This window comes from Cnephaeus nilssonii (genome assembly GCF_951640355.1).
Source record: "Cnephaeus nilssonii genome assembly, chromosome: 22".
Lineage (NCBI taxonomy): Eukaryota > Metazoa > Chordata > Mammalia > Chiroptera > Vespertilionidae > Cnephaeus > Cnephaeus nilssonii.
The window spans coordinates 11,014,823-11,139,993 of record NC_137093.1 but is presented as its reverse complement, the minus strand read 5'-3'; the positions used below and the strand labels follow the sequence as shown (position 1 = coordinate 11,139,993).

Genomic DNA, 125,171 nt, shown 5'->3' with positions numbered 1-125,171 from the left:
TCAATGCTGTCCTTTCAGTATTTTTAACTGTGGTGAAAACCACAATCTAAAATGTACCATCTTAACCATCGTTAAGTGCATAGTTCAGTAGTGTTAATATATTCACATTGTTGTGCAATGTATTTCCAGAACGTTTTCATCTTGCAAAACTGAAACTCTTTACCCATTAAACAACTTTCCATTCCCCCTCCCTCAGCCCCTGGCAACCAGGCTGCTTTCTGTCTCTATGAATTTAACTACTCCAGGTTCCTCATGTAAGTGGAATCATACGATATTTATTTATCTTTTTGTGATCAGTGTGTTTCACTTAGCCTAACGTCCTCAAGGTTCATCCACGCTATAGCATGTGACAGGATTGCCTTCATTTTTTAAGGCTGAACAGTCTTTTTTAATGTCATTTTTATGGTACAATCTATTCTAATCTTAAACATCCTTGCCGGTATTGCCTATTAAAATGTCCCAGGAGCATGTTCAAATGCAGAATGATGAGAAGCAAGCTGAAATGCACATTTGACCTTCTCTTGTCAAGAAATCAAAAGAGGTGATAAAGTCATTGAATAATGTAGGACTTCCTCAGCATGAGAAAAACTAGTCAATGCTAAATTAGCAATCAGGCCTGAAAGACTTTGCAAGCCTCTAGTATGGAAGGTTTTGACTTGTTTGTCTAGAAATGTATTTGACCCATTTCAACTTTTTTTGAAGAACTTTCTAATATACCTCTGCTGCCTGGGTACTTTTTTCCTTCAGGCCTGCAGACAGTCTTTCTAACTTCTTCAGATGGAGTCAGCTGTGTCCCTGTTTTCGAATAACATTCCTCCCCTATTCTGTCTTAGCAACAGGCCCATGTCCCACTGTTCATTAAGAGAGTGCAATTGTCAACTATAGATACTGTTAGGTCACACAACCTAACAATACTCATATTTTATTTTATTTTTTAATTTATTTTTATTGATTTCAGAGAGTAAGGGACAGGGAGAGAGGGGTAGAAGCATCAATGATGAGAGAGAATCATTGATCGACTGCCTCTTGCACGCCCCCCACTGGGGATGGAGCCTACAACCCAGACATGTGCCCAACCAGAAATCGAACCATGACCTCCTGGTTCATAGGTCAATGCTCAACCGCTGAGCCATGCTGGCTGGGCAATAGTCACGTTTTAAAAGAAGCAGAGTTCATTTTTATTCTTCCTGCTTTAACTTTTTAACAGCTGTATATGGAGATATAATTCACGTACCATTCAGTTCACCCATTTAAAAATGCAATGGTTTTTAGTGTATTCCCAGAATTGTGCAACTATCACCACATTGACTTTGTGGATATTTCACCATCCTCAAAAGATGCCCTTCACCCATTAGCAGTCACTCCTCATTTACACCAGGTTCCCCAGCCTTAGACAACCACTAATCTATTCCTACCTCCATAGATGTGCCTTCTGTAAATAAAACTATGCACTGTGTTGTCTTTTGTGTCTGACTTCCTTCCATGGTATAATGTTTCCAAGGTCATCCATGTCATAATATTATTACTTCATTCCTTTTTTAATTTTGGAAAATATACATAACAAATTTACCATTTTTAAGTGTACATTTCAGTATTTTACATTCCCATTGTTGTGCAACCAATCTCCAGAACTCTCTTCATCTTGTAGAACTCAACTCTATTCCCATTAAACAACAAATTTCCCATCCTCCTTTCTCAGCCTCTGGCATCCATCATCCTACTTTGTCTCCATGAATTGGACTCCTGTAGGTATATCTTGTCAGTGGACTCATACAGCATCTATCCCTTTGTCACTGGTTTGTTTCACGTAGCATCATATCCTCAAGAACCTTGTCATTCATGTTGTGGCCCATGTCAGCATTTCCTTCCTTCATTCTCTCTTATGACTGACTAATATTCCATTGTATGGATATACCACATTTTATCCACTCATCAGTTGGACATTTGGGTTATTGATGGACATTTGGGTTATTGATGGACATTTGGGTTATTTCTACTTTTTTATTATTTTGAATCATGCTACTATGAACATTAATCTTCAGGTTTCTATGTAGATATGTTTTCGGCTCTCTTAGGCATAAACCTTGGAGTAAAATCACTGAGTCATATGGCAACTCTGTTTAATTTTCTGTGGAATTTGCAATATTTTTCAATGCAACTGCACCATTTTACATATTCATGGTGGGGAGCCCCCAGCTGTCATGTATAAAAAGACCTCAAGGAGGGCTTAGGTTAGCCAGTAAGTGGAAGTTCACAGTCGCCTCAGGTATTCCTCTTCCATGATGTGTCTGCCTTGAAGTGGCAGTCATTATTTTTGGATCCTTAGTAGTTTTCGTCTCAGAAATCATCCTTATAAAGAGGTTCCGGAGACACTCTGCCACCTGTTCCTTTGCCCTGGGGTCCCAGTCTTTTCCCACTTCTCACCAGGAAAACCCACTTGTCCCATCATGCCTTGCCAATAAAGGAAGGGGTTAGTTTTAGTTTAGAACTAGTACAAGATTGAGGGATACTCAACCAAACCCAAACCTGAGTCCACCGGTAGTTCAGATGTTAAAAAGCACTGACCAGTCTTGCCAAGTTCCCTGTCACCTAACTTTCATCTTGTCTTATCTTCAGACCCCCGTGATGATGTTTTATCACCTTCCTCCTCTCAGATGTTGAGGGTCATTGACTTTGCCTTTGTCAGCAGCTGTTTTCTGCCCTCTGCCCTACATTGCTGTGGCTCTGCCCACTCTGGGCCCTTAGGGAAGGCACCTAGCAACATCAGCCTAATTTCCACATTCACTTTACATGCTACCCCATTAGGAACCTGTTACACTATTACAATACTTAGACCAACACTCTCCATCCCCTTGAAGTGAGTTTTGAGAAGTCTATTAGTCTATTAGGGAGGGAGAGGACGAGGGATGAAGGAGAGAAGCTAGAAAAAGATTTGTATTGATGCTAGAAAAAGAACTAAAGTTGACATGTGCAAGATTGAGAGCAAATATCTTGACTTGGCTGTGGTTTTGCACCCATAACTACCTTCCAGATTCACACACACACACAGCAGAGACACAGAGCAATTCAAAACCCTGGTCTGGAAAATCCTTCCATTGGGGCGTCGGGAGCTTGTCTCGAGATGACAGGCATAATGGTTCCATAGCTCCGCATTCCAGGGAGACCACCTACCCAGAGCCGCACCCTGCTGACCCTGTTAGCCAGGGCCTGGGGCCAAGCATGAGAGCGAGAAGGCGGTGCCAGTCTAGGAGTCAGGAGAGCATGTTCTGGGTTGGGCGACTGGGTTCGACTTGCAGTGTAACTGCGTCCACATGGCTCGCCCTCTCCATGGCTCAGATTATAAAATGGGACTGATGGTTCTGGAAATACGGTGAGAACCGAGTTAGCTGCGTCTTCAAATGCTTGTGCTTCCAGGGGCCAGGAAAGAGGGAAGTCCTGTGTGTTCCTCCTTTTTTGTTGAGATGGGGTTTCCAAGGCTCTCCTATGCAAGCCCTTAGAAGACATTTAATCAGAAAATAGTCTGGGAGAGTAAAAAAAGCAAACCTGCTCTCTCTCTCTCTCTCTCTCTCTCTCTCTCTCTCTCTCTCTCTCTCTCACACACACACACACACACACACACACACACAGCCTTATAGTCTCTTAAATGTTTCCAAGAGATTCTGCAGTAGTTTCTGGCTGGCAACCTGGAGGAGGGTAGAGGTGATTGATTCTTACTTCTTCCAGTTTCCCTCTCTGGTCTGGTCTCTCTCTGAGTGACACTGGTTGGGGTGGGGCCGCAGGTCAAGAGAGAAAACATGGGCCCCGCCGCTGGAATCTGCCTATCCTATAACACTTTGTTCCACCTGCCTCATCAGTGGGTAGGAAAAAGAACAGCCTTTTTATTTATTTTGTATTTACTAATTTGAGAAAGAGAGAGGAAGGGGGGCAGAGAGAGAAACATCCATTTGTTGTTCGAATTATTTATGCATTCATTGGTTACTTCTTGTATGTGCCGTGACCAGGGATCGAACCCACAACCTTGGTGTATCAGGATGATGCTAACCAACTGAGCTGCCTGGTGAGGGCAGGAGCAGCCTTTTTATTGATTTGTGTTTATGTGATTGTTTGCTTAAAGGGAGCCATGATGTATAATAATGAATCGGCCCAGCTAATTTTTGTTGTTGTCATTGTTCATCCTCACCAGAGGATATTTTTTTCCATGGATTTTTTCTAGAGAGAGTGGAGGGAAGGGAGGGAGGGAGAGATGAAGAGAGAGAGAGGGAGAAACATGGATGTGAGAGAGAGACATCGATTGGTTGCCTCCCGTATGTGCTGTGACAGGTGCTGAGGATTGAACCTGTAAGCCAGGTACATGCCCTTGACTGGGAATCGAACTGGAGACCCTTTGGTGCACATTGACTCTAACTGCTGAGCAACACTGGCTAGGGGCATTCAGCTGATTCAGCACCTTCTGGTGTCTGGTCATCTGTGGTACAAGGAAGGAAACACCTTGGTTTCCCACGTATCTGTCAGCAGTGCTAGAGCATGGAGCGCCCAAGAACTAAGCAAAAGCTGCTGCTGCTGCTTCTTCTTCTTCTAACATTTTATTTATTCATTTATTTTAATATATTTTCATTGATTTCAGAGAGGAAGGAAGAGGGAGAGAGAGAGAAACAGCCATGATGAGAGAGAATCATGGTGGATTGGCTGCCTCCTTCAAGTCCCCCACTGGGGATCGAGCTCACAACCCGGGCATGTGCCCTTGACTGGAATCAAAACTGGGACCTTTTAGTTCTCAGGCTGATGCTCTATCCACTGAGCCAAACCGGCTAGGGAAACCGTAGGCTTCTTGTCCTTATAAAAGATCCTGGGGTTTCCAATTGCTGTGTTAGTCTCCTGTTGTTGCTGTGACAAATCACCATAAACTTAAAACAACACATATGTCTTTTCTTACATTTCTGGAGGTCAGAGTCTAGGAGTCTAAAATCAAGGTGTGGGCAGGGCTGGTTCCTGCTGGAGGCTCAAGGGCAGAAGCTGACTCCTCATCCTGTCCAGCTTCTGGGGGCCACCACATCCCCTCGGCTTGTGGTCCCTTCATCTGTCTCTCCACCTGTTTCCATTGTCACATTTCTAACTTGGACCCTCCTGCTTTCCTGGTACAAGACCCTTGTGACTAAGTTGGGCCCTAGCCCTCTCCTTTATTGGGTTTCTGAGGACTTCTCAGGAATAGGAGTTCCAACGCTGTCAGGGTTGGGGCCAGTGGGAAATTCATTGATTAAAGTCTGGAACTTTCCAACAGAAGAGGCCATTTGAGCTCATCCCCTTCCCATCCCAAAGGTGTTGATTATAAGAAACTTGCTTGCCCAACTGAGTGGTTGAGCATCGACCTATGAACCAGGAGGTCATGGTTTGATTCCTGGTCAGGGCACATGCCTGGGTTGTGGGCTCAATCCCCAGTTGGGGCATGCAGGAGGCAGCTGATCAATGATTCTCTCTCATCATTGATGTTTCTGTCTCTCCCTCTCCCTTCCTCTCTGAAGTCAATATAAATATGTTTAAAAATTGTTAAAAAGAAACTTGTTTAACAAAGGTAAAAGCAGCCTAGTGGACAACATTCTCCTTCACCCTGATCTTGGAATCACTCCACCAAAGCACTCCCCTCCCCCCTTCCACCCTCTAATGCCTTTATTTTTAGTTTAGACTATTTTCTATTGTTTGAAGGTTGCCTTGCAACCCATTCGCCTGGAGCATTTAAACAATATAGAGTTTCTTAGCTGAGCGGCAACAGTAGCCAAGAGAGACTGAACATAAACTTTTAGTCTATTTTCTCAGAGTTTGGACATCAGCGATGGCTTTAAACAGAATAGCTCGCACCCCCTGGCTTGCCTCTCCCCCGGGGAGAGGAGAAGGATGGCGGCGGAGAACATTTTGTGTTCTCTTATCTTCCATGCCGGTGGAAGGGGATAAGCACCAGAATAGGAAAACAAAATATCTGGCTATTAATATACCCTAAGTCCTCCAGCACATGGACGGGCTTGTTTATTTGTGAAAGACAAAGATGCATCTCTGTGGCCACGGGCTCCGCTGCCAGCTGGAAGGGAAGCGGCAGCCATGGTGCCCTCGGTTAGCTGAAGAGGACCGGGCCCAGGGCCCAGCTTCCTGTTAAAGGAGAAGACCCTCAGACTTTTCTCAAGCAGTTGCTTTTCTGGCTCCACCTGCCTCAAGCTTCACTCAGTAAAATGAAGGGGGAGAAAAGACAGAAAGGAAAAAGAGGATTTACCATGAAAGAGCCAGAGTGCGCCCCCAAACTCCCCACCAGACACGAGTGTCCATCACAGTCCAGTGTCCCACCTGGGGAATCAGAGGGTCGGAGAACCTCGCCGGCAGAGAGAACACCCGGGGCCCTCAGGACTGGCCCTCAGGACTGGCACTGAGCAAGGCAGAAGCGGGAGCCTTTGCCTCCCCAAAGGACATGCACTGCAAAGAGGACAGGACCCTGCTGAGCTCAGATCGGGCACACTGTCCCTTCATGCATGCCCTTGGACCCTCATGGTTTGAATGCAGTGCCCCGAGTACATAAGTTTCCTAGAAAGGCAGGTGACTCGTTAATGATAAGCCATCCTGCCGGGACAAAACCGGAAGGGAAGAGATTTCTTTGGGGGCAGAAGTGCACACATGCCTTTGAGCCCCACACCTGCTGTGCCCTGAATGAGGTTCTGTGCACCCTTTGACTGCCTGAAGGGGTCTCTTTTTGCCACCCACCAGGGCCAGGCCTTCTCAGTCCCCAAAAACACATTGGTTAGCCAGGAGTCCCGGAGGGATGCCGAGAAAGGAGAGTAGCATTGGCAGTGCCCGCCCTCACCAAGAGCAAACAGGGACAAAGGTCGGTGTGCTCAAGGCTGCCTCTCCCAGCCTGCCTGCCAGGCCAGATGCCCAGGTTGTCCTGGCATTGCTACATGATCCATGAACCTGTCATCTGTGTGCCTGCCGGGTCACCCATTACCCCAGATCCAGTTCTCGGGCCGGGAAGGTGAGGACACCTGGGCAGAGCAAAGGCATTGGCATTGAATAGCTGTAAAATCGCAGGGCCGGCGTGTCTTCACCTGTCGGTTACGGGAGAAGTATGATGCTATTGTGGAAGTATGTCTGAAAGAAAAGAATGTGTAAGCTAGCTCCCCTGCCTGTCTGAAAAGGGGGGCTGTGTGTGTAAACCACCGCTCTTAGAACTGGAGCACACGTCCTTAACGATGATTTCTTATCCTGCACTTCCCGGCTGCCCTGGCCTGGTGAATTGGTCTCTGCTCCCACAGGTCTCAGTATCTGTTGGGATTCACTGTAAGAATTTAAACAAGTTGGAGGCCACTGGGGTTGTCAAGTATAACCAGGTCTGGCACAGTCTGGCGTGAGAGCCAGCAAGAGGAAGTAGCTCTGGGCATGATGAAATTACCCAGGCTCTGGCCCACAGCCCTCCTTGTCCAGGATGAGAATTAGAAGTGGTATTTTGGGTTTTTGTTTCTTTTCCTTCTTTGTACCTGGGGATGGCCTTCACCTAACATTCATCGAGGTGCTGCACTAAGCATGCTTCTTAAATTATCGCATTTAACCTCCACCTGAAACCCACGAGGGAGACATGACAGGATCCCAATCTGTAGGTGAGGATCCTGGCTCAGAGAAGTTGGGTAACATCCTTCAGGTGATAGGCCAGGTTCGTCTGCGATTAGGACTCTATTCAGTACGTGGAGGAAGGAAGAACACGAGGACATGTATTTCTTTTCTTTTCTTTTCTTTTTTTTTTTTTTTTTTTTTTTACAGAGAGGAAGGGAGAGGGAGAGAGAGAGTTAGGAACATCGATGAGAGAGAAACACCGATTCAGCTGCCTCCTGCACACTCCCCACTGGGGATGTGCCCACAACCAAAGTACGTGCCCTTGACCGGAATCGAACCCGGGACCCCTCAGTCTGCAGGCCGACGCTCTATCCACTGAGCCAGACCGGTGAGGGCAGACATGTATTTCTGAGCCGCAGTTGTGTACAGGTCTTTTAGAGGCTGAGCCCTCCTGGTTTATACTCCGTGGGGCCATCTGAGGAAGTTGTTTAGCTTCTGAGGTGATAGATGAGGGCTGGGTCACTTCTGTTTGAAGGGGAAGTCAGGACACCATTTCTTCTCTGGTCCACAGCAGGGACTCCGCAGGCCAACCTCTGTGGCTGTGTTTATGTCATTATTTTGAAGGCATCAGCACCAGCCCAGCAGCCCTAAGCTCTCTCTTCCTTTAGCCAATGTCCACATGGAAAGAAGCCAAACGGGAGAACTTCCCCAGCCGTTTCCCCTTCATGCAGCTGGTACCAACTTGAAACCTAAGACACATAACACTGCAGCCCAGCCAAAGCCTGGCTAAGCCGTATTTCTTTAGGTGCAGCAGGAAGCCATTCCGTGGTCTAGTATCAAGAACCATATAAGGGCCCTGGCTGGTGTGCAAAGTGGTTAGAGCACTTGCCCACTAACCGTAGGGTCTCAGGTTCGATTCCCGGTCAAGGGCACGTACCTGGGTTGCAGGTTCAATCCCTAGCCCTGGTTGGGGTTTGTGCCGGAGGCAACCAATCGATGTGTCTCTCTCACATTGATGTTTCTCTCTTTGTCTCTCTCTCTCCTCCCCTCCTCCCTTCCACATTCTCTAAAAAAATATCCTTGGGCATTGATGTTTCTCTCTCTCCCTCTCCTTTCCTCTCTAAAATCAATAAAAATATATTTTTTAAAATATCCTTGGGTGAGCATTCAAAACAAAACAAAAGAACCATCTAGGGCCCAGGAGGGGCTCTGCTTCCTTGGTTTGACCCCAAGGGGTCAGCTGGCCCACAAAGCCCATCGGTGGTGATTCTGTAGACTGGTCTGTCCACAGCAGCTCAAGGAAAAGAGGGAAGAGGATGCCCAGGTTTGCTATTTAATTTGGGGCCTCTTCTAGAAGAGTAGTCTGGAAAAGGAGATGGTCCAGGAGTTCCTCCAGCAATGAAAGCTCCCTCCACGTGGTGCTTTGCGAGGGGAGTGTCAGCGTAATGGCTTGTCCCACCCCAAGTAGGACCCCTCCAGCCGCCTTCAGAGCCATTCCTGTCCTTTGTCCCGGCTGGTGGAACTCTTCTGTGGGACCAGCAGTGTTGGTAGTGAGCCCCGGCTCTCCAGTCACCCCCAAAGGTCACAGGACCCTCCAGGGTGATGCTCCAGCATGGCGACCGGAGTCTGGTTCCATCCTGCCAGGCTAGCTCTGCCGCACACATCAGCTCCGTCCCACTCCACGGTCTGAATGACACTCACCAGCTCTCTCCTCCCAGTGCCCTGATATCCCCTGGTTAATAAGCAGCTCACATAAAGACACCAAGAGCTGTGGCAAGAGGGGGAGAAAGGCCGAGGCTGTCTGAACGCGGGCCAGCACTCCTGGACTTGGCCCAGGAACACAGTGGCTGTTTCTGCTCTCTGCCCTTTGGTAGCCTTCGTCCTAGGCTATAGAAGGAAGAGAAGCATGCGAGCTTCCGGTCAAGTGCAGCAGAGCCCATGGCAGTGAAGTATTTATTAATCCACGAGACTCCGGCTGACGCCTGCCGTCCCCTTCCCAAGGATATTGGTTCTCTCCAAAAGAGACCAAAGTTCTGCCCTTTATTCTTGCAATCCTATTTTAGGAAGAGTCTGAGGCCCCAGTTAATGAAGCAATGATCTCTTACTCCTTTCTCTCTCTCTCTCTCTCTCTCTCTCTCTCTCTCTCTCTCTCTCTCTCTGTCTCTGTCTCTCCTGTCTTTCTGAGCTGCCCAATTGGCATTTTTCCCACCCTGACCCCCACCCCCATCTCCCGTGTTGCTTTATCCCCCGGGGTCTGGAGGTGCCCTTGAGATGTCCCTGTGGAAGGAACCAGTGGGGAGTGTGTGCCAGACCCCGCCCCCCCTTCCCTCGTCACTTTGGTCTGAATCCAACCGCACAAGGGAGCTGGAGCCCTCTCCCTGGGTCTGCCCATTGTCAAGGTCCTGGTCACCTTTAACGCCTCCTGCAGGGAGCCCAGTTGTCAGCGGAGTCTTGGGAGCCTTTTCCGAAGCCCTGCCCCGTGACATTTCAGAGTTGGAAATCCCTAGACAAATGTGTCTCACTTAATCCTCACCGCCAGGGCCCCCAGCAGAGACTCTCTAGGCCAAACTTATCAAGTACCACTGGTTCTTCCAGCAAACATTCCCTTCATCCAGGCCGTGCTCGGGGCTGGGGATACAGGATAAACAAGGCCAGTTCTCTGTCCTTGAGGGTCAGCCAGGCACACACAAGGCCGGGGCCCCCCTCATTTGGAATGCCTCACACCCAAGGTTCCTTTTCTTTCCCAGGCTCTCCAAGGCCCCTCCCTCTCTTACTTCAGCTTGATTGCTTATTCTAAGCCTCAGGTTGCTCATCCGTAAAATGGGGTTATTCATGGTATTTGTTCGACCCCTTGATTCAACAAAACCACTTAACATAAGACACACAGGCTAAATAAAAGCTGGCTGTTACTGTTTTCCTCCTGAGGATAAGTTTGTCAGGGAGAGCGGAGGAAACAGGTGGAGCTGGATCTGAACCTCAGTTTCCCCACCCGCTAACAACTGCTTACCCGCAGAGTATTCTCTGAGCATCAGCTTCCTGGGTGATAACAATTTCCTTAATTGGAATGAATTAGTCAGTGTATGTGCAAGTCCCTAACACATAGCAGGAGTTCGACACGTTAACCTCCTGGAACTTCTTAAAGATCAGAAGACCCCGATGCTCCAGGAAGCCAGAGCGACTGGGAGAGATGCCAGCGCGTCCTTGGGAAATGTCTCCATTCCCCTAGTTAATCCTCAAAGCTTGACCCTCCCTGACTGGCTTCTCCTTCTCCCTGAGAGGCGTGCTCCGTGATCAACCGTGTTCCCTCCCTCTGTCCTCTGAGCTTCTGTACTAAGTACCTGGAGGCCCTCATCCTGTCCACACTCAGGCATCACTCGGCCCGAGATAGCCACCAGCTCCTCTAATCTTTCCGCATAACCCAATCTCCCCCTCTCCTCACCCCCCACTTCATCCCTTGTTCCACTAGCTCCTTAATCAAATTAAGGGAAAGAAGAGGATTTAGATAGGGTTACTAAATATATTTCTGTTCAGGGCAGGGAGACAAAGAGAAGCGTTTGGAGGAGGAGGCAGAGTGTGAAATTCCTTACTGGAATGCACTCTGAGAGCCTCCTTTCTCTAGAATCAGCCCCAGAATCACCTATCTGGACAGAGTTTTCTCTTTGGCAAAGTGCTTTCACAGACATTATCTCATTACGATACAGGCCCCGCTGGGTGGCCGAGTGCCCACTCCCTGGGAAGGTCTGCAGAGGCCACTGTGCCTCATGAGCCGGTCTGACCCTGGTCTATATATTTCACAGGACACCCTGGCCTGCGGGGTGACTCTCGGCTTTCTGTAGAGCCTGACACCAACCGAGGGGCCGCTCACAGCTGGAGGTCACAGTTTTCCCTTCTGTGTCCTTCCCACAGCAGATTCGCAATCTTCCGAAAATGTTTGCTTTTTAAAAACTGTAAAGTGCTTATTGTACAAACCTTTGAAAATGTACCAATGTATAAAGGGGAAAACACAAATCACTCGTAATCCACAATTTAACTACTGGTAATATTTTGATGTTGCTCCTTTAAGTGTTTTTGTTTATTGTTTTTTGTTAATCCTCACCTGAGTGATATTTTTCCATTGACTTTTATTTTTTTTAATATATTTTATTGATTTTTTATTGATTTTTTAAAAAATATATTTTATTGATTTTTTACAGAGAGGAAGAGAGAGGGATAGAGAGCTAGAAACATCGATGAGAGAGAAACATCGATCAGCTGCCTCCTGCACACCCCCTACCGGGGATGTGCCCGCAACCAATGTACATGCCCTTGACCAGAATCGAACCTGGGACCTTTCAGTCCGCAGACCGACGCTCTATCCACTGAGCCAAACCGGTTTTGGCAAGATTTTTTATTGATTTTTTACAGAGAGGAAGGGAGAGGGATAGAGAGCTAGAAACATCGATGCGAGATAAACATTGACCAGCTGCCTCCTGCACACCCCCTATCGGGGATGTGCCCACAACCAATGTACATGCCCTTGACCGGAATCGAACCTGGGACCTTTCAGTCCGCAGGCCGACGCTCTATCCATGGAGCCAAACCGGTTTCGGCTCCATTGACTTTTAGAAAGAACAGAAGGTAGAGAGACAGAGAGAGAGGACCATCGATATGAGAGAGACACATGGATTGGTTGTCTCCTGCACACGCTCCAAATGGTGTCGGGATCCTGCAACCGAGGTACGTGCCCTAGACTGGAATCGAACCTCAGACTGAAGAGTCTGATGCTCTGTCCACTGAGCCAAACTGGCTAGGGTTTCTTTAAATGTCTTTGAAATGGACGCATGTATTTGTGTATATGTGTGTGGGTTTGCAAAAGTAGGGTTAGAAGCACATGTGTTGTTTGTATTCTGCTTTTATATTTAATACCTATGTTATTTTTGTGTTCCATTTCATCAAAGATTCTTCTGAAATATTTTTAAATACCATGAATGAGGGTTATTTTTCTTATTAAAAAATTATACATGCCTATTATGAGATAATCATTGCTGACATTGATTAGGACTTACAATACTAGTAAGCCCGGAACCCTGTTCAGGGTTAAATTATCACACTTAATCACCCCAGGTGGAAACTGATAAACTCATTTTACAGATAAGGAGAATGAGGCCTTACAGAGGTGAAGGAACTTGTCCCAACTAATAACGGCTTAAAATGCCCACGGGATTTCACACATTCTTAAATCACATACAGGAATGGCCATATTCAATGACTATATAATATCCTCCAGTATAGATCTATCATGATTGCCCATTCTCTCTTTTTTTAAAAAAATACATTTTTATTGATTTCAGAGAGGAAGCAAGAGAGAGAGAGAGATAGAAACATCAATGATGAGAATCATTGATCGGCCTTCTCCTGCAAGCCCCCCAACTGGAGATCGAGCCCACAACTGCAACCAGGGCATGTGCCCTTGACCGGAAGTGAACTTGGGACCTTTCAGTCCGCAGGCCCACACTCTATCCACTGAGCCAAACCGGCTAGGGCTGCCCATTTTCTCCTGAACATTTAAATTGTACCCCCGGCCCTTTTTTTGCTACTATAATGAAGCAGTGATCATCTTTGCATAAAACCATCTGTGTTCACATATCTTGTTATTCCTTTAGAATCTTTTCCTAGAAGTGAAACGACTGAGTCATCGTTTTAAAAGTCTTGTCACTTATTACCAAGCGGCTTTCCAGAAAGCCAGCATGCATTGCCACCAGCTTGTTCTTTAAGAACCATCCAGTTTAAGTCAGTAAAAATGGTGTCTCTTTGATTTCCAAGTCCTTGATTACTGGCGAGGTTGACCTTTTCTTTCACGCATTTATTAGTTGCAGATCTGTAACTGTCACATATTTCAGTTTGCCATTCCTGCTGGCATGTCTCTCTCGCTCTCACCCTCTGTTGATTTCTGGACCCAGATAAAGTAGGGATACATCCTTGAGGGAAAATTCTTTCATATTTAACATATCCGGTAGAACTTTGGTCTTAGTGAGAAGCTTGTGTCCCCATTTTGCACCCCCTCTCCGCCCTCATCCCCAGCCACACTGTGCAGTTCCCTCAGCATTGCCCCGCCTCAGAGGGGAGGCCAGAGTTCAAGGTTTTCCTTCAGACAGCCGGAAGCTCAATCTGCAATCTCAGATCGTTCTGGGGACAGTATAGTTTTATTTGGGAGGAAGCTGAGCTATAGCCAGAAGGCCCATGACCTCTGCTTTCTCCTCCCAAGAAACCTCAATTCCTTTTGTTCTCAACAGGTGAAAAAGGAGTGGGAACCAGAAGAAATCCCCTTTCTCATGAGCCCCCTGGCGGAGGCTGCATGAGTCTTCCTCCCTCCTCCCACCTAAGGAGCTTTCTGACAGGGACCTCCCTCTCTCTGAAGAGTCCTGCTACCCTTGGAGCTAGGCAGGAGGGCACCGTCACCTCCGACAGGTTATGTAGCCCCCTTCTTCTGCCTGGAGCCCTAGGCGATGAGAAGGCTAGATGGGTAGTCCCTGACCCCCCTCAGCGTCTGGAGGAATTTGCACAGACCTCCTGGCTTTAGGCTCAGCCTGAATTGCCAATTAGGACAGAGTGTGTTCACTTTGGGTGGGTCTCCTCTTACTGTCACTGGAGAACTTGGGGGTCTCCCTTCTGTGGGCTCTTTCCCCCAGTTACTCCCCCTCCTCACCTCCACCTAGGATCTTTGGCTCAGGTTATTGGCCATTCAGTTCTTTCAGGTTGTGCCTGCATGGGGGCAGAGGGGACTTACTTCCTGCCTCGGCAGGTCTGGGAAGTGGAGAAAGTAAAGTGTGGCCCAAGGACTGGACAGTAAGACGTTTCCTTGGCCTCTTCACATAATTCTGATGTGTTTTGACATCCGAGTCGCGCCTTTGGGTCTACTCCCAATTTTGGGCCATGTTTCAAAAGGCCCCTTCTGCTATGCTAGCACACCCAAACCCCAGAAGATGGGGTGCTCCACACCATCTCGTTGTGCTCCACATGCAATGCTGGCCCTTGTGAAGGATTCTTGAGGCCTGATCCTGGTGGATTGGGAGAGCTAGACTTCTTCACTGACTTCTCAAGTTTTTATTCCTGCGAATGATGGGCATCTCTTGCTCTATTTCCCATGTTTTTCTGTGCATACTGTGTTTTTTCTTCTTGTTGTTTTAAGTCTAGTTTATTATTTTTAATATGTCTTTATTGATTTTAGAAAGAGAAAGGGAGAGCGGTAGAGAGAAAGAAACATCAATGAAAGAAGAACATGGATTGCTGCCTCCTGCATGCCCCTACAGGGGATCGAGCCAGCAACCCGGGCATGTGCCCTGACTGGGAATCGAACCAGTGACCTCTTGGTTCAGGGGTTGACACTCAACCACTGAGCCACACCAGCTGGGCTGTGTGCATACTGTTTTAATTGGGCCATCTTAGAATGCCTTTCTCCTATTATCATTGGTGGGGAAGTGAGCAATCAAACTGTCAATTTAAAACGGGTAAGATAAGGTCAGCAAGATGTGTGGGGTTTGAGATGCCACCCCGCAAGGGAAAATGACTCTCGGTGGCTCATATTGTTTTGGGGCTGGTTTACGTTGCCGTGCAGTTGTAATGGAAAACAAATAAAAATAAAAATCCTGAGGCCCATTTTGGCCAGCGCTTGGGAAGTTAATCCCGTTGTCCTGGCCAAATTCCAGCTCAGGTCACCGCATTCTGCTGGCGGAAGCCTCCTGGTGCAGTTTTCAGTGGATGGAACTTTCTGTTTTGCCTCTTTCTCAGCTCAGTGTGCAGTGAATTAAACAGCTGTCCTTTCCCCACCCTGGGGAGGCGACAGTTCTGCTGTGGGACTAGGAGGACCCTGTCCCCTTATCGCAGTGCGAGGAGTGACTGATCTGGGACCAGGAAATTAACCTGGTCCAAGGACAAGGCCTGGGCGGTGCTTGCTATAGTCCAGATGGATGTGCATGTCATTGAATCCCAGATTCCTAGCATTAGAGGTTTTTCAGGAATCATCTAGTTTGTTTCCAAAACTCCATTTGTTTTGTAACATTTGTTATGCAAATTAAAAATGTTTCTTGATCTGAAACATTTTTTTTCTCTGAAGTACTCAGAAATGTATCTCCTTTCTCAACATGTATGCTTTTGTTGCTTCTTTTGTTTTACTGATCCCCCCCCCCCCCACTAATGTTTAACTCTTTCCCACATGAAATTTATTGCATTTCATAGTGTGAAGAATGGATCCAATCTCATTCTTCTCCTTATAAATAATCTGTTCTCCACACTTTGTTGAGCAGTGATTTCTAATTGTGTGACTTCAGCAGATGACTTAACTTCTGTGAGAATCAGCTTTCAGTACCTGGGAAAATAGGCATGATAATGACACCTACCAGACAGGCTTGTCCTGAGGATGAAGTGAGACAACACGTGAAAAGTTCCTAGCACATTGCATGCCTGGTGAATACATGTTTAATAAATGATGCCTTCCTTTTCTTCCTTTTTATCTGCATCAGCCTTCCTCCCCACCTCCCACCCCCCAGAACCCTCTCATGTACCACTGAAATGAAGCCTTGTGAATGATCCACAGGTTGTCTAGCCCAGGTTTTCTATTAGGAAGTCACTGAGGAGGAAAGTTGGGAGAATGAGTAGGTGACAAAAGCACTTTTCCTAAAAAGACCCATCCTAACAACACATGCACATTCTTTGCTGTTTCTGCAGTCCTCTCTCTTTCCAGAGAATGTTCTGAGAAGCTGTTCTGAGGCCTCCAAATGTTCCCCTCCCCAAGTAGCCATGTCAGATCTTTGGGGGAAATGTGATTTTTGAGGACAAAGCTCTGTGTGGGTTGTTTTATTTTTGGGGGTGGGGTGGGGATGGGAGCTGGCCATGGGTTTGCTGCATTCCAGGAAGAGGGAGGACTGGCTCTCCTCTGATGAGTCATGGAAGAGAAACGTCTAATGTTTGCAAACATCTCCAAGCCAAGCCTCTGCTTTCTTGTACTCCACCCATCCCCCACCTATGCAGAATGGACCCACCAGAGATGATTCGAATGTTAAACTTGGAGGCTAATGTGGAAGGCTTGGGTTTGAGATGGGAAGCGGCTGAGAGAAGGGGGGGCTGTTGTCTTGTACCTCTGAACTCCGGCATGCGAGACATAGGACAGGAGCTTACCAAGGGTGGATCTGTCTCCCAATGAGGACTGATCTGGGTGGTGTGGGAGGACTGGGTGAATAGTCAACCCCATGTCTACAGAGGGATGGAGAAAGGAGCCAAGGGGACTGCAGAAAAGAAGACAAGGGCTAGGAAGAGAGGGGAGTCTTGCAACTGAGAGAAGCAGGAGCTGCTTCTCTCAGGGGAAGATGAAGGCTGAGCAGGCTGGCGAGGGGCAGGAGCGGGTGGGTAAGCTGGGGCCAGATGGGCTCATGAGGCCACCTCCCAGATGGAAGGGATCAGGCTTGTCAGACATGCTTCCCTCAGGATACAGTGTCCCCCTTCCTCCCCTCTCCAAAATCAGGAGAGAATCACACGGTGACTTGGGAGGGCAGCCAACCTCCTGGGACCTTTTGTGAACTATCAGGTAACTACTGCGGGATCACAGTAGGAGACTTAAACAAGCCTCCACACCCCTCCTGCCCCCCCCCCTATTTTTTCTATTGTGGGACATCAAGGGAGCAAGCTGGTCAGCTTGGGAACAAAGATCCTATTCTAGGAATTTGCTCACTGCAACCCTATCCTCTGCATTCACAGCCCTTGAATGTCTGCCCGAAGGAAACTCTACCTGCTCACTGTGCTGCCACCAGAGCTGGAGCGGCACCCTGGCACCCAGTGGGGAAGGGAGAGTCAGTAACTCACCATTTAAAATTAAAATCACATTTAATCACTATTACGTTGCCTGTCAGGCTCAGGAGGCCCTGCCCCCCTTCCCCACCCCCCTACATTTTAAGCATTTTGCTGTTTAAGGTCCGAGAGCACCTTGGTTTGGAGGAGGAATGGGGAGAAGGAGGGCAGTGGGAGAGAACTTTTGAAATCTTTCCACGAAAACCAAAGAACAAACCGACTGGAGAGAAAAATAGCTGCTATATTTAAACTACATTATCCCACCGGGGAGCTATGGTTTTGAAAACCAGTCCACAGGACTTGGTTTGGCACTGCTGCATGGGTTTCTTTAGTTTTTGGTGGTGTGTTTTTTAATGGCAACGTTTATTTTTCCAGAGCAGTAGTTACAAAGGAAGTGAAAGACCTCATTCATTAATTTGGTGGGTATGTCCTGAGCACCTGCTACATGCCCCACACTGCGCTAGGCCCCAGAATGCAATGTAAATAAGGGAAACTCAGTCCTGAGAGCAAATAATGACCAGCTATTCATTCATTCTTGTGCACCTTCTAAGTGGGGATGATTCCTCTTCTCCTGGAGTTTAAAATCTGGTGGAAGAAGTCAGACAATAAACAAGTGACCTAGGTGACATGTGTGGGAAAGGAAGAGAACTATTCATATGTTTGCCCCTTTGTTTTCCTTCTGCCCCCAATGCTGTTCTCAGCTCTGAATGTGCAAACGGCTGCAATTATTCATGGCTCACTTCTCAGAGGAAGGTAACCATCGTACCACCCCGCCCTCTGCCTGTCATTTTCATATGTGAGTCCATGTCCCAGTCATGTGGCAACGTCAGGTGGACAGCGGGTATAGGAGTCTGGACTTGTGAACATGTATTGATATTTCGGTGGTGTTTAAAGCAATGGGCTAAGGGAAGATCAATCGTAGATGGGGAATAATAGCAAGTCCTAAGTGCTGGGCCACTGCACATTTCAAAGTGGAGTGGAGGATAGGAGGGATATGAAAAGCAGCTGGAGAGGATCAGCCAGAGAAGGCAAACCTGAGTTACCATTTTATAGCTGAGCGATATACAAAACAGCGGTGTGGGACACAGGCCTAGCGACTGACTTCTGGGTGGTAAGGATGGAAGTGATGGAACAGGCTTTACCAGGGAAGGCTTCGCAGATGGGGTGGAATTTGAGCCTTCGCCTGGTAGGATGATTAGGGGCTCTTCTCGCCAGGCAGATCTGAGCGGCAGGAACAGCCTGAGCAAAGGTATAGATCTTTGGCTTTCCCTCAGCGTGGTGGACATCCTTTGTTTAGCCAACCCAACATTTATTCCCCTCCTTTGGGGCCTTGTTTTCCTGGATATGGGTCCTGAACTAGCAGATTAACATCACTTGGGACTGTGTTAGAAATGCAAATGCTTAGGCGCCATCCCAGACCTACTGAATGAGATTCTGGAGGCGTGGCCCAGGCCCACCGGGTGATGCTGCTCTAGGGAACCACTTCTTCCCCACTCGTCCATGTGAATCAGGTGGGGCTGACCACAGCGCATGCTTCAGAGGAAAGCACATGACCCTGAGAATATATTAGGCCTTTCCCTCTATGGAAATTGCTAGCCTTGGCGAATTGTAAGTTGGAGATGCCGGGCGCCATGTCTGCCATCACCTGGAGAGAGCACGCCTGAGAGCAACAAGCTAAGGTAAGCAGCGGAGCCCAGATGGAGATTCTCAGGGACTCTGAGCCCCTGGACGGAGCTATTCTCAATTTGGAGTCTCGTTCCAGTAAGTCTTTTTTTTGTCAGTATAAGTCAGTTGGCTTTTTGACATTGAGCCATCCAAAGACTTATTAATGGAAGCGGGGAGGCAAATTCTGGAAAAGATAGTCTATTAAGTTTGGCAACTTTTCAGATGTGAGACTTTCAGTTTGTGGACATGCAGAAAAGGCGGTGGTCCCTCGGCACTGGCATGTCCTCAGTAACTCGAGCCGTGCCAAACTGCACACCTTTCTGTGAGACGACGACTGGGACGTGGACTTGGAGACTGTTGTAGAGAATGTACCTGGATCTTAGCAACACGTCTGAGAGTCCTATCATTCAGCTCTTACAGACCAGCAGAGAAACGTGGGCTAGCTAACAGTGTAGTGGACTAACATCCCATCATCACCTTAAGATATTTTATTTATTTATTTAAAATATACTTTTATTGATTTCAGACAGGGAGAGAGAGGTAGAAACATCAATGATGAGAGAGAATCCCCCACTGGGGATCGAGCCTGCAACCTGGGCATGTGCCCTTGACCAGAATCGAACCCGGGACCCTTCAGTCTGCAGGCTGATGCTCTATCCACTGAGTCAAACCAGCTATGGCACCTTAAGAGACTTTAATTTATATAACAAGGAATGTATTTTCATATAACATGATCCTTAAGTCAAGCTGACTACATCAGGTGTTCAACCAAAAGAAGGGTCTGTTTTAACGCTGTGTGATAAGTTTATGGGAGATAAGTAGGAAAATTCCTTACCCGATTTTCACTTTCCTGACTTTGGGACCTATAGTCAAGTTGACTTAGAGCAGTTGAACAACTAAATCCAATTGAATGGTTATTTTCTGATCTGGAATGAATGTCTAGAAGTTATATTGGATAAGGACAAAAAAGTCTTAAGTCCTGCTTGTCACATTTGTAATGAAAGCTGGGAAATCCAGCTACAAATCGCTTGAAGAGGAGGACTCTAAAAAGAAAACAGACAGCAAAGATGGGCCAAAATGAACATGAGAACATCCCACTATAGTCAGAGTTCAGTGCCTGGGTTAAAAAAAAAAATCAACAGTTCAAGGGCACAATGGGAAGAGTTAACATGACTGCAGCTTATATATACAGAACTCAGTTTTTAGTTGATTGTTGACACAAATCAAGTATGTGAGGGGAAAGCATCCAGAACAAAGGTGGACAGTGCGAGACCATGCCCAGACTTTTGTGTTCAATATCCGGTGTCTCCAGGACTGGACAAGGATGCTGAGGGGTTGCAGACTCCTGCTATAGGAGAAACAGCTCAGAACCCACGCTGTTCTTTTTAGCCGAGAAAAGACTTTTATAACGCACAATAGATATCTTGAAATACTCAAAGGGATGTCACACAGAGGAGGAATTAAACTTATTCAGAGTTGTTCCAGTGCTAAATAAGAACCAATGTATAGGAGAAGCTAGCGGGAGGTGGATTCAGCCCAGAATGAGACGGCTTTAATGATGAGAGCTGTCCAAATATGGAACAGACTGCCTTTTGCAATCTCCATCGCTTTACAGGAGGGCTATAAAGGGTTCGGAAGTTGGCTCTGGTCTCTTTTGCAAAGTCACTCTTCATACTAGGCCTTTTCTGTGTGTGTGTGTGTGTGTGTGTGTGTGTGTGTGTGTTTTCTGTGTGCCTAGCTTTTCAACTAGCCTGCCTTTTGCCAACTAATGTCCTCCTTTACCAACACCTTTGAGGTTCTTGGATCAAGTCATGCATCTTTCTGAATCAGTTTCTTTTTCCTCTCCCTGTCCTCAATTAATAGAATGTAATTGCAGCCCTGGCTGGTTTGGCTCAGTAGATAGAGTGTCGGCCTGCGGACTGAAGGGTCCCAGGTTTGATTCCGCCCAAGGGCACATGCCTGGGTTGTGGGCTCGATCCCCAGTGGGGGGCATGCAGGAGGTAGCTGATCAGTGATTCTCTCTCATCATTGATGTTTCTATCTCTCTATCCCTCTCTCTTCCTCTCTAAAATCAATAAAAATATATATTTTTAAAAAAGAATGTAATTGCAATCCTTGATAAAAAATGGAGTATTTCTAAAAACCCATTCTTACTTTGGCTAACCTTGTTAATAAGAAACATGTCATTCATAAAATAAATTGAGCATCTATTTCTACGTAAGAGTAACTAGATATTTCTGCTTTTCAGAGGCTGGGTTTATGCTCAATTTTGGCATAACCTATGAAGGTTAGTCAGATTTTGAACAAACAAAGACATCTAGGGAGCATTATAGGTTTGTCAGAAAAAATTAATGTGTATGTTCACATTGGTAACTGTTAGCACATCATCATCATCCTCCTAGACTATTCTTTGCAATATCTATTTATTGGAGGTTGGAATACTCCCTGAAACCGAAACAGTGGGATTTTAGCCTGAGGTTGCCCCTTTCTATATCACATACCAATTATATCAATAAATGATCAGCATATACCAGGGACTGTACTGCGTCCTGAGGTTGGACAAGATGGACAAGCCCCTGCTCTCACAAAACTTATATCCTTGTAGGGGGAGACAGGCCGCTAAACAAAAATATATAAAAGGGGAAGAAAATAAAACAATAATGTGATAGCGAGGGTGACCAGAGAGGGTAGCCACTTTCGTCAGCGAAGACACCTCTGAGGTGGCATGCAAGCTGAGATCTGAATGAGATGGGACCAGGCACTTGAAGATCTGGGGAAGAGCATTCCGTACAAAAGCGAGGTCGGAAACCCCTTGAAGCTCATACTCACACCAGAGACGCTTAGCCAAAGGCCCAATTTCCAGGCTGAGAAAGGTTTACAACCTTCCTACCTGCAGTTCTTCCATTGATGCTGAAATGGATGAGAAGAGGCAGGAGAATTGGTAAGAAAAGGTGTAGGTAGACCTGATCTTGAAGGGAAAAGAATCACCAGCCCTCCATTACCACACCCCCACCATGCAGTCACTGTCCCTCCTGGAGGGAGGCTACAATCCTGTGACCTAACCAGTTTCCACCTCGCTTCTCTTAGTGCATTGCCCTACGCTAGACTTTTGTTTGTTTCATGTAGGGTTCTGTTGGTCCTTGTCCAAGTATCAATCAAAACTGCATGCCAGCCTCCTCCACTCCTTGGAAATAATTAAATGAAATGACGTGCCTGATTTTTTCAGCTGGGTAATGCACTATGATTTGCATCTGTTGAAGGCATTTATCTTAAGCCCTGAGGCCGAGCCATCTGAGACAACTGAGGTGATTTTTGCTCCTGTGGATAAAACACTATTGCCAGACACCAAAGTGGACTAAACGCCTCATTCTGCGACGCACTCCCTTAAGAAAGCTGTTCTTTGTGATGCCAACAAGTTGATCCTTTGTTCTTGAATTCAACTGCAAAGGTCCCTGTAGTCTAACTTCTTTCTGTTGCAAAATTCCCTTTATCTTGCAGTTACCTAGGTTTTGTAGAGGTTTCAGGGGCTTACGAATAGGCTTTGAAGTAGTCCCCTTTTCGCCTATTGGAGAAAGTGGGAGTCTAGAAAACTGCCTTGTTTTAAATGCCCAAGTGAAGCACCTACAGTACAAGTCTCGCTGTTATTTAGCAGCTAACAGTAGCATAACCTGTGTCTTCTATGCAGACGTGCATCAAAGGCCATGTGGGCTATTAAAAAATAAAATAAAACCTCCACCCTCCCCCGCCCCCGTGGGATTCCCTCAGTCAGGGCACAGAACCCGCCGGGGAAGGGCTCTTTGCGAGCGGTGGAGCCCTCGGCTGGGGACCTGGGATGCGGTGTTCCCAAGGCGACAGATGAGAGATTTGGGCCGCGAGGGAAGTGCACTGCGGAATTCCTCCCCTCGGCTCCGGAGGCAGGGCTCCGCGGGAGACATCGGGGTGCATCGTGCAGCCCTGGAGGTGAAGGGCGAGGGGACGAGCCAAGGACACCAACCCGAGCGCGCTTCGGACGCGGACCGAGTTCCCGGGTTCCCCGGCCACCACCCGGCACGAGGCCCACACTGGAGGGCAAGCAGCTCCCTCGGGGAAGCGAGTGTAGGGAGCCCACCGTGAGCCCCCCCCCCCCCCCCCACTCCCATCGTCCTGGGTTCTAGCTCTTTGGGTGGATGGAGATCGAGCGACAGCCGGAGGAGACCGGAGCCCGCCCGCTGGCCGCAGGGCTCACGGTGCGGGCGCGGCGCGCGGCGGCCTGGATCCGGGTTCCTGGGGGCGGTGCGCGGAGGGGGCGGGGCTTGCGTGGCGGCGTGGGCGCGAGTCGCGCTGGAGGGAGGGAGCCGGGGGAGGGGCGGGGCCGTGCCGCCCGCGCCGCGCTGGGCCCTCTCGGCCAATGAGCGGCGTCCACATGCCGCGGCGGCGGCGAGAGGGGAGGCAGCGGCGGATAAATGCTATTAGAGCAGCCGCCGCGGAGCCGTCCCCGACGCCACCTCCTTCTCCTCCGCCGCAGTTTCCTCCGCCGCTGTCGGGGGTGCGGAGCTGAAGAAACAGGGCGAGCGCGCTGCGCACCACCGCATCGGCTCGCTGCCCTCAGTCCGTTCCGCTCTCAGGGGTCGGCCAGGCGCCCCCTCCTCCGGTCCGGGCGGGGCCTCGAATCACCTCAAGAGAGCGGGGAGGGGGCTCGGGGGCCGCGGCCTGCGCTCCGGACGGGCGGTTGAGGGCGAGGGAGGCCCTCTCTTCTGAGGAGGAGAGGGAGGGCCGCAAGGCCCCCGCCGCCCAGCTGAGCCCGACGCGGGCGCCGGCAGGCCGGGCAGCTGAAGGGGCGGTCGCCTGCGGGAGGGGTGCGGGGTGATTCAGCGCCCCGCGAGGCGGAAGCGGCCGGAGGAGGAGGAGAAGGAGGGAGAGACGCCAGTCCGCGCCTGGGCGCCCGGGGTGGCACGAGGCCGCGGTCCGAGTGCGAGGCGGAGGCGAGGAGGCCGCGGGGACAGGAGGCAAGGCCGGCCGGGCCCCCGCAGCAATGGAGAACGCGCACACAAAGACCGTGGAGGAGGTGCTGGCTCACTTCGGTGTCAACGAGAGCACGGGGCTGAGCCTGGAGCAGGTCAAGAAGCTCAAGGAGAGATGGGGCTCCAACGGTAGGTGGCCGGGGCTGCACGGGCCCCGCGCGGCCGGGCGCGGGCCCGAGCGCCAGGGAAAATGGCTGACCGGGCCCCACCTCGTGGGTCTCGGCTCCGCGCCCGCCGAGGGTGCAGGCGGCGGCTCGAGGCCGCGCGCCGGCACGCGGGAGAAGGGCTGCAGGTGGGGGGCGCGGGGGTCGAGTCTGCGCCTCCTTCGACCTCCTCGCGGCTCGAGCCCTTGACCTTCCCGCACGCCGCCCGATCCGCAGCTTGTCACCGGCAGCAGCAGCCGGCCCGGCGGAGGGAAGGACGAGCCTCCCGCCGCCGGGCTGAGCCCTGCGAGACATGTTATCGCTCCCAGCCGGTTTCTGAGGCGTCGCTGTAGTTGAGAATGCCCCTGACCGTGCTTGTACTACCCAGAGTCACACATCTGGCAGAAGTGATGACATAGCTGAAATGACTCCTTGTTTCAGGATTCCTGTTTAGGTGGGGATGAGATTTTACGCTTTGGGCTAGACCTAAAGCCATTGGTTACAGCAAGTATTGCATATTTTACTATGGTTTCTATGGAAAATGGTTGAATGGACATATATCTAGGTACATCTTTCAAAAAGTGATCATTTTGAGCAATTTCTTTTAAAAAGACAAGGCTAAAATGTTGTTTTCTTTTGCTGTTTCCTTTTCCGCCCCTCTTGAAACGTTGCCTGGCGAATTTCTACATTGTACAGAGTTACCGGCTGAAGAAGGTAAGTAACCTTAAAATGTTCTCCCCCCCTCCTTTGTGTGCTGATGTTAAGATGACATTTACAACAAATGTGTTGTTTGTTTCTAACAGGAAAAACCTTGCTGGAACTTGTGATTGAGCAGTTTGAAGACTTACTAGTTAGAATTTTGTTGCTGGCAGCATGTATATCTTTTGTAAGTATAAAGCTATTTGTTTTCTCCAAAATGTTGAGAATATTCCATAAATTAAAAAACGGGAAATAAATGATGTCTTTTGGGTGAGAACATTATATTTGGAGGTTTAAGCAGTATCTTCATGAATTTTTTTTAACCCTCGGTATTTTTAAATTACAAGCAAAACATACGAAGCCATTTGTAAACAGAAAATAGATGCCTGACATTTACAGTGCAGTTAGAAATTATTCTCAAATGTGGCAGGGTCTCATATGTTCTTGTGACATAAGCTTTTACTATAAAAAAGTTCTTTATTGGAAGGCCTTTTGTGTTTGGGGCTCTTCCATTGTGTAAGGTCATACTGAGATGATGTTGGGCTCTTTATAGTCTGTAAATAGAACTTATAAAAGGAATATACCAGTTGCTGTCCCGTCCTGGTAATGGCAAGGTGACAGTTGTTACTGACAGTGACAAGAATGATGACGGCAGTGATGGCACCACTGTTGACCAAATTTGGTCACTGACCTTTAGGGTGGCATATTTATCTAAATTGGACCCTTGTCTTGAGTGACTCCTAGGTTAAGAGAACAGTGTTCAGTACAGTTGGTTCTAGATTTTAAAAGAAAGAAAAAAAAAGAACCGTAGTGTTTTTTCTTGTTCTGCATGTGCTTGAGTCCTGTATGGTTGCTAAGAAACTGGTGAAATGCAAAGGACTACAGCAGAAGAAAGGTGATGGGGGTTGGTGAGGATATTTCTAGTTTATTAATATTTTTTTCTGTTCAGTATTAATTTTTTTATTGCTTTTTTTATTGAACAGTGGACTTCTTGATAGTTTTCCTAAAAATGGTCATGAATAGGACACAGATGTTCCTAATCCTAACAGCATGAGATGCTTTTTGTCCTTAACTTATTTTGTTCTTACAAAAACTATGTTGGGAAGTGAAATTCACCCAGTCTTTGAAAAATTGACACAGCTTCAGGATTTCATTTTTGTATGTTTGTATCTATGCGAGCCCCAGAGGTCTACCTTAGTCTTTATGACAACCATACCATAGCGGGCTATTTTGAGAACTAAATAAAGAAAATAGTGGGCATTAATTTAGATGAAGGGGGAAAATTGGGAAGAGGTGAACTTTTTTTAAAAAAAATATATTTTTATTGATTTCAGAGAGGAAGGGACAGGAAGAAACAAAAACATCAATGAGAGAGAATCATTGATTGGCTGCCTTCTGCATGTCCCCCACTGGGGATCAAGCCCACATCCGTGACCTGGTTCAGAGGTCCACGCTCAACCACCGAGCCATGCCAGCTGGGCTGATTTTTTTTTTCTTTTCTTTTGGAGTAATTCTGTGCACAAATTCTGCCATTGAGACTTTAATAATAATATATCATGCCACATTAACCAAGTGATGTGTATCCATTAATCAGACCTCTTCTCAGTGGTTTTCACTAAATGAAATTAAGAGTGATATATCAACCATTCAACATCCTGAGTTAATCATCCATATCTATTACATGGCCATTCTTCATTTAACCCCTGGAACCCCCTCCAAATGGCTGCTGCTTTAACCAGTGAAGATAAAAGAATAGATTTGTTTAACTAGTTTTAATATATTGTCATGGGGCAAAAATTTATATATTTGGGCCAGTGTAATATTTATGTTTAAGTTGGCTGGCTACATAATTCTGAGATAGTCTCGGCTTTGTTAGATAAAATACTAGGGTTCAGTAAGGTCATCAGGGACCTCTTAGAAGTTAACTGGTGTATACAAGCCAGAGATAAAAAAAAAAATTTGTTGAGTTATTCTGTGTATATAACTTAAAGCACTGTTATAACATCAGTTGCATTATTTCCAATAAGCAAGCTATTGACTATTTGGGTTGTATAGGATCTCTAGATTGGCCAATTTGAGTGGCTATTAACATTTTTAATTAATGTGTGTGATGTTTGCTTTGAAGTAAGTAGTTTATAGTTCTAGGCATTTTCAAATGGGTTTTTAAATAAATGCTTTAACTTCGTTGTAATGTAGGATGTTGGGTTTTTGTAGCTTGTAGAGTTGTGCTTTGAAATTGAGATTTGAGATACTTTTGGGTAACTACTTGGGAATTATTGCTCAGGAAATGGACTATGTTACACTTTTTGTTTTATGGGTTGCTACACAGAAAAGTAATGTGTTTAGAAAGGACTGTTATTTGCTTTGATTAAGAAATTGCAGATATAAAACTGTTTGTTGATTTTCTTCAGGTGCAGTTGGCACTACTGCTACATCAAACTTGACCTTTTCATTTCACATTTATCACTCAAAAGCTTTGTGGTTGTCAGTTTATTTCTATTTAATGGGAAAAACTGGAAGAATATTTGTGTTCTTTTGGAGAAAGGAATAGGTAGTTCTATATATATGATAATCAGGTTCTACTCAAGTTAAAAAGAAATATTAGGCTTTAGTGATTTATTTCAAATATCAAACTAGGTAGTAAACTGTTAACCATAGTTAATATTTTGCTGTGGCAGAAAGTAGGAAATTGTATTAATGTTTTACACTTATAACCTGAAGAGATAGTTTAATCAGCTTCTAATTCATCAAAATAGTTTATTTTAAAGGTCACTTAGAGTGGAAGTACATCCTCCGTTGCATATGAAATAACATCAGAAATTCTATAATTAAAAATTATTATTTTTTATTGGAGAGAGGAACATTGGTTTGCTGTTCCACTGATTTATGTATTCATGAAACTGTTGGCTGGTGATAGTGCTGTGAAGAAAAATTAAGTGGTGGGGGCAGTAGAAGAAGGAAATGTAGGAAGGGGTGTATAATTTTCAAGTAGGGTGGTCAGGAGAGGCCTCTAAGAAGGTGATGTTTGAGAAATACCTGAAGGAGGTGAGCATGAGGGCCATATATTTCTCATCTGTCTGAATCATAAAATCCTCTATGGTAACACAATTTGCATAAGTTGTACTACCTTCCACCTCCATTTTCCCACCTCAGCTACTTAGATCAACCCTAAAATGCTAATAGAACTTTCTTAGGCCAAGGTACTTCTCAACTTTTCACTTACATTTCAATAATTGTCTTTTCATCCTACTGGACCCTTTAAAGGGATTCTTTTTTCTTTTCTTTTTTTTTTCAGGGGGAGAGAGGTAGAAACATCAATGATGAGAATCATTGATTGGCTACCTCCTGCACACCCCACATTGGGGATCTAGCCTGCAACTGGGCATGTCCCCTAACTGGGAATTGAACTGTAACCTCCTGGTTCATAGGTCGGCACTCAAACACTGTGCCATGCCAGCTGGGCTAAAGGGATTCTTAATTCCCTTTAGAGCCTAGATTATTGCATTTGCTATAACTAATATGTATTTGGATGAGTTAGTGTTGGTAGCATTTTCAAAATATGTGAGATCCTTATACTTTGGTTTTTTCCGAACTATATTTAAGAAGTGTTTGAGCCTAGCCGGCATGGCTCTGTGGTTGAGCATTGACCTATGAATCCGGAGATCACAGTTTAATTCCCAGTTAGGGCACATGCCTGGGTTTCGGGCTCAATACCCAGTGTGGGGTGTTGGTTTCTTTTAATTTCTTATTTTTAAAAAGGTAAAATGAGCAATTTACTGACTGGTTTAACTAACATTTAAAACCTTCTTTCAAATATGGTTTGAAAGGTGAATATTTATGTGTAGTTTTTTGCTGTTTTGAAGATTATAGTCTCAAATCTGAAAATATTTGAGTGCTTTCACAAGGTTTGTCGGCATTGAAAGAGAATGTAATCTAATTTATACTTTTTTTTAATCTTAAAATTGATTTTTATTAAACATAGGACTTTCTGTAATTTAGGTAGATTTGGTAACTATTCACACAGCATATATGTTCTGAAGTACATTAAAGGGATTTTCCTTAGGAATTAAAAAAAATCTCTAGCTTTTAAGTCTTCAAGAAGATTTTAACAGTGTTTTACTTTTTTTATTGATTTCAGAGAGGAAGGGAAGAGAGAAAGAAACATCAATGATGAGAGAGAATCATTTGGCTCTTCTCTTAGAGGTTATTGTGTTATACAAACATTAGTCTTACAGATAGCAATTAGAAGATACCATCTTACCCTATTTAAGCAGTTTACATTGTAGCTGAATGTTCATTAGCAAGTGGTTACTTTGAATAGGATTAGCAAGTTTGAAATTGAACTTGCTGGATAATGTAAGCCCCAGAAGACATGTAATGTTTCTGCATTTAAACAGTGCAAAGCAAAGGGAACAAGAAACTCTTTATGCCTAAAATTATACTGCAGTAGCCTTTTCTTCCACTTTTCTTTGATGCTGTTGAAGTTGGTTATCTTTTTGCTCTTAATGTTTAAGTTCATACACTGCCACTTGAGAGTCTTAGCAGTATACTTTAGAGATTGTATGAAGTTTTGTTTCATTCATTTGTGCATCTATTTAATAAATACATAGTGAGCATCAACTGTGTATAAGAGATATTTTAGGCCCCTGGGGATACAACAGGGAACAAAAGGCAATAGAAACAGATAATTTTTTATGTTCCACCTATTCTCTCTCTTATTTGTAAATATTTTTTTTATTGATTTCAGAGAGAAAGGGAGAGGTGAGAGATAGAAATATCAGTGTTGAGAGATAATCATTGATCTGCTGCCTTTTGAACGCCTCCTACTGAGGTTCAAGCCCGCAACCCTGGCATGTGCCCTTGACCAGAATCGAACCCAGGACCCTTCAGTCCACAGGCTGACTCTCTTTCCACTGAGCCAAGCCAGATAGGGCTCTTAAAAAATTTATTGATTTCAGAGAGGAAGGGAGAAGGAGAGAAAGATAGACACTTCAGTGAGAGAGCATCATTGATCGGCTGCCTCCTGCGCGCCCCCTACTGAGGATTGAGCCCGCAACCCAGGCATGTGCCCTGACTGGGAGTAGAATTGTGACCTCCTGGTTCTTAGGTCAAGGCTTACCCACTGAGCCACATCAGCCACGCCAATCTATTCTCAATAATTTCCTTAAACATTTTCCCCTCCCTCCTGTATAAATACCTTTTTTATAACTTCTGGAAAATCATAATGAACTGGCTGTACTATTATGCTAATGAGGCATTTTGCATTTCAGTAATGTGTCACTCATCCAATTTCTCCTTTCCTCTACCTTCTTCCTCATCTTATGGAGTCTTTTATTTGTCAGCACCACTTACACAAGAGGTTTTCTTTTCAATAGAACAAAACCATGAAGGATTGCACAATGTGATTTGAACATGATATTTGAACATAACTGGTATTGATTCTTAGCAGTTAATGAAATACAGTTCAGCCTGAACTGGTTTGGCTCAGTGGATAGAGCATCGGCCTGCAGACTGAAGGGTCCCAGGTTCGATTCTGGTCAAGGGCATGTACCTTGGTTGCAGGTACATCCCCAGTAGGGAGTGTGCAGGAGGCAGCTGATCGATGTTTCTCTCTCATCGATGTTTCTAACTCTCCCTCTCCCCGCCTCTCTAAAAAATCAATACAATATATATTAAAAAAAAGAAAAAAAAAGAAATACAGTTCATTTTAGACTGTAGCATTTAATTCTTTGGGTTATTTGTGGTTTTAAAATAGGCATTTTTCAAAGTACTCAGGAAATTATTGGTTGCCAATTTTTAATATCAGCACCATCCTTCTACCCTAAGAGATTTATTTGCCCACTAGTTTCTTATCAAGCAATAATTAGTATATCTGCAGAACTTTTAAATAACTGTAAATGCCTGTGTTTCTTACACATAAACATTTAAAGTGATATGGTGGAAGGAAAGACTACTTCACTGTTCAGGTTAGGATTATTATATTATTGATGAATACCACTTGTGCAAAGAAATTATACATTTCTTGAAAAGTGGAGGTTTGCTCTGATCTATCACTGCTAGCCTTAGTCTTTTCCTTTCTCCAGCTGTTATGGGATTTTGCGCTAAGTTTGTTCCTCTAGGCCTAGCTGCCAAGAGGGAAATTCATATCCGCTTTAACAAGGTGTGAAGCTTATCTTACACTTGCTAATGCTTCGCTGACCTTTTGGAAAGGTCCTAGTTACTCTTCAAGTTGAACAGTTTTTCTCCCCCAGGAGCTAATTAAGTTACTTATTTCTTATATACTGTCCTTGGCAAATGTTTGGAAGGCTAGTTTTAAAGCAGCTGTGATCTTGCATCTATCAAAATTTACAACTTCCTAGAGAAGATTTCACTTTGGCAGTAGGCCTGGCTTTAACACCAGGAATGTCCTGTTGAAAGCTTACAGCAACATTTATAATTATTCTGGTTTTCTTCCTGCCCTGGTTCACTAGCTGTAAGTTGTGATTGACATCTACCTGGTCCTGGTGTCTACTGTTTTTTTTTCCTGCCCAAATTGATATTTCTTGTTCGTCATTACCCTCTTTTACTTGGCAAAATTCATGTTGGCTCTTGCCTTAGTCATCTTTCTGATTGTTAGCTATCTGTATAAAAGCTTACTTTATAGTATTCCACTAAGTACATAGTCCAATGGCTTTATTATTGCCCTAAATGATATCTGACAATATTACAAGTATCAAAAATGGTGCTTTTATTATTTACTAAATCTTTTAAAGAAAAGATTTTGTGAAATATGGGAACATTTTAAGCAGTTTTAAAAAACATAGGTAAACCTTAGCTAACAGATTGGATCATTAGATATGTTTTTTTTTTGTTGTTTTTTTATATATATATATTATTGATTTTTTACAGAGAGATAGTTAGAAACATCAATCAGCTGCCTCCTGCACACCCCCTACCGGGGATGTGCCCGCAACCAAGGTACATGCCCTTGACCGGAATCGAACCCGGGACCCTTCAGTCCGCAGGCTGACGCTCTATCCACTGAGCCAAACCAGTTTCGGCCATTAGATATGTTTAACATCTTTCCTGGATTGGTAATTTTTTACAGAAATATCTTGTTAAAATTTTAATATCATTTTTATTTTTAAAAATACATTTTTATTAATTTCAGAGAGGAAGGGAGATGGGGGAGAGAGATAGAAATATCAATGGTGAGAGAGAATCACTGATCAGCTGCCTCCTGCATGCTCCCTAATAGGGATCTAGCCCACATATGCCCTGACTGGGAATCGAACTGTGACCACCTGGTTCATAGGTTGATGATCAACACTGAGCCATACCAACTGGCCAAAAATTTTAATAGTATTCATTGTGGTGGATTCTCTCTTAATCACCTAGTGTTACTCAACTATGAAGTATACCATGTCTCTCTTGTAGCTTTTAGATCTTAATAAAATTATGGTTGTGTTAGCAAGAAATTAATTCTCTTCTAATTTTTCTTGGGGCAGTGTTCTGTGTCCATTTGTAATATTTTTAGACTTATGTCATCCCTGAAATGCTGTGCTGCTTACCAGATGTCATATGGAGGATAACCTTCAAAATATATTCCTGAGTAGAGGCTCGGTGCATGAAATTCATGCACAGGAGTGGGGGGTGTCCCTTAGCCCAGCCTGCACCCTCTCCAATATGGGACCCTCTCACAACCCAGGACTGCTGGCTCCCAACCACTCTCCTGCCTGCCTGCCTGATTGCCCCTAACCACTTCTCCCTGCCAGCCTGATCACCCCCTAACCACTCCCCTGCCAGCCTGATTGACACCTAACTGCTCCCCTGCCAGCCGGATCGCCCCCAACTGCCCTCCCCTGCAGGCCTGGTCCCCCCCCAACTGCCCTCCCCTGCAGGCCTGGTCCCCTCTCTCCCCAACTGCCCTCCTCTGCAGGTCTGGTTCCTCCCAACTGTCCTCCCCTGCAGGCTTGGTTGCCCCTAACTGCCCTCCCCTGCTGGCCATCTTGTGTCCACATGGGGGTGGCTATCTTTGATCACATGGGGCAGCCATCTTGTGAGTTGGAGTGACAGTCAATTTGCATATTCCTCTTTTATTAGATAGGATTATGGGACAGCCTTGCAATAATTCTGTGACAACCTTCAGTAATACCAATGGGAAAAAATTTGAGTCAGTGATAAAGTTATTTTTATTATGAATTTATGCCAAGGGTATTATTTGATACTAGTGGCCTGGTGCATGGATTTGTGCACATTGAAAGGAAATTAATTAGAAGAAAGATTGGTGCAGTAATTACATTACTGCAAAAAATTACATGTCAAACTAGTATATATAATATAGTATTATAAAATTAAAATACAAAATATTTTAATATCGCTATTCACCCTTTTTCTATAATAGACATGTGCGAGTCAACATTTATTTAAATTGCCAGTGCATGTCATATGTACTAGTCGGACGGATGGTCGGTCGGTCACTTAGCCTTTTATATATATAGATGAATATTACCCAAATTAACAAAGTTGTCATTTGCCTTTAACAAAATTAAGAGTGTAAGTTTTCCTTCTGAATATCCTATATAATAAAAGCATAGTATGCAATTTGTCCCCTTGACTGGGAGTTCGTCTGGGAGTTCGATCAGGGTCGGGGCCGGCCAGGTGAAGGGAGGGAGGCCCTGGCCAGCGGCCAGCAGCCGCTAGGGACCCTACCAGTGCACTGGGCCTCTAGTCTATATAATAAAAGCCTAAGTGACCATTATAGTGGAAAGACCAGAACGCCCAGTCGCTATGATGCGCACTGACCACCAGAGGGCACACGTTCAATGCAGGAGCTGCCCTCTGGTGGTCAGTGTGCTCCCACAGGAGGAGCGCTGCTCAGCCAGAAGCCGGGCTCATGGCTGGCGAGTGCAGCGGCAGTGGCGGGAGCCTCTCCCACCTCCACAGCAGCACTAAGGAGCAGCGAGCAGGCAGGCGGTAAGGAGCGAGGGGTCCCAGACTGTGAGAGGGCGTAGGCCAGGCTGAGGAGGTCCCCCCCATCAGTTTACAAATTTCATGCACCAGGCCTCTAGTATACATATAAAATAAATGGGTTTATTTCCCTAAGTGTTTTATTTGGATTTTAAAACAATTATTACATGAAAAAATAAATTGGCTCTTAAGGGTACTGTTAAGTTGTATGCTTTCAATTCTCAAAAATTATTTTGATCAAGACATAAGCAGTCTTTTATGTCATTACATTTCACCACTATTGGTTTCTAGGGATGAAAAGAAAAGAGATTTTGTGTGTTGTAATTCCTTTAGTGCCAGCCACTTTTGTTATAAAGTGGCACTAAGCCTAAAAACACATTACAATTCTAACACATCACATGTGATTTCTTTTTCAGGTTTTGGCTTGGTTTGAAGAAGGTGAAGAAACAATTACAGCATTTGTAGAACCCTTTGTAATTTTACTTATATTAGTAGCCAATGCCATTGTGGGTGTCTGGCAGGTAAGCACAAAATCCTACACTACTAAGTTTTAGAAATTTCTGTGACTTAAACTCTGTTAATCTTTCTGTTATCCGTTTTTTCCTGATGTGTTGACTAAAAATACTCTGCAATGTCTACATGTGTTTTCGTTTGTTCATTAGTTTATTTAATGGCAAAATTTTAGATCTCTCACGAATATATACTTCGCTCATACTTACATGAATTGTTCGTCCTTCATGATAGCATGGAGTTACGAACAATGGATGAGAGAAGCTACTTACAGAGAGGAAGGGAGAGGAATAGAGAGAAACATTGATGAGAGAGAAGCATCGATCTGCTGCCTCCTGCACACCCCCTACTGGGGATGTGCCCACAACCAAGGTACATGCCCTTGACCAGAATCGAACCTGGGACCCTTCAGTGCACAGGCCGATGCTCTATCCACTGAGCGAAACCGGTTAGGGCAAAAACCAGAAAATTTAAGAACCAGTATTTGTCTTTGTATTTCCCAGCTGCTTTCTGTAAAAAAACTTGGGATCGAGCTTGCAACTGAGGTACATGCCCTTGGCTGGAATTGAACCCTAGCTAGACTGGCTAGGGCAAAATTGTTTAAATCTTAAATTGTTTTTCTTGCAGAGCATATTCCTGGCTGTTTTCAGCCTGTCACCTTGAGCCTTTCTTATTCACAGAATGGAAGCTAATTTTATTTCAGAAACAAAATGAGATTTCATTCCCCCACCCTCCCAACTCGCATAATTGTTCTTCTGCACATATATAGTTTGAGGACTTTAACTTTTCTAGGACTGTTTGTTGATCTGTTTTGATTGTTAATATATATATTGTTTAAGACTCTGAAGCTAATACTTCAAATTTATTTTAAGTATTGCTCTTTTAGGTTTTTGATGAGTATAGTCATCCCTTTGAGGACTAAATAAAATAGTGCATCTGTTATTAAAGTGTAAACTTCTGCCCTAGGTGGTTTGGCTCAGTGGATAGAGCATAGGCCCGCAGACTGAAGGGTCCCAGGTTCGATTCTGGCCAAGGGCATGTACCTCGGTTGCAGGCTTGATCCCCAGCCCTGGGCGTGTGCCAGAGGCAACCAAATTGATGTGTCTCTCTCCCTGATGTTTCAGTCTGTCTCCTCTCCCTTCCACTCTAAAAATCACGGCAACAAAAAAAGGGTAAACTTCTGATTTGTGTTAATAAACACAATGATCTTTATGTGTTGGGCTCATATAGAAAGATGGCCTACTTAGAAAATTTTAATTGTACTATATTCCTTACTTTGATCCCCCCCAAAACATTTTTTATATTTAAGCACAAATGATCCTCTTGTGAATAATTTAGGCAAAAGAAACAATACGCAGCATTAGATTGTCTTTCTCAAGCTAGTAGTATGTATTTTTTAATTAATTTATTCCAGTTATGTGATAGATACTTTATGTACATTCCCATTTCATCCTTACAGTGATCTTGTAAGGCAGATGATACTCCCATTTGACAAATGTACCATTGAAGCTCATAGTGATTAAGTGACTTATTAAAGGCCATATAGGTAGTACATAGAGTATCTGAAATTTGAATCTGGGCCCACGCTGATACGAACTCCAAAGTAAAATTTTACAGCGGTTTAAAAAATAACATTCTTATATCTTAATCCCATTTGCATAGTATATAGAATGGTATAGGCCAGTGATGGGCAACCTTTTGAGCTTGGTGTGTCAAACTTTGCCAAAAAACTGAGCATAACTCGGGTAGTGTGTCACTTTGAGGAAAAAACTAACTCCAAGACTCTAGTCGCAAATGTTTCATCCTCAGGAGCAGCAAATGTTTCATCCTCGGCATGCGGCCGCGTGTCATCAGAAATGGCTACGCGTGTCAGTGCTGACACGCATGTTATAGGTTCGCCATCACTGGTATAGGCAATACTTGAGGGATCTTACCTTCTGGAAGTAAGGAAAGTTATAATTACAGATATAATCCTATATAATAAAGAGATAATATGCAAGTTGACTATCACACCCTCACACAAGATGGCCGTCCTCATGTGGTCACAAGATGGTCGCTACAAGATGGCCAGCAGGGGAGAGCAGTTGTGGGCAATCAGGCCTGCAGGGAAGGGCAGTTGTGGGCGACCAGGCCAGCAGGGGAGGGCAGTTGTGGGCGACCAGGCCTGCAGGGGAGGGCAGTTGGAGGTGACCAGGCCTGCAGGGGAGGGCAGTTAGGAGTGACCAGGCCGGTAGGGGAGGGCAGTCGGACATCCCCCGAGGGGTCCCAGATTGGAGAGGCTGCAGGCTGGGCTGAGGGACCACCCCCCCCTCCAGTGCACGAATTTTGTGCACTGGGCCTCTAGTCCTATATAATAAAGAGCTAATATGCTAATTAGACCAGAAGGCAGAACGACCTTCCGGAATGAGTGATCTTACAGAATGAGCTTTCCGAATGACCAGTGGGTGGGGGGCGGGGCCTAAAGGCCATGAGGCAGCTGGGGCTGCAAGGGCCGAGCCCCTTGCACGCATTTCGTGCATCAGGCCTCCAGTTATATATAGAGATGCATACATCAAAAAGTAAGACACACATTAGCTTTCAGTGTTGTGTCATCTAAATTCTTATGTTTAAGGATTTTCACAATAGAACATAATTCTTACAGCAAGTTAAAAAAATAAGATCGCATAGGATTGAGCCTAAATTCTATCCAAGTAAAGGTTAAATTGAAGAACTTGAAGTTGGGAGGACCAAAATGTGAGAGAAAAGAAAAGAATCCTCTCCTTTGTCCATGGAACAACCTCAACTGGGCATGCACTTTATCAGCTTGCTCCTTAACTTTGAGTTACTTATTCTCCAAAAGGAGAGAAGACAAATTTGGCACTTGTACAAGGTTTTCTCTTTTTTGTTGTTGCCCCTTAAAGGAACTTTCCTGTAGCTTCCCCACACACATACACACACGACTCATTTTGATTCTACATCTTTCATCTTGAAATTAGGAAAGAAAGCCCTAACCAGTTTGGCTCAGTGGATAGTGTCGGTCTGTGGACTGAAAGGTCACAGGTTCGATTCCAATCAAGGTCATGTACCTTGGTTTCGGGCACATCCCCAGTAGGGGGTATGCAGGAGGCAGTTGATTGATGTTTCTCTCTCATCAATGTTTCTAACTATCCTCCCTTCCTCTCTCTAAAAAAATCAATAAAATATATTTTTTAAAAGAAATTAGGAAAGAAAAACTGTGACTAAGTCTTGATATGTTCATAAATAATAATATGGTAAATATGGTATGCAACTGGCAGTGCTATAATGAAATCCCAACCATTTATTGGCTTTTACTACTGGAGAAAGATTTAGAATTTGTGAGACATAACAATTTTATTAATTTATCACCTGTGGAATTTACTATGTGCCAAATCAGTCTAAGCATTCTACATATAGCTTGTAAATCCACACAACCCTTAAAGTAGGCACTGTATGTGTCCTGGCTTTGAAGGCAGTAAAACTGTGTTGTGTAAATTACCCACATCGTTTAGCTCAAGCAGTCAAACTCACGGCCGGCGGGCCGCATGCCTTGTTGAAATAAAAGTCCATACAGGCATGGCCGCGAGTTTGACATGCTTGTAGCTGTTAAGAGGAAAAGTCTGGATTGAACCTAGGCCAGTGGTCAGCAAATGCGGCTCGCGAGCCACATGCGGCTCTTTGGCCCCTTGAGTGTGGCTCTTCCACAAAATACCACATGTGGGCGTGCACGTACAATGCGATTGAAACTTCGTGGCCCATGCGCAGAAGTCGGTTTTTGGCCTGAGCAAGTCTATTTTGAAGAAGTGGTGTTAGAACACTCAAGGGGCCAAAGAGCCACATGTGGCTCACAAGCCGCGGTTTGCTGACCACTGACCTAGGCAGTCAAACCCCAGATCATCACCTTTCATGTGAGACAGGATTGACTTAAATGGTATAGGTGTGTGTGGCTGGACGTGAGGTCTGTGTCTCAGCTGTGCTTAGGGACAGCAGAATCATTTTCTACGTTACGATTTTATTCCCTTTACCTTTAGGGGCTTATTTTTTCATCTTTTTAAAAAATATATTTTTATTGATTTCAGAGAGGAAAGGACAGGGAGTGAGAGATAAAACATCATTGATGAGAAAATCATTGATTGGCTACCTCCTGCCCGCCCCACTCTGGGATTCGAGCCTGCAACCCCACTGATGGGGAATCAAACCGTGACTTCCTGGTTCATAGGGTGACTCTCAATCGCTGAGACATGTCCACTAGGCTCATCTTTAATACAAACTCATAAGGGCCTAGCATTTGTCACCTTAAATGTGAATTGTTTACAGTTGTCATTAATGTACTTCTCTTGTGTATTTTAAGTTTAGAACTATAAAATTTGCTTCTCTGAGTTAGAAATACTTGCAGTGGTAGGCATGTGTTCACTACTTTTATCTTGTTTTCTCTTTTACAGGAAAGAAATGCAGAAAATGCAATTGAAGCCCTTAAAGAGTATGAGCCTGAAATGGGTAAAGTGTATAGACAGGACAGAAAGAGTGTACAACGGATTAAAGCTAAAGACATCGTTCCTGGTGATATTGTAGAAATTGCTGGTGAGTTTGTTATTTTTGTTTTTATTCTAGATTGTATATCTGAATGCATTCTTTTTCTCAAGGCTCCTAGTTAAGTGTTTTAAAAATTATGATCATATGTATCGGTTTTAGCGCCATCCAAACAAAAAGGTTTTCTATAAAATTTTGAAGTGTTTTGGCACCGCCCTTCATGTTATTGATATTTTTGAACAAGGTGTTTGAATTATTTGTGCTTATTACTTTTGATACATTGTAGCTCACTGGTGCTAGTGAGATAATGCACTTAATTTTGACTTGACAATTAGTGGTGCAGTTTGTTAGCATTCTAGTTAATGGCTACGTAGTTTTTTGTTTCTTGGCATAAATGTTGTCATACCTGCAAGTTGATAGTTAAGGGTAATTTCATGACTCTAAAAGTTCTGATTAAAAATACTTTTCCATTTCACTGAGCCAGGGTTCTTAGCCTGGGCTGTGAATCCATTGCAAAGCAGAGCTCTCCACAGATCTCAAAGGAGTCTGTTTCCTCATTGTTCTAGATCAGCGGTCGCCAACCTTTTGGATCTCATGGACCACCAGTGGTCTGCGGACCACCAGTTGGCGACTGCTGCTCCAAAGGTTTCCTTAAATCAGAGATTACCAACCTTTCAGACCTCATGGACCACCAGTGGTCCACGGACCACCGGTTGGCGACTGCTGCTCTAGATCAGTGCCATGTTATCAGACAACCAGAATGTCCCTGGAACCAGTCAGAATAGTCTTTTGGTTGCAGAGTCATTACATTGGATTATTCAAATCATCATGGTTTTTCACAACCTTCTGAGTTCAGAATACCTGTTACTTGGTTTCTTTTTATGAATGGTCTCATAACACTTTTACACTGATTGTGGGGAAGGTGTGCTTTGTCCTTATTGTCTTACTCATTTCAATGAATAATTCAACAAGCTGCATCTCAGTTGGCCCTGTGCTGTACAGTTTTGGCCTCTAAAAAGGAAGTTACCTTGTCATAGATATTCTCTTACCTATAATTTTTGTCATACTTATTCCAGAAAAAGAATAGTGTTGCCTGTATTCCAACATGTTGATTACTTGTAGTGTGTATAAATGAATAAGTTGCAGGCTCAATGCCCCTTTACTCCTAAATACTTGAGTGTTTATTATTATTTTTTAATTTTTTAAAATTAATTTTGAGAGAGGGAGGGAGTGGGGTAGAGAAACACTGATGTGCAATGTGCAAGAGAAACATTGATCAGTTGCCTCCCACACTTATCCGCACCAGACCTATGCATGTGACCTCTTGGTGCTGGGGACGACCCTCAACCAACTGAGCCACCCTGGCCAGGGCTTGAGTAGTGTGTATTTTATAAAATCAAGGGCATTCTCTAATATGAGTCTAGTAAAAGTGTCAAAGTCAGGAAATTGATAAAATACTATTATCTGCAGACCTTACTCAGATTTTACCATGTGTCACTGGATATATATATATATATATATATATATATATATATATATATATATTATTATATATATATATATATATATATAACCTAATAATAGACAAATATGCAAATTGACCGCACCTTCGCTACGGCCAAGCCACGCCCACCAGCCAAAGCCACGCCCACCAGCCAATCAGGGCGGGTATGCAAATTACCCAACCAAGATGGCGGTTAATTTGCATACGCGGAGGGAGAGAGGAGTGAAGACTGAAGACAACTTAGAAGGATGAGGGAGGAAAAGCGAAAGCAAGGTGGCTGCCAGAGGGAAAGCCCGGGTGGGGTGGGGTGGGGTGGGGTGGAGCGGAGCGGGGCCGGGCCGGGCAGGGCCGGGCAGTGGCGGGCAGCAGCGGCGCATGCGTGCAGGCGCTGTGGCCGCAACGGCCACTTGCAGGATTCTTCCTGCAAATGGGCTACTAGTATATATATATTTAATTTTATTGATTTCAGAGAGGAAGGGAGAGGGAGAGAGTGTTGTAGAAACATCAATGATAAGAGAGAATCATTGATCTACTGCCTCCTGCAGCCCGGCATGTGCCCTGATCAGGAATCAAACCATGATCTCCTAGTTCATAGATCGACACTCTATCACTGAGCCACGCTGGCTGGAGTCACAATGGATTTTATAGCAAAAATATAAATAGAGGAATTCTGGAAGTAATATAGAAAGGTGGTCGGGTAGCTCAGTTGGTTGGAGCGTCATCCTAATGGGCCAGGGTTATGGGTTCAATCCTTGGTGAGGGCACATACAAGGAGCAACCACACCAGTGAGTGCATGGATGGGGAGAGCTGCAGAACGATGTTTCTCTCCCTTCCTCTCTTTCTGATTCTCTCTCTCTCTCTCTTAAGTCAATTAAAAAGAAAGATAGAAAGCTCTGGCAGGTGTTGCTCTGTAGTTGTCAACCTATGAAGCAGGAAATCACAGTTCAATTCCCAGTCAGGGCACATCATTGATGTTTCTATCTCTCTCACACTCTCCCTTCCTTTCTGAAATCAATAGAAAATATTTTTTTAAAAAAGAATAATGGGAAGATTTTGAGCATATGCATAGTAGTACTTATGCAGGAGGGCACATCGGAATCCTCTGAGGCACTCTTTAAAAAATTTTACCAGCCTCAACCCAAATTATTAACACCCGATCTATCATGGAATTATGATTAAGTATAGTTTGAAAAGTGGGCCTCAGATTTAGACACAAAGCAATAGTTTTTGATAACTGAATGGATATGGGGGTAGGCTGTAGAATCAAAGATACTGGCCAAATTTCTAGTTTAGGTGACTGGAGGGTGATGGTGCTAGTAACTGAGGAAGGAAACACTGGAAGAAGATAGTCTTTTAAAAATATATATGTTTTATGTGCAGTTGCAGATACCATTGCCTAAATACTTGTACAAGATTCTGTTTGACTTTGTATGTTTTCCATTTCTCCAGCTTAATCTGGTAATACACTCTTCAGCCTCTCAAGTTAAGAATATTTAAGAATTTTTATGGCAGTTAGAGGGTTTTAGTGTAGTAAGTCTATTTGAAAACTTAGAGAAATTACCCCCAAAGCATCTATCTTTACTTTGCATCAGTAGATGGTGGTGGTAAACAGCGTCAGGGGAAAGTGTAACCTTGATCCTCAAGCCATCTTCCCTTTTGAAGAAATAAGCAAGGCCAGCTTCTATTAAACAGTGATGATTCAGATATTTCTTTCCCATCTCAATAAGTCATTCTAACCACCTAGCTAGCTGAGAGAAACTTAGGAGTCATCTTGATTCTTTTCTCTTATTCTGTCTCTAAGAAGAGTTGATTTTGTCTCCAAAACACACCCAAATTTGTGAACTTCTGTTTCCTCGTCTCACACTGACACTGCCATTGTGTTCAAACTTGGCTCGGGCTTCCTTTGTTGTTTTTCAGTCAGTTCTCCACACAGAAGCCAGAGTGGTTTTCTAAAGGTCATGTTATTTATTAACCTGCTAAACCTTCCAGTGGCTTCCTATTGCACCTCAAATACAAAATTCTTTTATCTAAAAGACCATGCATTGTGTAACTCCTGCTTGCTTCCATGATTTCATCTTAATGCCACTCCCTGTGCATTAACCGCTATATAGGCTTCTTATTCGGTTTTCAGTACCACCAAACTTTTCTGGCCTTTTGGGGGTGGGTAGGCAAATTTTGTATAATGTATTAATTAATGTGCCCAATATACAGATCTCATAGTGGTAAAGCTTGATGATTACCCTGGTCTACCTGATTTTTGTTGCCCACTGTGAAATTCCATTCCCTATGCATAGTGTTCGTATCTGTGACCTAAGATATGCATCTTATGAAGTATGCCTTATTTTATTTGTTTATACTGTGGTAAAATATACATAGTAAAAATTATCATTTTAACCATCTTTAAGTATACCAGTTAAATGGCATTAAATAAATTAATGTGCAGCCATCACCACCATTCATCTCCAGAATTTTCTCAACTTCCCAAACTGCAACTCTGTCCCTGTTAAACAGTAATTTCCCTTCACCCATTTCCTTCAGCTTCTGGCAACCACTCCCTTTCTTTTAATATACAAAAAAACCAGTGAGCTTAATATTGAAAGAATATTGAAAGATGAGTTTATATCCCTTATATGAAGTGAATATATTTACTACAAAGTACAAATTGGCAATTACAAAATAGTCACAATGTAAAGTATAGCATAAGGAATACACTGTTGTTTTCAAGTGTACAAGTCTCGTATTTCTTTTTGTTACGTTTTTTCCTAAGTACTTTGTTGTTTTGGTGGGGGGGGGAAGCTTTGTGTAATTGGATTTGTTTTTTATTTTCATTTTCAAATTGTTCTTTGCTAGTACACAGAAGTACAATTAATTTTTTTATATTAATCTTATACCTTGCAATCTTGCCTTGACTCTTACTAGTTTTAATAGCTTTTCAGGGGTTCCTTAAGATTTTCTATATAGTAGTTCATGTCATGTGCAAACATTTTTTATATCTTTCCAATCAGGATGCCTTTTCTTTCTTTTTCTTGTCTAAGTGCCCTCACTAAAATCTCCAGTAGAATCCTATATAATAAAAGCCTAATATGCTAAGTGTCCGAGTTTGTTCAACCAGTTGCTATGATGCACACTGGGGGGCAGCCATCCGACCAGTAGGTTAACTTGTTGCTGGGGTCTGGCTAATCGGGACTGGGCGAGACAGGCTGGATACTCCCTGGAGGCCTCCTGCAGTCTCTCCCCAGCTGGCCAACCTCTCACGGTCCCTCCTCGGCTGATTGGCCCTGATCAGGACTGGGCGAGACAGCCCCCATCACCCCGATCAGGACTGGGCGAGACAGCCCCCATCACCCCGATCGGGACTGGGTGAGATGGCCCCAGCACGCCCTGGACCAGGCGTCCTCGAACTACGGCCCGCGGGCCACATGCGGGTGTTTTTGCCGTCTTGTTTTTTTACTTCAAAATAAGATATGTGAAGTGTGCATAGGAATTTGTTCATAGTTTTTTTTAAACTATAGTCCGGCCCTCCAACGGTCTGAGGGACAGTGAACTGGCCCCCTGTTTAAAAAGTTTGAGGCCCTGACTGGTTTGGCTCAGTGGATAGAGCGTCGGCCTGCGGACTCAAGGGTCCCAGGTTCGATTCCAGTCAAGGGCATGTACCTTGGTTGCGGGCACATCCCCCAGTAGGGGGTGTGCAGGAGGCAGCTGATCGATGTTTCTCTCATCGATGTTTCTAGCTCTCTCTCCCCCTCTCTTCCTCTCTGTAAAAAATCAATAAAATATATTAAAAAAAAAAAAAAAGTTTGAGGACCCCTGCCCTGGACAAATCCGTGCTCCAGGCCTCTAATGTTGAATGAAAGTGGCAAGAGTAGACATCCTTGTCTTGTTCCTGATCGTAGGGGAAAGCATTCAGTCTTCTACCACGAAGTGTGATGTTGGCTGTGGGTTTCATTTATCATGTTGAAGAAACCTGGTCATAATTTTAATTTTTAGGTTGTCAGTGTACTCTTATTTGGTCTGTTTTGGTGATGTTTTGTGGTGACTGTATATTTATATCCAAATTAGAAATGACAGTTTTGCTGAATTAGTAGACCTGGTGGATCATTGAATTGGGTAAGATTCCCAACCCTAAGGCACTTACAGTGAATTATATAGAATATTTTGGAAAAACATATTGTGAGGTGTTTATATTTATGAAGACTTTAAGACTATACATGTTGGGGTTTTTTAACTTCCACTTTTCTTAGGATTAGTAATCTAACTGACCCTGCAATTTGGCATTTAGCTCAATAATTCAGTTCTGTGAAACTAGAAATGAACTTCAATTCTAAATGTAGATCTAAATTATTTCTTGTCAGTCTTACTCTACATAGCCTGGATAAGTAGTAGCTTGAATTGTGCTTTTAGACATGGTAACTTTTATACTTTTATTTAAATTATGAAATTAAGTGTGGCATGTTCTCTGTGATGGATTGAAACACTGGAGAATATTGTGAACTGTTTTGAAGATGAAAGCAAGTTTGGAGCTGCTATTTTAATACTTTCAGAAAGAGATCTTTTTATGGTAATTTTTGGATGTAAGGATCATCTCCTAACTTTAGGTAATAAAGTTCTTTTTGCAAGCTTTAGGAAGACATGATAAGATGGTTCTGGGTTCTGCTGAACTTTCTGAAGGGTAGACTGGACTAAGTGGTGTTTTGAGGGGGAGATGTAGGGAGTTAAGGAAATGAAATTTTAGATTGCTATACCAGCTAATAACCTTTCTAAGGAGACATTGTGTAAGCATGCATAGCAGATGCTTAGGTAAACCTTAGAAGTATCTAGAATATAGGAGCCAAATAAAATTGATTTGGCAAATAAAAATATGGAGAAAGTTACCCACATTTTTGTCTTCTGAAGCCACAGTAATTTTGTATTATAATACCAGAGAAATGTTTGTCTGTATGGATGGAAACCATAGTAGTAAAATCAGGTGTAATTTTTTTGAGAAACGAACATCAGTGTTTTTAAACTTTCTGTATTATCGGCTAATGTTATCAAAGTAAATCAAGTTTATGATATCATAAAGTGTTAAATTTAGAATTTTGGAGGTTTCAGTATATGCCCCAGGGGTAGGAGATTATTTATTGACTTCTCAAAGCCACTGTTTTAAGGATTGTTTGAAACAAACTTCATGTATCTTGGTAACCCAGAGTTGATGAATAGTACAAGTACATAAATATCCTCAGATGACTTCTGTCCTGTTGTATACTCTGGAGGGAATCCTAGTTTAAGATTATGTAAGTGATAGGAATGGCACAGTCTACCTTTCTTTTTTAAATTTATTATTTTTTTTGTTAATCCTCACCCAAGGATATTTTTCCATTTCTTTTAGAGAGAATGGAAGAGAGAGGGAAAGACAAAGAGAAATATTGATGTGAGAGAGTCACTTTGATTGGTTGCCTCCCGCACGAGGCCCGAGTCAGGGAGGAGCCTGCAACTGAGGTATGGGCCTTTGAACGGAATCAACCAAGGAGCCTTCAGTCCACAGGCCAACTTTTTTTTTTTTTTTTTTAATATACTTTATTGATTTTTTACAGAGAGGGAGGGAGAGGAATAGAGAGCTAGAAACATCGATGAGAGAGAAACATCGATCAGCTGCCTCCTGCACACTCCCTACTGGGGATGTGCCTGCAACCAAGGTACATGGCCTTGACCGGAATCGAACCTGGGACCCTTGAGTCCGCAGGCCGACGCTCTATCCACTGAGCCAAACTGGTTAGGGCTCACAGGCCAACTTTTATCCACTGAGCCAAACCGGCTAGTGCTAGGAATGGCACAATCTTTTTTTTAAAAAAAATTTAAGAGAGGAAGGGAGAGGGATAGATAGAAACATCAATGATGAGAGAGAATAATTGACCGTCTGCCTCCTGCATGCCCCATATCCTATGGGGATCTAGCCTGCAACCCAGGCGTGTGCCCTTACCGGGAATCAAACCCCGGACCTCTCAGTCCATGGGACGACGCTCAATCCACTGAACCACACCAGCTGGGCTCAAGGGCTGTTTTTACAACAAACTAACAAAAACAGGCCTTCAATTTTGGCCAGCTACCTAAAGCACTGTTCTCTAACTTTATGTGCACGGGGATTTGTTAAAGTGTAGATTTTGATTCTGTAAGTCTAGAGTGGGTTCTGAATATCTGGATTTGTACCGAGCTCCCAGGTGGATCGTATTTTGAGAAGGCAAAGGTCTAGAGAAGTAGCTCTTAATTATTTGTCTTTCTGTCTGATCACAGTTCCTTTGAGAATTAATGAAATATATAAACTCCAAGACACATTCAAAATCTTATATGCAATTTTACAAGTTTCATTGCCTTTCTCCCCAGAATTCTGTTTGATTTTTAAAAATGAAGTATACCGCCCTAGCCAGTTTGGCTCAGTGGATAGAGCGTTGGCCTGCAGACTAAGGGGTCCCAGGTTCGATTCCAGCCAAGGGCACATGCCCGGGTAGTGGGCTCCATCCCCAGTGGGGGGCGTGCAGGAGGCGGCCGATCGATGATTCTCTCTCATTGATGTTTCTATCTCTCTATCCCTCTCCCTTCCTCTCTGAAATCAATAAAGAAATACTTTTTTTTTTTAAATGAAGTATACCATATGATCCAGCAATTCCAGTTGTTTCTTTTTTTTAATCCTCACCCAAGATAGAGAGTGGAAGAGAGAGGGAAAGACAGAAATATTGATATGAGAGAAACACATTAATTGGTTGCCTCTTGCATGCCCGGTTGCAAGCTCAAGCCCCAGTAGAGGGGATGTGCAGGAGGCAGCCAATCAGTAATTCTCATCATTGATGCTTCTTTCCTTCTTTCCCTCTCTCATTTCTCTCTTTGAAATCAACAAAAAAAATTTTAAATCATCAAATTTCTAAATAAAGGCCCAAAACACTTCTAGTATGAAACGTTGAAATATGAGCTGTGGTAGATAATACATTTAAGAAAGATTCATATAAACAAGTTATCATTATTTTCCAACCCACTTATTTCATTTTAGGTTCTCAGGGTTCAAGGAGAGAACCGATTTTTGACAGGAGGCCCTTCCATCACAGGGTGCACTAACACACATCTTTCAGCCTGGGACAATTTATCTTTTATTGATTTATATTTTATTGATTTTAGAGAAGAAGAGGGAGAGAGAGATAGAAACATCAATGATGAGAGAGAATCATTGATTGGCTGCTTCCTGCACGACCCCTACTGGGGACCGAGCCCGCAACCCCAGGCATGTGCCCTTGGCCAGAATCGAACCTGGGACCCTTCAGTCCGCAGGCTGATGCTCCATTGAGCCAAACCAGCTAAGGCCAGACTGGGACAATTTAGATAGGCCAATTCACCTACTGTGCACATCTTTGGGATGTGGGAGGAAATCGGAGTACCTGGAGGAAATAGCTGCAGACAAGGGGAGAACGTGTAAACTCCACATAGACAGTGGCCCCGGCCAGGGATTGATTCCCCCCACCCCCCAATCAACATTCCAACAAAGCAATGTTGAAAAAAACAATGTTACTTTTGAGGACCAGCTATATAATCATTTTGCAAAATATACATATATCAAGTCGTGTTGTATACCATAAACTATTGCGTGTTAATTTATATCTCAATAAAACTGGGAAATGAAGTACAGGTTAAACAGTGTAATTAAGTAAACTATAGTCTGGGTAAGTGATTTACATCGTGTTGCTGAAAACACTAAACAGTTTTACCAGTTCCTGAAATGATACGCATTGATGAGAAGTAGAAGCAAAGGTGTATGGCCAAAGAAGGAGGTGAGCAGGTTTGTTCTCTTTTGCTTTTTCCCCATATGGAGTTGTTTCACAATGAGAAGGATGGAAGAACAGGGCTCGTTAGAGATGTAGATCTGCGACATCTCTATCTAAATGATAGACAAATCATTGTTGAGTCATTCCTGTAAGTTATATCTGTTTTATAAGGAGTTGTAAGTTCTTAAGAACTTGTCTATGAGCTGAAGAGCCAATGGTCTAAAACAGAAATCAGTGTGGATATGTCAGAAGCAGAGAGTTCTGAGGTCTTCATTCAGCACTATCAGCGTAGCTAAGGCATTAAGAACCATGAGGAACTCGGGAACGTCTCCCCGACCATGAGATCATGATGGACCAATTGGTCTTGAAACCTAACCTGAGTTTCATGCAGCTGGCATTTCCTAATTTCCTGTAATCCCCTCCTACCCACTCCCCCTGACTCAGTGGTAGTTACAGCACCAGTTAAGTGCCAACCTTTTCATCCTTGCCACTATGATTAAAATTAGAAGAAATGATGTGATATATATGGAATAGGTTTCCTAAGTGTTACACAAAAGCACCAAGACACCAGATTTTACTGTAAACATGTAAAACCTTTATTTTGAAGATAAGAGAATTTTGAAAAATAAAAGTGCTTGGTATTAGCAGTGCTCAGAAAAATACAGGATTGAAAATGTGGGTAAGTGACAGGTATAGAAATTTGGTGGAAGTATATACTTGTAGGAAAATTCTGCTCCTATGAATCTATTCTCCAGACGTAATCTAAGTGCCCAGAGATGTTCACCATATAACATCCTATATAATAAACGGCTTATATGCAAATTTGCCGAACAGGGTGGAACAACCAGTCACAAATTTGCGTGCCATCCTTGCTCAGGGCCCATGCCAATTTTAGTAGCACTTCATTTCAAGTATAGTAAGAAAAAGCTATTGAATGATTTTAAACAAGATGATATCACATTGTGTGTTTTTTTTAAAAAAATGAATCTCATCATAGATAGTATCCCTCCAACCCCCACAAAAATCCCAGATTGGGAGCAAACTTAATATACTATGGCAATTTGTAATGTTCCTTCCCTGCTCATGCTGAGGCCTGGAAATAGTTTTAAGTAGGCAAGTAGGGCTTCTCAAGTAAAGGATTTCATTCACTCTGCCTATCTGCAAAATTTATGGCTCACATTGGAAACATAGTGAAAATGTTTTGAGTCATAGTTAAATGTTTAAGTAATTTAGGTTAATTCTATTATGACTTGCCTTTCTTGGGACCCAATTAAAACTAAAAAACAATAGGTAATTTCTAATCTTACATATAGTTTTCTTTTAGAAAAGATTTGAATAACTTTGGAATTTGCTACCAAATAAATTAGATATTTTTCTCACATAAAGCCAATTTATAAAAAGGCCTTTTCTACTGATTTTAACAAACACCAGTATTTATTTTTGACATAGTTATAAACAAAGTTTAAGTATCATGGCTTATAAACACTCCTTTCGAGATTTTAAAATAAAGCTTATGTTCAATTCTAAAATGTGACAGTAATAATTTCCTTTAACTTTTATTTGCATTCTTGGTAAACTAGCATAAAGTATACATTGAAGATTTTGTCCAGAGTGGATCTCTCTCTATTGTGATAGCAGGTTAAACATCTAAGGACTTAAGAAGCCAAGGGCTGAATTTGAAAAGTGTCATTTGTTAAACAAATGGAAGGTTTGTAACAGAATTTATTATTTTATTACACTGCTGAACCCAAGAGACAGAGAAGAAAGGTTCTGGAGGAAAAAATTGCAGAACATCTCCTTGGCAAGAGTAAGAATTTTCCACTACCACTTGCCCTAAGGACATTGACTTGCCCCATCAGGGAAATAGCACTGGATATAATCATCAGAACAGCACTGCCTACTCACGCACAAAACCCTCTGTCTGAAATTCACAGAAGCCTGCAGACAAAGGAAAATTATGTCTTAGTTTGAAAAGTATTCGTTGAATCTTTACTTTCGTGGATCTTTTACTTCCTTAGAGAACTTACTTCCTGATAGATTCAAACCTAAATAGACGCTTACAAAATCATGAAGCAGAGTTACACAGCAAGTTAAAGTCTTTCATTAATAGAGGCTCCTTAGGCAAGACTCCTTTTACTTCTTAACTTTAATTTCCTGTCTGAAATGAAGACATGGGCTGGTCAAGATGATATGGGGTTTTTTCTAGCTAAGAGAATACTAGAACATTACAGGTTTCTATGACAGTTTAGATTTATGCTTCTTTAGTACCTATCCACAAAGAGATCTGTTTCCAATAGAATGAGAAATGTAAGTAAAACTGTAAGGTTTACATTGTCCGAGTGTTGGGGGGCTTTGGGTTTTCTTGTCCTGGAGCTGGAATAGTTGGCACATGAAAAACAGCACATAGTAAAGGTTGTTCTAAACAAGCCTTTCATAGGTTCTATGACCCCAGTTATACTTGATTTTGTTTTCTTATATTAATTTTATAGTGTGTTTGGAAAACTTTTAAAAATGTGGATTCTTGGACCTCGCACAAAATGCATTGAACTAGACTAGTGGTTGGCAAACTCATTAGTCAACAGAGCCAAATATCAACAGTACAATGATTGAAATTTCTTTTGAGAGCCAAATTTTTTAAACTTCTTCTAACGCCACTTCTTCAAAATAGACTCTCCCAGGCCGTGGTATTTTGTGGAAGAGCCACACTCAAGGGGCCAAAGAGCCGCATGTGTCTCGCGAGCCGCAGTTTGCCGACCACGGAACTAAACTCTTGAGCAGGTCCTGAGATTCTGTAGTTTATAAAAGGCCCCTAGATCAGTGGTCAGCAAACTGCGGCTCACGAGCCGCGGTTTGCTGCTCTTTTGACTAATGAGTTTGCCGACCACTGATTCCAATAATTACAGGCTGTTATTGTTCCTTATGATTAAGCCCCTATCCCAGTGGTCGGCAAACTCATTAGTCAACTCGCGAGCCGCAGTTTGCTGACCACTGCTCTAGATATTTTTCTTTTAATTCTTAAATATTTAATTGCCTCCCAATTAGAATGGCTGTTGTACATTGGAAGAAGCATAGAGGTTAGTTTTTTAAGGGCTTCCTAGGTCATTTGTTTCACTAGCATTTGACATTTGAGGCATTCCTAAATATTTGGCCAACAATTAAATGTATATCAATGTAATTTCTGTGCAACAAAGAGACAGCCTTCATGTTATTAAAATGTACCTATAGAGGCCTGGCCAGCGTGGCTCAGAGGTTGAGCTTCGACCTATGAACCAGGAGGTTGCGGTTGGATCCCCAGTCAGGACATATGCCCGGGTTGCGTGCTGGAGGCAGCCTATCGATTCAATGATACTCTCTCATCATTGATGTTTCTCTCTCTCTCTCCCTCTCCCTTCCTCTCTGAAATCAGTAAAAATATATATTTTTTAAAATGGACCTATAGAGGAAGATGAGTTGGTTTCTTTATAATACCAGTATAATTTTTTTAAAATATATTTTATTGATTTTTTACAGAGAGGAAGGGAGAGGAATAGAGAGCTAGAAACATCAATGAGAGAGAAACATCAGTCGGCTGCCTCTTGCACACCTCCTACTGGAGATGTGCCTGCAACCAAGGCACATGCCCTTGACCGGAATCGAACCTGGGACCTTTCAGTCCGCAGGCCGACACTCTTATCCACTGAGCCAAACCAGCAAGGGCACCAGTATAATTTTTAATGCTGCATCTACTAGGTGTACCGGTTAATAATGACAGATTTTGTAATCAAAGAAAACATGATAATTTCAAGAGAAACATCAAAAGTGCTTTATTCAAAGTGATGTCCATCGCTAGCTACACATTTCCGCCATCTTTAAGGTAATTTGTGGGTACCATCCCAATAGAACTTTTCTTGTTTTGAGGCAAACCATTCAGAGACCCAATTTTCCACTTCTTCGTACATTTTGAAGTGCTGCTCAGAAAGTGCATGTGCCATCGATAGGAACAAGTGGTAATCTGAAGGAGCAAGGTCTGGTGAATACAGCGGGTGGGTTAATACTTCCCAGGCAAGATCTTTTAACGTGTCTTTAACTGGTTTTGAAGTGTGTGATGGTGCGTCATCATGAAGCAAAATTACTTCGCTTTGTTTTCTGGCCTATTCTGGTCGTTTCACGATCAAAACATGGTTCAAATTATTTGTTGTCGGTAGCGATCAGTATTAATGGTTTCACCTGGTTTTAGAAGCCCATAATACAGCACACCTTCCTGATCCCACCAGATGCAGAACATTGTCTTCTTTCCAAAGCGATTTGGCCTTGCAGTCGATGTTGATGGTTGACATGGATCAACCCATGATTTTCTGTATTTGGGATTCTCAAATTAAATCCACTTTTCATCGCCAGTCACAATTTGATGCAAAAAAGACTTTCTTTCTTGCCGTTGAAGCAACATTTCACTGATGACTTTTCGGTTTTCCATTTGTCTTTCGTTCAGTTGATGTGGCACCCATTTTCCTTCCTTTAAAATCTTGCCCATTGCTTGTAAACAATCAGACATTGTTTGCTGAGCAACGTTTAATCTTACTGCAAGTTGTTTTTGAGTTTGACACGCATCTTCATCCAAATGCTTGTAATTGTTGGTCTTCAAACTTTTTCGGTTGACCTGGACATTCTTTGTCTTTCGCATAGGAATCATCACTTTTAAAGCGTTTAAACCAGTGTTCACAAGTATCTTGAGATGGAGCATATTCACCATAAGCTTCCCGAAGTATATGATAACTTTTTCTTCAAAATAAAGTAATGAATTAAAAATTCCCGCAAATGCTCTTTTTTTTGGCACGAAATTCAACATTTTTAAGCATAAAAATATCTATGATGTTAACACCTTCAGCAAATTTGACATGAAGTTTTGAAGCTTGCTGTCAATACAACAAAATAGCAGACATACCAAATCACATATATATATCAACATATGTGTAACTCTATCTATTGAAAAAAATCCGCATTATTAACCGGTATACCTAGTATATAGTATTGATTCCACCTTAAACTAATAGCTTAATATGTTGACTGAGTTACCCAAAATAGAAATTTAACCTTGGCATTTATTGCCTTAAAACTACATTTTCCATCCATTTCAAATTCTTTGAGCTTCCACTGAAACACAGCAAAATAAATGCCCAAGATAGTTCTTTTGGGTCCTGTTGTTATTTATCCTCAATTTGAATATTAGATTTGCTGACCTTAAATGTGCCAGATTTATGAGAATAAGAGCTAGGGCTCTCATACGAAATTGTTTACATAGGATTGTGATGTAAATTGCCACAGATTTCAAAGAATATTTTCAAGTAAATTTTCCATTTAGGATCATGTGCTCATCATTGAACTTGTATTCTTTTCATGTTCAGGGTCATACAGGATAAAATTAATTATGATAACCAGAAATAACACAGAAAAAAAATTTTTATGTGGTTTAAAATTTTCATCTTGATGGGGCATTTTAGCTGTTAAAGGTCACTGAAGTTTAAGATATGGGTACTTTTTTATAGCATGAACATTAGTATATTAAAATGGAAGGTTCTGGCTTATTCAGTTTGAATATTGCTATTTGTTGCATAAGCATTTCCAGCAGCAATTTTACCTGAACTTAATGTGTCCCTGTAGTCAAATGCAAGGATGATCTTTGCCTCTTGAGATTATATGTTGGCAGTCTTTGTGCTGCCTTGTGACCCTACCTAGGCCCTAGGGTTGTTTTATGAACTGGAGTTTGAAAAGCAAATTATACTCTCCCTGAATTTAAAAGCTCTGAAATGCGGGTGGATGGGAGGGGTAAACGGGACGACAAAGTTGAAGGCTTAATAAATGAAATAAATCTTCTTGGACAGAATGGCTATTTTGGCAGATTGCATATAACCAGTGACAGTTACAATTCAGTGTGTGGGATAAATCTGGAAAATGAATATTGGACTTCAAAATACCATATGCAAGTCTAGGGGCTACTGTACTTACTCATTCTAATTTTTTTACTGTCCTTGTGTAAGACTTCCAAAACTACCTTAGTTACCTTTCAGAAAGGGAAAGCTATTGTGCATTTATTTTTATTGTTCAGTTGCTTTGGTACTGATGTGCAGTCCAGTATTTTGAACATAGTTCTGGGCACTGTTTATTCTTTTCCTTCTTGTGTAATTCAAATGTTATATTTATCAGCAAAAGTTTTTTTTACCCTAGGATAAGTTAACTATCTTGCTTATTTTAACAGATTTTTATATATTTGTGCTGTATACAGGCTATTTCCTTTAAAAATTGTGTTTAGAGACATTTATTTCTATGTAACATGATTGCAAAAGTTGCTTATTTTAGCTGCCTTTTTTCTCCCCAATTAGTTGGTGACAAAGTTCCTGCTGATATAAGGTTAACTTCCATCAAATCTACTACTCTAAGAGTTGATCAGTCAATTCTCACAGGTAAGTGTCATGTATTGGAAGGCCATTGAATTTCTGATGCCTCTCTCAGATACCATGCTCATAGCATCAACTCTTGCCCCACTCTATCCTATCTTAATTCTCATTAAGCTATTTATTTCTTAAAGCTTTATCTGTTAGACTTGTTGCCAATATATGGGGCTTAAAGGTATGATTTTTTAAAAAACTAACTTGGCTTTCATCTTATAAGGCCTCTATCTTTTAATTTTATAAAAAATCAGTTTTCACCAAAAATCACCATAATATTTTTATTGTTTTTAAAAGGTTACAAATTCTCTTATTAGAGGTTAATCTTGCAGTAGAAGTATTGTCTGTTTTGTGGAAAGTGGCTCAATTTCTTTTATTGTGTTGTTGTTAATCCTCACCTGAGGATATTTTTCCATTGATTTTTAGGGAGAGTGGAAGAGAGAGGGAAAGACAGAGAGAAACACCGATGTGAGAGAAACACATCGATTGGTTGCCTCCTGCATGAGCCTCAACTCAGGCCAGGGAGGAGCCTGCAATCAAGGTACATGCCCTTGACCAGAATTGAACCCGAGATCCTTTGGTCCGCAGGCCCATGCTTTATCCATTGAGCAAAATTAGCTAGGGCTCAATTATTTATTTAGTCTTCTTTTTCCAGGCTGGTAAAAAGGGCTCTAGAATTGTAATTTTTTTTCATTCTATGAATGCTAATCTAGCATCTAACATACTTTACAATAATCAAATGTACAATTAACAGAAGTTAGCACCCCCAAAATAGTGAATGTTTTACAGCCTAGTTTGCACACTTAGATTTGGGATTGTTTGGAACATTTTCCCATTTTTTGTTTGCTAAAGGCACAGAATAGGGTGGAGGGCATATTAACCGGAAGTGAGGTGGTTAGAAGATTAACTTAAACACAATGCTAACCTGAATTAAATAGAGAATAAATATAAAATCCAAAGATTATCAAGATTTATCTGATGATCAGTTTTGAAAAGCAACTGATTAAGTAACCTGGGTTCTGTATTTTTTGTTTCTTTATGAATAGCTTAACTATAAAACTTCCATTAGCAGCAACAAGCTGGAAGCTGATTAAGACATAAAATGTTGGGAAATTAGGTTGTATGTATGAAATTCTCATAGTGTACCTACAGAAATAATTACCATTTTAAAACATAATACTTTCTTGAATGTAATTTTTTGTTGAATACTTACACTATAGTTTTAGGCTAGGTTGAGGAATCAGATTTTTTTGTCAAATATTGTAGTGAGGTTTAATACCTGACATTTGAATGAACAATTGGAGATATATTTCACTCAGATAGAACCTGATTATATAGTTTATAAGTATTATTAAGTAAAGCTGAAACCAAATTCAGCTAGACATTTGTGATTCCTTTTTTTTTAAAAATCCTCACCCAAGGATATTTTTCCCATTGATTTTTAGAGAGAGTGGATAGGAGGGCAGGATGGGGAGAGAGAAACATCCATGTGAGAGAGACACATCTACTAGTTGCCTCCTGCACATGCCCTAACCCCATCGGGAATTGAATCTGCAACCCTTTGGTGTGTGGGCTGACACTCTAACCACTGAGTACTGGCGAGGACTACCATGTGCTTTTTTTATTGCAACTGCTGATTGCTATTTTTCAGCTTTGTTTTATTGAAATAGAACACTCTGGTTTAGTACATGCAAATATTTCTAAAAAAGTGTTTTCACTTCTCGTCTCTGACATTACTGAACAACAACAGGTTTTCCAGTGGGTGATCTTCATTATTTATAATGTATCTACAGCTTGTTCAATCCACTAAAAGTAAATACACTTGCACCTTAAAAACAAAACAAAACGTATTGGAGTGTGTATATAGTGGGTCATTGGCTGGGATTTTACTTCAAAATTGAGTTCCTTTATTTTGAAATGATATGTATTTTAATCCTGACATTGCTCTGAAATTAATTTCTATTACTAAATTTTACTAGTTTACCTCCTTTGAATGAATTGGCCCTTTTATCCCTTTTCTTGAGAGAGGCAGTGGCAAGAGTGGATGAGTGTTCCCAGGTTCCAGGCGTGGATTGTACAGATCTAACCATCCCTCTGTCTCTCAACATGCTTAGGTGAATCTGTCTCTGTCATCAAGCACACTGACCCCGTCCCTGACCCACGAGCTGTCAACCAAGATAAGAAAAACATGCTCTTTTCTGTAAGTACTTTATCATTCGTTTCTTTGGGTCTTTTTTGTTTATTTTTAAGACATTCTCAGAGTTTTAAGTCTGCTGATGCTGTTTTTTTCCCCACTGACTACCTTCAGTGGTCATATTTTAGAAAGTGTTGGCTATTATTCCAAAGCATAATCACAGTCTTTGTGGTCAATCTCAGCTGTCAGAAAAAATCAAGAACATGTAATGGTGGGATATGTGACCTAGCTGTCTTGTTTTAATTGGCAAGGCTTTTTTCAATTCTCACCCGAGGAGATATATATATTTTATTGATTTTTTACACAGAGGAAGGGAGAGGGATAGAGAGTTAGAAACATCGATGAGAGAAACATCGATCAGCTGCCTCCTGCACATTCCCTATTGGGGATGTGCCCGCAACCAAGGTACGTGCCCTTGACCGGATCGAACCTGGGACCCTTGAGTCCGCAGGCTGACGCTCTATCCACTGAGCCAAACCGGTTTCGGCGAGGATATATTTTTTATTTATTCTAGAGAGAGAGTAAGGGAGGGAGAGAGACAGAGAGACATCTATTGGTTACTTCCCATATGCGCCCTGAACAGGGTTTGAACCCACAACCTGGTTATGTGCCCAGACCAGGAATCGAACCTGCCACCCTTTGGTTCACGGGATGACACTCACCAACCGAGCCACACCAGCCAGTACTAAACTGGCAAGTTTTTGAGAATTAAAATTAAAAGATCAGGTCAGATATCTTTAAACTCTTTATCTTTAAACCTAGTAGAAAAGGAGATTTCTTTGGAAAAGACATAATAAAAAGGATGTTTTTAAAGATGATGTGGATGGTATCTGTACGAATTCACAATAAAAAGGTGTGTGTTTAGAGAGAAACAAATATGGCAAACCATTAATAATGAGTGAGTCTGGGTGAAAAGTCAAATGGCTGTTCATTGTACTATTACAGTTTTTCTGTGAAATATTTTCAAAATAGCCCTAGTCAGGTTGGCTTAGTGCAGTGGTCAGCAAACTCGTTAGTCAACAGAGCCAAATATCAACAGTACAACGATTGAAATTTCTTTTGAGAGCCAAATTTTTTAAACTTAAACTTCTCCTAACGCCACTTCTTCAAAATAGACTCGCCCAGGCCGTGGTATTTTGTGGAAGAGCCACACTCAAGGGGCCAAAGAGCCGCATGTGTCTCGCGAACCGCAGTTTGCCGACCACGGGCTTAGTGGATAGAGCATTGGCCCTCGGACTGAAGGGTCCTGGGTTCAATTCCAGTTAGGGGCAATGTACCTTGGTTGTAGGCTCTATCCCCAGCCCTGGTCGGGATGTGAGGGAAGCAACCAATTGCTGTGTCTCTCCCCTGCCGCCCTTCCACTCTCTCTTAAAAAGAAAAATACATATATATATTTTTTCCAAAATAAAAAGTTGGGAAATTTATAGTTTGTTTGGATTGAAATACTATTTCAAGTGTTGGGCTTTTGTGTGTTCATATGGGAGCTTAAACACCCAAAGTAAGTAAAGTACTCTCGAGTTACAATGAAAACAATGGAGCTGTATCATTCCAACACTAGGAATTTAGTGGGGTGTGGAGACAGCTCTCATACTTGAGTTCACTGATTTTGGGATGCCAGTGCTTGAGTGGAAGTTGTCAAGGTAGCCATGGTAACGGTTGCCCTTATAATTGGTGATGAAAGTAGGGGTGGTTGAGTTGGAGCCAGAGGTGGAGAGAATGCTTAGGGTTTAGAACTATATAGAGTTTGAAATAATTGAGAACTCAGAGGGGTTAGAGCCCTGCTCCATCCCAAAGCTAGTCTGCAAGCCAGGCTCAGTGTTGTGAATAGAGATCGAGGTGGGTGAGCTGCTCTGGGGAGAGTAGGTACCACATGAAATGAGCAGCAGGGAGAAATGTATCACACTGCCTGCGTGAGTTATTGCTCATTATCAAAGTTGGATGGCTGGTTCTCTACTCAAGATTCACACCAATCTGAGTTTACTAGTCAGCATTTAAGTTGGGAATGTTGTTAATATTGTAACCCAGTTCTCCTGTGTTTCTGTCCTAGGGTACAAACATTGCTGCTGGCAAAGCCATGGGAGTGGTGGTGGCAACTGGAGTTTTCACTGAAATTGGCAAGATCCGGGATGAAATGGTGGCAACGGAACAGGAGAGAACACCCCTCCAGCAAAAACTAGATGAGTTTGGGGAACAGCTTTCCAAAGTCATCTCCCTTATTTGCATCGCAGTTTGGATGATAAACATTGGGCACTTCAATGACCCAGTTCACGGAGGCTCCTGGATCAGAGGTGCTATTTACTACTTTAAAATTGCAGTGGCCCTGGCTGTAGCAGCCATTCCTGAAGGTTTGCCTGCTGTCATCACCACCTGCCTGGCCCTCGGAACTCGCAGAATGGCAAAGAAAAACGCCATTGTTCGAAGCCTCCCTTCCGTGGAAACCCTTGGCTGTACTTCTGTGATCTGCTCAGACAAGACTGGTACACTTACAACAAACCAGATGTCAGTCTGCAGGGTAAGTGGGAGTAATTTAAGAACCTTTCCTGTTAATTGTTTATTCATCCTAAGAAAATGCCCCCTGTGCCATCAAATCTTTACTTATAATTTGATCCCTTTTTATGTGCCTTAAACAGATTGGGTTATGTGAGCCCAAAGTAATTTCTAATACTTTAGAGGAAATTAATCATTTAATTTCTAAAACTATTTCATGAAGTAAAGGATATCTGTATGGCTGATGTACTTGTATCGAAGAAATAACTATAGGCAATCTAAATGTGAATTTATTTCCCTGCTCCTCTGTTCTTAAGTATATGTATGTTAACAGATAAGCTTCAAAGGAAGAGCATTCTATAAAGTGGCTAGTTACCTACCTACTTAAAATTCTAATTATTTCCATTACACACTGAATGAGACATGCTTTCTTCTTGAAAAGTAAATAATTGCCTTTCACTTACTTTGTTCTCTTTTATCCTTCCTTTCTTAGGTTGTCTCACCATTACTTGGGTAAAAAAAATTGTTCAAACCTGCTCTTAGAAAAATAAGAACTAAAGAAATATAATAATGATATGGCTGAATTAAATTCTTTAATTCAGTTCTCATAAATTTTATGTAAACAATATTGTAGAAGTGAAAGTATAATTTTCCAAAAGGTGCACAACTCAAATATTTAGTGGACACGTCAAAGATTCTATCTGGCTCGTTAATTAATGAAGGAATCATTAAGATGGTCAAATGGTTTACCAAGAGCATTTGAGGAAGTGCTCAAGATTAGTATTGCTATATGTTAGATTACAAAAACTGGTTAATATTCTTTGGGGCAATAAAACTACTAGGTTATGTTTTCTACAGGCCACAAATCCACAACTTTACATAACATGAGGCCTTATTAATAAATAGCTTAGTGAAACACTTAATTTTTCTAGAACATGGAATCTTTGAGTGGGCCCGTTAGGTAATGCCTCTGAGTGACACTGAAAGGAAGGACATGTGGTCATCCTCTTGGTCTTATGTCCAGGATTTGAAAAATATTTCTTTAGCATTGGAAATTGTTTTTGTTTTAATACAGTTAAACCCTCTGAATCTTTATCTTGTCAAATTTAAGTTGATGATGATTTTTAGATACAGATACCCCCGACTCTTTCTGTAGTCCAAACCCAGGTTTAGAATGAATGGGCAGGTGTTTAAAACAGATTGAGGTGTTCTGTCGCTCAAGTAGTAAGCTTCCTAGTTTGACTGGGGTTCCTCTTGTAGATACCGAGTTTGAGCTACCCAAGTTCTCGTTCCTTGGAACCAGAATTGTTTGGACAAATAGGCTAAAAGCTGATGATTTGGGGGAGAGAAAAGAAATTTCATGTTACCTGTTTAGTATTCCCCCAGCAAACTTTAAACTTAGCCTGAAAGCTTTAGATTCCTCAGAATAGACCTTTCTATCCATAAAAGTAAGCAGTGTGCAATTGTAACCTTTAAAAATTATTTTGGTTTTAAAGTTTTGGCAGCAAATCAGACTTCAAACTAAGTATAAAATAGAGTCCATAATAAATTTTTTTGGTGCTTTTATTTTCCCTTAAGTGATTTGATTTAAAGTGTTTTTTTTCTTCTATTAAAAAAACAGCCTGCCTCTTTGTTCTGTTCTACCTCAGCACAAAAAACTGGCACTAATCAGTATTCTATAAGGTTTCTTGCAGTGGATTGCATAACTACCCTTGACTTAGGAATACTTTCATCATGCAGTTCCTAAATGGTTTACTTTCTTAAAATCTAAAATACCAAAGGGCATTTAGATTTAGTTACCGTGCAAAATTCTGAATGTCTTAGAATATTTTGGACTGGTATAGACCCAGAGTTTCACTTTTTATAAACCGTATCATTAAAGAAATGTCAGTGTTTAATAACAAAACTGCCAACTTGCTTTGCTGTTGCTTAGTGCAGTTACTGTATTTTTCACTTGAGACTTGATTTGAATCATGGGAATCCCACTCAAGAGGTTTGCAAACTGACAATCAATTCTGGTCAAGGGCACATGCCCAGGTTGTGGGCTCGATCCCCAGTAGGGAGTGTGCAGGAGGCAGCCAATCAATGATTCTCATCATTGATGTTTCTATCTCCCTCTCCCTTCCTCTCTGGAATCAATAAAAGTATCTTTTTTTAAAAAAAGGTTAGAAAACTAAGGCTCCAAGAAGCTGTGACATGTCTGAGGGTCACACAACTTTTAATACTGAGGGGGTGAGTTGGATTTTCTTATAGGAATGACTGGTAGCTAAACCTGATCCTCTCTCTTCCATTCAATAATTGTGTAACCTTGAGCACATCCTTTAACCGGCTGGTCCTTTGTTCCTTATTCTATAAAATGTCAAACATCTTCGGAAAGAGCCTTTTTAAGGTGTTTATCTGTTTAAAAAGAAGAATTGACCTTGCTGCATGTAACCTTGGAAATGAATCTTTTCCTCATTTGAATGCTGATACATGTTTTTGAACTACAGCCTTTTATCAGGAGTCCTCACAGGTTTAACTCCAATTATATACTTTTGATTTGTATGTTTTACTCATGGTTTTAGTTCAGTTCCAAGGTTGATTTAATTCTTAATATACTTTTGAAATGAAGTTTTTGAAAGTTAAAAGTATGTGCTATATAACAAGCAAATCTTGTGAGGCAAAAAAACAACAACAAACATTTTAAAATCAAGATGAGTTTATTTTCTTACTGAATATGAGTTGGGAGGCTCTGAAAAGATGTGTACAAGTGTGACATGGCCCTAGCTTGTGTTGCTCAATGGTTAGAGTGGCCCACACACCTAAGGGTCATGGGTTCAATTTCCCCTCCCTCCCTCCTCTCCACTCTAAAAATCAATGGGGGAAAATATCTCCAGGTGAGGATTAACATACATACATAAAAAGCATGACGTGATTCTCTTTTCAGTGAGTTTACAGTTCCTTATTGGAACTGGTTTGATCATGTTATTGTTCATATTTCAGAGATATTTTGGCATGATATAGTTGAAGTATCATTGTGTGTTTTTGTCCCCCCTCACCCCTCCTTTTTTTTTTTTTTTTTTAGAGGTTTTACCTTTTCCATCTGCAATGAAAACACATATCTGAATCTTAGTCTTCCAAACTGCACTTCTGAATTATAATTAAAAAGCAAATTTTTAAAACCTCATCTTTAAGAAACTAGCTTTTGGTCCTGGCTGGTATGGCTCAGTTGGTTGGGCATTGTCCATGAACCTAAAGGTTGCTGGTTCGATTCCCTGTTGGCACATGCCCAGGTTTCAGGCTCTATCCCTGGTGAGGGGCCATGCAGGTGGCAGCCAATTGATGTTCGATGTTTCTCTCCCCTTCTCCCTTCCCCTGTCTCTAAAAATCAGTAAAACATTTTTAGGAAAAAGAAACTAGCCTTTGTCACCTTACTAATCTGTACAATTAAGAATTCTTTCCTAAGCATGCTTCTGTCTGTATTGCCTTGGTAACATAAGTTCATTCAGCTCTGCAGGCTCCTTACTGTACACATATAGTTATGCAGCTTCATGGAAAGTGAACTATTACCACAACAAAAATAAGTGGAAAGGAGCAGAGAAACAATTTATCTTACTTTACTCAGGGAATGTTGATGCAACTCTGAAATGTGTTTTCTTCGCAAGCTTTTATTCTTAGCTCTAAGGCAGGATTACCTAATACACACCTTCTCAGCCAGCTGTTTAAAATTTGGAATTCTGAGTATTCTAGAGCCCAGCTGACCCATGGTCCCTGTAACTCAGGTTTCATGTGGGGTGTTTTTGGTGTCACTGCTGCTTACTATTTTTTTATTCAGCACCTCAGTGATGCTGTTTCTCAGATTGTTGGATGGATGAGGGAGGCAATCTTAAACCGTCTCTAGTTGGAATAAGGGGCAATACTTCCGATGTTCAGTTAATGTTTCATTAAAATTGCTTTTTTGTCTTAGCAAAGAGTATGTGTGTGTTTTTTCTAGCATTTTTTGTACCTTTTAAATACTTAAGTGTTTTTTTTCTTTCTGTAGATGTTCATTCTGGACAAAGTTGAAGGTGATACTTGTTCCCTGAATGAATTTACCATAAGTGGATCAACATATGCACCTGTTGGAGAAGTGTGAGTAAACCTTCCTATCATTTAAGGATCCTTTATGCCAGTTTGGTACTTGTATAGACTTGCAGTGTCTAGAAAAGTTAAGACAGCTCTCTGAACATGGCTCATGGCATCAGTTATTAGAGTAGAAATTTTTTTGTACACTTTAAAAAAATCTTTGCCCAATTTTTGTTACTTTTATTTCAGAGAGAGAGAAAAAAACATTGATTTTACACATTCATTGGTTGCTGCTTGTATTTGCCCTGACTGGGGATTGAACCCACAACCTTGGCATATCGGGATGATGCTCTAACCAACTGAGCTACCCAGCCAGGGCAATTTTTGTACATTTTGAAAGAGAAAACACAAGTTATAAGCTAATGACCTACTTATTTCATCTTATTGAGCTCCCATTTGAAGCCTAAATTTCTAAGTGGGGTTTGTTTGTTTGTTATTGGTACCAGTGGTAGAGGAATTTCATGAACTAAGAAAATAAAGGTCAACAGGGATAACTACACTGTGCTCTAGGAGTGTTTTTTCTTTTGACAGGTATAAAGATGATAAACCAGTGAAATGTCATCAATATGATGGTCTTGTAGAACTGGCAACAATTTGTGCCCTTTGTAATGACTCTGCTTTGGATTACAATGAGGTAAGGCTCCTCAGAAATGAGAAACTAGACCTGACTGTTCCTAGTCAAGGGTGGGGTGGGTGGATGAAAATCCAGCCTTCCTTCCTCCCTTTTGAAAGTACGGGTTCCTGATTTTATTTCCCCTTCCATTCAAGATTCTATCTCTATCAGAGTCAGCATGACTGAGCCAAAGAAAGCTGAGAGCCTTTCATATGTCCTGCAACTGAGCATTGCAGTTACTTAACCAAGAGTTTTAGTGTACATGATGTTCTCATCTGTTAATAGTTTGGTGCTATAAATGAATAAAACCCAGGCTAGAAAATGTTTTCCTGAACATATAGGGTGTTGACCTCGCTTTTTAAGATGGTAGTGTTCTATCCTGAGGACAAGCTGAGGTTTAGAGGGTTGTTTTGATAACTAACAGAAAACCTTTTTTCCTTTCTTTTGAATTATAGTGAGCTAAATCCTTTGGTTTCTAAAAAGCAAACCATCAGAAACAGAATATAAACTCTGTAGATAAGTAATGACACGGAATTACAAATACTATTTGAAAACTTTATATGAGTTAATACTGTAACTAGTGGCTTCTTATAGTTAAGGGAAATGGAAAACCTAATTAATAGAATAAGATAAGATGCACACCTTTGCTTTGAATTATATTTTTAATTATCTGGATCATGTGCTCCAGAGTAGGATGAAAGTGGCCCACAGAATAATGATGTAGTGGAGGACAGGTTGTCCTCATATGGAAAAACCTCTATTAAAGACAAATTACTTGTTTACTACTTTCCCTTTTTCTACTTTCTATGTCTTTTACCAATACAGGCAAAGAGTGCGTATGAAAAAGTTGGAGAAGCTACAGAGACTGCTCTCACTTGCCTGGTAGAGAAGATGAATGTATTTGATACTGAATTGAAGGGTCTTTCTAAAGTAGAACGAGCGAATGCCTGCAACTCGGTCAGTGTTAGAACTTGGTATATAATATTGTTCATGCTGCCCATCGCTTATACCACACATTTACTCTCTTATTGTAGGCAAGTAATTATCTCCCTTACCTCCTCAAACTTGCAATGTCTTCTTTCCCATATTCACTTTTGGGTAAAATGGTCTGACTATCTGAAGAAAATAAAAGTAATCAACAGATAATTTCCACATGCAACCATCTGTGCCCATAAGGTCTGCCTTTTCCCACAGTGCTGTGAATGAACACAACTGTCTAAAACTGACACAAGAAAAATGGAATAATCCTGAATCTGTTAAATTAATATAATTCAAAATAACACACACCGCCCCCAATTCTCCAGGCCGAATTCTTTCAGACACTTAAGAAATACTGACTTTGAGAAAAAAGTAAAAGGAAACACTTCTCATTTGATGAGGCTAGGGATACCAAAACCTGACCTGAACATGACAAGAAAAAGGAAGATGCAAACTAATTAATAGGGGGAGAGAGAAAAACATCAATTTTTTTTGTTGTTGTTCCATTTATTTATGCATCCATTGGTTGATTCTTGTATGTGCCCTGACCGGGGATCGAACCCACAACCTTTGGTGTTTCAGGACGATGCTCTAACCAACTGAGCTAGGTGGCCAGGGCCAAACTAATATATTTAATAATAGAGATATAGAGAGTCTCAACACTGCATCTTCAAATCAAGTCTAGTAATATATGAAAACGGTAATATGTTGTGTGCAAGCAGAATTACTCATAACTGCAAGGCTAGCTTAACATTCCAAGGAGAATCAGTGTGGTGACAGTGGTGGAGGGTGCAAAGCCATGTTGTCTGACAGATCTGTGGTTGGTTGGTGTGACTGAATCCCCTCAGCTTCACAGAGACTGAGGTTTAGAATAGTTTGATTCCAGACTTATAACTACTCAATGAAGGGAAGCAAGTAGCATTATGGAGCTTAAAAGTGGTGTGTTCGCTGTAATGACCACCACAAATAAGAGCAGGACTGCATGTTTTGTTATTGTGCCTTGCTCTATCTGTCCCCAGAACCTGTCACATAATGGGTGCCTAATGAACATATGTTGAACAAGTGAAAATTTTACAGAAATCATCATCCAATAGTATTTTATGTATGTTCTCCTCATAGGTCATTAAACAGTTGATGAAAAAAGAATTTACTCTAGAGTTTTCACGCGATAGAAAATCAATGTCGGTTTATTGTACACCAAACAAGCCAAGCCGGACGTCGATGAGCAAAATGTTTGTGAAGGCAAGTACAGCAGATTGCAATTGAGATGTTCTTGCTAGGATTAGGATCCTGGATGAGCCAGTAAATAAAATTGTTGACCTAAATCTGTAACGTTTTTCCAGGGTGCTCCTGAAGGTGTCATTGACAGGTGCACCCACATTCGAGTTGGAAGTACAAAAGTACCTATGACCCCTGGAGTTAAGCAGAAGATCATGTCCGTCATTCGGGATTGGGGTAGTGGCAGCGACACACTGCGATGCCTGGCTCTGGCCACTCATGACAACCCACTGAGAAGAGAAGAAATGAAGCTTGAGGACTCTGCCAACTTTATTAAATATGAGGTTAGCTAATGAAAAGTTTCTTCACCCACACCCTGCACATTCATTGTGTTTAAATAGCACTCCTTTGGTAAAAGGTCAAATGAGTCTTGCCAAGAAAGAGGTGTGGTTATTTTTCTGCCGGCCAAATACATCACTATTATAATTTAGGTTGCTGCTTCAAACGTATATAGTTAACAATTTAATACAAGTCTTTTACTTACAAAGTAGAATTATCAAGACTTGATAACAAATTTGTAAAACCTATTTTGCAACTCACATGTAAATTAAGATATTTTAAAAATTGGGAATTTTTTTTACTTGTTGGGAAGGAGAGGGGGAAGGGAATGACAAGGGCATGCTCCTTGGAGGGAGCATGCCTTTTTAATAAAAACATTCGTTAGTTAGCAAAAGGTCAAAATACCCAGGTTGAGAGTCTCCTACTTTCTGCTCTTAGCAGAATTCTCTTGTATCAGTAATGTGACTTCCTGGTGCATTGAATGAAAGGAACAAGCTTTGGTACTATGGGGCACTAAAATGGCCACAATCGCAATGCTTATTCCTCAGAATGTTTTTCCCCCCCATTTCAGAATATTGTCATCATGAAAGTTAAGGAATGATTTGATAAGAATGTAGCAATGTATTTGTTTCCTATTAATTGGAATTAATACTATTCTTCATTGGATTTATATCTGTGAAGTGTGAATATTAATCTTAGATAAGAATCGAAGGTACAGGCTTTAGCAAAAGAAAAATGCAGAAGAAACCTTTGCTCATAATGTATAAGTAGTCCTGTTTCTCACTAGGGGAAAAAACAGATCTTCCTGTTTCAAGATAAGGTGATTCTTTTGTGCAGACCAATTTGACTTTTGTTGGCTGTGTGGGCATGCTGGACCCTCCGAGACTTGAAGTGGCCTCTTCTGTGAAGCTGTGCCGGCAGGCAGGCATCCGGGTCATCATGATCACGGGGGACAACAAGGGCACTGCTGTGGCCATCTGTCGTCGCATTGGCATCTTTACGCAGGACGAGGATGTGACGTTAAAGGCTTTTACAGGTCGGGAGTTTGACGAGCTCAGTCTGTCAGAACAGAGAGATGCCTGCTTGAATGCCCGCTGTTTCGCTCGAGTTGAGCCTTCCCACAAGTCTAAAATCGTAGAATTCCTTCAATCTCTTGATGAGATTACAGCTATGGTGAGTATCTTTGGACATGTACAAATTTTGACTATTAAATTTTTAGTAATAATTCCCAGATTTGGAATTTCTTGGTTTTTGTCATGATCTGGGCTGTTTCTCTAGGATTCTGTTGACTAGTAGTTGGCGTGCTATGTGTTGCATGCAGGGAAGATTCTAGAATAGTTTACGACCTAACAGTACCTTCTGAATCAGTGTCTTCAGTCACGAGGGAAGTACTTAGTGACGTCGGATTCCCTTTCAGACTGGAGATGGTGTGAATGATGCTCCTGCTCTGAAGAAAGCAGAGATCGGCATTGCCATGGGTTCTGGCACCGCAGTGGCTAAAACTGCCTCCGAGATGATCCTGGCCGATGACAACTTCTCCACCATCGTGGCAGCTGTGGAGGAGGGGCGGGCAATTTACAACAACATGAAGCAGTTCATCCGCTACCTCATCTCATCAAACGTGGGGGAAGTTGTCTGGTAGGTCCATAGACAAGTCACTTGTGTTCCTTTATCTAAAACTATAGGCCCGTTGCAGGAAGATTCCTGCAAGAATAGGGCTTCCTGTGGCCTGAGCAAAGCAGAGAAGGGAGTGAAGCCCGCTAACCCACCGCCTCCCTGCGCTTTCCCTCCCTCTTGTACACTGTCTTTAGTCTTCGCTCCTTGTCTGCGTATGCAAATTAACCACCATCTTTGTTGGGTTAATTTGCATACTCTGGCTGGTGGGCATAGCAGGGTGGTGGTTAATTTGCATGTTTCTCTTTTATTAGTGTAGATTGTAGCCAATTTTCCAGATTTGTTCTTCCTATGGCAACAGCTTTGGTCTCTGAGCATGTGGTGGGAGGGAGGTCCTGTCAAGATGAAGGAAGTTATTTCAAGTATCCATTGTTTGCTGTCCATTAATTGTTATGGAGGAGTAGGGCATGGTGATGCTATTTGAGTAGTGACCAAAAGTAATTTGGGATCTTTCTCTTTTTTTCCTTGGGTGGAAACAGTATTTTCCTGACAGCAGCCCTTGGATTTCCTGAGGCTTTGATTCCTGTCCAGCTCCTCTGGGTCAATCTGGTGACAGATGGCCTGCCTGCCACTGCATTGGGGTTCAACCCTCCTGATCTGGACATCATGAATAAACCACCCCGGAACCCAAAGGAACCACTGATCAGTGGGTGGCTCTTTTTCCGTTACCTGGCTATTGGCTGTGAGTAGTTTTATATTGTTAATTTATAAACAAAATGTTTGTGAAACAAAATTTTGTAAATTCATCCCTTAAAAGCACATTTTGCTACTCAATTTACAGTAAATTTAGTCCCTGTTTTAGCATCTTTATCCTGCCTTAGATCTTTGTGAGTGAGGTTTTCAGATTTAACCTATGGACAAAGGGATACAGGGACGACTCAGGCCTTACATCACTACGATAATAAGAATGAAGACCCTTTTCCCTCATCGAGAAAAGGGACCAACCTGTGTGCTCATCAGCAGTGGTTGGTAAATTCATGGAGCTCGGCCACAGGTCAGACTCTTCTCCAGATGTCACCTATGAAGACTTCATCCTCCTGAGCCAGGTGCTGGTTCTCTTCCCCATTTCATAGGTTAGGAAAGGGAGTCCCAACGAGGTTAAATAACTTCCCTAGGGTTCCATAGAAAGGTGACTTAAAATTCAAAAAGCACACCCTGGCATAAAGTGGGCAATCTCTTGGCCAGTCATTTCCCCTCCAATGGTAACAGCTTCTCAGGTGCCCTTCCAGAGGAGCTCTAGCAAACAGATTTTGTCTTTATTTTCTTAAGTGATGGCACGCTGCCCAGCCCTTGTGTGCTGAGCTTTGTCCTTTTGTATTTCTTCCTATGCTGGGTAATCCCCGCATCAGTACACGTATAGCTAGCTGCCTTATCTCTGGGCACCAGCTGCCTGCTGCACTGGTGTCATAGGTGGGTAAGAAGGTGGGTGCACTTGTATCCTTTGGTGGATGCTCCACAGTGGAACATTCTCTTATTCTCAAGGCCCTGTGTTCTCCACTACCCCTTGTTGCTTCTGTGTAACAAACTTGCTGAATTAAAAAGTAATGGGGGAGTGGTTCCCATAATCGCCTTCAGGTATTGCCCTGTTGCTCAGTATTCTGCACTAACTAAGTGCTCTAACAGCCTTTCCACATAACGGTCCTGCCAGGGTTTTGATGGAGCAAATTCATACACATTAGTGTACAACGATAGTATCAGTTTGCCTAAAAGTCGTGGATGGTGTGATCTGGTCCTACCACACTGCAGCCTTACTGTGTATTGGCTGTGGACTAGAGAAGGGCCTGGCTATGGTAAAGGTCCTACTACCAAACCAGGAGAACCAATTCCTCACAGACTCTGGCTGCCTGGTTCTTCTGTACCACAGACCCCTCTCCCTGCAGAAGTCTCGGTCCAGCTGCTTTTGCACAGGCGTTTCAGCTATGGTTGACATACCTTGTCTTTCATCTGTCCTGGTGAATGGCTCACGAGGCAGCAGCTACAGTGAATGCTGCAGGCTGCAAACCCGTGTGTGTCATTGTCGTGATGTTTGTTCCCAGGTTATGTTGGCGCTGCTACTGTGGGTGCTGCTGCATGGTGGTTCGTTGCTGCTGACGGTGGTCCAAGAGTGTCCTTCTACCAGCTGGTATGTAGCCATCTTCCTTTCTGTGCCTTAGGTGCAGAGTGTTGTAAGGCCAAACAATGTTAAGCTCTCTGTGGTTTGGGTGCCTGTCAGATAATGTTAGGGCTCAATCTGCAGTTGCATCAAAAGATTATTCTGAAGGACCTGGCTTTTCTGGAAAATGGAGTCGAGATCTTGTGTGGGTCTGTGTTGTGGACTTATGGAATTGTACTTGGCTGACCATTGGGCTTTTGTTGCAGAGTCATTTCCTACAGTGTAAAGAGGACAACCCGGACTTTGAAGGTGTGGATTGTGCAATCTTTGAATCCCCGTACCCAATGACAATGGCCCTCTCTGTTCTAGTAACCATAGAGATGTGTAACGCCCTCAACAGGTCAGTGAATCCTCTTGGCAAGCTGGGCAAAAGCTCTGACAGCAGGGCGCTGTGTGATTGTGTGTATGTGTGTGTGTGTGTCATCGTTGATTGAGGATCACAGGAAAGCTCTTCCTTCCCAAAAAGAAAGGAGAACAAGCAGCACCTGCTTCCAAAAGTGTAAGAGCCGTCATCTCCAGGAAGTAGTGGGAGTGCTTAGCCGTGTGTTCCTTAAGAGACAGGGGAGGATGCCTGTATGCCAGTGTCCACAGGGAAGGAAGGAGCTTTTTCCCTTTAGCATTGCAACTAAAGGTATCATCCAATTAAGCCAGTGACAAAAATGGAGATTTCAGAAATAGCCTAAGTGTTGAGGGCAATTGAGCAGCTTTGAGACCAAAGCCTAGATTTAAAATTGGAAGTTTGTTCTACATCTGGACATTCTTTGACTTTGTTACAGTAGAAACTTTAGTCAGTAGAATTAGGTCAGTGGGTAATGCCAAGTTAGCCGCTGCTTATTGAAGCGTATTTCTGAATAATCTGTCACTTGTGACACGGGCCTATTTACCTCTCTCCTTGTTTAGCTTGTCTGAAAACCAGTCCCTGCTGAGGATGCCCCCTTGGGAGAACATCTGGCTCGTGGGCTCCATCTGCCTGTCCATGTCGCTCCACTTCCTAATCCTCTATGTGGAACCCTTGCCAGTAAGTAGTGGTGGGACCCAGGCTGGGGACTGGCTGCCTCTTCAGCAAGGCTGGGGGCTTGACAAGGCTTCTGTGTTTCAGCTTATCTTCCAGATCACACCGCTGAATCTGACCCAGTGGCTCATGGTGCTGAAGATGTCCTTGCCTGTGATTTTAATGGATGAGACACTTAAGTTTGTGGCCCGCAACTACCTGGAACCTGGTAAAGAGTGTGTGCAGCCTGCCACCAAATCCTGCTCGTTCTCGGCATGCACCGATGGGATTTCCTGGCCATTTGTGCTGTTCGCAGTGCCCCTGGTGATCTGGGTGTATAGCACAGACACTAACTTTAGTGATATGTTCTGGTCTTGACTGACAGTTTTACATAAAGAAGATGTTTTAACTTAATCAATTTTTTTTATTGTTTAAAGCAACTGTCTATTTCTGCTGAATTTTCACATGAACATATTGGCTGGTGAAGGAGGTTTCATACTCTAGATTTTGTTTTGCTTTTTCTGACTCCAGTGGGGCAAGATTTTCCTTTTTTATACACATAATTAAAGTGTCCATTGACATGTACAGAGAACTAACACTATTTTATGCAAATATTTTTTTGTAGATGACAAAGCATGTACAGTGTTCTGTTTAATACTCATCCTTGTATAAAAAAAAATGTTGAGCCAGCAGACATTGTCAGCAAATTAATTGGCAGCAGATTTTAGGAAATGAATGTGTGTGGTGTTTTTCTAAAATGATATAGCATGTATTGTGTCTTTTGCATGATCATCTGGATTTAATCTGAGATCACAGTCTAATTTTTATTCATAAGCCAATTTTTCTGCACTGGGCAGAGTACTGCTACCTCAGTCAGTATTTTTTGGTTTGCCACTCCCTCACCCCTCTTGGTTCACCTCCACCCCTCCCCACTCTTGGCCCTGGTCCCACACTGCTCGGCTGCTTCTCCTATAGGATTTCGATGGTTCTGTTTACATCAGTCTTAACAAGAGGTATGCCTGTTCTCGCTTGTGCAGAAAACATTGTTCCAGATTCGATTGGGTTCATGTCCCCTCAGATAGTTTTTAAGGTTATTTATTTAAATGTCTAGTGTATTTTATTGTAACAGACATTGTTTTGCCAACATTGCCTATTTCAGTGGCACTTCACAATCTAGTTTAAAAAATAAAACATTTTAAATGGACAGAAAAATAACTGCCTTGTTTTTAACTCCTAAGTGGCCTAGCTTGAACTATCAACTTTCTCTTAAGTTCTTAGCTCAGACCTTTAGTTTTACTGTACTCACAGGGAAGAAGGATCCTGTTCTGCTGCATAGGTAGTTGTAAGAATTTTATTTTTTAATGTATAGGCACTGTCATCTGTGACACATTTTATGCAAGTTTCTGCTGGCCTGGTGTAGAGAACATAAGGGCAAATGTGTGTATGTATATGTGCGTGTATGTGTTTTGTAAAATCTGTAAATAGCACATGACCAAATGAACATATTGTATAGAACTATTTTTATTTGAATGTGGCACTAACCACCACCACCGTACTATGATGCATGTTCCAGATCAGTCTTACCAACAGTGTATAAGTCATTAACAGTCCTAACTGTGGTGTTTTCCTCCAATGCCTTCCAACATCCATCAACTAACGTGAGTATTCCCTGGAATTTAGATGCTTTAACGTGAAGGTGACTGCTACCAATTGAGCTAGCTGTGTGACACTAGTGAGTAAGCCCCATGTGTCAGGCATTGCTGTGCTCTGTGGCTGTCCCTGAGAGCAGGGGGCATATGTGTGCTACCTGTGCCAGCTGCCTCAGATAGTGGCATAGCCAGATGTTCGTTGGGGAGGGCCTGGAGGAAGAGAAACCCATTCTGATTTGGTGAGACAGAGGCTTTCTGAGGGAGCTGTGCCTTTGCTAGTGCTGAGATAAGGTTCACAAAAAATTGTGATTCTTTGTTAGCTGCAAGGACTCATCCCAGAACCTTGGTTCATTAAAAAGCAAAAAGCAAGTAACTGAATCAGTGAACTCACGTATCTGTAGGTTCTTCTTAAATAGACCACTTTCCTTCCTCTTCTGGGTCACATCCTTGGCAGCTGAGACTTGTCTTCTCTCTGCAGGGTACATTCAAGCACAGTTAGTAGGGCAGGGCTCTGCTTGGCCAGCAGCCAACCAGCCTTGTTAGCCCGGGTGAAGGAGGCCTAGGAGCACCTTGTGTTCAGTGGGTTGGCCGCTTCCTCCCTGTGAGGCCCTGAGTGTTTTTGTGAAGGTGTTTGGGCCCTGGTTGCTGGCCCAGAAGATGTAAGTGCTGGCCGTTTGGGGGAAAAGTTAACAGGTATCAGGCAAGACGAGGACGTGCTGCTGCCAAATCCAGAGGTCTGTGTGTGAGGAGGTGGATGTGGAGACTGAATGCAGAGAAGGGAGGTTGGTTTGCTTGGCAAATAATGTAGGGGGGTAGTTTTGCCCATTTTAGCATCATGACTGGTAAAAAGAAAAGGGCCAAGTGGGATCAAATGCCAGGAGTGTGTCTTGGCTACAAACCAAAACAGGATGTCTGAGCTTGTTGGGTGGTGTGTTATTCATTGGAAACCAAACTAACCAGTCAACTTTCACTGACTCAGTTCCTTGATTTAGTGGCCTTTACAAAGTAAGCTGAGTGCTGTGGGCTGTGGGCTGCTGTAGGAGACGTGCACAGCCCCAGATGGCCCTGGGCTGGTGTTGCCTGGTGGTTTCTCAGCTTCGGGCCCATCCCACCCACGGAGGTGGTTTGGGTACCCACTTCCTTCAACCCAGACAGCTGAGTCCCTGTGTCTGCTCCAAATCAGGCCTCCTCAGCAATTGCGTTGCTGTGGGCACATCCATGGCCTCAGGTCTCCCATCTTGCAGTGAGTGGCAACCACCCAGTCCCCTCCTCACCGAACAGGAAGACACTGCTTTTGCCGCCATCAGTAATTGGATGGGGCAGCATCCTCCTCAGACCCACCATGAAGGTGTTGCCAGGCAGTTCCTGCCTGAAACACTTTCCCTATGGACCCATCCCATTAGAGTGTTCTGCCACTCCATGCTCACCTGGCCTTTCAGATATAGCTTTGTCCAGAAGATGACAATCTCACACATCCATCCCATTCACTACTCCAGCAGCTTGTTCTGCATTTAAAATACAGATAATATGTTCACAGTCTATCAGGAGAGTGTGAGCTCAAAGACAAGCAAGGCAACTGCCAGCCTCCCTCACAAGCAGCTGCTATTACATTACCCTCAAGCTGGGGCCTCGGCGCCCCCTGATGTCTGTGTGGTAGGCATCCCTCAGCAGTATGAGGCCATAAGCGATAGCTCAGTGTCTGCCAAGCACCTACCCACAGCCCAGAGCCCGCTGCATCTACCGAGCTAAGTTGGCCATTGCCTTTTAAATTTAACCACCAAATTATGTCAGAGCCACCAGGCCTCTTTCTTGAAAGGGAATGGTGATAAGCAGCTGAGGTACAGGATTTTGTCCTGAGACCAGGCATGGCTGGGCCTACCCCTGGGGAAGGATGGGGAGGAGGAAGCTAGAGGCTTGGCGCTGATTGCCACACTGCTCACTTCTGTCTGCTTCATGTCCCTGCACTGCTAACTGAAAACTGTTCCTTCTCTTGCCCTGTTACACCTGAAGCGATTAAGCGCCTGCCTGGTGGGATTCTCCTGTCAGCCAGGGAGCTTTGCTCTGTAGGCAGATGACACCAGGGATCTACGTTGCCAAGCCATTGTTTCCAGATGCTACCCTGTGTGGGCAGTGACTCGGGGACAGTTATCAGAAACACTGGTCTTAAAATCTTAAAAAGATCAAGCTGAATATTCTCTCTCAACTACCACTATTAATCTTAGTCTTAAGTAGTTATTCTAACATTTCCTCCCCATGTTTCATAAAGCTGATTTCCTCTTTCTTTCCTTTTCAGCAATACTGGAGTAACCGCTTCCTAAGCCATTTTGCAGAAATGTAAGGGTGTTCGGTTGCGTGCATGTGCGTTTTTAGCAACACATCTACCAGCCCTCTGCATGATTGAAGTTGGGGGGCGGGGGGAGAAAAGTAGGAAAAAAGCCCCCAACTCATGGTGTGTTACGTGGAGGAAATGTGTATTACCAATGAGATTTTTAGCTTTTAAATCAAAGTAATAATTACAAATGTACAACTTAGCTTAATGAATCTGAAAGCCTATCCAGAGAATTTTGGTTTCTTTGCTGCAAGAAGAATGAGGTTCTGAAACCTTATCCAAGAACTTAAGACACCATCAGCCAAGTCTCCGTGCTTCTCTGTCCAAAATGTCATAGCTTATATAAATGTACAATATTCAGTTGTAATGCATGCCTTCAGTTGTAAGTAGCCAGATTTCTCTACAGTGTCATTGAAACATGCTACTTTTTAATTGGCCCTGTACAGTTTTGCTTATTTATAAATTTATTGAGAACACTACAGGTGTTGAATGGTTAAAATGTAGGCCTCCAGTTCATAACTTGTTAAATTTTGAGTGTGCAAACAGCTATTTTGCGCTGTATTAAGTGTAACTTATTTAATGAAATCAGAAGCAGTAGACAGATGTTGGTGCAATACAAATATTGTGATGCATTTATCTTAGTAAAATGCTAAATGTCAATTTATCACAACGCATGTTTGACTTTAGACTGTAAATAGAGATCAGTTTATTTCTGTGCTGGTAACAAGCATTGCACAGACATGGTTTCAGGTAAATAAATCTATTCTACAAGTTCACAGTGTGGTGTTGATTGTTCTCCTATGAGAGGGCTGGGTGATGTGCATTGAGGGCCTGCAGCCCTGAGCAGTTTTGCCCTCGTATAGATAAAAGGAAGGGGGGTAAGTTGTTGGAGAGCAGAGTGGTAGAAGGTCTGCTTATGTGATAAGATTTATAAAATATTCCTGCCCTGGCTCCGTCTCCCATCAGTGGAATTTTCAGAGATAATTAACGATTTAAAAGTTGCCAGCTTGGAGACTGTGTAGCAGTGGAGAGATGGTTCTAACACTGTTCGAACCATCCTACCTTCCTATTGTTAATATAGAAAAAAGAACTGAAAATAGTACTGAAAGAAGTTCTAAAATTCATTCATTTGGTGGTTATTTAGTGCTTATCTGCCATGGGGTGGATATGCATGGGCCTCTTCTCTATTTTATACGTTTCCTAAGATGATTTTTTTGTCACTTAAAAAAGAAAAAGGAATCCAGGATACAAGAATAGTTGGATGATTCTATAAACCAATAAATACAATCCCTATCAACTCTACAGATATGGAATAACCATTTGATTAAATTTAACATCCAGATTATAACTCCCGTTTTATAACATGAAAAATAAGCCAGAAGTATTGAAACACCAGAATCACTCACCATCCACCATTGCCCACTACTTAGCACTGTTCTGGAGAGTTGTGGCCATCAGACAAGGGAAAATGCCTAGAAGTAAACAAAAAAGCAGCGTTCATATATCGGATCCATTGGAAGGAACATCTGGTTCTTAGGAAAGTTTAATTTGGGGGGAGAATGGGGAACTGACATCTTAATGTGAAGGATATATAATTTATATGCTAATGATACATGAAAATACCAATAGGTAATTTAATCAGGTAGAAAGGTGGCATTTAAGCTTAGTAGGTAAAAATTGGGTTATTCATTATGCCAGTGGTCATCTTGGGGGGGAGAGCTGTATCCCCAGTCAATTACAAATGGATCAAAAGACTTGGAAATGAAACTACATCCCCAAAAGAAAAATGTCTAAATGATATAAACAAAAGAAAACTTGAATGGTTTACACATATGATGTTCAACCCCACTGGCATATTAAAATCAATGAGAGAGCATTTTATGCCCATCAAATGAACAAAAAAATGGATCTTCTAATACCTAGGGTGTGGAGAATGGGCCCTCATATTGCAGAACAACTAGGTAAATTTACAGATGCTCTTAATATACGCTGCTGTTAGGTACATTTGAGGCACATCGAAATCACACTCTGCAGCAACGAAAAAGAAGAAACGGGAGGTATCAACAGAGATAAATAGCACTGCACAGTGAAACCATGCGCAGTGTGTATCAACTTCAAACTATGCAAAACAAGAGGACCATGTAATAGCTAATCTGGCCTTAGCACCTCTGTGCTAAGACACATGCACTACTAGAGTCTAAATCAATGCACAGCTTCAAGGGAAAGTCTTACAAAAAATGTCAGCTAAACTAAGCCAACTCCTCAGCTCCGAGTGGACTAGTAACAACTCCGAAGACACCAGCTAGAGGGGAGGTGAGAGGATAGTGGTTAGTTCCAGGAGGAAGGGAGGTGGGAGAAGGGCAAGTGGTCAGGGCTTCGCCTCTCAGTAATGCTTTGTACATTGTGCCTGTTTGTATGTCTGAGATTTAAAAAGCAAGGCATGAAAGTATCAGGAGAAAACATGGAAGAAAAGCCTTTTTTTCTAGGCATAGGACAAAATCCTGAAAGACTGATAAACTGACTATATAAAAACGTAAAAATTTCATATAGAAATGTAAAAATTCCAAAATAGACTAGCTCTCCAGAGTTAGGAAAAGAGATTTGCTGTGCATGACAAAGAGCATATTCCATTCACATATGCTTGGCAAAGATCAAACTGATATTGATCTCTCCCCTTTGCAGCTGGCATTAGGAAAACAAGTACTTTTGCTGATGGTAAGAATATAAATTGGCCCAATCTCTGGAGGGCAATTTGACAATATGTGATATTTTTGAAAATCCATAACCTCGGATCAAGCACTTGAATATTATATAGTTCTCAAAAACAAGGTAGATCTGTGTGAACCGGCAAGGAATGATGTCTAGTATATATTGTCTGCCCAGTAAAAGACTCAAGTGCAGAGCAGTATATAATATTCTGTCATTTGCTTTAAAAAGGAGAAAGTTAACAGTTTCCAGCAATGCTCGCTGAGAATAACTGAAAACACTGTGATACAGATGGCAGATGGTGGGCGCCAGGTTTCTCACTGGTGGGAGGTTACAAATAAGCAAGGGGAGAAGTCTAGAATGATCCATACAGTAATGAATTATAGTTGGAGACACCAGGATGAACTCATATTTAGCTTGATATAGATGATTCCATACAGGACTATTTCTAGTTATCCTATCTAATAAAAGCCTAATATGCTAAGTGTTCAGTCATCTGGTCGTCAGTTCAACCAATCAAAGTGTAATATGCTAATGATATGCTAAGGCCGCTCAACTGCTCGCTATGATGTGCACTGACCACCAGGGGGCAGACGCTCCAACCGATAGGTTAGCTTGCTGCTGGGGTCTGGCCGATTGGGACTGAGCAAGATGGGCCAGACACACCCTAGAGCCCTCTCGCAGTCCCTCCCCAGCTGGCCAACCTCCCTCGTCTCTCCCTGGCCCCGATCATGCACCATTGGGGTCCCTCGGCCTGGCCTGTGCCCTCTCACAATCTGGGCTGAGGGACCACCTCCCCACCCTGAGTGCACGACATGCACCAGGCCTCTAGTGTGTATATAAATATGTATTTCCTTGCACTGTCAACTGAGGGGTGAGAGCAAGGACACTAGTAGTTTTAGGTTTCTAACACCATTCTCCAATAAAAGGAATCAAGCCTCCCTGGAGAAATGGCTGATTCTAGGGCTGGGATCGGAAACAGGCAGCACGTGCCTGCAGAACACTGGTGCCAGAAAGTAAGGAAGCGCTCAAAATCAAAACAACAATCAATGATGGGGTCATGTCAAAGAGTCTCAGAAGCCAAATGAAAAGGCTCCAAATGGCCAAAGTTGGAGCAATCTGAGAAAGTGGCACTGGACTATAATCCAAAGTATAAAATACATTTCCACGAGTCCATAGTGTACATAAATGAGACTAGAAATTTCCCATACAGAAGAGTTCCACATAAATACTCTGCCCTCAAGAAGGGACACATAACTCCCTATTCCTTAAGTGTGAGCTGTACATAGTGTGGACGGGGAAAGTAACCCACAGTGGAGAAACCTGACAGACACTACCTCAGCCAAGTGAGATCATCTTGAGAGCATGTCCCCATGGTCTGAAGTGATAAGAGTGGCATCTTACCTGTGATCTTCCTCTCCCCTAAAGCATATAACCTCAGTTTAATCAAAGACAAAATATCTGACAAATCCGAGAAGACATTCTGCAAAATACCTGACTGACATTCCTTAAAAACTGCCGAGGTCATCAAAAACAAGGAAAATCTGAGAAACTCACAGCCAAGCGGAGCCTAAGGACACAGTGACTGGATGTTAGACTGGATGGGATCCTGGAACAGAAAGAAGCAAAAATTAAATCTGAATAAACTATGGGCTTAGTTAATAATGTATGAATATTGACCCATAATAATGTATAAGTAATGTGACAAATGTACCATATAGCTGTAAAATGTTAATAATAGAGAAAACTGAGTCTGGACTATATGGAAGTTCGAAGTTTATTTTAAAATGCTGGAATAAATATTTTTTAAATCCTCATAGAAGTAACAAAGAACTACAAAATGGTACATAATTTCCAGGCCAAAATCTAAGAGAGAATCAAGGTCACTTTTCTCCTAGTAAACTAAGCTGTGAAAATAAGCAAGGTTTTGAGAGCTCACAGAGCACAAAAGGCGAAATCAAAATCCAGGGCCCACCAAAAGTGGGAAGTCTCCCAGGACATCAAGCTGTGATCCTGAAAGACTAATAGTGCAGGGAAGAGCAAACCAGCAGTGTACCTGCCCTCCCTTCCCCAGCACTCAAAAGCCTGTAGGCAGCATTGCCTTGGTGCTGAGCAGAACCAGGAAAACATGCCCACCCTGGAGAGAGCGTAAACACTGGCGACAGAACTGGCAGCCCAAAGTCTATCCCGGGGGTGGTCTATGAAACCCCTATGTAAACCCTCTAGAGGATTGCACCTTCATTTTGTGTGTTGGGAAATCCACACGTTTATTTTTCAAAGCAGCACACAATAAAGGTTAACCAGGAACACAAGAAAACAAGGCACCTGCGTGAGAGCCAGCAGAAGTTCACATTACAGACCTACCCAGACTTCACATAGTAGAAATATGAAAGGTCATAAAACATCCATGCTTATAGTAGTCCCCCCCCTTTTCCATGGGGGGGTCTTGCAAAAAGAAAAGCTGAAAAATATACTAGACTGAGAAAACTCACAAAACATACATTTTATCATAGTTTCAGAAGACAAGAGAATGAGAAGGCTATTATTCAAAGTGATAGTGGCTGAGAATTTTCTAAAACTGATAAGAGAGCAATACACAATTGCAAGAATCCCAACAAATCACAAAGAGGAAAACTATAAAAAATCAGCCCTAGACATAGTATACTGAGCTATGGAAAAACAAAACCAAAGAGAAAAATCTTAAAAGCAGCAGAGGGGAATAAAAAAGGCACTACTTTTTTTTTAAATCCTCACCCAAGGATATTTTTTCCATTGATCAGAGAGAGTGGAAGGGAGGGGGAGAGACAGAGAGAGAGAAACATCATTGTAAGAGACACACATGGATTAGTTTCTTCCCGCACAGGGTACCCTAACTAGGGCCAGGATTGATCCTGCAACTGAGGTACGTGCCCTTGACCGAAACTGAACCACAACCCTTTAGTCCATGGGTTGATGCTGTAACCACTGAGCCAAATCAGCTAGGGCAAAAAGGCATTACTTTTAAAGAGTGACAGCTCACTCTCACTGCTGACTTCACAACAACCGGTGGAGACCAGAAAACAGCATAATGACAGCTACATTGCTGTAACAAATTACTGGCAATCTAGAATTGCAAACCTGGAGAAAATATACAGTATTTAAAGAGTCAAGGTAAAAAAAAGATAATTTCAGACAAACCAAGAGTTCTTCACCAGCAGACTCATACGAAGGGAAATTCTGGAAGGGTCTGGAGGTAAACAATCTAAGTGATCGGAAGAGCAGGAGGAGATAGATCCTGGCTAGCTTCAGATGCAGACACACTGGTCAGTATGTAATCAGAGGCAAGACCAACAAATCTAGAGAAGGAAAAAAATGAAAGAAAGCTAAAGGAACAAAGAGAACACTAGAAGATGACAGAGCCAACCTCAAATGCTATAACCTATAACAACATTGTAAGAATGTAAAACTGTTATTCCTGACTCAAGTGTGACCCAGATGTTCTCCTTTAGAAAAGCAGTCTGTGCTTCTCACGTGATTCCCCGCTGCAGGAAGGAAGAGACACAAACAGGTACAGCAGACAACCAGGAAGTGTCGGGATGTTGAGATTGGTTGCTTTTCCATCAAAATTAAAGTTATAAAATGTATTTTGTGCCCTGGTTGAGTGGCTCAGTTGGTTGGAGTGTCCTCCTCTATATTGAAAGATGACGGGTTTGGTTCCAGGTCATGGCAATAATTAGATTTAGGGTTCAATCCCCAGTCGGGGCATGTAGGGGAGGCCACAGTCAATGTTTCTCTCTCATATCGCTCTTTCTCTCAAAAAACAAAAAACAAAACAAAACTCAATAAAAACATATCCTCAGGTGAGGATTATAAATAAATAAATATTTTGTATTTTGGAAACTAAAATGCCTGATTCAGGACTAAAAATGTACAAAGTTTAACATATCTTTTGGATTTTAATAAATCAGAATCTGTTAAGAAACAGATTTCATTGAAAACAGAGTTTACATTTTTTTTAATTATATTTTATTGATTTTTTTTTTTTACAGAGAGGAAGGGAGAGGGATAGAGAGTTAGAAACATTGATGAGAGAGAAACATCAATCAGCTGCCTCCTGCACACCCCCTACTGGGGATGTACCCGCAACCAAGGTACATGCCCATGACTGGAATCGAACCCGGGACCTTTCAGTCCACAGTCTGCCACTCTATCCACTGAGCCAAACCAGTCAGGGCCAGAGTTTACATTTTACATAAACTCTGTTGACGAACTGTGCAACTACAAAAAGGGGTGTGGTTATATACACACAAACCTATGCAATTTCAGGTTATCTCTGGAACAATGCACAAGAAACTAGTTAAGTATGATTGCTTCTGAGGAGGGAACTGGGGGAAGGTAGGCAGGATGGAGGAATTTCACCATATGCCCTTTTGTAAATTGTTAATCTAATTAAGAAACGTATTAGACAATCTGAAAGTAACAATTTTATGGAAGTACAAAGAGCTAAGAATAGCCAAAACACTGTTGAAATAAAGTCACAGGGTCTTGCTTTCCCAATTATGAATAATTTTCATAAAGCTGAATAATGTAGACAGTGGGTATGGGATAGAGACACTGACCGTTTGTAGGAAAGAAAGCTTAGAAACAAGTGCTCATCTGGGACTCCCAGCTGGCATCACAGCTCAATGGGAAAGCAAGTAATTTTTCAATAACCAGCAGTTATGCATATTTAAATGTAAAATTTCAAAAATCAATAAAATTGGATCCCTAACTCATGTTGTACATATTGGAAGAATATGTTTAACTTGAGATAAGGAAGGATTTTATAAGAATTAGAAAGCATAGCCATAAAGAAAAAGATTGATAAATTCAACTACATTAAAATGAAAGCATCTGTTTAAAAAAATATGAAGATGAAAAAGCAAGCCACAAACTGGAAGAAGATATTTGCAACTCATATTCTGAATTATATCTAGAGATTATAAAGAACTATGAATAATAACTCAACAAAAAAAGTGGGCAAGAAAAAGGAATTTCACAGAAAAGGAAGCACAAATAGTTCTTAAACATATGAAATGATGTTCAATCTTGTTATAAAACAGATAAATGTAAATTGAAATCACTATGTTATCTCACACCCACTGTGCTGGAGAAAATTAAGATTTCATAATATCAGATGCTGGTGAAGAAGTGGAACAAAGAACTTCAGGCATGTGTACAAATTTGTACAACTTCTTACATCTGGTAAAATTGAGCACACACAAACCCTACACCCATTAATTTCTCCTCTGAGTATAACCCTACAAAAATGTGTGCTTATGCAAACAAAAATATATAAAGCAGCAGCATTTGAAACAACAAATTAGAAACAACTTAAAAGTTCATCAATGGAAAGAAACCAAGATGACGGCATAGGTAAACACCTAAACTGCTGCCTCGCACAACAATTTCAAAACTACAACTAAAAGATAAAACGAACATCATCCAGAACCACAGGAAAGTTGGCTGAGTAGAAATTCTACAACTAGAAGGAAAGAGGAAAGCACACGGAGAATCAGAGGAGCTGCAAAAGGCTGAGATACGGAGACACGCGTGCGGGTGGCTGAGTGCCTGGCTGGCTTTCTCTAGTGGGAAGGAGTCAAAAGCTCCCGACTGCGCTGAACCCCAGTTCCAAGCGAGACCCTGGGGACCCAGGCTTATACAGGGGGAATCTGGACTGTCAGGCGGAAACTCAGGGGAGCCGCGGAAGGCAGAGGTCAGGGGGCGCCCAAGCGAGTGCGCGAAGAGAGGACTGACTGCTGAGTGCGCCCCTGGCTTTCTCTAGCAGGTGGGAAACAGAAGCTCCCCACTGCGCTGAACTCCAGTTCTATGCGAGAATCTGGGAATCCAGATTCATTGGGGAGAAACTGGACTGTCTGGCAGAGGGCGAAACTCAAGGGCAGCTTACTCTTAGAGGTATTTGCAGTGATTACCAAGGGACACTGAGACCCAGGGGCCTCATAGGAGAGGGCTGACGGGAAGCCAAGACTGTCTGCTCAGCCCTGAGACTCTGCCCCATCCAGCTGAGCACAGAGGCTTTTGCAATTTTGCAAGTCTTGTCCCATAAGGCTGTCTCCAGCACAGAAGTTCTCCCAGCATAGACACAGCTGATCCTCACAGCCAATTGGCCTGGAGGTCAATTCCTCCCAGTGATACCAACAACAATCAAGACTTAACTACAAGGCTGTGCACACAGTCCACAAAGGGGTGCACCAAGAGTGTCCACCTCAGGTAACTGGGGAGGCCGAGCCACTGGGCCATATAGAACACCTAGCATACAAAGCTACTCTACCAACTCAGGGAAGCAGCGAAAATGCGGAGACAAAGAAACAGATCACAAACGAAAGAAATGGAGGAAAACAAACGACTGGATAGAGTTCAAAACCACAGTTATAAGGTTTTTCAAGGCCGATAAATTTAGAGAGACCCTCGAGGATATGAAAAAGGACCAACTAGAAATTAAACATACACTGACTGAAATAAAAAATATTATACAGAGACCTAACAGCAGACTAGAGGACCGCAAGAATCAAGTCAAAGACTTGAAATACAAAGAAGCAAAAAACACGCAACCAGAAAAGCAAAAAGAAAAAAGAATCCAAAAATTTGAAGATAGTGTAAGAAGCCTCTGGGACAACCTCAATCGTACCAACATCCAAATTATGGGGGTGCCAGAAGAAGAGAAAGAGCAAGATACTGAAAACCTATTTGAAGAAATAATGACTGAAAACTTCCCCCACCTGGTGAAAGAAATAGACTTACAAGTCCAGGAAGCACACAGAACCCCAAACAAAAGGAATCCAAAGAGGACCTCACCAAGACACATCATAATTAAAATGCCAAGAGCAAAAGACAAAGAGAGAATATTAAAAGCAGCAAGAGAAAAACAGTTAATTACCTACAAGGGAGAACCCATATGATTGTCAGCTGATTTCTCAACAGAAACTATGCAGGCCAGACGGGAGTGGCAAGAAATATTCAAAGTGATGAATAGTAAGAACCTACAACCAAGACTACTCTACCCAGCAAAGCTATCATTCAGAATTGACGGTCATATAAAGAGCTTCACAGATAAGAAAAAGCTAAAGGAGCTGAAACCGGTTTGGCTCAGTGGATAGAGCGCTGGTCTGCGGACTGGAAGGTCCCAGGTTTGATTCCGGTCAAGGGCATGTACATTGGTTGCGGGCACATCCCCCGGTGGGGGGTGTGCAGGAGGCAGCTGGTCGATGTTTCTCTCTCATCGATGTTTCTAGCTCTCTATCCCTCTCCCTTCCTCTCTGTGAAAAATCAACAAAATATATTTAAAAAAAAAAAAAAAAGAAAAAGCTAAAGGAGTTCATCAACACCAAACCAGTATTATATGAAATGCTGAAAGGTATTCTTTAAGAAGAGGAAGAAGAAGAAAAAGGTAAAGATAAAAATTATGAACAACAAATACATGTCGCCAAAACCGGTATGGCTCAGTGGATAGAGCGTCGGCCTTCAGACTGAAAGGTCCCAGGTTCGATTCCGGTCAAGGGCATGTACCTTGATTGCGGGCACATCCCCAGTGGGGGGTGTGCAGGAGGCAGCTGATAGGTGTTTCTCTCTCATCATCGATGTTTCTAACTCTCTAGCCCTCTCCCTTCCTCTCTGTAAAAAAAAAATCAATAAAATATATTTAAAAACACACACAAATACATGTCTATCAACAAGTGAATCTAAAAATCAAGTGAATTAAAAATCTGATGTACAGAATAAACTGGTGAATATAATAGAATCAGGGGCCTAGAAAGGGAGTGGAATGAAAATTCTCAGGGGGGAAAGGGTTTGGGGGGTGCGGGAAGAGACTGGACAAAAATCGTACACCTATGGATGAGGACAGTGCAGGGGAGGTAAGGGCAGAGGGTGGGATGGGAACCGGGTGGAGGGGAGCTATGGGGGGGGGGGGGAAAGAACAATTGTAATAATCTGGACAATAAAGATTTATTAAATTAACAAAAATAAAGACAATGCTATGAACAACTATCTGCCAATGGATGATGTGGATGAAATGGACAAATTCCTAGAAAAATACAATTTCCCAAAAAGGAATCAGGAAGAATAAGAAAACCTGAATAGGCCAGTATAAACTGATGAGATAAAAGCAGTAATAAAAAAACTCCCAGCATCCTCTAACTGGTTTGGCTCAGTGGATAGAGCGTCAACCTACAGACTGAAGGGTCCTGGGTTCAATTCTGGTCAAGAGCACATGCTCAGGTTGCAGGCTTGATCCCCAGAAGGTGGTTTGCAGGAGGCAACCGACAATGATTCTCTCTCATCATTGATGTTTCTATCTCTTCTCTTCTCCCTTCCTTTCTGAAATAAATAAAAATAAAAAATAAATAAAAAACTCCCAGCAAACAAAAGTTCTGATCCAGATGGTTTCACAGGGGAGTTTTACCAAACATTCAAAGAACTAACACCTATACTCCTCAAACTATTCCAAAAAATCTAAGAGGAAGGAACACTTCCAAACTCTTTCTATGAGGCCAGCATTACCCTAATTCCAAAATCAGATAAAGACACTACAAAGAGAATTACAGACCAATATCCCTGATAAACATAGATGCTCAAATCCTCAACAAATTAGCAATTTGGATCCAGTAATATATTAAAAAGATCATACACCATGACCAAGTGGGATTTATTCCAGGGATGCAACGCTGGTACATTATTTGCAAATCAATAAACATGATACATCACATAAACAAATTGAAAGACAAAAATCACATGATCATATCAGTAGAAGCAGAAAATGCCTTAGACAAAACCCAACAACCATTTTTTATAAAAATGCGCATCAAAGTGGGAATAAAAGGATATCTCAACATATTAATAAAGGCCATATGTGAAAAACCTACAACGAACATCATATTCAATGGGCAAAAACTAAAACCATTTCCTCTAAGAACTGGAACAAGACAGACAGGGGTGTCCGCTTTCACCCACTCTTGTTCAGCATAGTACTGTAAGTCCTAGCCATAGTGATCAGACAAGAAAAAATAAAAGGCATCCAAATTGGAAAGGAGGAAGTAAAACTCCCATTATTCACAGATGACATATTGTACATAGAAAACCCTAAAGACTCCATGAAAAAATTACTAGATTTAATAAATGAGTTTGGCAAGGTAGCAGGATACAAAATCAACACCCAAAAATCAATGGACACCAGTAATTCTCAGAAAGAAAACTAAACAAACAATCCCATTTACCATTGCAACAACAACAACAAAAGGTGAAATAATTAGGAATAAACTTAACCAAGGAGGAGAAAGACTTATACTCGGAAAACTATAGGACGTTGAAAAAAAAGAGATAAAGATATAAACAAGTGGAAGAATATACCCTGTTCATGGATTGGTAGAATTAACATAATTAAAATGTCCATACTACCCAAGGCAATCTACAGAGTCAATGCAATCCCTATTAAAATACCAATAGTGCCCTAACCGGTTTGGCTCAGTGGACTGAAAGGTTCCAGGTTCGATTCCGGTCAAGGGCATGCACCTTGGTTGCGGGCACATCCCCAGTAGGGGGTGTGTAGGAGGCAGCTGATCGATGTTTCTCTCTCGTCAATGTTTCTAATTCTCTATCCCTCTCCCTTCCTCTCTGTAAAAAATCAATAAAGTATATATATTTTTTAAAAATACCAACAGCATATTTCACAGACCTAGAACAAATACTCCAACAATTTATATGGAACCAAAAAGACCCTGAATAGCCGCAGCAATCTTAAGAAAGAAGAGCAGCCGAAACCGGTTTGGCTCAGTGGATAGAGCGTTGGTCTGCAGACTGAAAGGTCCCAGGTTCGATTCTGGTCAAGGGCATGTACATTGGTTGTGGGCACATCCCCGGTGGGGGGTGTGCAGGAGGCAGCTGGTCGATGTTTCTCTCTCATCGATGTTTCTAGCTCTCTATCCCTCTCCCTTCCTCTCTGTGGAAAATCAATAAAATATATTTTTTTTAAAAAAAGAAAGAAAGAAAGAAGAGCCAAGTAGGAGGAATCACAATACCAGATATCAAGTTATATTTCAAAGCCATTGTAATCAAAACAGCCTGGTACTGGCACAAGAACAGGGATATAGATCAATGGAACAGAATAGAGACCCCAGAAGTCAACCCAAGCCATTACGTTCAATTAATATTTGACAAAGAAGGCAAGAGCATACAATGGAGTCAAGACAGTCTCTTCAATAAATAGTGTTGGGAAAATTGGACAGATACATGCAAAAAAATGAAACCAGACCACCAACTTATATCATACACAAGAATAAACTCAAAATGGATAAAAGACTTAAATGTAAGTCGTGAGACCATAAAAAGCCTAGAAGAAACCATAGGCAGCATAACCTCAGACATCTCTCATAGTAATATGTTTGCAGATACATCTCCTAGGGCAAAGGTAACTAAGGAGAAAATAAACAAATGGGATTTCATCAAAATAAAAAGTATCTGCACAGCAAAAGAAGCCATCAACAAATGAAAAGGAAGCCACTGTAGGGAGAACATATTTGGGTTATTAAACAAAATATATAAGGAAATCATACAACTTAACAAAAGGAAGACAAACCATCCAATTAAAAAATGGGCAAAGGACCTAAATAGGCACTTCTCCAAAGTGGACATGTAGATGGCCAAGAGACATAAGAAAAAATGCTCAAAGTCACTGATCATCAGAGAGATGCAAATTTAAATGACAATGAGGTATCACCTCACACCTGTCAGAGTGGCTAACATCAACAAATCAACAAATGACAAGTGCTGGTGAGGATGTGGATAAAAGGGAACACTAGTACACTGCTGGTGGGAATGCAGCCTGGTGTAGCCATTATGGAAAGTAGTATGTAATTTCCTAAAAAAAATTAAATATGGAACTGCCATTTAACCCAATGATTCCACTTCTAGAACATATCCTAAGAAACCCGAAACACCAATCAGGAAGAATGCATGCACTCCTATGTTCACAGCAGCACAATTTACAATAGCTAAGATCTGGAAACAGCCCAAGTGCCTATCAGTAGACAAGTAGATAAAAAAGCTGTGGTAGCCCTAGCTGGTTTGGCTCAGTGGATAGAGCGTCGGCCTGCAGACTGAAGGGTCCTGGGTTTGATTCTGGTCAAGGGCACATGCCTGGGTTGTGGGCTCGATCCCCAGTGGGCAATGTGCAGGAGGCAGCCAATCGATGATTCTCTCTTCTCTCATCATTGATGTTTCTATAGCTCTCTCCTTCTCCCTTCCTCTCTGAAATCAATAAAAATATATTTTAAAAAAATCTGTGGTACACTTACACCATGGAATACTGCGCAGCAGTAAAAAGATCTCTTACCCTTTGAGACAGCATGGAAGGACTTGGGAGAGTATTAATCTAAGCAAAATAAGCCAGTCAGAGAAAGACAAGTATCACATGATTTCACTCATATGTGCAATCTAATGAACAAAATAAACTGTTGAACAAAATAGATCCAGAGACACAGAAGCATGGAACAGACTGTCAAATTCCAGAGGGAAGGCAGGGGAGGGTGAGTAGGTGAGAAGAGATCAACCAAAGAACTTATATGTGTATATGCATAACCCATGGACACAGACAATAGGGTGATAGAGGCCTGAGGCAGGGGGCAGGATCAGGCTATAAGGAGTTAATGGGAGAATAAAGAGAACTTATGTAATACTTTCAACAATATAGATTTTTAAAAACCAACAAAATAAACAAACAATAAGAAGCCAAAGACAGTAACAAGAGTGACAAGGTACATCAACTCCATGAATAAAACCTGGTGGAAACTATCACAACTCTTGTTACAGTGTATATATCTGATTTCTTATTAAAACAAAGTAGCCCTAACTAGTTTGGCTCAGTGGATAGAGTGTCAGCCTGTGGACTGAAGAGGGTCCCTAAGTTCGATTCCAGTGTGGGGTGTGCAGAAGGCAGCCAATCAATGATTATCTCATCATTGACATTTCTCTTTCTCCCTCTCTGAAATAAAAAAAATATATATTTAAAAAACAAGGAGTAAACATATGCTATTGAATAACAATACATACATACAATACATAAATAAATAAATAAATAAATAAATAAATAAATAAAAAATAAGGTAGCCTAAAAAATACCTCACCAACCCTCCTCAAAATTGTCAAGGCCATCAAAAAACAAGGAAAGTCTGAGAAACTTTCACAGTCATAAGAACCCTTTGGAGACATACTGACTAAAAGTAATGTGCTGTCCTAGATGGGATCTGAGACAGATAAAAGACATTAGGTTAAAAAGAAGGAAATTTGAATAAACTATGGACTTATTGTATCAATCTTGGTCATTCATTGTAAGAAATATACCATACTAATGTACTGTGGGCAGGGCATATGGGAACTCTCTGTACTATCCACTTAATCCTATATAAGAAAGAAGTAATATGCAAATTGACCATCACTCCAACACATAAGATGGCTTCCCCCATGTGGTCAAAGAAGGCCTCCCCATGTGGACACAAGATGGCCGCCACAAGATGGCCAGCAGGGGAGGGCAGTTGGGAGGGGACCAGACCTGCAGGGGAGGACAGTTAGGGGTGACCAGGCCTGCAGGGGAGGGCAGTTGGAGGCGACCGGGCCGGCAGAGGAGGGCAATTAGGGGCAACCAGGCTGGCAAGGGAGGCAGTTAGGGGTGACTGGGCCAGCAGGGGAAGGCAGTTGGGGGCGAATAGGCCTGCAAGGGAGGACAGTTAGGGGTGACCAGGCCAGCAGGGGAGGGCAGTTAGGGGTAATCGGGCCAGCAGGGGAGCAGTTAAGCGTAGATCAGGCTGGCAGGGGAGTGGTTAGGGGGCAATCAGGCAAGCAGGCAGGCGAGCAGTTGGGAGCCAGCAGCCCTGGATTGTGAGAGGGATATCCAACGAGCAGTTGGACATCCCTCAAGGGGTCCCAGATTGGAGAGGGTGCAGGCTGGGCTGAGGGACACACACACGCCCCGTGCACGAATTTCGTGCACCAGGCCTCTAGTTTTTCTATAAATGTAAAACTACTCTAAAAAGAATGTCTATTACTAAAAAACAAATGAGTTATAGCAACAATATGAATCAATTTCTTAAATAATGTTAAGCAAAAGATATGCTGAAGTACAGACAACATGACTGTACATTAAGTTCAAGAACAAGCAAACAAAAGTGTTGTTTAGGATGAAAAAAACATGGTAAAACTGAAAATAGAACAGTATAATTTTACAATTGAGCAAAATGAGCTCACCATTTGCACAACGTTCACAGAATCCAGGGTCAGCCCGGTCTGCATGGCTCAGTGGTTGAGAGTTAACCTATGAACCAGGAGGTCACTGTTTGATTCCCAGTTGTCAGAGCACATGCCCGGGTTGCGGACTCAATCCCCTAGGGTGTGCAGGAGGCAGCCAATTGGTGAATCTCTGTCATCATTGATGTTTCTATCTCTCTCTCCCTCTCCGAACCAATAAAAATATATATTAAAAAAAAGAAAAAAGAATCCAGAGTCAGAAAATAAAGTATAAAAACAAAATTCAGAATAATGGTTGCCTTTGGCAGGGTTGGGGCAGAGGGTGGGAAGAGAGAGGAAATAGGATGTGATCAGATTTGAGCACACAGCAGGTTTCTGGGATTGTGGAAATGTTCTATTTCTTATCCTGGGTGGAGTGTATAGCTGCATTTTATGTGATTCTTCAAACACTACATATGTTGTCATATACCTTTATATGTATGCTATATTTTGCAAATTTTACATTTTATTAAAAAATAAAAAAACTGCTTCTCTGGCCTCAAAGCAAGCTCTGTCTGGGCCCTGGTACACTGGAGAATTATTGTATAGGAAAGCCACCCTCCTGTATCTCCTTAGGGGTCTCGACACGACCTTGACCTCCAAGGTGTCTCCCGCTGGCCTTCCCTTAGCTGATGGAAGATGCCCTCCTGGTCAACACATGGATGGCTTGAGTATATTCCTGACAGTCCAGAAAAAGCTCCAGATGGGGACAGTGCATAGGGTCATCTCTGTCCCTTCCTATCACACACTGTCAGGCTCAGCCTGAGCCTGTGGGCCTTGGGAGTCAGTCAGCTTGTTTCAGCCCATCAAGGATTGGGCTTTAGTCTGGGCACCAACAAAGTTGGAGGGCAGAGGCCTCTCTCAGGACAGATCCCTGATTGCTGCCATTCCCACTCAATTCCTGGACAAAATCCCTACTGCCCCAAGGGACTGATAAGGGAGATGGGTGACAGGCCAAGTGGAATGAAGTCATGGGTAAAAGATGATCCAAAAATTAACAAATTATTTTCCTGGGCCAGAGGCCCATGCAGGACTAAATCTGGCACTGAGAGGGGCTCAGGCAAATCTGTTGATCCAGCACCAAAGGGGGCCCAGCCCATGGGCCAGAGAGCAAGGCTCATGACTCCAAAGGGACAAGATGTAGACCTGGGAGAGCCACTCCCCTCCTATACCCGCCCCCACCCCAGGGCTTGAGTGCTAACATCCCTCCCACAAAGCCCCCATACTCGACAATAGGGAAAGGGGACCCAGCTGTCTGAGTCCTTTTCCAAAGGAACATGGAGGCACAGACAGGCTAAGGGACCTGCCTACAACCACACAGCCAGTGACAGGCCACGGACCTGAGGCTTCCATCTGGTGGTGGAGAGAGGCCCTCCCTCTGAGAGGCTCAGTCCTCCTATTGGGAAAGTGGGGGTCCTCCAAGAGGGCCCTGAAGGAAGAATGGAAACTCAGAGAGGATACAAACAGCCAGCATCCCCTTTCCCCTGAAGCAGGCAAGATCTGACCTCAGTCCAGAAAACACTCCCCAACCCAGAGCCAACAGGGCCGTCCTATGGGGGAAGGGGCCCCAAATTCCAAAGGCCCAAGGAAGCAAAGGCAGAGTCCACAAGCTCACAGCTCCAGCAAGAGGAAGTGAAGTGGGAGTTTCCGTCCCATTTCACTGGGGTAGCCGGTGGAGGCCGCAGGGCAGCCTGGGCTCACAGATTTACTGCAGAGAGAGGACTGGCCAGCTCCCTTGGAAGTTCTAAAGATGATTATTATACCCTTTCACTCAGAAATCCTCCTCCTGGGAATTTACCCAAAGAAGGAAAGGGCTGTGAGCACAAAAGTCACCAGAGGGTTGTTTATAAAGTGACAACACCGGGAGTTTTAAATGGCCAGTGAGAGCTGTGTCCTGATGGTGCTGTCCTTGCCACAGGGTTTGGCAGCCTTTAAAACCAGCAAGCCTGTGTGCTGGATTTGAAGAGCACAGACATGTGCTTAAGTCGGCTATTTTCCCTTTAACTGACTATAAAATTGTGTAGAGATCACAGTTAAGAACGTATTGAAGCTACAGGGGGAAAAGCCCAGACAAAAACAGCCAACATGTCTGAGACTCAGTTTGCTCATCTATTAAATGGGTCTAATTCCACCCATGCTTCAGCGTGTGAGGCTAAGGATGTGATAACATAGGCCAAGGGCTTGCCTCACTGCCTGACCCAGATGAGCACTCAAGAAATAGCAGCTTAAGCAAATCAAAATGATCGAGTATTTATCACATCTAAGACTGGGGGGAAACAAAAATGCTGGTGACACCAGCATTGGCAAGGCTGTGGGAAATAGGCACTCCCATCTTCTTGGAGAGCAATCTCACAGAAACCTCAAAGCACATACTCGGAGATCCAGATATTTCACTATAAGGAATTTGACCTCTGCATGTTTTTGGAATATTATGCAAACATGTTTGTGACAGTGCAAACTACCGATCAAATAAACAAAAACAAAAAAACACAAATGCCCACCAAAGCAAACAGGTTACAGAAACTGTGCCATCCACAGAATGAGATTCTGTGAGATTGTCAGAACCAACAAGGAAGAGCACATTGACACCGCTGTGTGTACAGCATGACCACTTTGGTATACTTTATATATACATATCGTTAGTTAAAAGCTCAATACCATTTTTCTAAAGATAGTACAGAAACTTATTTTGCAGAGACAGGGATTCAGTAGAGATTGGGAAGTAGATATATTTTAAATTTTATACTTCTCTCTGAATTTTTTAAACCATGTGTTCATTATGCTATGAGAAAAAACACAGGGACAAAATGGCATCACTCATGCTAAAAGCCCATGATACTAAACCTAGATTTAATACCTGATCGAACTATGGTTTTAACCTCTTCTAGAGTCAAAATAGTTTAAAATATATTTTTATTTATTTCAGAGAGGAAGGGAGAGAAACATCAATGAGGAGAATCATTGATCAGCTGCCTCCTGCACACCCTCCACTGGGGGGCTTGTGCCTCAACTGGAAATTGAACTGTGACCTCCTGGTTCCTAAGTCCACACTCAATCACTTTACCACACCAGCTGGGCCCAGAATCATAATTTTAACCAGTCTGGAATTTTCTGGTTAAACACCAGTAATCTGTCACATGGGCCCTGAACAGGCAATCCGCATGATAAAACCCTCACCCTTCTCTTCCCCCATAGAAAGATGTCCCAGCCCCCGAAATAATCCTTTTTCCTTTGTCAGTACCCCCTTTACTCCTTCTGCCTATAAAAACCTTATATTTTGCACAGCCCTTTCGAGTGTACTTCAGAATGAGATGCTGCCTGATTCATGAATCGCTTTAATAAAGCCAATTAGATCTTCAAATTCACTCAACTGAATTTTGTTTTTCAACAGTTTATGTAATATATATAACAAATACTTGTGTTAACAGGGTTATTTGGATGGCAGAATTACAGGCCATTTCTTTACTGTTTTAAGGTTTTCAAAGTATATATAACAAAATTTACCATCTTAATCATTTTTAAGTGCAATTCAGTGGCATTAAGTACATCCACATTGTTGTGTCACCACCATCACAGATCTCCAGAACTTTTTCAACATTCCAAATGGAAACTCTGCCCCATAAACACTAACTCCCCATTTATTTCCCTTCCTTCCAGCCCCTTTTGCATGTCTATGAATTTGATTCCTCTGGGGATCTCATCTACAAGTGGAATCACAGTATTTGCCCTTCTGTAACAGGCTTATTTCACTTAGCATAATGTCCTTAATTTCCATCCATGCTGTAGCAGGACAGGATTTCCTTCCTTTTGAAGACTATATTACATTTCATTGTATGGATGTTGCAGCTCGTTTATCCATTCATCCATCCAATGGACCCTTGGGTTGCTTCCATCTTTGGCTATTATGAATGCTGCTGCCATGAACATGGATGTGCAGATATCTGTTCAAGACCCTGCTTCAATTCCTTTGGGTATTGCTAGATCATTTGGCAATTGTCCAAATTTTTTAAGAACTGCCAGACTGTTTTCTACAGTGGCTGTATCATTTACAATACACCAGCAATGCACGAGGGTACTCTATTTTAAAATTGTTTTCTTTTAATGGCTGCTAAAGAGACTGACTTGAGGGCTTTAGGGTTATTCCCAGTGTTACTGCCACTGTGTGGTTTCTGAAATACATGACATGTTCTGTGCTGGCAACAAGTGAAATCTTCCACAGCAATCTGGGCAACCCCACACACGTTAGCCCCGACTAGTGGCAGCCCAGGTGCAGCAGGGCCAGGTCAGAAGACAGAAGTCTACCCTTCATGCCCCTCCTGCTGCCCTGGGTAGGGAGGCTCCTGAAGAAAGTGGAAAACCTTACTAGGGCACTTACCTCTACAGAGGCCCTCCCAATGCCAGGTATTCCTGGCAGGCCTGATGTGACCACTGCCCACAGAGGCCAAGGTGAAGTGCTTGTTGAGTCAGACTTCACTGCCTGTCAGCAGAGAATTCGGTCCTGGGCAGCAGGCAGTTCTGCGGCTTTGGAGCTGGCTGAGCTGGCCTGGGCATGAGCCCGAGACTGGTCCTGGGAGTTGTTCCCACCCACAGAGAGCTACTTTGAGGCCTCCAGGAGCCCTCTGAAGTCAGGCCTGCAGCTTCTGGGGCCCTCCAACCCACTCTCTTAGATTTCTCAAGATTTGGACCAGGGAATACCTGTATTAGAAAAGAAAGTCATGCCCTAACCGGTTTGGCTCAGTGGATAGTGTCGGCCTGCGGACTGAAGGGTCCCAGGTTCAATTCCGGTCAAGGGCATGTACCTTCGTTGCGGGCACATCCCCAGTAGGGGGTGTTCAGGAGGCAGCTGATCAATGTTTCTCTCTCATCCATGTTTCTTTCTAACTCCCTATCCCTCTCCCTTCCTCACTGTAAAAAAATAAATTTTAAAAAAAGAAAGAAAAGGAAGTCAGGGTGGGAGTGATAAAAGATGCAGACTCCTGAGCCCAGGTTCTGGATTTGGATTAAGGTTTGGTACTGGACCTGGAAATCTGCATGATCAAGTTCGGAAAGTGGATTTGGGAAATAGTTGGCCTCATCCTCTGAGGAAGAATTCAAAGGCAGGGCTGTGGCCCCCGATCTAAGGCTGGCAAGGAAAGCTCCCGACATCAGCCCTGTAGGGACCATGTCTGCCAGGTCTTGGGCACACTGAACGGGTTCAGAATTGGAGTATCAAAGACCAAGTTGCAGGGCAGGGAGCACCCTTCTTTAGGATCCTGCCTCCCTGCTCAGCGGAAGGACCACAAAGAGAAAAGGACAAGGCTTCAGCCTAGTCTCCAATTCCCCAGGGAAGAATCGGCAATCTGGTATTTACCCTGATGGTGGTGGTGACATTCACAACAGGCATCATGCTGAACTCCATACGAGCTTTATTCAGTCCTCAGACCCCAGGCAGATGTGGGAGCCCAGGCCATGGAAGCTAACTACCAAGCCTGACCCACATCGCTGACAGTGGGAGAGCTGGGACTTTTAGAACCCAGTCAGTCTGATTCCACACCTGTGCTACAAATAGGGGGGGAGAATGATAAGAATCAGTTAAAACATCCCCATATTGGCTGTGCGAAACTCTAGGCACCAGAAGGCACCTGGGAGGCCACTCCTTGGCAGGTTGCTTGGTCTCCTAGCAGGTGGTTCAGTGGAACAGCCAGAGAGCTGGGTGGCCTGATTCTGTCCCAGCTCCCTGCCTACGTAAGGTTTTTCTGTTTGTGAGAATAAGTGATAGTGGTAATAGTACCAGTTGAGATCTTCAGCACTCTCCAGGTCAAACTCTTCCCATTCTTTGATGTGGACTAAGAGTATTCCCAATTCTATGTCAGGTGCTCTAAAGATGTAGCTTCATTTGCCTCTTCCACCTGGAACCTGTCAGGATAGAAACGCTGGAGCTGCAGGTGGGAGGGGCCTTAAGGATCTAACCCCAGATGATGCAGGGATGGAGGGGCTTGGAATAGACAGACTGATCTAGGACCTCCCAGCAGAGCAGAGAGGGCCAGCCCAGGAAAAGGGAGACACTCAAGGGTACTAATGGAAGGTATGCACAGGGCCTGGGCACCAAGGCACAATCTGAACCCGAGGGAATCTCAGGGGTCATGGTGATGAGACTGACAAGCAAAAATAAGACCGAGAGAGTGGGGCTGGGTTCTTTCCCCCAGTCAGGGGAATGGCAAAGAGGTTCCACCTTTTCTCCCAATGCACTGATAATGGCTGCTCAGAGGCAAGCTGAGGAAGGACATGAAGCTGCATCCCGGAGTGAGCACTAAGGCCAATGATCAGCGTCTTCTCCAGGTCACACGTCACCTGCAATGGCCCCACTGCCTGCTGGGCTCTTTAGAAACTGCTCCATCAAATGCTGCTGCCCAGGCACTGGTTCTCATACTGAAAGATACTTTAACAGTAACTTTTTGTCCACTTAAAATTACAGTTATCAGATGTTCTGAGCTTCTAAACTACTATACACTTTAGAACAGAACTTTCTCTTTACATCAAATTCATATTTTATACCACCTTTGACTAAGTTTGTTTTAATGAGAATTTGAGGTTAACTGTGCCACCCCCAACCCCACTTCCTCATTACCTATATTGTCAAAAGCGTCACCTTAAGTAAGGAGTATGAGGGAATGACCCCTCTGCTGACCCCACAGCAAATGCTGAAACCAGACACCAATCTCAGAGCTCCTGACAGCCAGACAGAAACAGTCTAAAATCTGGCCAAAGACTCTCCCCCAGGGAAATTTACCAATAAGAAAATGCAAATAGGTGAACCAGCTCAATGTTACCTGAGGTTCCCAATCCTACTGGCTCCAACACTCTGGAAAGAAAGGGAGTCTATTTATGGCAAATAATTCTAGGGTTGAAATAATGCATTGTGAGAAAGAGATAAAGAGAGAGAAAGAGAGATAATAATTGATAATGGGCTTCCATTCTGATCAACCCAACACCATTACTGTACAGAAAACAGTTTTATTATAATTACCCCAGGCGTTCATGCTCTAGGTCACACCTCTTTCTCAGATGCGGCCCAGGTTCATAGGCAAGTTACCAGATTAGGAAGTAGGAAAATTGTTCTGCAAAATAGCAACTGTCAGCTTAAGGCATTACTAATATTGCAGAAGGAAGCAAGGTTACTAGGATGATTTCTGGGACAGGAACCCTCTCTGAAAGGGCGAGCCCATGCTGCTGTCCTACTCAGGAGTTGACACTCTTGCTCTGAGTGACAGGTCACTCCTTTCAAACCCACCCACATCATCATACACAAAACACTGTCTATTCCTCGAGCTTTCAGATTTAGAAGTTAAGTTATATAAAAAGTACTGTCCCAGCACATCTGTGGGCCTCTCAGAAGGCTTACTCAGTCCTCCCTGGCTGGAGCAGGAAAGGATGGATTTATATGGAAGGTTGGTCAGGCTCAGTTTTAAAAAATGAAGTCACTACTAGAAATATGGAGCCAGGGGGCAGAAACCCCTGCTGCAATCACATGCTGAATCATTGTCCTCCCAGAGAGCGGGCTCCTACGGTTCTTTCAGTCCATGGAAGTGCTCAGAGCAGGGCAGGCCAGTGTGGCCACGGAGCTGCTGCCTGCCTCACTGCATGCCGAACCACTGCTCCTGGTCAGCCCACTGGGCCGCCTCACTGTCGCTGCCCTCCAGGTCCCCTTCTTCCCCACTCCCTTCCATGTCGTCCACATCCTCCTCCTGAGTGGCATCCGTGGGACTCTCCTCCTTCTCCATCTTCTGCATCCCCTCTAGAGACTTCTGGTCATTGGGGTCCAAACTAGGGGACAACAAAACAAAGGAGAGGCCTGAATCTCTGCCTTGCTTCTTGCTGGCTGATGCGCCATCTCCCTGGCTCACCAGTGAAATGACCACCCAGTCACAGAGAAACTGCTAATGCCTGGCCTCTCCGAACAACTCCAGTTCCATAGGCAGGATCAAGGGAATCCACCACTAGAAGTGAAAAAAGGCATCTTGTCCTAATTTTCAGAATCTTCAATTTGAGTTTTTCTTCATTTATTTCTTAAACCTTTTCACACATTACCCCTAGCACTAAGCTAGAGGAAGCAATCAGATAACACAAATGAAAAAGTAGTAAACACCCATTAACAGAAAAATTAAAATGTAATTTCTTAACAGTATTGGATTTTTAAGCTACAGGGTTACAAAAAATACTTATTTTCCTGTGAATAAAATTGTTCCATGTTGTTATGACATAATTAAACATATCAGCATTGAAGGAGTTAATCAAAATCATGCTTACCATGGAACAGATTTGTCAACTCCTAGGTTAGACCCCAGGACCCAAAGCAACCCATATCTGAGCATTCAAGTTTAATAGCTAAGAGCCATTACACGTGCAAAAGCCCCCAAAGTTCAGAAGCTCAAGAACATTTATCTACTTGGCTCCTAAGCAATCTTTCCTCTTTTCTTTGTGACCATCACCCAAGCCAGCAGGTATCCAACCTCTAACAAATCCCACCTCTGATAAAAGTCTGGCATTTTATTTTCTCACTTGCTTCTGGGCTTCCAAAAAGCAGACAAAACCCATGTGGGAATCCTGTTCCTACTAATATACCTGTAGATTGATTTGTATTATCTCTTCTTCTCTAAAACCTTCCATACAGCTCTCACCCACATCCAGGGCTCCCCCACCCTCCTCTGTACTCCCACCTTGCCATCTAGAGACTGCTATGAAAGCACTTAGCACGTGGTATCCATCAGTCTGCACGTCTGAGACTGAGAGCAACTGGAACTGCAGCATCCCCAGTGGTTACTGAGATGCCAGGCACAGGAGTGGTGCTCAACTGCTGAATAAGTAAATGAATGTGATCAGACTCAAAGACAGGCCTCATCATGACCTTACAGACACACAGACAACCCTCAAAGAAATCACTTCTGTACTAAGCAGTAAGAATACCACTATTTATTTAGTATTTACTATGTACCAGGCACAGTGCTAAGAGCTTTACATGGAAAAATCGTTTAATCCTCATTTAATCTTTTAATACCTAGTACGGCAGATAGATATAGACAAGGAAATTTGTTAGTAACTCGCCCAAGATAACAGGTGGTGAAAGTAAGTAACCAAACTTCAGAACTTAAGTTCTTAACTACTATAGTAGGTAGAAACATGGGAAAGTACTCATAATACTTTGATTTGAAAAAGCAGAATATAAAATATATACTACATATAACCCTATAAAAATATGTATATGTGTGGTCAAGGCCAGGAAGATGATTTACACAAATGAAAACAGAAATTATAGTGATGTGAGCTGGTTATGAGTGAAACCATTCTTTAATGTTAATATACTTAAAAATTCTTTTTTGAAGTCATGAATTCACAAATTCCTCTTCTATTATTACTCTGTTTGCAACCGTGGGCACAATGTGTATGTTTCCAGATTTTCTGTGACATAGTTCCCTGCCTTCTCTACCCCTCATCAAACTTCCCCCCAGGAGGCTAAGTGCCTACCTTAGTGCTATACTATACTGGTCCATTGCTTCCTGATACTCATTGACAGCTACAAGGAAATCTCCTAGGATCCGATGCAGGACACAGTCACTCTGATTAGCTAGTGCGTTCCTCAGCAAAGCAATTCCATCTTCGTATTTCTGCTCTCTGCCTAGGAAAAAAATAAAAAAGACCCTCATTTTCCTACTTACCCAACATTTTGAAAATACATTCCCATCTCAGGTTGTTGTTAATCCTCACCCAAGGGGGTATTTTCCCATTGATTTTTAAAGAGAGTGGAAAGGAGAGGGAGAAATGATGTGAGAGAGAGAGAGAGACACTGATTGATTGTCTCCTACAAGCACCCCAAACAGGGCTGGGGAACCTGCAACCAAGGTACATGCCCTTGACCAGAATCGAAACGGGGACCCTTCAGGCAGAGGGCTGATGCTCTATCCACTGAGCCAAACTGACTAGGGCCCCATCTCAAGTCTTATACACAAAAACCACAACACTGATCACAATCCGACAATCTATTTGTAGATGTCCTCAAGAAAAAAGTGGTGTGGCAGAAAATAAGAACAAGCTCATCTGAATTCCTATTCCATTAGGAAATTTGCAGTTTGGGTTCTGATTTTTTTTTTTAAAGGTACTACTAACCTAGGTTCAAATAAAAAGCGAGCATGTTATTTTATTTGCCAAACTAGCCCAAATCCAGGAGTTCATCATAAATAGGAACTAAAAAAAGAAAAATGGCTAGCCCTGACTGGTGTGGCTCAGTTGGTTGGAGTGCCGTCCCCTGCACCAAAAGGTGGCCATTTGCCCAGCCAGTGTGGCTCAGGAGGTCACCGTTCAATTCCTGGTGGCATATGCCCAGTTGTGAGCTTGATCCCCAGTGTGGGGTGTGCAGAAGGCAGCCGGTCAATGATTCTCTCTCATCATTAATGTTACTATCTCTCTCTCCCTCTCCCTTCCTTTCTGAAATCAATAAAAATATATTTGGGGGGGAAAAAAGGTGGGAGCTTGATTCCCGGTCAGGGCACATACCAGGTTTCAGGTTCAATTCCTAATAGGCCCATTCGGGAGGCAAATGCTCTCGGTATCTCTCTCTCTTTCAAATCAATAAAAACAAGTCCTCGAGTGAGGATTTAAAAATAAATAAAATAAAAAATAAACAAGGCTAAAAGGGAAATTGTTAAGAGAATCCCGATGGGTCAAAACAGCTCGAGTTGGTGCAAACCAGTTATATTCAGTCCAAACTGGTTCAGGACAACTAAAACTGGATCAAAGTGAGCTGAACAAGTAACAACCAAATATAGCTCCACAAGAGTCAGTCCCTGACAATCCAAGCAGATCTAAGCCAGCTACATTTAGTTGTGCTAAACCAATTCATCTGGGCTCAGATCTACTACAAAAGGAACACACTTAGCTGAACTGGGGAAGCCAATTGAGGTTAAGTTTTTATACAATGAATGATGAACAGGGAAGTAAATAAAATACACTTACTAAGCAGTTCTGCTTTTTTCACCACAGCCTTAATGTAATCCGGCCTTTGGTTCAGGGCTTTATCTAATAAAGTTTTGGCTTTTTCCTGTGTCACTGGGTCTTCGAGACAAACAGTGGCTAAAAGGGTAAGGGTTTGTGCATTTGCTCCTAGAGTTTTGTAAACGTTGTTAGCCATTACCATTGCTTCACGAATACTGTTTGAGGCTAAGTAACATTCAATGAGACCTAAAAAAACAAACAAACAAAAAAACATAAAAAGCTCAACCATATTACCATTCGAAGCCATGCTTCCACTCTGACAAATTATAAACCTTCAAAGTTTCAGACGAGGGGCAGGCCAGGAGAAAACGTTGATGGTGAGATTAGACTGAACGGCATGTTGATGAAGTAACTAAAAAGTGCTCTTCCCCAGAGCACTTCACGGATATGGAAAAAGCCTGCACTTCAAAGGCACCTTCAGTTAGGAAGGTAACGAACACGCCTAAGTAAACTGAAGCATGCATGCAGCCCAGCTGAAGGTTAGAGAAACAAGTATGACACTAATCATTGGCTGAAATAGTCACAGATGTTTCTAACAAAACCAGAGGTCTCACTGCCTCTTAACAAGCTGTTAATTTCCACTGTCACCTTTCATGTCCTAGTTTTAAGCTCCTATATAAAAGTGAATGTCCAGTTCTACAAACTAGAGGCCCTTGGGAGCAACCAAAGGAGAAAAGAAGACTTTTTCATTTGAAACACAGTCCCCAAAAGCATCTGCTGAGGACTTCCCTAAACTAGATGGGAAGAGCTTCATCAGATGGACCGAATATACCAAGATTAGCAGCTTCTGCCTCTTTTTATACACACAGCAAGTTACTAGTAAATGTCCTATGGGGACACTTCAAATACAGTCAATTCTCAACTTCTCATGCCAAGAAGTTGAGGAAAACAGAGGAAGTACTTTTTGGCACAAAGCACTCATCAAAACAGAACAGCTTAAACCCCAAACCCACACAATCCCTGGCAGATTTTCTCTGCATACTCCTCCACCCTAGCAGCATTTATAACATTTGTGCACATTCCACCACACGCTATGATACTTAACCAGAAATTACCTAACTCTTAAGGGCAACGTGTTAGAGTCAGAATACAGAGGTCTGCAACTACTTGAGAAGTTATACTTCCCTGCAAAAGCCCCACTGGAATGTCAGAAGGCAATGGAAAGAATGCCAGAAAGAAATGGAAAGAATGCTCCTACCAGTAAAAGAAGCTAGGCTGGAGGCTGCAAGCACCAGAGGGTATGACCAGTCACCCTGATCCAATCTCCAAATGGTAGCTTGAGTGAAGGCAGCCCTTGAAGCCTCACTGACCAGCCAGCTGGGGAACAAACTCTGTCCCCAACAACTCTAACCAGCCTGGATCCAAGCTCTTCAACTGCATTCCTGGGTTCAGGTGAATCAGGCTCGCAGCACAAAGGAATTAGCATGATAAAAGCTGCTGGGAGGTAGGGAAGTTATAGCTCAGGATTAAGAATTTAATTTGAAACCAAAAGCTTGGTTTGCTGGGGTTTCTTTAAGAACAAATCCACCATAGGTATAGCTTTGACTAAGCAGATTTTATTTTATTTATTTATTTATTTTACATTTTACTTTTTAATTTTATTGGGGTAGTAATCCACACAGGAAGCAGATGTTTTTTACTCCCCCTTTCAAATTTTATTTTTCAAATTTGAACTCATCTTTCTGTTAACAGCAAATGACTCCTATACTCCTGGGTTTATTTTTAAATTCCTATAAAAATATGCTTTGGAGGAACTGCATCTTGTAAGAGTTATTTCAAAGCCTGTGACTGAGTCACCAAATATTGCAGAAGCTGGCACAACTCCTTTGAACTCCTAGGGTCAGTTCACATGAACTTAAAATAGTACATAACAAAACAAAGTTTGACCCTGATCATGCCCACTCTGGAGTCACAATGAACCTACCAATTCCCACAACACCACCATCACATGAATATGGAGTTACCCTATGGGTAAAATTTCTGGCCCAATGTAAGGCAACTGTGAAATAGAACAAAGACCTATATAATAGCCAAGTGATTCAGCACAGTGCTGGCACAGGGAGATTTACACTAATGAGTTGTCCACGTTTGAGAAGCCAAAAAATGGACCAAAAAATTAACCTCGACTACTTACTTCCTCACCAAAAACAGAGAGAAATGGATTCTGAAAGTATGAAGTAAAAAATCCAGCGAAACCCCTGAAGTAATTTAAAAAGCCTAATGCAGTGATTCCCAAACTTGTCTGCACATCAGCATTACCGGGGATCTTCAAAAGAAACACTGATGCCTATCTTCCACCACCAAATATTCTAATTTACATGGTATTAGTGACCTGGCATCAGGACTTTTAAAAGTTCCCCCAGTGGACTCCAAAGTACAACCAAGTTTGGGAACTGCCAGCCTAACAAAACCTCCCATTTGAGTGCTGCCGCCACACCTACAGATTCACACTGTCCTATATAATTTTTATCTTACCTTCATAACAGTCTAAGCGACAAGGTGCAAGCCGTATGGCCTCCCGAAAGTGGATTATTGCTTCTTGGACTCTGCCCATGTTCCTGAGTGCTGCTCCCTTAAGCAGCAAAGCTTGAACACTATTACTGTTCAGCTGAATGGCCTTTGCTCCTAAATAGAGGGCCCGAGAGTAGCGTTTGCTATAGAAGCTATGACACCTGGAGAAAAAAACAACCAAAAGTTATCTGAGAGAAGAATACAGGCATACCACGCTTTATTGCTCTTTGTTGTTCTTCACAGGTGTTGGGGTTTTTGTTGTTTGGGGTTTTTTTTGCAAATTGAAGGCAAGATCTTCCAACCAACAAAAATACTGTAAAACTCGCTTTATTGAGTTAGTTGGGAGTGGAACCTGCAGTATCTCCAAGGTATGCCTATGTAAAGAAACTTCATAGAAGGCCCTCTACATGATTCTTATTACAAACCACACTTAATCTATCAGTGAAAAAACAATACAAAAATATCTACTAAACATTTTTAAGGGGAAAATCTTGATATGGAAGGAGAACCTGATGATCTGGATATGTTATCAGATCAGAGACATTCAGAGAACTTATAAAGCCAACTCAATAACAAAACAGCAGCTCCTGTGCTGAGCATGATGCATTCACTATCTCAGTTTATACCTACCCCATGAAACAGGGGTATTGTCCTTGTTTTCCAAAGGAGAACAGAGATCTAAAGAGGTAAATCACGTGTCTAAAGTCAAAGACCATAATTCGAATCCAAGTCTTATTATCTCTTAAGCCTGTGTTCTCAAACTATATTCTATTCAAGAACTACAAGTTCCCAAAGAATCTGCTGGAAACTGGGGGGGGGTGGGGGGGGGGGTGGGGGGGGTGGAAAGGGAGCACATAAACATACCCCGAGACCACCCAGGGTTCTGCATGCTGATCAGAAATATTGAAAAGTCGGCAGCCAAGATTCTCCACATCCTCCAGCCGCCCTTCTCGTGCCAGGAGGTAGCCATATACATCCATTCCTAGAAAGGAAGAAGCTCTTTAAACTCTTTCATAAAGGGCAGCACCATCCTCAGAGCCCACACCGAGGCCCCAGCTCCTTAGGATCTGAGCCCTTTCCACCATCATGAGCTCCTTCCATCAGCATTCCCAGTTCCCAACAAAATGATTTATAAAAAAGGAAAACAAAACAAACAGCCCAGCCGGGATGGCTCAGTGGTTGAGTGTCAACCTATGAATTAAGAGGTCATAGTTCAATTTCCAGTCAGGGGACATTCCCGGATTGTAGGCTCGATCACCCGTGTCGGGTGTGGAGGAGGCAACCGATCAATGATTCTCTCTCATCCCTGATGTTTCTATCTCTCTACCCCTCTCTTTTCCTCTCTGAAATCAATAAAATATATTTTTAAAAAGAAAAAACACATCCAAACTAAAGAAAAAGGAAAGGAGTAGGACCTACCTCACAATTTGAAAGCCTGCTATTTTCAGGAACTGTTTGTCCCTACATCCTGTTGCGTGAACTACAGCTATCCTAACTCAACCAGAAAGGCCCAAAAAAGGTATCAACTAAGTTCTCTCTTCCAAGAGGTCTAGGCACAGTCAGGGTTACACACTTAATATGCCAGTTGATCTTGAAAAAAAAGTTAGCCTATTCCAGAAAAAGCATCTAGTTCTTTCTGGAGTCTAGTTCATGTAAAATCACCCCTACACACACACACACACACACACACACACACACACACACATATACATACATACATACATACACACACACACACACACACACACACACACACACATCTTTATTCTCTCATGTTCTATAAAAAGGGCCCTCCATTCTTGTCATTCATCTCTTAACACTATTTCCCTCCATTCCTTACTATCCCTTCAGATTCCCAGGAAAATGTCTCAAGCCAAGATTACTGCAACATTCCCTGCTGGCCCTGACTCTGGTCTGAGTTTCCAACTCCAGGCTGCTGACTACTACCAGATTAGTATTTCTAAAACACCATTTTCATTATGGGCACGGGTAGCTTAGAGAGAGAAATAAGCACTGGGCAAGAGGGAGACCTTAAGCAAACAAATTCATCTTTTTTCCTCTCACTGCTCTGTCATTCTTGTGGCTTAAGTGTTTACAAGATCTTGTTTATTGTAACAAGGTCATTCTGATGGCCTTTCTGGGATCTTTACAAGCAGACCTCAGCCCTTCTATTTGACCTTATTTCCTACTGCTATTCCTGAGCACACAGCCTTCACTTACTGACAGTCACCCAACAGACATCCTTTAGAACCGTGGTCGGCAAACTGCGGCTCGCGAGCCACATGCAGCTCTTTGGCCCTTTGAGTGTGGCTCTTCCACAAAATACCACGGCCTGGGCGAGTCTATTTTGAAGAAGTGGCGTTAGAAGTTTAAAAAATTTGGCTCTCAAAAGAAATTTCAATCGTTGTACTGTTGATATTTGGCTCTGTTGACTAATGAGTTTGCCGACCACTGCTTTAGAAGTACCTGTGGCTTACTCCTTCAACTGCAATCTTCTTTCAGATCAGTAATTTTTGTTGTTGTTCACTCCTAATTACTTCCTTCATTTACCTCATCCTTTCTTAACATCTGTTCATTTATTCCTTTAGCTATACAGAGTAAAGTAATTCCCTTAAAAGGATATTACAGTTCTGGGGATGCCATCCAAACTCTCAGTCAGGCACATCATAAATCTATAAATCTTGAGATCATAAGGAGAGGCTATAACTCCTTGCAAATGAAAAAAACACACACACCTAAATAATGATCTGTGGTGAGATGACACTTGAATGAAGCAAAAACAACTGCTCAAATGGAATTACCCAAGTGTTAGAGACACATGTCAGGACCAAAAGAATGGTAAACAGCAAATGTAATAAATTTTACAAACTATTTCCATGAAAACTGGTATCAGAGATCATGCTATATTTTTTTAAAAGGTCTCACACATTTACTAATGAATCAACCTACTACACAAGGAAAAAGAATCAACAGAGCAAAATCACAAATCCATTAATTTTCCAATTAAAATGCCCCAAGTGTCCAGACAGTAGCATCTTTTCAATCATTTAAAGGTGTAGGCAACCTGAATACAGCATAAATATGTGAATCATCTCTCATGTGTGATTTCTCAAAGGCCCAGTTTGGTTCTTCTCCAATGTCTCCTCTTCGAGTTGTACCTGATTTTATTAGCAGTTTTCATCAGAATCCATTGGGGAATGGGCCGATTCTGCTTTTGTTTCTTGGCCAGGAACCTCTTGATCCTGAAAGTCTTGTGGGAAGACATGGTGAAGGAGAAGCGAACGCATGCACCTCGATGGTGGAGAAAGAGTCATGCTACTTTTTGGATCTTTCCTGATCTGCCCCTCTACTGTCACTTCCGCCCTGCCCCAAGAATTACTTACCTTTTATTAGATAAGGATCCAACATCTGTGCTTGTTCAAATTTGAGGACAGAGTTTTTATTGTCTCCAGCTCTGAAGTACAGATCTGCTAAGCTTCCCAGTAGATCCACATTATCTCGTAATAACGACTTTTTCTCTAGTGAGCTTTAAGATATTAAACAGTGAACCTTAAAACCTGTTATAAATCCTCTTGGTTAAGTCTGGGTGACAGGCATATAAGTACTATTTTCTTTTGTGTATGTATGACATTTTTTATAATAAAAAGCTTCAAAAACAAACTGTACACTAGATTTTCTTATTCTGAGCTTATGATTTTTTAAAAAAAGTTATACCTAAAAGTTAAAATATATAATTTAAAAATAATGAAATTGTATTATCTAGACATAAAAATTAAATGCAATGACAAATCTCAAAAAAAAAAGTTATATAAGATAGCAAATATACAGAATAAAGCAGAAATCTCTTTGTTACCTAGAGATAACTTTCTGATTGCAGTTTTTCAGTGGACAAAATATGCTATATGATGTTAAATGTAATGTTATTCACAAATGACAGCTACTCGATACTCAACCAAATCATAACGTAACACAAATCCCAGTCTCTTGTCCTTGGACTTGACCTGACTAGAAAGAAAATCCCAGTCCTAGGGACGCAACCCAGATCAGATGCTGCAATAACTATGCTTCTGGGCATGCAAAAAGATGTCTTCCAGGTTCAATGAAGCATGATACACAAAGGCAGTTTGCTTTGCAATGGTTACTACTTTTGCAAGTACAGAGCTAAACTCAGTCCAAGTTTACAATTAACAGGTGCTCAGCAGAGATTATTACATTTGGGACCATATGGTACATTAAGAGATTAACAAAGCCCAGGGACAACTGGCTGCAACACCAAGAGATAAGCATCTAATTTTTCTGTTTTGCTAATTTAGATATATCAGACCTCCTTACAAGGAAAGGGCTTCAAGAACACTTAATTAATTTTGTGGCTCTCACCAGATGGTATTGATTGCTCTTGAGTTGTCACCAGTATGCACAAAAGCATATGCTTTGATCCACACAGAGAGCCAGTCCAAGTTAGGCACGGTCTGGATAACGTTCATTGTCATTGATGCCACCTCTGCACCTTTTACAGATAGGGACAGCAAACCTAACCCAACAGAAAGCAGGAAAAAGAACATGAGGCATAGCATCTCCCTTCTACAATGTAATAACCAACAGGTTACCCTTTCCATGGGCTAAAGGCAACCTTTGCCCTATTCAAATCAAGATACATATGACAGAACAAACATAATTTAGTATTTCTTGATCAGTGAAATACATGACAACGGTAATCTATTAAATCACAATCTACAGATGAAACTTTTGGAAAAATAAAACTATTCTGCCCTAACCAGTTTGGCTCAGTGGATAGAGCGTCGGTCTGCGGACTCAAGGGTCCCAGGTTCGATTCCGGTCAAGGGCATGTACCTTGGTTGCGGGCACATACCCAGTAGGGGGTGTGCAGGAGGCAGCTGATCGATGTTTCTCTCTCATCAATGTTTCTAACTCTCTATCCCTCTCCCTTCCTCTCTGTAAAAAAATCAATAAAATATATATTTAAAAAAAATAATAATAAAAATAAAACTATTCTAGTATACCGCCAAGATTGAGAACTGCTACACTAGAGTGTAAACACTCCATGAATATAGGCAGAGAACGATCCGTACCTAGAATGGCATCGAGGGCTAATGGGCACTGTCTCAGCACTTCCTTATAGCTGGTGACTGAAGGGCGCTCCTGACCAGCCTTCTTATACAAGTTTGCCAGCATCATGTTTATCTGTAGTAAATGAAAACAGAAGACAATAAGATTATGTGTATATTGCAAAGAAAATATTTCACCATCAATTTAAGTCCTGATTTTTATTACTAGCTACTACTTTACTTTTTACTAGAAAATCTACCCAGAGCCCCATGGAAATAAACAAAGACCAACTCCATTCGTCAAAACAAACAGAAAATTACTACCTTTGCTTTTCCTATGTCCTCCCATTTCTAAAAGGAAAATCAAATTCCTTTCACTTACCCAACCAAAAGGTCCAATAGTATTTGGACCAAAGATGCTGCCTCTGGAGATGGGAGTAACATTCATTTGAGAAATGTTACAGAATTCTAATTACCTTGATTCTTTCTTGGTCTTAAGACAGAAGATGAACTATTCTAGAAGTGCTCAAGTTTACATATTTTAAATGCAATTAACATCAAGCCACAGAAAGTGAGGAATTCTTAACATAGCTACTTAAGATGAATTTTCCCTAAAAATGAAATGACAGACCCAAAAGCACAATACTTGGCTTCTCTCTGACAATTAGTCTAGCAGCTAGACGCTATCCTTTCTCATACTTAAAGCTTTGACCAATAGGTACTGTACTGCCTGACTCATCAAAGTTATGCTATAAAAATCAAACTCTAACTGACCTTTAAAGGTAACAATGATCCAGAGATTAGTTGTACTATTTAAATAACACAATTCAAATATGTAACTCCGCAAAACTTTATTAAAATAACCCTTTCAAAAATGCAACAGGGAAAATTTGAGAAAACCTGAACGTTCCAAAGAAGGTACAGGGAAAGTATAAATAATCTTAAAAGTCCAAAGAGAAAAACACAATATTCCAATTTAAAATTAATAGAACACAACACAACACAGAGTTTGCCAGATCATAACCTAAGGAAGCAGTCAACATGAAGGCAAAAGAGAAAAAAAGCCAATCCCAATCTCTTCAATCATCTGTAGCTTCGTACTCCAGATATTTACTCAAAAGAGTGGCTCTGAAGATGAAAAACATGTTCCAATTATGTACTTACAGTATATAAAACAATCTAGTATGGCATAAATCCATACTGATTCAAATAATGAAATAATACTAGAAATAAAACTATTTTTTATTTGGCCTCAGATTTTTCCATTTTAGGCTATATTGAAATGCAAAAGAAGGTACTTAAAGGAAAACTCCAGTATTAGTGTCAAACTTAAAAAGAAGTTTAAATTTAAAAACCTTTCTTGACTGCTTGTTATTAACAAATCATGACTGATGGGCAAACAAATATTAAAATTCCCTTTAAACTACCTGGCACTTCAAAAGAATGAGTTTTGAGTACTACCTAGTGAGAAAGTCAATTATTTTTAAAGCAGATACTTACTTGGTAACATTACAAAGCCACATTCTACCAGTTATAAACACAAGCAGTAATCATTTTCTAAAAACTGAGTGAGAAATTGTATGTTATATGTTTGCTCTTAAAAGTTGAAGATTTACCAAGATATAATAATCTCACACTGGAATTTTCCTTTAAAATGTGAAGGAATGTGTGGCGGTGTTTACCATACATTAACAGACGTTCATTTAGTCGTATTTTGACTCACTTCCTTGTCCTGTACACAGACTGAGAAGCCAGTTAACTCCCTAACAGACAAGAAAGAAAAACTGTAAATATTATAGGTTTATGTTTGAGGCACATATCTTTGTTTGCTCCTGGCTATAACAGCTCTACAGAATGAAGAATATGTACTCCTAATTAATGCAGATTCCTCTAGTCCCTCTTAAAATGATGGCAGTAAATACCAAGTGCTAGATACCACAAAACTGAGCTTCTTTGTCATTACTCATTGTCCCCAAACTCCTTGAAGTTATTAAGGAGGAAATAATGGTGCACTTCCAATAAGATAATGAACAGGTATAATTCAAAGTTTATCATCAAAACAGCATCTTTCAAAAGGAAGATATTCTTCATATATGAAAAAATTATTCTTCAGGTAAGTCTTTCATAGGGTACCAGAACACAAGTTAATATATTACCACTCATGCTTATTATAAGACAGGGTAGTGTGTAATATGCTTCCAAATGTTTTTAATAGCAGCCACCATTATAAAATATACTGGGGAAATAGCTTAATTATAAAACCTCAGAAAATCATAAATACATTCTCATTATAAAGAGATACTTAAACACATTCTCATCAAGTTTGATTGGTTACTTTTAAAACTCAGCAACATTTAGGTGAAAAAACACTAAATACACTAGGTCCTTACTGATTAGATTCCTCTTCTTTTAAGAACAGGAGGATGAACACATGCATCTTACAGATAAAATTCTTCACTGTTAAGCACGTTACACAGAACAGTTTTTCAATGAAGTGAGGGAGACAGGTGACATGAAAGAATATGGTAGAATATTAAATACTGACATGAATTCAATCTAAGAGCAAGGATTTGCATTATTTTTCTAAACTGGGCTTAAAAAAACACACACCCAAAAACCCGTAATCAAAGATGTCCAATGTAATAATCCTTACAGAACAGTAAAGAGTATTCTCACATACATATAGTTTTTCCAAAAGTTAGCAGAAAAAGTATTATCATCCTCATTTTATAAATAAGGGGGAAAAATAAAGTTCAGATTGGAATTTGCCCAAGTACACACTACAAACAGCTTGTATGCCCAAAACTCAGATAAGACACCAGATCTTCTGATTTCAGTTGAAGATATTCTATTCACTATGTTGTCAAATCAAACACAAATACATAACCCCGACACAAATAAGTACAAAAGGCTCTTGTAAACTTGATTTTGAAAATGAAGGGATTAATAAAACCATTCACATTACAAAAAAATGAGGTTCTAAAACAGTATAGTTGCCACCTGGAAGTGTATTGCAATTCATTCTTTTCTACAGTAAGAAAAACAAAGAAAAAGCACTTGTATTCTCCAGCTACCATTTTCATCAGCTGAATTTTCAGGGTCTCATAAGAAAGGCACTCTTCTACCTCTCTGAACTCTTAACTCTTTAACAAGGGAACAAAGTAAAAACCAGAGGCAAGTTCAAATGGACTCCTTCATGTATAGATAAAACATGAAAGAAGAGTGGTGGAAGGAATGGGGAGTTGAAAATGTAACAAATTGTTAATTCAACTTACTTTGGGAGTTCTTTGTCTTGAAGGGATTCCATCAAGTATAGCAATGGCATCTTTATCTTGTTTCAGCATTGTGTAACATTCAGCCATTTTGTATTTTACTTCAATTTCAGATGGAAGACACTAAGAGGGAATGAAAACATCTCTTCAAAATATTAGAGTATGGCACTTCTTCATGTTAAACATAGGGTTACCATAATATCTATCGCCCAGCAATTCTGCTCCTATATATACAGCCAAGAGAACTGAAAACATATATCCAAATAAAAGCCTACACAGAAGTGTTCATAAAAACATCTATCTATCTATCTATCTATCTATCTATCTATCTATCTATCTATTTATCTATCTATCTATCTATCTAAAAGCCTAAGTAACCGTTATGATCGGATGATTCTTAAGCAACTATCAAAAAATTGGCAGGAATTTTCAGATTTCCCATGTATTTCCCCAGGTCTTCAGTCGTAAAATGTGAGTTACATTTTAAAGTTGTATTTTCATTAACAATATAAAAACACTAGATTTTAAGTTCTGTTTGTATGAAAGGGAAGAACAATGCATGACGTTGATTAGGACCCAGATAATTCATAGTTAATTCCATTTTTAGATTCATCCAGAGTGAATTTTGCTTTTAGCCCTTAGTGCTTGGTTGGATGCATTCTTTCATCTAAGTGGTTTTCATCTTTGTTTCTCCAGTCAAGTCCCCTTTAAAATTACATTTTACCATCTTCCACATCTAAACATCAGTCTTACAAATTCAGACTCTCTCGCTCCCAGCCCTCTCCCCCACCAAAATCACACTTTGTATCTCCAATTACCTGACCCTGTGGAGTGGATGTAGAATTGCCAGTTGAAGGTCTCACTTTTGAAGTTTTACTTAAGGCTTTCTTCTGCTGTAAAGCCATGGTATATTTGCTCACAGCATTCCGATATTCCTTATCATGAAAGAGAGAATCTGCATGATACACCAAAAGCTGGTACTTCTGAGATGGGGAGAATAACTCACTAGAAAACAAAGAAAGTATACCCCCTACATGGGTTGTTTTTGAAATGTTAGAAAGTACATGCCCACCCTCTGTGTCCCTTCTTAGTGTCCAAGCCTAGCACAGTTTCCCCCTCCCCCCCAAAAAAAATGTGCCTTAAGTTCTAGTTCCTAAAATTAGAGGAATGAGGCATACTCTATGCTAACATGGTCAACACATCTAGAAAATTGCCTTAAATATGTTTCCTTTACTTACTGTAAAAGCAGTGATACCTCTAAATCTCTTTGTATAACTACAAAGGTGTACAAAGAGAAATGTATATATTTTTCTCCTCTTCTTTAACCCAAGACTTCTTAATTTAACAGTTTGACAGATATCCATACTCTCTTATATTAACATCAATTTTTAGGATAAGACAAAGAAGAACAATCACAATGATTTAACTAGTATTACCAAAGAAGAGTTGAAAACTTGGAAAAGAGAAAGTTCACAAGTTGAATCCTTTTTAGGAAAGTACTGAAAAGAGGTTTGTAGGGAACTGAAAACTCTTCAAATCCTGAAGAAAATAGAAATTCTGAAATAAGGAAATAGAAGAAGATAAGCCAGTGGAATAGAGTGGGATAGAAAAAGGATTAGTCTTATTTGATAAAGGTTTTTTATTTTATACACAAGAGTAAACTTTATAAGCACTTGAAGAATTTTTATCTTGAGTCTCAGGGGTTTAAGTACAGTGTAATGAAACCAATGTCCCAAAACTTTAACCTTGAATATTGTTCACAAGTGTTGTAAGTGCCTAGAAGCTGACTGACAAAGGATACTCAATAGGAACCATAGCTCCAACCTGGTGGCCCAGCTGGTTGGAGCGTCCTCCTGCACACCAAAAGGCTGCGGTTCTCGGTCAGGGCACATACCTACGTTGCATGTTCAATCCCTGTTCGGGGCGCATAAAGGAGGCAAATGATCGATGTTTCTCTCCAAAAAAAAATCTGTAAAAACATATCCTCCAGTGAGGATTAAAAAAAAAAAAAAGTGGCATAGATTTGTGGCTGTCAGGGACCTGAGGAAATGGGATTGGAGAGTGACTACTACTAGATAAGAGTTTCTTTTCTGGGTAATGAAGAAGTTTTGGAATAGACAACAGTGATGCTTCCACAACTCTGTGAATATATTTAAAATCACAGAAATGTATCCTTTTTTTAAAATATGTTTTTATTTATTTCAGAGAGGAAGGGAGGAGACAGAGATAGAAACATCAATGATGAGAATCACTGACTGGCTGCCTCCTGCACGCCCCACACTGGAGACGGAGCTCGCAACCTGGGCCCGTGCCTTGACTGGGAATTGAACTGAGACCTTCTAGTTCATAGGTCGACGTTCAACCACTGAGCCATGCCAGCCAGGCCAGAAATGTATTCTTTAACGGAGAATTCCATGGGATGTGAATTTTATCTTAATAAAAAAATGTCTTTTAAAAAGGAAAGTTTAAACACAGGATATAACGTTACAAAGGAAATTCACAAATTGAAAGTTATAGTCCAGATAGTTAAGATCTCTTCCAACTCTGAGATTCTATGTATTTAATGATAAATAAGATTGGATAGAAAATGTTACTATACTCAGGAAGCATTCATATATTTATATATTATAACATACATGCCTACTTTCGTTATCCCTGGAATGATATGTGAGAAACTTAATTGTTGTTTGCCTCCGGAGAAGGGAAATGGTGGGGTGAGGTTCAAGACTCAGGGACAGCCCTAACTGGTTTGGCTCAATGGATACAGCATCGGCCTGCGGACTCAAGGCTCCCAGGTTCGATTCCGGTCAAGGGCATGTACCTTGGTTTTGGGCACATCCCCCAGTGGGGCGTGTGCAGGAGGCAACTGATCGATGTTTCTCTTTCATCCATGTTTCTAACTCTCCCTCTCCCTTCCTCTCTGTAAAAAATCAATAAAATATATATTTTTATAAAGACTCAGGGACAGATGCATATCTGCAGACTCTTTCTGCTTTGTTCGATTTTTTTTTTTTTTTTTACTGTATTGTATGGCCAATTCAGTAAGAAATTTGAAAATATAAATGATAAAGGTCAGAATCTAAATGCCTCCTGAAACTAGGAAACTGCCAGTGTAACCCAATATGAAGAAGTCTAGTCAGAGGATCAGACTGCTTCTATCGTGTAACATCTTCAAGAACCAAGGACAATGACTAACTCGTGCACAAATTCCCAACGGTGGAAACTGTTTCTTGACAAATCACTCAGAACCAAGGGAAAGGTTCCAGAACAAACACAGAAGGCTGACAGAGACCAGAGCTCCTCCCTGTCGACACTAAGTGGCAAAACGATGGGCTGCACGTAGTGAGGTCCGAGAGCACACTAATGGAAATGAAACAGGGAGAGCAGCTGCATTGCAGGCATTCAAGGGTCCTTTCTTTTCTGCCCTCGACAGCTTCAAGAGCAGGCCAAATGCAAAGGGGCCCACCCTGAGTAGAAAATTTAATTGTAATGCCATTTAGAGATAGCAGGCTGTCCTGGTCAGAATGGAAACCTTAGAGTCAAAAGGACCAAAACCCAGACATGATGGCTCCTCCACTTACTGATGTGTGCACTCGACAGGGTAGTTCACCTTCTTCAGGCGGTATGCACTTCTTTAGCACGTGCAGTACGTGTCTGAGTGCTTATTGAACACAGGCACGGGGCCGACTTCATCAGGAGTTAAGAGATGTATTCCTTCACAGGGTGATGGGGAATACAGATGGTCAAAGTTCCCACCAGAGAAAAAACCACCACCTGCAACTACATGCAGTGATGGATGTTAACTAGACTTCCTGTGGTGATCCTATCACAATATACACAGAATTATTACACTGTGCCGCTGACATTCATATAAATGTGACATGTCAATCACATCTCCGTTTTTGTAAAGTAAAGTGATGCAGACTCTGAACCAGGGCAAAGGGAGAGAACAGTAAGGCTTAAGGAACAATTCTGATGAGCGGAGAGGAATTCTCTAGAAGGGATACCTGTGTTGAAACCTGTGTAAGGAGGCAGGTCTACGGGAAGAACTCCAAGCAGAAAGGCAAATGCGAAAGACCTGAGCGGAGAACCAGCTGGGGGTGTTCAGTATCAGGAAGAAGAGGCAGGGAGGGAGGCTGGCGCGCAGTGAGCAGAGGCCACGAGACTCAATTGGGGAGGAAGGTGTCCGGCCTCGCTGGCCACGGGGAGGAAGTTAATTTCAGCACCAAGGAGACATTGAAGCACTCCAGGCTGGAAAGGGCCCCGCACCTCTTCCGTCCTAAGACTCAATAAAAGGCAGCTCCGACCACAGCAAAGGGGCACTTGCGAGTCGTTACAAAGGTGCCTCTCCCAACCGCCCAGGGTGTCTCCATTTCCAGAGGTTTCCCGAGAAAGTGAACCCTGCCAACACGCTCAAGGGGGGAAAGCCCGTCTCAAATGTGGGACGACGGTATGAAACCAGGAGACGGGGGTCTCTGAGCTTCGACGGAGGAGAAAAAGGTTCTTTTCAGGAAGGAGCTGGGACGAGAGGAACCAGCCCAGCGACGTGACAGTCGCCATGCCCGGTCACAGGGACCTCAGGAAACCCTACGCTCTCAACTTTCGGGGAACCCTCGGCCAGGGCCGTCCTCAGAGCCTCCGCCTTGCGTTTTCTTGAAGAAGCCGCCGCCGCCGCCACTCGACACATTCCCCGCAGGGAGTTCATCCCAGCGCCGGGCACCGCGCCGGGGCCCAGTGAACTCCGCCGGCGTTCCTAAGTCGGCTCCGCGCGATGAGGCCCTCGCCGACCCCAGCGCCTCGGCTGAGGCCCGCGGCCGCTCCTTCCCGCAGTCCCTAGGCCCCTTCAGCCCCCGCTCCCAAACAGGCGCCGCTTTCTCCTCCTCAGCCCCAGGCCGCTCCCCGCCTCAACTCACGGGTTGTTATTACTCATTGTCAGTAACAAGCTGCTGAGGAGCCGCACGTTGGAGTGCAGCCCCGCGGCCGCCATGTCTCGCACGTGGTCTATCACATTCATCCTGCCCGGCAAGGCCGCGGGGAGCCGTGGCAGCGGCGCGAAAAGCCGGTAGGAGATCCTTAGAGAAGACTCCAAAATGGCGGCTTCGCCTGGGTCCATCGGGTCCACCAGTGGCGCCGCCCCCGGGAACATAGGCAACTACTGAAGTTGCCTGAATAAATACCTCCGTTTCTTCCCCACCCCTTTTCAGGTGGAATGATTTGGTTTTCGGCTTGTTTCGTTCTAGCAAAAGCCACATCATTGTTCCAAGTTGCACACTTTATTGGGGACTGACAATGCGCTGGGGGCAAAAGGCAGCGTAAATGCATGCTCCATTGAAATGAACACGAGAGGAATTTGTGTCTCTCAGAAACTCATGAAAATGTATAAACATTTATTATAAATAAAAGTTAATATCGTAGGTTGTTTGTGTGTGGGGGGGGATCCTTAACAGCTGTATTTAAAAATTTTACTCAGGCGCCAGGGACAGCCCTAACTGCTTTCAGTAACGCAGGCGCCCGGCTGAGGCACCACGCCCCCTCTTCTGAGGCGGGAGTAGCTGCAGGAGGCGGGCTGCCCTTGGCTGTAAAAGGGCTTCCTTTTGCCCCGAGAAATGAATCACTAGCTCAGAGTGGATGAAGGCTGGGTTGAGCTTTAGCCACTCTAATATGTGTTGTTTTAATTTGCAATTCCCTAGTCCACCTGTTATTCAAAGGACATATCTTCCTTCTTTGGTGAGGTTTCTGTTGAGAGCTTTTTCTGACCTTTCAATCCGGTTATGGTCTTACCTGCTGAGTTTTAAGGGTTCTTTGTATGTTTTGGGTAACAGTGTTTGTTTTATCAGCTCCGTGTTTTGCGAATATTTTCTACCAGTCTGTGACTTGTCATTTTCTTGGCCACCCCTCTCTTTTACAAAAAAACACACAACAAAAACACACAATAAAAAACCTACTTTCAGTAATAATCCTGAAATGACTAATAATGGCCTGGGAAAAACCAGACAATGAAAATACTATTTTATTAAACTTCATCTAAATAATGATGCCAGTACAATTTTAATGAAAAATAAAACATATTACAGTACAAAAAGATAATGAATTAATATTTTTAATTATATTAATGTATTTAAGAAAGACTTTTGCCCTAACTGGTTTGGCTCAGTGGATAGAGCATCGGCCTGCGGACTCAAGGGTCCCAGGTTCGATTCCCCTGTCAAGGGCATGTACCTTGGTTGCAGGCACATCCCGAGTAGGAGTCGTGCAAGAGGCAGCTGATAGATGTTTCTCTCTCATTGATGTTTCTAACTCTCTATCCCTCTCCCTTCCTCTCTGTAAAAAAATCAATAAAATATATATTTTAAGAAAAGGAACAATTTATTAATGTAAATGTTCTGCTCCATTTAAGTTCATTTCTGAACGTCCAGCAGCCTCCTAAGAATGAAAATCTTTCCCAGCTGCATTAGACATTTTTCTTAGATCTGTCTTTTGTACCAGGGGAAAAAACACAACACTTGTAAATTACTCTAAGGGAAACATTACTTAACATCTCTTAAGTGTCTCCTGGCAGTGATAGCCTTCCTTTCAGTGGAAAGGAACTTCAGGACAAAGAATTTGCCAGAACAACTGGAGAAAATACATATGGCCATCTTTCCAAATGATTTTCCCTCTCTGCAGTAAAATGTATTCTGGAGTTCTAAGATGTCCAGCCTGACGTTTTTTTGTTTATGAGATGGTCAGTCAACTAAGGCTATGGCAACTAACTCATGCAAGCACAAAGGCAAAACCAAGAGGGCTTGCCCCAGTCAGAGTTCAACTGCCATAAAATAAAGTTTTCTGGAGACTTTAATACTAGTAACAACACCAAGAAATTCCATTCTCTGAGTCCCAGCTTTTACTGATCCACCTCTTATTCTGATTAACCTCTTAGATTGATTCTTTGCTGATTCTTACTCCTAGGCGTATCTCCCTCCCATTTCTCTACCCTCCAAAACATCTGATGCATTGTGACTAATGCAACCTTATAAAAATCCTGATTTTATCTTCTTGCCACTCTGCTTGAAAATTTAAATGTAGCCCAGCCAGCGTGGCTCAGTGGTTGAGCGTCGACCTATGAACCAGAAGGTCATGGTTCAATTCCCAGTCAGGGCACATGCCCAGGTTGCAGGCTCGATCCCCAGTGTGGAGTGTGCAGGAGGCAGCTGATCAATGATTTTCTCATCATTGATGTTCCTATCTTCCTCTCTCTTCCTTTGTGAAATCAATAAAAATATTTTTTTAAAAAGAAAATTTAAATAAGTCAGTGAATATTTACTAGGTATTTACTTTTTGAGAGGCACCCTGTCTTGGCTTTCAAAATCTTCATTCATTCAATATACACTTGAGTGCCTACTGTATGCAGGCACAGGGGCTACAATGATGCACTGCCCAATTTAAATGGCAATATAAGACAGCCAGAGTGATTCAGGAAGAAGTCTTACAGGGTCTTGTGATACAATAGCAAATGATTTCTTGAAAAGCAGGAACTGGAACAGATACTTGTATACCAAAGTTCATTACAATATTATTCACTATGGACAAAAGGCAAAAACAACCCATGAACAGATGAAGGGATAAACAAAATGTGGTATGTCCTACAATGGAATATTATTCAGCCATAAAAAGGAATGAAGTTCTGATACATGTTACAATATGGGTGAACACTTAAAACATTACGCTAAGTGAAAGAAGCCAGTCACAAGAGGACAAATAATTGTATGGTTCTCCTTATATGAAGTATCTAGAAATCCAGAGACAGAAAGTAGATTAGAGGTTCCCAGGGGCTGGGGAGGAGGAATGGGGAGATATTGTTTTATGGTACAGTTAGTTTGGGGTGATGAAAAAGTTTTAGAATTAGATAATGGTGATGGTTGCACACTATAATTCTAATTAATGCCACTAGATTGTACACTCAAGATCATTAAAATGAAATTTGTTATAAAAATAACTAGGGGCCCGGTGCATGAAATTCATGCACGGGTAGGATCCCTAGTCCTGGCCAGCGATCAGGGCCAATCTGTGGGGGCCCTGCAGGGTGATTGAGGAGTGGGGGGACCGCCGCTGGCACCCACCTTGGCTGGCCTGGGGCCTATAGGCTGGGGGCAGCTCATGTGTTGAGCGTCTGCCCCCTGGTGGTCAGTGCACGTCATAGCAACCGATCGTTCTGCCGTTTGGTCGATTTGCATATTAGCCTTTTATTATATAGGATGTAGTAGGCTATGTGGAACTGAAGGGTCCCAGGTTTGATTCCAGTCAAGGGCACATGCCCAGGTTGCAGGCTTGATCCCCAGTGGGAGGCGGCCGATCAATGAGTCTCATCATTGATGTTTTTATCTCTCTCTCTCCCTCTCCCTTCCTCTCTGAAGTCAATAAATATATATTTTTAAAAATAATAATGTATTAGGCTAAAAAAAAACCATTGAATTGTGCACTTTAAATGTGTATGGTGTGTGAATTGTATCTCAGGAAAACTCTTTTTTTAAAAGCACTTGAGAGTCAAGTACAGAAACTGTGCCATGAGCAGGAAAAGTGGTGTTTGCTCAGGGAAACAGTTCTCAGAGTGATGAGTAAAAAGCAGAATTGTGTCTGAGTGTGGACAATCTATCAAGTCCTTTGGATTGCCAACAAAATAGCTTGAAGTTCATTAGCCTGACCCTTACTTTCAAAAATATGGGGCATTAATTACCTCCTGCGAGGGCAGCTTCTCCCCCACCAGATTCTTTGCCCTAAGGTTTCCTTCATGCCAGGCTTAATCATAGCCCAATTTACCCCTTTCCCTTGTAGCCTGCCTAATTTGGCTCACTTGTTCTGATGAGCTCAGTTAGAGTGTCATCTTCACTAAATCTTTCCCAAATGACTTCAGCAGTCACAGCCTGCTCTTTCTCTGGGCTTCTCCCATGCTGGGCAGTCATGTCCATCTTTCCGTGTTTCTTGGTTTCTATCTTGATGTATATACGTCTCATCAGATGGGTAAGGTCCTGACAGCAGAGTTCACATGGACATTTCTTGAACATCCAACAGCTGGCCGAGCACAAGGAGCAATACAACCTCCTGATCTTGTTGCCTGAATGTGTTACTAAAAATATCAATGTAGCAAAGTGACCATCTTACAATGGCTGAGTGGGCCAGTCCCTGGATTCATAAAGACTTGGCTTTAATTGCCATTTCTGCCAGCTTCCAGGTGTGTGATATTATATTAATTATATTATAGCAAGTGATATCACACACAAGCTTCCTTCACCTAGAAAAGGGGAAAAGTACTTAGATCTGCCACAACGGCTCTTAGAAGGGTTAAATAGAATAAAAACTGCAAAGTGTTTAGTACAACTGCCAGATCAAACCTATGAATCAGAGCTGCAGTGTTAAAGCAAAGTGGAAAATCAGGATTGATGTTTTATCTCAAAATCAACACAGAACACATGCGGCCCTCACATTACACTCTCCTAATGGAATGGTCTTCCAAACTTCTATAAACAAAATGAAGGGGAAACAAACCAAATGGCTTTTCGTGTAATAGTAGTACTTCCTTTTCTGGACACAGCTCCAAACGTTTTATGGAAGTCTTCAGTACTGGTAATTGTAGAGAAAAGGAAAATGCAGAATAAAACAGTTCTCATAAATCTTGTTTGAGAATTTCCCTGGACTGTAATCTTCCAACACATGACAGCAATGAGTGGCATATTAAAATGATAAACATAAACAGGATGCTGAAGAAAAAAGAACAAGGTGACTGTGGTCCTCAGCCTGTTTTTGGCTAATAGATTTTTATTTTATAAAAGTTGATTTTCTATCTATCTTTTGTAAAAAAGATTTCCCCCCTGGTTATGGAGATCACATATATCTTACTGAATTACAGTACGTATGACTCAGAACAGTCTTTGTTCCTGCCCTAAGAAAATCACTGTTAACAGTTTGATGCATAAGCTCCCAGTTTTCCCTGGAGTACATACAATTAATTACGTAAACAAGGATGGAATCATATTAAAAGTCCTCAACTTTTTTTATAAGGCGTCTTTCCATGACAGGATAGATAGAGAGAGCTCCTTATTTTTTTATAATGGCTTTTATGGATGGACTATAACTTATGTATCCAATTCGCTATTAAAAAATGACTAAATTATTTCCAGGTGTGTCTTTCAGTATTCCACAATGCTTGAACTGAAGTTGCTGGATCAAAGAGAATGAGCATTTTAAAATGTTACAAAATTTAAAAAAGAAAGAAAAACCCTAAAACAAATCAAAAGAAGTCTTATGATTATTACTAAATTGCCTTCTCTAGAAGATCGTACCTTGTGCCCTGGCTGGTGTGGCTCAGTTGGTTGGATGTCATCCTGTGCATAAAGGGTTGTGGTTTGGTTCCCAGTCAGGGCACATGCCCGGGTTGCAGCTCACTCCCTGGTAGAGGGCATGTAGGAGTCAGCAAATAGATGTTTATCTCTCTCTCCCTCTTTCTTTCTCTCTCTCTCTAACAATCAATTTTTAAAATCTTAAAAAGAAAGAATTAATAAATATGAGTATGAGTGTGGTAGTTTTGAGCCAAATATTAGATTTTTTAAAAAAGTTATACTTTTTAAAAAATAGGTTTTTATTGATTTCAGAGAGGGAGAGGGAGACTGAAACATCAATGATGACAGAGAATCACTGATCAGCTGTCTCCTGCACACCCCCTACTGGGGATCGAGCCCACAACCTGGGCATGTGCCCTTGACCAGAATCAAACCCAGAACCCTTCAGTCCACAGGCCAACGCTCTATCCATTGAGCCAAACCAGCTAGGGCTGTAACAATCTTCTTTTAATGTCAGCATTACATGTTGATTAAAGCTGCTCTTTTAAATCCATTGTTATACTTCTTGCATAATTTATTCTAAATCATTTGGAAACTGTCCTCTCAGGTGCATTAAAAAACAAAACACCTACATTATGCAGAACCAAGGAGAAATATTCTAGGAGCCAGGCTTTTGGCTTAGTGTCCATGCTCCCCCTGCTGGCACTAGTGGGACATGCACCAGAGAGAGTTCGTTTCTATCACAAAGGTTCCACAATTAAAAACAAAACATGTTTTTCAGGAACAAACCTTTACAGGCAGTCCTCGAGTTACATCAGACTCAACCTACATCATTTCATGGTTACGTCACCATCTCCCATTTACTTATAAAAAAAAAGGTTCCATCATTTTGATGGATGTACATATGTGCTTTATGTTTTTTGTTTTGTTTTTAATTATATTTTTATTGATTTCAAAGAGGGAGGGAGAGGGATAGAGAGAAAGAAACATCAGTGATGAGAGAGAATCATTGATTGGCTGCCTCCTGCACACCCCCCACTGGGGATTGAGCCTGTAACCCAGGCATGTGCCCTTGACCAGAATCAAACCCGGGACCCTTCAGTCCCCAGACCAGCTCTCTATCCACTGAGCCAAACTGCTAGGACTGTGCTTTGTGTCTTTTATTATTTATTTACCACAAGTAACGGTCAGGAATTGTTATCTTTCTTTTAAATTTTTTTACTGTTTCACTTCATTACTGCTGTGTATGTGCTCCATGTGAGTGACGTAGGTGCTTATGTAGGTGGGTACCAACTTATGGCGAAAATCGCGTTACGTTGCGCTATAGGAACGGATCTCCGACGTAACCCGAGGATCTACTGTATTCTTTATGGATCACGGTGGCTTGCTTTCTTCCTTTCTGACATATCAGAGAGTCTGTAACAGAAGTTCCAACCTAAACTGCCAGAATCTGATTTTAGATAATTATATATATAAAAGCCTAAGCGACCGGTCAACCGTTCGCTATGATGCGCACTGTCCAGCAGGGGGCAGACGCTCAACACAGGAGCTCCCCCCTGGTGGTCAGTGCGCTCCCATAGCAGGAGTGCTGCCCAGCTGACCGATGGGTGCCAGACGCTGGGCTCACGT

The 125,171-nt window shown here is 42.3% G+C and overlaps 3 protein-coding genes across 9 annotated transcripts; 1 reads left to right on the top strand and 2 right to left on the bottom strand.

Annotated features, from left to right (window-relative positions):
* Positions 1-23,502: 23,502 nt before the first annotated feature.
* ATP2A2 (ATPase sarcoplasmic/endoplasmic reticulum Ca2+ transporting 2) lies at positions 23,503-72,052 on the top strand. The gene is made up of 20 exons (XM_079762977.1): positions 23,503-24,197; positions 24,908-24,925; positions 25,015-25,097; positions 34,276-34,380; positions 38,809-38,947; positions 54,545-54,625; positions 56,725-56,810; positions 58,852-59,316; positions 63,313-63,401; positions 63,927-64,029; positions 64,834-64,965; positions 66,106-66,228; positions 66,330-66,548; positions 67,381-67,716; positions 67,961-68,181; positions 68,697-68,899; positions 70,254-70,339; positions 70,576-70,709; positions 71,270-71,387; positions 71,469-72,052. Exons 1-20 carry the CDS (start codon positions 24,080-24,082, stop codon positions 71,736-71,738), a joined length of 3,129 nt encoding a protein of 1,042 aa, XP_079619103.1. The 5' UTR covers positions 23,503-24,079; the 3' UTR covers positions 71,739-72,052.
* Positions 72,053-72,200: 148 nt separating this feature from the next.
* ANAPC7 (anaphase promoting complex subunit 7) lies at positions 72,201-118,342 on the bottom strand (the record flags this gene model as incomplete). 7 transcript variants are annotated; one of them, XM_079762979.1, is made up of 13 exons in its annotated part: positions 72,201-74,514; positions 76,745-76,810; positions 79,602-79,653; positions 100,857-101,007; positions 102,342-102,566; positions 104,856-105,052; positions 105,756-105,873; positions 108,275-108,417; positions 109,269-109,422; positions 109,982-110,093; positions 113,233-113,352; positions 114,048-114,234; positions 118,143-118,338. In XM_079762979.1, the coding sequence occupies 12 exons, from the start codon at positions 118,241-118,243 to the stop codon at positions 76,793-76,795; spliced, it is 1,578 nt and encodes a 525-aa protein (XP_079619105.1). In that variant the 3' UTR covers positions 72,201-74,514; positions 76,745-76,792. The 7 variants fall into 7 exon arrangements, 6 of the variants coding, with proteins under 6 accessions (XP_079619105.1, XP_079619104.1, XP_079619109.1 ...); XR_013813052.1 differs by lacking the exons at positions 72,201-74,514; positions 76,745-76,810 and adding an exon at positions 97,126-99,158 and having other exon boundaries at positions 118,143-118,258; XM_079762981.1 differs by lacking the exons at positions 72,201-74,514; positions 76,745-76,810; positions 79,602-79,653 and adding exons at positions 98,281-99,158; positions 116,811-117,009 and having other exon boundaries at positions 118,143-118,270.
* Positions 105,888-108,292, bottom strand: LOC307094310 (large ribosomal subunit protein eL39-like). Its single transcript, XM_079762985.1, has 2 exons — positions 106,606-108,292; positions 105,888-106,555 (listed from the first exon to the last, which is right to left on the bottom strand). The coding sequence occupies exon 1, from the start codon at positions 108,154-108,156 to the stop codon at positions 108,001-108,003; it is 156 nt and encodes a 51-aa protein (XP_079619111.1). The 5' UTR covers positions 108,157-108,292; the 3' UTR covers positions 105,888-106,555; positions 106,606-108,000.
* Positions 118,343-125,171: the final 6,829 nt, after the last annotated feature.

Excerpts from the sequence above, each read along its gene's own strand:
- ATP2A2 (XM_079762977.1), top strand. The coding sequence starts at position 24,080 with ATGGAGAACGCGCACACAAAGACCGTGGAGGAGGTGCTGGCTCACTTC. Across the intron at positions 25,098-34,275 it reads TGGCAGCATGTATATCTTTT|GTTTTGGCTTGGTTTGAAGA; the intron begins GTAAGTATAAAG and ends TTTCTTTTTCAG. Across the intron at positions 68,182-68,696 it reads AACGTGGGGGAAGTTGTCTG|TATTTTCCTGACAGCAGCCC; the intron begins GTAGGTCCATAG and ends GGGTGGAAACAG.
- LOC307094310 (XM_079762985.1), bottom strand. The coding sequence starts at position 108,156 with ATGTCTTCCCACAAGACTTTCAGGATCAAGAGGTTCCTGGCCAAGAAA.